General features: G+C 47.6%; 8 protein-coding genes and 1 pseudogene across 8 annotated transcripts in view; 1 reads left to right on the forward strand and 8 right to left on the reverse strand.

Annotated features, from left to right (window-relative positions):
- The first annotated feature begins 31,629 nt into the window (after nucleotides 1-31,629).
- LOC148473770 (uncharacterized) lies at nucleotides 31,630-34,648 on the forward strand (annotated as a pseudogene).
- Nucleotides 34,649-36,802: 2,154 nt separating this feature from the next.
- On the reverse strand, nucleotides 36,803-41,183 carry LOC148473771 (zona pellucida sperm-binding protein 3-like). The gene is made up of 8 exons (XM_088459536.1): nucleotides 40,658-41,183; nucleotides 39,546-39,664; nucleotides 38,804-38,907; nucleotides 38,556-38,733; nucleotides 38,361-38,481; nucleotides 37,814-37,905; nucleotides 37,609-37,739; nucleotides 36,803-37,068 (listed from the first exon to the last, which is right to left on the reverse strand). Exons 1-8 carry the CDS (start codon nucleotides 41,138-41,140, stop codon nucleotides 36,827-36,829), a joined length of 1,470 nt encoding a protein of 489 aa, XP_088315662.1. The 5' UTR covers nucleotides 41,141-41,183; the 3' UTR covers nucleotides 36,803-36,826.
- Nucleotides 41,184-50,082: 8,899 nt separating this feature from the next.
- On the reverse strand, nucleotides 50,083-55,236 carry LOC148473772 (zona pellucida sperm-binding protein 3-like). Its single transcript, XM_088459530.1, has 8 exons — nucleotides 54,714-55,236; nucleotides 53,961-54,079; nucleotides 52,946-53,049; nucleotides 52,700-52,877; nucleotides 52,505-52,625; nucleotides 51,162-51,253; nucleotides 50,952-51,085; nucleotides 50,083-50,350 (listed from the first exon to the last, which is right to left on the reverse strand). Exons 1-8 carry the CDS (start codon nucleotides 55,194-55,196, stop codon nucleotides 50,109-50,111), a joined length of 1,473 nt encoding a protein of 490 aa, XP_088315656.1. The 5' UTR covers nucleotides 55,197-55,236; the 3' UTR covers nucleotides 50,083-50,108.
- An 11,641-nt stretch (nucleotides 55,237-66,877) lies between these two features.
- LOC148473773 (zona pellucida sperm-binding protein 3-like) lies at nucleotides 66,878-71,226 on the reverse strand. Its single transcript, XM_088459505.1, has 8 exons — nucleotides 70,708-71,226; nucleotides 69,596-69,714; nucleotides 68,856-68,959; nucleotides 68,608-68,785; nucleotides 68,413-68,533; nucleotides 67,865-67,956; nucleotides 67,660-67,790; nucleotides 66,878-67,143 (listed from the first exon to the last, which is right to left on the reverse strand). The coding sequence occupies exons 1-8, from the start codon at nucleotides 71,182-71,184 to the stop codon at nucleotides 66,896-66,898; spliced, it is 1,470 nt and encodes a 489-aa protein (XP_088315631.1). The 5' UTR covers nucleotides 71,185-71,226; the 3' UTR covers nucleotides 66,878-66,895.
- Nucleotides 71,227-80,130: 8,904 nt separating this feature from the next.
- LOC148473774 (zona pellucida sperm-binding protein 3-like) lies at nucleotides 80,131-85,287 on the reverse strand. The gene is made up of 8 exons (XM_088459535.1): nucleotides 84,765-85,287; nucleotides 84,012-84,130; nucleotides 82,995-83,098; nucleotides 82,749-82,926; nucleotides 82,554-82,674; nucleotides 81,208-81,299; nucleotides 80,998-81,131; nucleotides 80,131-80,395 (listed from the first exon to the last, which is right to left on the reverse strand). Exons 1-8 carry the CDS (start codon nucleotides 85,245-85,247, stop codon nucleotides 80,154-80,156), a joined length of 1,473 nt encoding a protein of 490 aa, XP_088315661.1. The 5' UTR covers nucleotides 85,248-85,287; the 3' UTR covers nucleotides 80,131-80,153.
- Nucleotides 85,288-96,887: 11,600 nt separating this feature from the next.
- Nucleotides 96,888-101,237, reverse strand: LOC148473775 (zona pellucida sperm-binding protein 3-like). Its single transcript, XM_088459494.1, has 8 exons — nucleotides 100,713-101,237; nucleotides 99,601-99,719; nucleotides 98,864-98,967; nucleotides 98,618-98,795; nucleotides 98,423-98,543; nucleotides 97,875-97,966; nucleotides 97,670-97,800; nucleotides 96,888-97,153 (listed from the first exon to the last, which is right to left on the reverse strand). Exons 1-8 carry the CDS (start codon nucleotides 101,193-101,195, stop codon nucleotides 96,906-96,908), a joined length of 1,476 nt encoding a protein of 491 aa, XP_088315620.1. The 5' UTR covers nucleotides 101,196-101,237; the 3' UTR covers nucleotides 96,888-96,905.
- Nucleotides 101,238-111,419: 10,182 nt separating this feature from the next.
- Nucleotides 111,420-115,773, reverse strand: LOC148473776 (zona pellucida sperm-binding protein 3-like). The gene is made up of 8 exons (XM_088459504.1): nucleotides 115,249-115,773; nucleotides 114,137-114,255; nucleotides 113,398-113,501; nucleotides 113,150-113,327; nucleotides 112,955-113,075; nucleotides 112,407-112,498; nucleotides 112,202-112,332; nucleotides 111,420-111,685 (listed from the first exon to the last, which is right to left on the reverse strand). Exons 1-8 carry the CDS (start codon nucleotides 115,729-115,731, stop codon nucleotides 111,438-111,440), a joined length of 1,476 nt encoding a protein of 491 aa, XP_088315630.1. The 5' UTR covers nucleotides 115,732-115,773; the 3' UTR covers nucleotides 111,420-111,437.
- Nucleotides 115,774-124,677: 8,904 nt separating this feature from the next.
- On the reverse strand, nucleotides 124,678-129,835 carry LOC148473777 (zona pellucida sperm-binding protein 3-like). The gene is made up of 8 exons (XM_088459537.1): nucleotides 129,311-129,835; nucleotides 128,558-128,676; nucleotides 127,540-127,643; nucleotides 127,294-127,471; nucleotides 127,099-127,219; nucleotides 125,755-125,846; nucleotides 125,545-125,678; nucleotides 124,678-124,942 (listed from the first exon to the last, which is right to left on the reverse strand). The coding sequence occupies exons 1-8, from the start codon at nucleotides 129,791-129,793 to the stop codon at nucleotides 124,701-124,703; spliced, it is 1,473 nt and encodes a 490-aa protein (XP_088315663.1). The 5' UTR covers nucleotides 129,794-129,835; the 3' UTR covers nucleotides 124,678-124,700.
- Nucleotides 129,836-140,609: 10,774 nt separating this feature from the next.
- The window catches only part of LOC148473778 (zona pellucida sperm-binding protein 3-like), a 5,392-nt gene continuing 1,822 nt past the window's right edge, over nucleotides 140,610-144,179 (reverse strand). The window contains exons 3-8 of the mRNA XM_088459539.1: nucleotides 143,569-143,672; nucleotides 143,323-143,500; nucleotides 143,128-143,248; nucleotides 141,608-141,699; nucleotides 141,398-141,531; nucleotides 140,610-140,874 (exon numbers count right to left, since the gene is read on the reverse strand). Of these exons, the coding sequence (XP_088315665.1) occupies nucleotides 141,694-141,699; nucleotides 143,128-143,248; nucleotides 143,323-143,500; nucleotides 143,569-143,672 (409 nt within the window). The 3' untranslated portion in view covers nucleotides 140,610-140,874; nucleotides 141,398-141,531; nucleotides 141,608-141,693. The remainder of the gene's footprint in view (nucleotides 140,875-141,397; nucleotides 141,532-141,607; nucleotides 141,700-143,127; nucleotides 143,249-143,322; nucleotides 143,501-143,568; nucleotides 143,673-144,179) is intronic.

A 144,179-nucleotide genomic window follows, 5' to 3' on the forward strand; every position in this document is an offset into this window, starting at 1 on the left:
CTGGGGCCTGAGGGGGAAGATGAAGACATACACACTGGTGACTGGGGCCTGAGCAGAGGACATGAAGACATACACACTGGTGACTGGGGTCTGAGGGGGAAGATGAAGACATACACACTGGTAACTGGGGCTTGAGCAGAGGACATGAAGACATACACACTGGTGACTGGAGCCTGAGGGGGAACATGAAGACATACACACTGGTGACTGGGGCTTGAGGGGGAACATGAAGACATACACACTGGTGACTGGGGCTTGAGGGGGAACATGAAGACATACACACTGGTGACTGGGGCTTGAGGAAGAACATAAAGACATACACACTGGTGACTGGGGCTTGAGGGGGAACAAGAAGACATACACACTGGTGACTGGGGCTTGAGGGGGAACATGAAGACATACACACTGGTGACTGGGGCTTGAGGGGGAACATGAAGACATACACACTGGTGACTGGGGCTTGAGGAAGAACATAAAGACATACACACTGGTGACTGGGGCTTGAGGGGGAACAAGAAGACATACACACTGGTGACTGGGGCTAGAGGGGGGGCGTGAAGACATACACACTGGTGACTGGGGCCTGAGGGGGAAAAAGAAGGCATACACACTGGTGACTGGGGCTTGAGGGGGGAACATGAAGACATACACACTGGTGACTGGGGCCTGAGGGGGAACATGAAGACATACACACTGGTGACTGGGGCTTGAGGGGGGAACATGAAGACATACACACTGGGACCTGAGGGGGAAGATGAAGACATACACACTGGTGACTGGGCCCTGAGCAGAGGACATGAAGACTTACACACTGGTGACTGGGGCCTGAGGGGGAAGATGAAGACATACACACTGGTGACTGGGGCCTGAGCAGAGGACATGAAGACATACACACTGGTGACTTGAGCCTGAGGGGGAAGATGAAGACATACACACTGGTGACTGGGGCCTGAGCAGAGGACATGAAGACATACACACTGGTGACTGGAGCCTGAGGGGGAACATGAAGACATACACACTGGTGACTGGGGCTTGAGGGGGAACATGAAGACATACACACTGGTGACTGGGGCTTGAGGGGGAACATGAAGACATACACACTGGTGACTGGGGCTTGAGGGGGAACATGAAGACATACACACTGGGGCCTGAGGGGGAACATGAAGACTTACACACTGGTGACTGGGGTCTGAGGGGGAAGATGAAGACATACACACTGGTAACTGGGGCTTGAGCAGAGGACATGAAGACATACACACTGGTGACTGGGGCCTGAGGGGGAAAAAGAAGGCATACACACTGGTGACTTGGGCTTGAGGGGGGAACATGAAGACATACACACTGGTGACTGGGGCCTGAGGGGGAACATGAAGACATACACACTGGTGACTGGGGCTTGAGGGGGGAACATGAAGACATACACACTGGGACCTGAGGGGGAAGATGAAGACATACACACTGGTGACTGGGGCCTGAGCAGAGGACATGAAGACTTACACACTGGTGACTGGGGCCTGAGGGGGAAGATGAAGACATACACACTGGTGACTGGGGCCTGAGCAGAGGACATGAAGACATACACACTGGTGACTGGGGTCTGAGGGGGAAGATGAAGACATACACACTGGTAACTGGGGCTTGAGCAGAGGACATGAAGACATACACACTGGTGACTGGAGCCTGAGGGGGAACATGAAGACATACACACTGGTGACTGGGGCTTGAGGGGGAACATGAAGACATACACACTGGTGACTGGGGCTTGAGGGGGAACATGAAGACATACACACTGGTGACTGGGGCTTGAGGAAGAACATAAAGACATACACACTGGTGACTGGGGCTTGAGGGGGAACAAGAAGACATACACACTGGTGACTGGGGCTTGAGGGGGAACATGAAGACATACACACTGGTGACTGGGGCTTGAGGGGGAACATGAAGACATACACACTGGTGACTGGGGCTTGAGGAAGAACATAAAGACATACACACTGGTGACTGGGGCTTGAGGGGGAACAAGAAGACATACACACTGGTGACTGGGGCTAGAGGGGGGGCGTGAAGACATACACACTGGTGACTGGGGCCTGAGGGGGAAAAAGAAGGCATACACACTGGTGACTGGGGCTTGAGGGGGGAACATGAAGACATACACACTGGTGACTGGGGCCTGAGGGGGAACATGAAGACATACACACTGGTGACTGGGGCTTGAGGGGGGAACATGAAGACATACACACTGGGACCTGAGGGGGAAGATGAAGACATACACACTGGTGACTGGGGCCTGAGCAGAGGACATGAAGACTTACACACTGGTGACTGGGGCCTGAGGGGGAAGATGAAGACATACACACTGGTGACTGGGGCCTGAGCAGAGGACATGAAGACATACACACTGGTGACTGGGGTCTGAGGGGGAAGATGAAGACATACACACTGGTAACTGGGGCTTGAGCAGAGGACATGAAGACATACACACTGGTGACTGGAGCCTGAGGGGGAACATGAAGACATACACACTGGTGACTGGGGCTTGAGGGGGAACATGAAGACATACACACTGGTGACTGGGGCTTGAGGGGGAACATGAAGACATACACACTGGTGACTGGGGCTTGAGGAAGAACATAAAGACATACACACTGGTGACTGGGGCTTGAGGGGGAACAAGAAGACATACACACTGGTGACTGGGGCTTGAGGGGGAACATGAAGACATACACACTGGTGACTGGGGCTTGAGGGGGAACATGAAGACATACACACTGGTGACTGGGGCTTGAGGAAGAACATAAAGACATACACACTGGTGACTGGGGCTTGAGGGGGAACAAGAAGACATACACACTGGTGACTGGGGCTAGAGGGGGGGCGTGAAGACATACACACTGGTGACTGGGGCCTGAGGGGGAAAAAGAAGGCATACACACTGGTGACTGGGGCTTGAGGGGGGAACATGAAGACATACACACTGGTGACTGGGGCCTGAGGGGGAACATGAAGACATACACACTGGTGACTGGGGCTTGAGGGGGGAACATGAAGACATACACACTGGGACCTGAGGGGGAAGATGAAGACATACACACTGGTGACTGGGCCCTGAGCAGAGGACATGAAGACTTACACACTGGTGACTGGGGCCTGAGGGGGAAGATGAAGACATACACACTGGTGACTGGGGCCTGAGCAGAGGACATGAAGACATACACACTGGTGACTTGAGCCTGAGGGGGAAGATGAAGACATACACACTGGTGACTGGGGCCTGAGCAGAGGACATGAAGACATACACACTGGTGACTGGAGCCTGAGGGGGAACATGAAGACATACACACTGGTGACTGGGGCTTGAGGGGGAACATGAAGACATACACACTGGTGACTGGGGCTTGAGGGGGAACATGAAGACATACACACTGGTGACTGGGGCTTGAGGGGGAACATGAAGACATACACACTGGGGCCTGAGGGGGAACATGAAGACTTACACACTGGTGACTGGGGTCTGAGGGGGAAGATGAAGACATACACACTGGTAACTGGGGCTTGAGCAGAGGACATGAAGACATACACACTGGTGACTGGGGCCTGAGGGGGAAAAAGAAGGCATACACACTGGTGACTTGGGCTTGAGGGGGGAACATGAAGACATACACACTGGTGACTGGGGCCTGAGGGGGAACATGAAGACATACACACTGGTGACTGGGGCTTGAGGGGGGAACATGAAGACATACACACTGGGACCTGAGGGGGAAGATGAAGACATACACACTGGTGACTGGGGCCTGAGCAGAGGACATGAAGACTTACACACTGGTGACTGGGGCCTGAGGGGGAAGATGAAGACATACACACTGGTGACTGGGGCCTGAGCAGAGGACATGAAGACATACACACTGGTGACTGGGGTCTGAGGGGGAAGATGAAGACATACACACTGGTAACTGGGGCTTGAGCAGAGGACATGAAGACATACACACTGGTGACTGGAGCCTGAGGGGGAACATGAAGACATACACACTGGTGACTGGGGCTTGAGGGGGAACATGAAGACATACACACTGGTGACTGGGGCTTGAGGGGGAACATGAAGACATACACACTGGTGACTGGGGCTTGAGGAAGAACATAAAGACATACACACTGGTGACTGGGGCTTGAGGGGGAACAAGAAGACATACACACTGGTGACTGGGGCTTGAGGGGGAACATGAAGACATACACACTGGTGACTGGGGCTTGAGGGGGAACATGAAGACATACACACTGGTGACTGGGGCTTGAGGAAGAACATAAAGACATACACACTGGTGACTGGGGCTTGAGGGGGAACAAGAAGACATACACACTGGTGACTGGGGCTAGAGGGGGGGCGTGAAGACATACACACTGGTGACTGGGGCCTGAGGGGGAAAAAGAAGGCATACACACTGGTGACTGGGGCTTGAGGGGGGAACATGAAGACATACACACTGGTGACTGGGGCCTGAGGGGGAACATGAAGACATACACACTGGTGACTGGGGCTTGAGGGGGGAACATGAAGACATACACACTGGGACCTGAGGGGGAAGATGAAGACATACACACTGGTGACTGGGGCCTGAGCAGAGGACATGAAGACTTACACACTGGTGACTGGGGCCTGAGGGGGAAGATGAAGACATACACACTGGTGACTGGGGCCTGAGCAGAGGACATGAAGACATACACACTGGTGACTTGAGCCTGAGGGGGAAGATGAAGACATACACACTGGTGACTGGGGCCTGAGCAGAGGACATGAAGACATACACACTGGTGACTGGAGCCTGAGGGGGAACATGAAGACATACACACTGGTGACTGGGGCTTGAGGGGGAACATGAAGACATACACACTGGTGACTGGGGCTTGAGGGGGAACATGAAGACATACACACTGGTGACTGGGGCTTGAGGGGGAACATGAAGACATACACACTGGGGCCTGAGGGGGAACATGAAGACTTACACACTGGTGACTGGGGTCTGAGGGGGAAGATGAAGACATACACACTGGTAACTGGGGCTTGAGCAGAGGACATGAAGACATACACACTGGTGACTTGAGCCTGAGGGGGAAGATGAAGACATACACACTGGTAACTGGGGCTTGAGCAGAGGACATGAAGACATACACACTGGTGACTGGAGCCTGAGGGGGAACATGAAGACATACACACTGGTGACTGGGGCTTGAGGGGGAACATGAAGACATACACACTGGTGACTGGGGCTTGAGGGGGAACATGAAGACATACACACTGGTGACTGGGGCTTGAGGAAGAACATAAAGACATACACACTGGTGACTGGGGCTTGAGGGGGAACAAGAAGACATACACACTGGTGACTGGGGCTTGAGGGGGAACATGAAGACATACACACTGGTGACTGGGGCTTGAGGGGGAACATGAAGACATACACACTGGTGACTGGGGCTTGAGGAAGAACATAAAGACATACACACTGGTGACTGGGGCTTGAGGGGGAACAAGAAGACATACACACTGGTGACTGGGGCTAGAGGGGGGGCGTGAAGACATACACACTGGTGACTGGGGCCTGAGGGGGAAAAAGAAGGCATACACACTGGTGACTGGGGCTTGAGGGGGGAACATGAAGACATACACACTGGTGACTGGGGCCTGAGGGGGAACATGAAGACATACACACTGGTGACTGGGGCTTGAGGGGGGAACATGAAGACATACACACTGGGACCTGAGGGGGAAGATGAAGACATACACACTGGTGACTGGGCCCTGAGCAGAGGACATGAAGACTTACACACTGGTGACTGGGGCCTGAGGGGGAAGATGAAGACATACACACTGGTGACTGGGGCCTGAGCAGAGGACATGAAGACATACACACTGGTGACTTGAGCCTGAGGGGGAAGATGAAGACATACACACTGGTGACTGGGGCCTGAGCAGAGGACATGAAGACATACACACTGGTGACTGGAGCCTGAGGGGGAACATGAAGACATACACACTGGTGACTGGGGCTTGAGGGGGAACATGAAGACATACACACTGGTGACTGGGGCTTGAGGGGGAACATGAAGACATACACACTGGTGACTGGGGCTTGAGGGGGAACATGAAGACATACACACTGGGGCCTGAGGGGGAACATGAAGACTTACACACTGGTGACTGGGGTCTGAGGGGGAAGATGAAGACATACACACTGGTAACTGGGGCTTGAGCAGAGGACATGAAGACATACACACTGGTGACTGGGGCCTGAGGGGGAAAAAGAAGGCATACACACTGGTGACTTGGGCTTGAGGGGGGAACATGAAGACATACACACTGGTGACTGGGGCCTGAGGGGGAACATGAAGACATACACACTGGTGACTGGGGCTTGAGGGGGGAACATGAAGACATACACACTGGGACCTGAGGGGGAAGATGAAGACATACACACTGGTGACTGGGGCCTGAGCAGAGGACATGAAGACTTACACACTGGTGACTGGGGCCTGAGGGGGAAGATGAAGACATACACACTGGTGACTGGGGCCTGAGCAGAGGACATGAAGACATACACACTGGTGACTGGGGTCTGAGGGGGAAGATGAAGACATACACACTGGTAACTGGGGCTTGAGCAGAGGACATGAAGACATACACACTGGTGACTGGAGCCTGAGGGGGAACATGAAGACATACACACTGGTGACTGGGGCTTGAGGGGGAACATGAAGACATACACACTGGTGACTGGGGCTTGAGGGGGAACATGAAGACATACACACTGGTGACTGGGGCTTGAGGAAGAACATAAAGACATACACACTGGTGACTGGGGCTTGAGGGGGAACAAGAAGACATACACACTGGTGACTGGGGCTTGAGGGGGAACATGAAGACATACACACTGGTGACTGGGGCTTGAGGGGGAACATGAAGACATACACACTGGTGACTGGGGCTTGAGGAAGAACATAAAGACATACACACTGGTGACTGGGGCTTGAGGGGGAACAAGAAGACATACACACTGGTGACTGGGGCTAGAGGGGGGGCGTGAAGACATACACACTGGTGACTGGGGCCTGAGGGGGAAAAAGAAGGCATACACACTGGTGACTGGGGCTTGAGGGGGGAACATGAAGACATACACACTGGTGACTGGGGCCTGAGGGGGAACATGAAGACATACACACTGGTGACTGGGGCTTGAGGGGGGAACATGAAGACATACACACTGGGACCTGAGGGGGAAGATGAAGACATACACACTGGTGACTGGGGCCTGAGCAGAGGACATGAAGACTTACACACTGGTGACTGGGGCCTGAGGGGGAAGATGAAGACATACACACTGGTGACTGGGGCCTGAGCAGAGGACATGAAGACATACACACTGGTGACTTGAGCCTGAGGGGGAAGATGAAGACATACACACTGGTGACTGGGGCCTGAGCAGAGGACATGAAGACATACACACTGGTGACTGGAGCCTGAGGGGGAACATGAAGACATACACACTGGTGACTGGGGCTTGAGGGGGAACATGAAGACATACACACTGGTGACTGGGGCTTGAGGGGGAACATGAAGACATACACACTGGTGACTGGGGCTTGAGGGGGAACATGAAGACATACACACTGGGGCCTGAGGGGGAACATGAAGACTTACACACTGGTGACTGGGGTCTGAGGGGGAAGATGAAGACATACACACTGGTAACTGGGGCTTGAGCAGAGGACATGAAGACATACACACTGGTGACTGGAGCCTGAGGGGGAACATGAAGACATACACACTGGTGACTGGGGCTTGAGGGGGAACATGAAGACATACACACTGGTGACTGGGGCTTGAGGGGGAACATGAAGACATACACACTGGTGACTGGGGCTTGAGGAAGAACATAAAGACATACACACTGGTGACTGGGGCTTGAGGGGGAACAAGAAGACATACACACTGGTGACTGGGGCTTGAGGGGGGGCGTGAAGATATACACACTGGTGACTGGGGCCTGAGGGGGAAAAAGAAGACATACACACTGGTGACTGCGGCTGGAGGGGGGAACATGAAGACATACACACTGGTGACTGGGGCCTGAGGGGGAACATGAAGACATACACACTGGTGACTGGGGCTTGAGGGGGGAACATGAAGACATACACACTGGTGACTGGGGCTTGAGGGGGGAACATGAAGACATACACACTGGTGACTGGGGCTTGAGGGGGAACATGAAGACATACACACTGGTGACTGGGGCTTGAGGAAGAACATAAAGACATACACACTGGTGACTGGGGCCTGAGGGGGGGGCATGAAGACATACACACTGGTGACTGGGGCCTGAGGGGGAACATGAAGACATACACACTAGTGACTGGGGCCTGAGGGGAACATGAAGACATACACACTGGTGACTGGGGCCTGAGGGGGGGAACATGAAGACATACACACTGGTGACTGGGGCTTGAGGGGAAACATGAACACATACACACTGGTGACTGGGGCCTGAGGGGGATCATGAAGACATACACACTGGTGACAGGGGCCTCAGGGGGAACATGGAGACATACACACTGGTGCCTGGGGCTTGAGGGGGAACATGAAGACATACACACTGGTGACTGGGGCCTGAGGGGGAACATGAAGACATACACACTGGTGACTGGGGCCTAAGGGGGAACATGAAGACATACACATTGATGACTGGGGCCTGAGGGGGGGCATGAAGACATACACACCGGTGACTGGGGCTTGAGTGGGGAACATGAAGACATACACACTGGTGACTGGGGCTTGAGGGGGAACATGAAGACATACACACTGGTGACTGGGGCTTGAGGAAGAACATAAAGACATACACACTGGTGACTGGGGCCTGAGGGGGGGCATGAAGACATACACACTGGTGACTGGGGCCTGAGGGGGAACATGAAGACATACACACTAGTGACTGGGGCCTGAGGGGAACATGAAGACATACACACTGGTGACTGGGGCCTGAGGGGGAACATGAAGACATACACACTGGGGCCTGAGGGGGAACATGAAGACTTACACACTGGTGACTGGGGTCTGAGGGGGAAGATGAAGACATACACACTGGTAACTGGGGCTTGAGCAGAGGACATGAAGACATACACACTGGTGACTGGAGCCTGAGGGGGAACATGAAGACATACACACTGGTGACTGGGGCTTGAGGGGGAACATGAAGACATACACACTGGTGACTGGGGCTTGAGGGGGAACATGAAGACATACACACTGGTGACTGGGGCTTGAGGAAGAACATAAAGACATACACACTGGTGACTGGGGCTTGAGGGGGAACAAGAAGACATACACACTGGTGACTGGGGCTTGAGGGGGGGCGTGAAGATATACACACTGGTGACTGGGGCCTGAGGGGGAAAAAGAAGACATACACACTGGTGACTGGGGCTGGAGGGGGGAACATGAAGACATACACACTGGTGACTGGGGCTTGAGGGGGAACATGAAGACATACACACTGGTGACTGGGGCTTGAGGGGGAACATGAAGACATACACACTGGGGCCTGAGGGGGAACATGAAGACTTACACACTGGTGACTGGGGTCTGAGGGGGAAGATGAAGACATACACACTGGTAACTGGGGCTTGAGCAGAGGACATGAAGACATACACACTGGTGACTGGGGCCTGAGGGGGAAAAAGAAGGCATACACACTGGTGACTTGGGCTTGAGGGGGGAACATGAAGACATACACACTGGTGACTGGGGCCTGAGGGGGAACATGAAGACATACACACTGGTGACTGGGGCTTGAGGGGGGAACATGAAGACATACACACTGGGACCTGAGGGGGAAGATGAAGACATACACACTGGTGACTGGGGCCTGAGCAGAGGACATGAAGACTTACACACTGGTGACTGGGGCCTGAGGGGGAAGATGAAGACATACACACTGGTGACTGGGGCCTGAGCAGAGGACATGAAGACATACACACTGGTGACTGGGGTCTGAGGGGGAAGATGAAGACATACACACTGGTAACTGGGGCTTGAGCAGAGGACATGAAGACATACACACTGGTGACTGGAGCCTGAGGGGGAACATGAAGACATACACACTGGTGACTGGGGCTTGAGGGGGAACATGAAGACATACACACTGGTGACTGGGGCTTGAGGGGGAACATGAAGACATACACACTGGTGACTGGGGCTTGAGGAAGAACATAAAGACATACACACTGGTGACTGGGGCTTGAGGGGGAACAAGAAGACATACACACTGGTGACTGGGGCTTGAGGGGGAACATGAAGACATACACACTGGTGACTGGGGCTTGAGGGGGAACATGAAGACATACACACTGGTGACTGGGGCTTGAGGAAGAACATAAAGACATACACACTGGTGACTGGGGCTTGAGGGGGAACAAGAAGACATACACACTGGTGACTGGGGCTAGAGGGGGGGCGTGAAGACATACACACTGGTGACTGGGGCCTGAGGGGGAAAAAGAAGGCATACACACTGGTGACTGGGGCTTGAGGGGGGAACATGAAGACATACACACTGGTGACTGGGGCCTGAGGGGGAACATGAAGACATACACACTGGTGACTGGGGCTTGAGGGGGGAACATGAAGACATACACACTGGGACCTGAGGGGGAAGATGAAGACATACACACTGGTGACTGGGGCCTGAGCAGAGGACATGAAGACTTACACACTGGTGACTGGGGCCTGAGGGGGAAGATGAAGACATACACACTGGTGACTGGGGCCTGAGCAGAGGACATGAAGACATACACACTGGTGACTTGAGCCTGAGGGGGAAGATGAAGACATACACACTGGTGACTGGGGCCTGAGCAGAGGACATGAAGACATACACACTGGTGACTGGAGCCTGAGGGGGAACATGAAGACATACACACTGGTGACTGGGGCTTGAGGGGGAACATGAAGACATACACACTGGTGACTGGGGCTTGAGGGGGAACATGAAGACATACACACTGGTGACTGGGGCTTGAGGGGGAACATGAAGACATACACACTGGGGCCTGAGGGGGAACATGAAGACTTACACACTGGTGACTGGGGTCTGAGGGGGAAGATGAAGACATACACACTGGTAACTGGGGCTTGAGCAGAGGACATGAAGACATACACACTGGTGACTGGAGCCTGAGGGGGAACATGAAGACATACACACTGGTGACTGGGGCTTGAGGGGGAACATGAAGACATACACACTGGTGACTGGGGCTTGAGGGGGAACATGAAGACATACACACTGGTGACTGGGGCTTGAGGAAGAACATAAAGACATACACACTGGTGACTGGGGCTTGAGGGGGAACAAGAAGACATACACACTGGTGACTGGGGCTTGAGGGGGGGCGTGAAGATATACACACTGGTGACTGGGGCCTGAGGGGGAAAAAGAAGACATACACACTGGTGACTGCGGCTGGAGGGGGGAACATGAAGACATACACACTGGTGACTGGGGCCTGAGGGGGAACATGAAGACATACACACTGGTGACTGGGGCTTGAGGGGGGAACATGAAGACATACACACTGGTGACTGGGGCTTGAGGGGGGAACATGAAGACATACACACTGGTGACTGGGGCTTGAGGGGGAACATGAAGACATACACACTGGTGACTGGGGCTTGAGGAAGAACATAAAGACATACACACTGGTGACTGGGGCCTGAGGGGGGGGCATGAAGACATACACACTGGTGACTGGGGCCTGAGGGGGAACATGAAGACATACACACTAGTGACTGGGGCCTGAGGGGAACATGAAGACATACACACTGGTGACTGGGGCCTGAGGGGGGGAACATGAAGACATACACACTGGTGACTGGGGCTTGAGGGGAAACATGAACACATACACACTGGTGACTGGGGCCTGAGGGGGATCATGAAGACATACACACTGGTGACAGGGGCCTCAGGGGGAACATGGAGACATACACACTGGTGCCTGGGGCTTGAGGGGGAACATGAAGACATACACACTGGTGACTGGGGCCTGAGGGGGAACATGAAGACATACACACTGGTGACTGGGGCCTAAGGGGGAACATGAAGACATACACATTGATGACTGGGGCCTGAGGGGGGGCATGAAGACATACACACCGGTGACTGGGGCTTGAGTGGGGAACATGAAGACATACACACTGGTGACTGGGGCTTGAGGGGGAACATGAAGACATACACACTGGTGACTGGGGCTTGAGGAAGAACATAAAGACATACACACTGGTGACTGGGGCCTGAGGGGGGGCATGAAGACATACACACTGGTGACTGGGGCCTGAGGGGGAACATGAAGACATACACACTAGTGACTGGGGCCTGAGGGGAACATGAAGACATACACACTGGTGACTGGGGCCTGAGGGGGAACATGAAGACATACACACTGGGGCCTGAGGGGGAACATGAAGACTTACACACTGGTGACTGGGGTCTGAGGGGGAAGATGAAGACATACACACTGGTAACTGGGGCTTGAGCAGAGGACATGAAGACATACACACTGGTGACTGGAGCCTGAGGGGGAACATGAAGACATACACACTGGTGACTGGGGCTTGAGGGGGAACATGAAGACATACACACTGGTGACTGGGGCTTGAGGGGGAACATGAAGACATACACACTGGTGACTGGGGCTTGAGGAAGAACATAAAGACATACACACTGGTGACTGGGGCTTGAGGGGGAACAAGAAGACATACACACTGGTGACTGGGGCTTGAGGGGGGGCGTGAAGATATACACACTGGTGACTGGGGCCTGAGGGGGAAAAAGAAGACATACACACTGGTGACTGGGGCTGGAGGGGGGAACATGAAGACATACACACTGGTGACTGGGGCCTGAGGGGGAACATGAAGACATACACACTGGTGACTGGGGCTTGAGGGGGGAACATGAAGACATACACACTGGTGACTGGGGCTTGAGGGGGGAACATGAAGACATACACACTGGTGACTGGGGCTTGAGGGGGAACATGAAGACATACACACTGGTGACTGGGGCTTGAGGAAGAACATAAAGACATACACACTGGTGACTGGGGCCTGAGGGGGGGGCATGAAGACATACACACTGGTGACTGGGGCCTGAGGGGGAACATGAAGACATACACACTAGTGACTGGGGCCTGAGGGGAACATGAAGACATACACACTGGTGACTGGGGCTTGAGGGGAAACATGAACACATACACACTGGTGACTGGGGCCTGAGGGGGATCATGAAGACATACACACTGGTGACAGGGGCCTCAGGGGGAACATGGAGACATACACACTGGTGCCTGGGGCTTGAGGGGGAACATGAAGACATACACACTGGTGACTGGGGCCTGAGGGGGAACATGAAGACATACACACTGGTGACTGGGGCCTAAGGGGGAACATGAAGACATACACATTGATGACTGGGGCCTGAGGGGGGGCATGAAGACATACACACCGGTGACTGGGGCTTGAGGGGGGAACATGAAGACATACACACTGGTGACTGGGGCTTGAGGGGGAACATGAAGACATACACACTGGTGACTGGGGCTTGAGGAAGAACATAAAGACATACACACTGGTGACTGGGGCCTGAGGGGGGGCATGAAGACATACACACTGGTGACTGGGGCCTGAGGGGGAACATGAAGACATACACACTAGTGACTGGGGCCTGAGGGGAACATGAAGACATACACACTGGTGACTGGGGCCTGAGGGGGAACATGAAGACATACACACTGGTGACTGGGGCCTGAGGGGGAACATGAAGACATACACACTGGTGACTGGGGCATGAGGGGGAACATGAAGAAATGCACACAGTTGACTGGGGCCTCAGGGGGAACATGAAGACATACACACTGGTGACTGGGGCTTGAGGGGGAACATGAAGACATACACACTGATGACTGGGGCTTGAGGGGGAACATGAAGACATACACACTGGTGACTGGGGCTTGAGGAAGAACATAAAGACATACACACTGGTGACTGGGGCTTGAGGGGGAACATGAAGACTTACACACTGGAGACTGGGGCCTGAGGGGGAGCATGAAGACATACAAACTGGTGACTGGGGACTGAGGGGGAACATGAAGACATACACACTGGTGACTGGGGCCTGAGGGGGGGAACATGAAGACATACACACTGGTAACTGGGGCCTGAGGAGGAACATGAAGGCTTACACACTGGTGACTGGGGCCTGAGGGGGAACATGAAGACATACACACTGGTGACTGGGGTTTGAGGAGGAACATGAAGACATACACATTGGTGACTGGGGCCTGAGGGGGAGCATGAAGACATACACACTGGTGACTGGGGTTTGAGGAGGAACATGAAGACTTACACACTGGTGACTGGGGCTTGAGGGGGAACATGAAGACATACACACTGGTGACTGGGGCCTGAGGGGAACATGAAGACATACACACTGGTGACTGGGGCTTAAGGAAGAACATGAAGACATACACACTGGTGACTGGGGCCTGATGTTGAACATGAAGACATACACACTGGTGACTGGGGCTTGAGGGGGAACATGAAGACATACACACTGGTGACTGGGGCCTGAGGGGGAACATGAAGACATACACACTGGTGACTGGGGCCTGAGGGGGAACATGAAGACATACACACTGGTGACTGGGGCATGAGGGGGAACATGAAGATATACACACTGGTGACTGGGGCCTGAGGGGGAAAAAGAAGACATACACACTGGTGACTGGGGCCTGAAGAGGAACATGAAGACATACACAACGTTGACTGGGGCCTGAGGGGGAACATGAAGACTTACACACTGGTGACTGGGGCCTGAGGGGGAAGATGAAGACATACACACTGGTGACTGGGGCCTGAGCAGAGGACATGAAGACATACACACTGGTGACTTGAGCCTGAGGGGGAAGATGAAGACATACACACTGGTGACTGGGGCCTGAGCAGAGGACATGAAGACATACACACTGGTGACTGGAGCCTGAGGGGGAACATGAAGACATACACACTGGTGACTGGGGCTTGAGGGGGAACATGAAGACATACACACTGGTGACTGGGGCTTGAGGGGGAACATGAAGACATACACACTGGTGACTGGGGCTTGAGGGGGAACATGAAGACATACACACTGGGGCCTGAGGGGGAACATGAAGACTTACACACTGGTGACTGGGGCCTGAGGGGGAAGATGAAGACATACACACTGGTGACTGGGGCTTGAGCAGAGGACATGAAGACACACACACTGGTGACTGGAGCCTGAGGGGGAACATGAAGACATACACACTGGTGACTGGGGCTTGAGGGGGAACATGAAGACATACACACTGGTGACTGGGGCTTGAGGGGGAACATGAAGACATACACACTGGTGACTGGGGCTTGAGGAAGAACATAAAGACATACACACTGGTGACTGGGGCTTGAGGGGGAACAAGAAGACATACACACTGGTGACTGGGGCTTGAGGGGGGGCGTGAAGACATACACACTGGTGACTGGGGCCTGAGGGGGAAAAAGAAGGCATACACACTGGTGACTGGGGCTTGAGGGGGGAACATGAAGACATACACACTGGTGACTGGGGCCTGAGGGGGAACATGAAGACATACACACTGGTGACTGGGGCTTGAGGGGGAAGATGAAGACATACACACTGGTGACTGGGGCCTGAGCAGAGGACATGAAGACTTACACACTGGTGACTGGGGCCTGAGGGGGAAGATGAAGACATACACACTGGTGACTGGGGCCTGAGCAGAGGACATGAAGACATACACACTGGTGACTTGAGCCTGAGGGGGAAGATGAAGACATACACACTGGTGACTGGGGCCTGAGCAGAGGACATGAAGACATACACACTGGTGACTGGAGCCTGAGGGGGAACATGAAGACATACACACTGGTGACTGGGGCTTGAGGGGGAACATGAAGACATACACACTGGTGACTGGGGCTTGAGGGGGAACATGAAGACATACACACTGGTGACTGGGGCTTGAGGGGGAACATGAAGACATACACACTGGGGCCTGAGGGGGAACATGAAGACTTACACACTGGTGACTGGGGCCTGAGGGGGAAGATGAAGACATACACACTGGTGACTGGGGCTTGAGCAGAGGACATGAAGACATACACACTGGTGACTGGAGCCTGAGGGGGAACATGAAGACATACACACTGGTGACTGGGGCTTGAGGGGGAACATGAAGACATACACACTGGTGACTGGGGCTTGAGGGGGAACATTAAGACATACACACTGGTGACTGGGGCTTGAGGAAGAACATAAAGACATAGACACACTGGTGACTGGGGCTTGAGGGGGAACAAGAAGACATACACACTGGTGACTGGGGCTTGAGGGGGGGCGTGAAGACATACACACTGGTGACTGGGGCCTGAGGGGGAAAAAGAAGACATACACACTGGTGACTGGGGCTTGAGGGGGGGACATGAAGACATACACACTGGTGACTGGGGCCTGAGGGGGAACATGAAGACATACACACTGGTGACTGGGGCTTGAGGGGGGAACATGAAGACATACACACTGGTGACTGGGGCTTGAGGGGGGAACATGAAGACATACACACTGGTGACTGGGGCTTGAGGGGGAACATGAAGACATACACACTGGTGACTGGGGCTTGAGGAAGAACATAAAGACATACACACTGGTGACTGGGGCCTGAGGGGGGGGCATGAAGACATACACACTGGTGACTGGGGCCTGAGGGGGAACATGAAGACATACACACTAGTGACTGGGGCCTGAGGGGAACGTGAAGACATACACACTGGTGACAGGGGCCTGAGGGGGGGAACATGAAGACATACACACTGGTGACTGGGGCTTGAGGGGAAACAAGAACACATACACACTGGTGACTGGGGCCTGAGGGGGATCATGAAGACATACACACTGGTGACAGGGGCCTCAGGGGGAACATGGAGACATACACACTGGTGCCTGGGGCTTGAGGGGGAACATGAAGACATACACACTGGTGACTGGGGCCTGAGGGGGAACATGAAGACATACACACTGGTGACTGGGGCCTAAGGGGGAACATGAAGACATACACATTGATGACTGGGGCCTGAGGGGGGGCATGAAGACATACACACCGGTGACTGGGGCTTGAGGGGGAACATGAAGACATACACACTGGTGACTGGGGCTTGAGGGGGAACATGAAGACATACACACTGGTGACTGGGGCTTGAGGAAGTACATAAAGACATACACACTGGTGACTGGGGCCTGAGGGGGGGGCATGAAGACATACACACTGGTGACTGGGGCCTGAGGGGGAACATGAAGACATACACACTAGTGACTGGGGCCTGAGGGGAACATGAAGACATACACACTGGTGACTGGGGCCTGAGGGGGAACATGAAGACATACACACTGGTGACTGGGGCCTGAGGGGGAACATGAAGACATACACACTGGTGACTGGGGCATGAGGGGGAACATGAAGAAATGCACACAGTTGACTGGGGCCTCAGGGGGAACATGAAGACATACACACTGGTGACTGGGGCTTGAGGGGGAACATGAAGACATACACACTGATGACTGGGGCTTGAGGGGGAACATGAAGACATACACACTGGTGACTGGGGCTTGAGGAAGAACATAAAGACATACACACTGGTGACTGGGGCTTGAGGGGGAACATGAAGACTTACACACTGGAGACTGGGGCCTGAGGGGGAGCATGAAGACATACAAACTGGTGACTGGGGACTGAGGGGGAACATGAAGACATACACACTGGTGACTGGGGCCTGAGGGGGGGAACATGAAGACATACACACTGGTAACTGGGGCCTGAGGAGGAACATGAAGGCTTACACACTGGTGACTGGGGCCTGAGGGGGAACATGAAGACATACACACTGGTGACTGGGGTTTGAGGAGGAACATGAAGACATACACATTGGTGACTGGGGCTTGAGGGGGAGCATGAAGACATACACACTGGTGACTGGGGTTTGAGGAGGAACATGAAGACTTACACACTGGTGACTGGGGCTTGAGGGGGAACATGAAGACATACACATGGTGACTGGGGCCTGAGGGGAACATGAAGACATACACACTGGTGACTGGGGCTTAAGGAAGAACATGAAGACATACACACTGGTGACAGGGGCCTGATGTTGAACATGAAGACATACACACTGGTGACTGGGGCTTGAGGGGGAACATGAAGACATACACACTGGTGACTGGGGCCTGAGGGGGAACATGAAGACATACACACTGGTGACTGGGGCCTGAGGGGGAACATGAAGACATACACACTGGTGACTGGGGCATGAGGGGGAACATGAAGAAATGCACACAGTTGACTGGGGCCTCAGGGGGAACATGAAGACATACACACTGGTGACTGGGGCTTGAGGGGGAACATGAAGACATACACACTGGTGACTGGGGCTTGAGGAAGAACATGAAGACATACACACTGGTGACTGGGGCTTGAGGGGGAACATGAAGATATACACACTGGTGACTGGAGTCTGAGGGGGAAAAAGAAGACATACACACTGGTGACTGGGGCCTGAAGGGGAACATGAAGACATACACAACGTTGACTGGTGCCTGAGGGGGAACATGAAGACATACACACTGGTGACTGGGTCCCGAGGGGGAACATGAAGACATACAGTACACACTGGTGACTGGGGCCTGAGGGGCGGGGCATGAAGACATACACACTGGGGCTTGAGGGGGAACATGAAGACATACACACTGGTGACTGGGGCTTGAGGGGGAACATGAAGACATACACCCTGGGGCCTGAGGGGGAACATGAAGACATACACACTGGGGCCTGAGGGGGAACATGAAGACTTACACACTGGTGACTGGGGCCTGAGGGGGAACATGAAGACATACACACTGGTGACTGGGGCCTGAGCAGAGGACATGAAGACATACACACTGGTGACTGGAGCCTGAGGGGGAACATAAAGACATACACACTGGTGACTGGGGCTTGAGGGGGAACATGAAGACATACACACTGGTGACTGGGGCTTGAGGGGGAACATGAAGACATACACACTGGTGACTGGGGCTTGAGGAAGAACATAAAGACATACACACTGGTGACTGGGGCTTGAGGGGGAACAAGAAGACATACACACTGGTGACTGGGGCTTGAGGGGGGGCGTGAAGACATACACACTGGTGACTGGGGCCTGAGGGGGAAAAAGAAGACATACACACTGGTGACTGGGGCTTGAGGGGGGAACATGAAGACATACACACTGGTGACTGGGGCCTGAGGGGGAACATGAAGACATACACACTGGTGACTGGGGCTTGAGGGGGGAACATGAAGACATACACACTGGTGACTGGGGCTTGAGGGGGGAACATAAAGACATACACACTGGTGACTGGGGCTTGAGGGGGAACATGAAGACATACACACTGGTGAATGGGGCTTGAGGAAGAACATAAAGACATACACACTGGGGCCTGAGGGGGGGGCATGAAGACATACACACTGGTGACTGGGGCCTGAGGGGGAACATGAAGACATACACACTAGTGACTGGGGCCTGAGGGGAACATGAAGACATACACACTGGTGACTGGGGCGTGAGGGGGGGAACATGAAGACATACACACTGGTGACTGGGGCTTGAGGGGAAACATGAACACATACACACTGGTGACTGGGGCCTGAGGGGGATCATGAAGACATACACACTGGTGACAGGGGCCTCAAGGGGAACATGAAGACATACACACTGGTGCCTGGGGCTTGAGGGGGAACATGTAGACATACACACTGGTGACTGGGGCCTGAGGGGGAACATGAAGACATACACATTGATGACTGGGGCCTGAGGGGGGGCATGAAGACATACACACCGGTGACTGGGGCTTGAGGGGGGAACATGAAGACATACACACTGGAGACTGGGGCTTGAGGGGGAACATGAAGACATACACACTGGTGACTGGGGCTTGAGGAAGAACATAAAGACATACACACTGGTGACTGGGGCCTGAGGGGGGGGCATGAAGACATACACACTGGTGACTGGGGCCTGAGAGGGAACATGAAGACATACACACTAGTGACTGGGGCCTGAGGGGAACATGAAGACATACACTCTGGTGACTGGGGCCTGAGGGGGAACATGAAGACATACACACTGGTGACTGGGGCCTGAGGGGGAAAATGAAGACATACACACTGGTGACTGGGGCATGAGGGGGAACATGAAGAAATGCACACAGTTGACTGGGGACTCAGGGGGAACATGAAGACATACACACTGGTGACTGAGGCTTGAGGGGGAACATGAAGACATACACACTGGTGACTGGGGCTTGAGGGGGAACATGAAGACATACACACTGGTGACTGGGGCTTGAGGAAGAACATAAAGACATACACACTGGTGACTGGGGCTTGAGGGGGAACATGAAGATATACACACTGGTGACTGGGGCCTGAGGGGGAAAAAGAAGACATACACAGTGGTGACTGGGGCCTGAAGGGGAATATGAAGACATACACAACGTTGACTGGGGCCTGAGGGGGAAAAAGAAGACATACACAGTGGTGAGGGGGGGAACATGAAGACATACACACTGGTGACTGGGGCTTGAGGGGAAACATGAACACATACACACTGGTGACTGGGGCCTGAGGGGGATCATGAAGACATACACACTGGTGACTGGGGCCTCAGGGGGAACATGAAGACATACACACTGGTGACTGGGGCCCGAGAGGGAACATGAAGACATACAGTACACACTGGTGACTGGGGCCTGAGGGGCGGGGCATGAGGACATACACACTCGGGCTTGAGGGGGAACATGAAGACATACACACTGGTGACTGGGGCTTGAGGGGGAACATGAAGACATACACACTGGGGCCTGAGGGGGAACATGAAGACATACACACTGGGGCCTGAGGGGGAACATGAAGACTTACACACTGGTGACTGGGGCCTGAGGGGGAACATGAAGACATACACACTGTTGACTGGGGCCTGAGGGGGAACATGAAGACATACACACTGGTGACTGGGGCCTGAGGAGGAACATGAAGACTTACACACTGGTGACTGGGGCCTGAGCGGAGGACATGAAGACATACACACTGGTGACTGGGGCCTGAGGGGGAACATGAAGACATACACACTGGTGACTGGGGCTTGAGGGGGAACATGAAGACATACCCACTGGTGACTGGGGCTTGAGGGGGAACATGAAGACATACACACTGGTGACTGGGGCTTGAGGAAGAACATAAAGACATACACACTGGTGACTGGGGCTTGAGGGGAAACATGAAGACATACACACTGGTGACTGGGGCTTGATGGGGGGCGGGAAGACATACACACTGGTGACTGGGGCCTGAGGGGGAAAAAGAAGACATACACACTGGTGACTGGGGCTTGAGGGGGGAACATGAAGACATACACACTGGTGACTGGGGCCTGAGGGGGAACATGAAGACATACACACTGGTGACTGGGGCTTGAGGGGGGAACATGAAGACATACACACTGGTGACTGGGGCTTGAGGGGGAACATGAATACATACACACTGGTGACTGGGGCTTGAGGAAGAACATAAAGACATACACACTGGTGACTGGGGCCAGAGGGGGGGGCATGAAGACATACACACTGGTGACTGGGGCCTGAGGGGGAACATGAAGACATACACACTAGTGACTGGGGCCTGAGGGGAACATGAAGACATACACACTGGTGACTGGGGCCTGAGGGGGGGAACATGAAGACATACACACTGGTGACTGGGGCTTGAGGGGAAACATGAACACATACACACTGGTGACTGGGGCCTGAGGGGGATCATGAAGACATACACACTGGTGACTGGGGCCTGAGGGGGAAAAAGAAGACATACACAGTGGTGACTGGGGCCTGAAGGGGAACATGAAGACATACACATTGATGACTGGGGCCTGAGGGGGGGCATGAAGACATACAAACTGGTGACTGGGGCCTGAGGGGGAACATGAAGACATACGCACTGGTGACTAGGGACTGAGGGGGAACATGAAGACATACAAACTGGTGACTAGGGCCTCAGGGGGAACATGAAGACATACACACTGGTGACTGGGGTTTGAGGAGGAACATGAAGACATACACACTGGTGACTGGGGCCTGAGGGGGAACATGAAGACATACACACTGGTGACTGAGGTTTGAGGAGGAACATGAAGATTTACACACTGGTGACTGGGGCCTGAGGGGGAGCATGAAGACATACACACTGGTGACTGGGGCCTGAGGGGGAACATGAAGACATACACAGTGGTGACTGGGACCTGAGGGGGAACATGAAGACATACACGCTGGTGCCTGGGGCTTGAGGGGGAACATGAAGACATACACACTGGTGACTGGGGCCTGAGGGGAACATGAAGACATACACACTGGTGACTGGGGCTTCAAGAAGAAAATGAAGACATACACACTGGTGACTGGGGCCTGATGTTGAACATGAAGACATACACACTGGTGACTGGGGCTTGAGGCGGAACATGAAGACATACACACTGGTGACTGGGGCCTGAGGGGGAACATAAAGACATACACACTGGTGACTGGGGCCTGAGGGGGAACATGATGACATACACACTGGTGACTGGGGCATGAGGGGGAACATGACGAAATGCACACAGTTGACTGGGGCCTCAGGGGGAACATGAAGACATACACACTGGTGACTGGGGCTTGAGGGGGAACATGAAGACATACACATTGGTGACTGGGGCTTGAGGGGGAACATGAAGACATAAACACTGGTGACTGGGGCTTGAGGAAAAACATAAAGACATACACACTGGTGACTGGGGCTTGAGGGGGAACATGAAGATATACACACTGGTGACTGGGGCCTGAGGGGAAAAAGAAGACATACACACTGGTGACAGGGGCCTGAAGGGGAACATGAAGACATACACAATGTTGACTGGGGCCTGAAGGGGAACATGAAGACATACACACTGGTGACTGGGGCCCGAGGGGGAACATGAAGACATACAGTACACACTGGTGACTGGGGCCTGAGGGGCGGGGCATGAAGACATACACACTTGGGCTTGAGGGGGAACATGAAGACTTACAAACTGGTGACTGGGGCTTGAGGTGGAACATGAAGACATACCCACTGGGGCTTGAGGGGGAACATGAATACATACACACTGGGGCCTGAGGGGGAACATGAAGACTTACACACTGGTGACTGGGGCCTGAGGGGGAACATGAAGACATACACACTGGTGACTGGGGCCTGAGGGGGAACATGAAGACATACACACTGGTGACTGGGGCCTGAGGAGGAACATGAAGACTTACACACTGGTGACTGGGGCCTGAGCGGAGGACATGAAGACATACACACTGGTGACTGGGGCCTGAGGGGGAACATGAAGACATACACACTGGTGACTGGGGCTTGAGGGGGAACATGAAGACATACACACTGGTGACTGGGGCTTGAGGGGGAACATGAAGACATACACACTGGTGACTGGGGCTTGAGGAAGAACATAAAGACATACACACTGGTGACTGGGGCTTGAGGGGGAACATGAAGACATACACACTGGTGACTGGGGCTTGAGGGGGGAACATGAAGACATACACACTGGTGACTGGGGCTTGAGGGGGAACATGAAGACATACACACTGGTGACTGGGGCTTGAGGAAGAACATAAAGACATACACACTGGTGACTGGGGCTTGAGGGGGAACATGAAGACATACACACTGGTGACTGGGGCTTGAGGGGGGAACATGAAGACATACACACTGGTGACTGGGGCTTGAGGGGAGGACATGAAGACATACACACTGGTGACTGGGGCCTGAGGGGGGGGCATGAAGACATACACACTGGTGACTGGGGCCTGAGGGGGAACATGAAGACATACACACTGGTGACTGGGGCTTGAGGGGGAACATGAAGACATACACACTGGTGACTGGGGCTTGAGGGGGAACATGAAGACATACACACTGGTGACTGGGGCTTGAGGAAGAACATAAAGACATACACACTGGTGACTGGGGCTTGAGGGGGAACATGAAGACATACACACTGGTGACTGGGGCTTGAGGGGGGAACATGAAGACATACACACTGGTGACTGGGGCTTGAGGGGGAACATGAAGACATACACACTGGTGACTGGGGCTTGAGGAAGAACATAAAGACATACACACTGGTGACTGGGGCCTGAGGGGGGGGGCATGAAGACATACACACTGGTGACTGGGGCCTGAGGGGGAACATGAAGACATACACACTGGTGACTGGGGCCTGAGGGGGGGAACATGAAGACATACACACTGGTGACTGGGGCTTGAGGGGAAACATGAACACATACACACTGGTGACTGGGGCCTGAGGGGGATCATGAAGACATACACACTGGTGACTGGGGCCTCAGGGGGAACATGAAGACATACACACTGGTGACTGGGGCTTGAGGGGGAACATGAAGATATACACACTGGTGACTGGGGCCTGAGGGGGAAAAAGAAGACATACACACTGGTGACTGGGGCTTGAGGGGGGAACATGAAGACATACACACTTGTGACTGGGGCTTGAGGGAGAACATGAAGACATACACACTGGTGACTGGGGCTTGAGGAAGAACATAAAGACATACACACTGGTGACTGGGGCATGAAGGGGAACATGAAGATATACACACTAGTGACTGGGGCCTGAGGGGGAAAAAGAAGACATACACACTGGTGACTGGGGCTTGAGGGGGGTACATGAAGACATACATACTGGTGACTGTGGCCTGAGGGGGGGGACATGTAGACATACACACTGGTTACTGGGGCCTGAGGGGGAACATGAAGACATACACACTGGTGTCTGGGGCCTGAGGGGGAACATGAAGACATCCACACCGGTGACTGGAGATTGAGCAGGAACATGAAGACATACACACTGGTGACTGGGACCTGAGGTGGGGGCATGAAGACATACACACTGGTGACTGGGGCCTGAGGGGGAACATGAAGACATACACACTGGTGACTGGGGCCTGAGGGGGGGAACATGAAGACATACACACTGGTGACTGGGGCTTGAGGGGAAACATGAACACATACACACTGGTGACTGGGGCCTGAGGGGGATCATGAAGACATACACACTGGTGACTGGAGCCTGAGGTGGAACATGAAGACATACACACTGGTGACTGGGGCATGAGGGGGAACATGAAGACATGCACACAGTTGACTGGGGCCTCAGGGGGAACATGAAGACATACACACTGGTGACTGGCGCTTGAGGGGGAACATGAAGATATACACACTGGTGACTGGGGCCTGAGGGGGGAAAAGAAGACATACACACTGGTGACTGGGGCTTGAGGGGGGAACATGAAGACATACATACTGGTGACTGGGGCCTGAGGGGGGGAGCATGAAGACATACACACTGGTGACTGGGGCTTGAGGGGAAACATGAACACATACACACTGGTGACTGGGGCCTGAGGGAGAACATGAAGACATACACACTGGTGACTGGGGCTTGGGGGGGGGGCATGAAGACATACACACTGGTGACTGGGGCCTGAGGGGGGGCATGAAAACATACACACTGGTGACTGGGGCCTGAGTGGGGGGCATGAAGACATTCACACTGGTGACTGGGGCCTGAAGGGGGAACATGAAGACATACACACTGGTGACTGGGGCCTGAGGGGGAGCATGAAGACATACACACTGGTGACTGCGGCCTGAGTGGGGGGCATGAAGACATACACACTGGTGACTGGGGCCTGAGGGGGGAACATGAAGACATACACACTGGTGACTGGGGCCTGAGTGGGGGGCTTGAAGACATACACACTGGTGACTGGGGCCTGAGGGGGAGCATGAAGACATACACACTGGTGACTGGGGCCTGAGGGGGAACATGAAGACATACACACTGGTGACTGGGGCCTGAGGGGGAACATGAAGACATACACACTGGTGACTGGGGCCTCCTGAGGGGGAACATGAAGACATACACACTGGTGACTGGGGCCTGAAGGGGAACATGAAGACATACACACTGGTTGCTGGGGCCTGTTGGGGAACATGAAGACATGCACACTGGTGACTGGGGCCTGAGGAAGAACATGAATATATACACACTGGTGACTGGGGCTTTAGGGGGAACATGAAGATATACACACTGGTGACTGGGGCCTGAGGGGGAACATGAAGACTTACACACTGGTGACTGGGGCCTGAGGGGGGGCTTGAAGACATACACACTTGTGACTGGGGCATGAGGGGGAACATGAAGCCATACACACCGGTGACTGGGGCCTGAGGGGGAACATGAAGACATACACACTGGTGACTGGGGCCTGAGGGGGGACATTAAGACATACACACTGGTGACTGCGGCCTGAGGGAGAACATGAAGACATACACACTGGTGACTGGGGCTTGGGGGGGGGCATGAAGACATACACACTGGTGACTGGGGCCTGAGGGGGGGCATGAAAACATACACACTGGTGACTGGGGCCTGAGTGGGGGGCATGAAGACATTCACACTGGTGACTGGGGCCTGAAGGGGGGACTTGAAGACATACACATTGGTGACTGGGGCCTGAGGGGGAGCATGAAGACATACACACTGGTGACTGGGGCCTGAGTGGGGGGCATGAAGACCTACACACTGGTGACTGGGGCCTGAGGGGGGGGTATGAAGACATTCACACTGGTGACTGGGGCCTGAAGGGGGGACTTGAAGACATACACATTGGTGACTGGGGCCTGAGGGGGAGCATGAAGACATACACACTGGTGACTGGGGCCTGAGTGGGGGGCATGAAGACTTACACACTGGTAACTGGGGACATGGAGATATAACTATAATTGCATGGTGACACTGCTGCAAGACCGCAGTGAGTATGGAGTACAGTCACATGACAGGAGAGCAGGATCCACAATCCAGTCTTGTAGCTGCCGGCAGCAGTCATGACAACGATGCAAGGCCGTCAACGTCATCTTTGAAGGCCAATGTACCAGGGCTTAAGTCAGGCCTTGTGAAAAAAAATCAACTTTTACCCTGTTAAAGAAAAAAAAATTCTAAAGCTAAGTCAGCTTTAGAGAAACAAAAATTTGGCCAATATGCCATTCACTACACAAAGTGGCAAGGAAAGGATAAGGCCTTGGCCTTTATTTATGACTGGTGGTTCTAGTGATGATTTAAGCTTCTCTACTTGTAGGAGAGGTACAGAAAAATTTAAAATTGTTAAGACGAGTAAGACACCATAAGCATGCTGTGTGCTCCGAAAAATCACAAATCCCCGAGGAGAGTCCAAGTGTGTCCGTGGTTGCCATGTGTAAGCCTGACCTTTCTAATACTGTACTTGAAGAGGATCCTCCTTCCACCATTTGTGTGCCCTCTGCAAATGTGGAGATGAGCAGCACAAGTCAACATGCTGAATTAGAAATCGAGGATGCTCCTGTGGAATTGCACCAGGAGGATGAGGAGGATATTTCTGCAGTTGGCGATAACAAGGATGATGAAGATGTTGATGATGATGTTGATGATGATGATGAAGATGTTGATGCAGAGGATGTTTGTGTAAAAATTATAAATCAGTTGTTGCCCATGGTGGGAAAAATTCTATTGTTGGCATGCCTGGGCAAAGGACAAAAAATTCACATCTCATGTGTGGAATCATTTCCACCCAAATCCGGACAACTTTCGCCAAGCCATTTGTAACCGTTGCCACGTAACAGTGAGTAGAGGTAAGGACCTTAACCATCTTGGACCCTCCTCTCTGTTACATCATTTGCACCGCATTCATCAAATTGGAAAGGGTGTAGAAACTCTGGGGACAAAAACAACAAACAACAGTCAGTCTGTGTTAAACTACTAGTTATCAGTCCCAGTGTTGTGTAGGATGAGGAGTTTTTACCCAATCAATTTGCTTACCAATCCGTTTGACTGTTCTAGTTTAGTTGCAGTAAGGCTTCGACACTTAGGGTATTGTCTCGCGTTTAATTAACAAAGCGAATTTATTCACAAATCCACAAAAGAGCAACTGAGTGCAATAGAAAACTTGAAAGCATCAACAAGATACAATACAGTACATTATTTTAAAATAATATAATGGACACTTTGCTAAGAGCATAAAGTACACTCTGGTCCGTTTCTTTTTCTTAAAACTGGAACTCTGGTGCGCTCTCCACCGGTGGGTTTAAGATTTAACAGCAAATAATCATATAACATTACCCTTTGGTACGGTAGTTTGACTCAGACCCCAATGTCCAAATATTATCAGGTGCACCTGAACCTATAATACACTAGTCTCTAGTCTTATCTCCACATGCAAGAGATATCTGGCTATTGATTTAGTATTGGTATACCGTTGCCCGGGTTGATTTGTAGCTTATTAGAGGAAGAGTTTAAAGATCCTTGGTTACACAAAGTCTTGCAATTCTATTTGTTGTATACAGTAGGTTTACTGACTGTTCTGCATTTCTCATTTACTGTAACACTATGCCTTTGGAGATTAACAGTTTGTATCCAATCAAGCTCGCTTATGAATAGGTGAGAATGGATCCTCCTGGCTACACTCCTGGATATATGGGGGTAACAGTCTCTTCTGGCTACGCTCCCTGACTTTGGTCTGAGAGATCTGATAACCACTCAGTGTTCTTACTGTGTCTTATGCATGCAGCCCTTCTGAACTATTTACAAGTCCTTCACTATCCCTGAAGAGAAATGATGACTGCTGCAATATGCAGCCACAGGGTTGATTACATCCACTGCAAAGACCTTGCTGTTTTGTCACTGTGTAGCGTTAGGCTGTCAGCAGCTGGGAATGTTACACAAGTCCATACTTTCCACTATTGCACAGTGTGAGCCTAGAATAAAAGTTGGAATAGTTGATACTGCAAGGTTGAAGAGGACGCTTCAGGGACACAGTGATTATTTGCCTGCTGAGTCTAAGTCCCTCCTTAAATGACAGGACACAGTCTGACTGAATAAATGATTCTAGCACTGTGCTATAATGTGTGAACTGCAGCATCTATAATGATACTGAGGTGCCTATGAATTAATAGCTGACAGACCTGCTCCGTTTATTCCTCACAGCACCTTGGACAGTGTCCCTGTCTTCTTCGTCTCCCGGCTGTCACTGGAGGGATGTCCTCGCCTCCGCAGCAGTTCTGCCCGGACCTGCCTCCTAGTCTCTCCCCTCAGCTTCCCAGCTGACTGTCACTGTATCTGGGGGAGGATTCTCAGGGGGCCTGGCGATGACGCCGCTTCCTCCCGGCAGTGTCTGTGTCCTCACAGTGAACAACCGGCTCCACACCTGGCTCTCCCCTCCATATTTGCGACTCCACACAGCGGCTCACAGTAAGTCCCGCTCCTCTCCTCAGAGCTCTCCTCAGGCAACCACACCCAGCGGCAGTCACTTTTATTCTGGCGGTCGCGTGCCGGTCACTTTCCCGCTGACCGCACGCACCGCTCTGCCACTAAGCTCCATTGGGTATGTTAAGGAGCAGTTTCCCCCCTCTGCAGTGGCCACTGTGTTCAATCCCGGGTGCATGCCTCCCATAGTCTCTGAGTCCAGCAAAGGCAGGCTGCACCATGTTCCCCTTTGGGGAGGGGGGTTAGCCCTTATACAAATGAACTGGACATTAAATCTAGAGGCACTGTATGTAAACACATCAACAGCACATTAACAGTATATATATTAACTAGTATTCTATATATTTATCATAGTTTGTCCTGTGCATTTTTAACTTAAAGATCAACATTAAAAATGAGGCAGTGACCATTTCAGGGGTGTCACAAGTCCAGTGTCATCTAGCTGCTCCGTTCTATCTGGATCCAAGCGCCTGCAATATCCACCACCAACACCTGCATCATCATCATCGTCCTCACTCGTGATCAGAAGTAGTCCTGCATCCAATATCATAAGGACTGACATCTCTCCTATCCGCTGTTCCTCAGAAGGATCCTTGAGTATTACGCCTGTTGCTGCTGCTGCTGCTGCTGTTGCTATTAGTGGATCTTCATCCCAGAAGGGGACCAGGAATAAGACTACATTTAGTAATTCAAGTTCAACCTAACAATTGACTGTCACACAATCCTTTGCATTGACGAACAAGTATGACAGCAGACACCCAGTTGCATAGCGGATTACTGACACCATAACAGCTATGCTGGTATTAGATGTGCATCCAGTATCCGCAATTAATGCAGTGGGTTTTGCCCAGTTGTGTCCCCGATACCATGTCCCTTCTAGATTCCACTTTCCTAAAATAGCAATTCCCAATCTGTACAAGGACATTTAAAAAAAACCTTATTAATGTCCTCTGAAATGCCATTGTGCCCACTGTCCACTTAACCAAAGATATGTGGACAAGTGGGACATGGCAAACTAAAGATTACATGACTATGCCAGCCCACTGGGTAGGTGTATTGCCTCCAACAGTGCAAACAGCAGCATATATTCATATATTTGCAAATGTATGTAACTAATACCTCTAAATCTCTATTATCATGTAGGATTTAAGTATTGTTTTTGCTGCAGTGTGCTGGGGGGCAAATCTCTTTTTTTCTGTGTTCAGTGTAAACCCCGCCCTTTACAAGCAACTGTGTTACGCAATTAGCTGATTTGAGCAGCTACCATATTTTTTTGAAGTTTGGAGAGGCATGAAGGGAGTCAGCATTAGGAGGATGTGCTGATCCTTATAGTGCCATGTGGAGGTTTTTGGGGTACCTCCAAGGTAAGTTAGCTCTCAGCTTATATATGTACTGTTATCATGCAGTACACCAATTGTAATTATATGACCCAGAGTGGGTGCTACAGAGACCAGCGGCCACTTCCTGTCTCCCTATATTATGCTTGAAGCACAAGGTTTATGCATTTGATGGCTATAGTGTTGGAGAATTGGTGTCAGCATTAACATGACTGCCAATGGGTAGAACCATGTAAAGACTATGACCACGATTTGCGGCCTAACATGTCTTCAGGGATAAATAACACTGGAGGTCTCAAGTACAGTTGTTTAGGACAGACAATGTCCATGCTGACATGGAGAGAACACATATCCAGGGAGAACCATGTCTGACCAACACCCAGGTTACCCACTGTGGAGACATTTCAGATGGGCTATTATGCTTTTGTTTAAACCATACTTACCAACTCTCCCCGATCAGGGAGACTCCCTGAAATATTAATCTCCCCAACTCCCTGAAGAGTCTCAGGGGGGTATACTTACTAAAGTATGTTTGTAAAATTGTGAGGTGTTGTCCATAGCAACCAGATTCTATGTATATTTATCTAGCACCTTCTTGGAGATAGCAGCTAAACAGATTCTAGCTATTATGGGCAACATCTCCACTTCTATAAACCTGCACTTTAGTAAATATCTCCCTTATTGCACCTTACCCCCATTAGCTCATGTATTGTGGACGCTGAGATGATTCGTAGTCAAGTTGTGGCATATGCTCCGGACGGGGCCTTGGCGACAGCTGCTTCTGGTGAGTCCTCGTTAGACCCTGATTGGGAGAAAAGTGAGTCTTCTGTTTCATCTGGGTCAGTAAGCGGTACGTGGTATGTTACCAATTCCTGGTGCATGATCTTTTTAGTTCCTCACAGGGTTTCGCTTGGAGAACATATGATGAGGTATTTCGAAGAAAACATCATGGGAGGACTGTTATTGATTTGGGTACAAAGGATGTTGAAATCTTTGTCGATGTTACTCAACCAGACAGGGAATCGGCGGAAAACTCTGGTTTCCGCAGGTTCCCTAGGGTTGGAGGGTCGTCCCAAAATACAAATTTTTGTCCCTCAGGATTCAGAACAGGCCACAGAAAGTGTTTCACTTATAACAACGGACAATGTAATATGGGTTCCCGTTGCAAGTTTCGTCACCAACGTATTCGATGCGGAGGGTCACACACAATCAGAGAGTGTAACAAACCCTCAGAGGGAGCCGGTGGTGCTGAAGTCAATGGCTCCTTCCTCAGGGCGAGGGGATGGCCCTTCCTCCTCTAAGTAGGGCTCCTTCCCCGGTCCGGATAGAGGCAATGTCGAAATGGCTAGATGCTTACCCTTCCCAAGAGGATGCAGACTTCCTTCAATCAGGTTTTACAATGGGTTTCCTGCTGCCAATTACCGGCAAAGTTGTTACAGGTTTTGTAAGAAACCTTCGTTCAGCTAGGGAATGGCCAAACGTTTTAAATGACAAGGTTAGTGCGGAAGTATCCCTGGGTCGCATGGCTGGCCCATTCGATCGAACCCCCATTCCGGATCTATTGCTTTCCCCAGTGGGAGTTGTACCTAAAAAAGCCCCGGGAAAGTTCAGACTGATACAGCACCTATCTTACCCCGCTGGGTCCTCGGTTAACGACGCTATATCTGCATCACATAGCAGCGTGGTCTACGAGTCCTTTGACTCTGCCTTGAAATTAGTGCATTCCGTACGGTCCTGGGGCCCTGTTGTGCAAGTTGAACGTGGAATCGGCCTTTCGTTTGTTACCGCTTCACCCATCTTGTTTTAAATTTATGGGCTCTAAAATAAAGGGTCAATACTATATAGACAAATGCTTACCTATGGGGTGCTCGGTATCTTGTGCGTACTTTGAGCGATTTAGCGGTTTTCTCCATTGGTGCTTAGTCAGAGCCACAGACAAGTACAGCGTTGCGCATTACTTGGACGACTTTCTTCTAGTCGGTCCGGCAGATTTGTTACGGAGTGCTAATTTGTTAGACAAGGCTATAGTGCTGTTTGGTAGTTTTGGAGTCCCCATAGCGCACGACAAGACAGAAGGACCGACAACCGTCCTCGTTTATCTGGGGATAGAAATAGACATGGTCAACTGTTTATGTCGGCTTCCCATGGAGAAAGTGGTTCGCTTTGCATGATGGCATCCTGTTAGCTTTGGCGGTGGGTAAGGTCTCCCTCAAGGAGGCTCAGTCGCTACTGGGTCTGTTTCATTTTGCATGTTGGGTTGTTCCCGTCGGACTAGTATTCTGTAGAAAGCTGGAAAGAGCCACCTCAGGGGTCCGGCGAGCTCACCATTTCATTAGGTTATCTAGGAGATACGCAGAGATCTTTTGATTTGGGAAGCCTTTTTGCAGGATTTTAATGGTGTTAGGATTTGGTTGGCCCCGCAAATCGACAGTCCGAGTCTTCAGCTATTTACGGATGCTGTGGGAGCCTCAGGTTTTGGAGCTTATTTTGAAGGGAAGTGGTGCGCGTCCCCATGGCCCGGGCAGTGGTCGTCCGAGGGCCTGACAAAAAATGTTTTGCTTTTGGAGTTGTTCCCGATAATGGTAGCGCTAGAATGGTGTTGTTGGAGTTTGGAAAACCGGGCAGTCATCCTCTGGTGTGATAACCTTGGAGTAGTCCATGTAGTTAATAAACAAAAATCTGCTTCATTGCTGGTGATTCGATTGCTTGCACAGATAGTTTTGCGTTGCCTGCAGCATAACATTTTAATTAGGGCTAAACATGTGCCAGGGATGGACAACGGGGTTGCAGACGCACTCTTGTTTCGATTGGGCTAGGTTTCGTCGGTTAGCTCCGGACGCTGATGCCATCAGTGACTCTTGTCCCTCTGATGTGTGGCAGGTGATCTGGCCGGCATGGAGGGACTAGTGCATAGATCCCTGTCTGCAGCAACATTCCGGGCTTATCGGCATGCTTGGGAACAATGGAATCATTTCTTGGAGAGTGATGAGAACAGAGGTAAGAGTGCGGATGCTCTTATCCTTACTTTTGTTTGGGGCTACTATTCCGCTGGGAGATCAAGATCATACATGATAAAAATATTGGCGGGGATATCCTATTTCTTTAGCTTGCGAGGGCAACGGGATGTAACAAAATCTTTCTTCCTGTCACGCATATTAAAAGGATGTGCTAGAGTTGCACCCGCTTGGCCCGATTCGCGACGCCCGATAGACGGGTCATTACTCTGGAAGATTTTGCGAGCAGTTAAACTGGTTTGTTTTTCGGGGTACGAAGTCGGTCTATTCCGCCTCGCTTTCGCCATGGCGTACCATGGGGCCTTCAGGGTTGGTGAATTGGTTGCTCCTTCCATAGCGGCTGTTTCGCCTATGATGTTGTCTCACTGATGCTATTCACTGCAAGGTACAGTGTTCGAAGACTGACCAGGCAGGTAGGGGGCGATGGGTTGTGATGGGTCATTGCAAGGATCACAGGATTTGTCCGGTGGTCTTGGCGTCGTCCTATTTGAGCTCACGTCCCACGTCATCGGGCGCTTAGCTGATGCACATGGATGTGTCTCCAGTGACTCGTTATCAATTCGCTTGGGTTTTGAGACGCTGTATCTTGGAGTTGGGCCTATCTCCGGTGGACTATGGTACACACATTCCGCATAGGCGCCGCCACTGTGGCGGGTTGGTCCATAGATGGGATCCGAGCCCTTGGCAGGTGGAGGTCTGGTGTATTCAAGAAATATATCAGAGTTTAGCTTGTCAACGGCACCCTAACTTGAGGACTAGCTTCTCACTGCCCTTTGGACAGGGGTCCTGAGGAATTTTTTTTTTTTTTTATCACTGGTTTTTAGTAAGGCTACTGCCAGCCGGGGGAGGTTTTGTGTTTTTTGCCTCAGGTCAAGTTAGTTTTTTTCTGGCCCATGCCCAGTTTTCACCGTAGCCCATTAGTTTAGTGTTTTTCACTGGCGTAAAATTTGGTAATTTCGCCATAATTAATGTTTGTTCATTTCTTTTGACAGACTGCCGTTTGGATCCTCAGTGTATTTGGGCATTCATTTGTTCATTGGGCCTCCCGTTCGCCTTTGGCGAGTGATTATGTTAGATTCCCAGAGGGCTGTTTGATACGTTGGATAGGTCGCAGGGGTATGAAGTGGGTATCGTTTAGCCAGGTTATAGCAGAATCAGTTTCAGTTTTTGGATGTCCCCCTCTTTTTAATTGTACATCTAGGAGGAAGTGACATAACTAGGTCATCCCTGGAGTTGCGATGTGATTTATTGAATTTGATGGGGCTCTGGCCCTTCTGCAAAACCTTTTGGTCAGAGATAATACAAAGGAGAGTGTGGCGTGGTGCTCTGAGACCAGGGGCTGTTGAGCCAAGCCGGAGAAGAGTAAACACAGTGGTTGGTAGAGTTGTTGAGGAACATGGTGGTACGATCATTAGACATCCTGGCATTTTTTTCAGTTGGGGAATTTGTTTTTGAGAGACGGAGTGCACCTTTCTGCAAGGGGCATGGCTATATTTTTAGATTTATTTTTGAGGTCCGTTTAAATAGTTAGTGTATGGTGGCAGCTGCGGTTCTGGTAACCGTGGTTTGGCCGGTGTCAGAACGGCTGTTAGTTGCGGTTGCTTAGGCTTGGTTTTGCCTTGGGGAAGATCTAATCATGGCGGAGCTTAGGCGTGGATGTCAGTTTTCGTTCAAGGTTTACTGTTAGGCCTGGTGGGCCCTTGGTCTTCACTGTGGTCGGACTGCTTTCAGTGGGGAAAGCAGAGGTGGACAGATCGCAAAACTACTCTGGATCTTTCCCGCAGGGGGTTGGGCTGTTGGCCCTTCCCTTGCGAGTCATTGAAGCACACATGGAGGCAGAAGGCCGCATCCCTGCTTCAGTGGGCCCCCGTGTAAGTTCTACATAAAGCAGCATTCGCTAGGCCGTTCTTTACCCCGCCACCATACTTTAGTTAACATTGAGTTCTAAAAATAAAATAGGAAAATCCCTTCAATAAAAACCTGACCCATTTTCACTGAAATTTGTTGTCTGTGTATTTATTTCTTTAGATAAGCGTGTGAATGAATCAGACAATAGACGGAGTTTAATAATAATAAAAAAAAAAAAAAAGCTGTAGGGATCATTGTGCCTTATATGGTTTCTTGTGGACACAAACCCCTTGTTAAACACAATACACGCGCAAACCCTGAAGTATCAGTGTAAACAAGTCAATTTTATGACACCTCAGATTTAGCAGTACACACCACTTTACCACCACGCTCATGTGTTGCTTGCACAATCTCCCAAAAATGCTTCTTTAACCACTTGCCTGGCATGGCCGTATCTGATACGACCAGTCAGGAAAGCTCTGTGAGCGGCTGTTGGAAAATAAGTTTCTAGCAGCCACCGATCACAGAGAGACCTCCTGGTCCCTCTGCACACTGTCCCTCCCCGTGGCACATACATGTGTGGAGCCCCCCAACCAATGTCTAACAATCAATTGTTTCTATCGATGGCTGAACCAATCGGCCATCGATGGTACAGCTGTCAATGACCAGAACTACAGTATACCATAAAAAAAAAAAAATTCTAATTTTTATGGTATAAAAAAAAAAAAAAAAAAAAAATCGAGTGGTTTTTGGAAAAAAATGTTGTCAGTTAAGTGGTTAAAAGTAGGCAAATATGGGTTAACTCCTTCAGCCCAAATTTCTCAGCCTGTGGTGCTAGACCTTTTCCAGCTGTCATTGTAACCTAAATCTGGTACAGCAAAATCTATGGTTTGCAAAATATATTATGTATCCAGTAGGCAGGGGAGCTATAGACTGACCCACTGTAATGCTCTTATCAATAAAACTTATAGCCCTATTACATATTATACCAAGGTTATAGGATACATTAGGGAATGAGGACAGGGAAGCAGAAATTGTTTCCTGAAGATTTTTTATTTCTATACAGCTTCTTGGTGAGAGAATCTCCTTCTGACACATTTTCCAACCACCACAAGACCAACAGCTACAACCACCAGACTGACAGAGACAATGGCCACCAACACCCACAATTCGAGAGGCCTGGATCCTGCTGTCATTCTGGAAGCCTGGCTAAGGGCTGCACCAGGGGCTGGGTTAGACTCTGCTCCAATCACCAGAAGAGGCCCAAGTGTAGCCAATCCATGTTCCTCTGGATGAGAACCTGCAGGGGGAGAGGTTAGGCTTTAATACAAGTAGCCAGAACTTCATGTAGAAGTGGGTATTTTAGTTAGTGTTACATGAGGTAGGAGGCATTGGTAAGGAGGTTACACTTGCCTGGGACTACTTACCATCCACACATTGGTACTAACCCCTTATATGACAAAGGTCTCAATGAGCCATTACAACACTGGGGACTAAGTAATGTCAAGGACTATTACAAAACTAAACACCCAGGTTCCAACTGCTATTGCAGCGAGATTGTGCTTTATCAATCAAAGCTCACAGGCATGGAAGAAACCATTAACCGGTGCAATGAGGAGAAGCCTCCTAGAATGATCTGAAATAAAGACTATTTGAGGAACAGTGTAGGCAGGAATCTAAGATACATGGAGACAAACCACAAGTCCTTTGTGACACCAGTGTCTGCATACAGAAAGGGCATTTGCCAGGCCTAGACCTGGCATTCCTTTCCATTTAGGGCATAGAAGCCTGGCAGTGTGCAGTTGGCAGTCCAGTGCCTGGTAACATCTGAGGAACTCACCGACATCTCTCTTCCCCATTCCTCTTGGTCTTCCTTGCACAACGCCCCATCTGCTCTGACCAGCAGGGGCAGCACAGTTCCCAGTGTCACAGCATTGGCAGACATTATTGGCGCCCTCCACAGCAGCCCAGCTAAGAGAAAAGGAGAAGTCAGCCAGCTTACCCATTACACCAGTAACGTAACTCAGGGCACTACAGTGTCTCACCTTCTAGAGGCCTTGTTGTAGGAACAGGCTTTGTTCAATGGATCCGGGGTCTGAGAGGCTGCAGCAGCTCTCAGGTAACAGGTGATATAGATCTAGGACAAGACAACATTTAGTTTTTAGGGGGAGGGACACAGGAGTGCAGGGCTTCTGCTAGGACTGCATTGCCACAGTAGCTTAAAATAAAAACCATTAAGTGCTGCAGTAGTCTATTTTTTTTTTAAATGGAAGGATCCTTCGTTACCCATTCTATTGCATGAACAGCCCAATGGGTCCATAGTAACCAGAAGCAGTCATAGCAGTAGTTACCATTTTGCCTTTAGCTTTTCACCAGGACAGGGCTTTCTCTGAAGCCAAGTCCCAATGCATGAAGATCGATAGATGCAAGAGAATTGCTTAAAGATTTGATAGTATTGCTTAAAATTGTAAAATGTGGTATGCAATGAATATGCCCCTAGATGTTTATACTCTGTACACCCTTAGTTGCCTCAGAATTGGCATCATGCCCCCACACTAGAAGGTTTAACCAGGAGAATGGACCAGTCCTTACCAGAGAGACATCTGTCCCAGTGAACCGGAAAGCATCAACCATGAACCGGAGCCGGCTTAGCTGGGTCCTTGGGGATGTGAAGGCGGAAGAGGAATCTTCTTGCTTACCGTCCACCAGACACCTGCACAACAGGACAGGTTTAGCAGAAAGTGGAGCCATGACCACAGCAGCTAGACAGTCACTGGTATAACATACCCATTGTAGGCAATGATGTCATAGTGAGGGTCAGACTGGACATCAGGAGACAGCGTGGCCACACATCTATCCACAAACAGCATCATAGGGACGTGGTTCTGAGTGTCCACAGAGGCCTCTATGTAGAACATGTCCCCCAGCTGGAAGACAGAGGAAGGTCTGGGAGTGCTCCAGTCATCTGTAAGGTAATCAGATGGTTAGAGACCAAACCAGACTCAGCACCATCACATAGCCACCACCTCACTTACCAGTCATCAGCTGCAAGGAGAAGGACAGCCTCTCTTCTGAGGACGCAGTGGAATGGAACGGAACCCATGTTGGCTTGATGGCCTCACTGCTCACATTACCATGTCTGCACAAAAATGATTGGGTGGTGGGGGGGGGGGGGGTCACATTTAACTTCAAAGGAATGGTCATAATTTTAAATTAATTTCTCATTAAACATGAAAAGCCAAAAAAGTATGACAATAGCGAATGGACTAGGTATAGTAATGTGACACAGAATTCTGAGTTTCCATCCCATTCTTTACTGAGTCATGAAACATAACTGATATACATGGGCTTTGATTCAGACCTGGGTTACCTACAATAACCCAGATATGACCACCAGTGACATAATACACAGCCTGGTACAGGGTATAGTAAGGAGGCCTTAATCTGAGCGTCTCCTTGTGCACAGAAGTATGGAAGTCATCTGGAGTCAGATCCCAATGTCACTGCCTCAGAGGGGAACACGTCAGTCACCAATACAGCATAATAACTGGTGCAGCGGGGAGATCACTACATTATACAGGATATAGGCTGGTGGTGTCCTAATCTGTAGGAAGCACAGACCTGATACTGGGGTCAGAGGAATCATTGGGTGGGTGGGGGACACAAAAAGGCAGAGCCTGTAATGTTGCACAGGAGAACAGACCAAGGCTGAGAGTCACTAGTGTGGCAGCTCCCACTCATTAGTAAGCTATAACCTTCCCTCTGACCCACACTCACCGGGGGTAGAAGCACTGGATGGGGACCACGGCAGAGTTGGTCCTGGTAATGGGGACACTGCTGGAGGGCTTTGGGTTGTAGGACAGACTAGTTATGTAGACCAGAGAGTCTGCAGTCATCTGAGGACATGAAGAGTAATATTATCCATTTATTACACAGACACCAAGTACTACATGCAGATCAGTTATCCTCCCTGACTGATAATACAAGTTGTGTCACTGTAATGTGTGTATATATCTACATTATGTTCCAGGTCACTCCTGCATAATAAATACTGCAAGTGGGGGCTTTCAGCTTAGATGCAGAAATCATAATTTATTTCTTGGACAGTGCATCACCACTCCAGTCGTCAAGTACAAACAAACAGATCATGTTTTCTGGATTTCTTTACAATGCATAGACAAGTATCCATTTTGCTGAGTCACCAATTATCCCTCCTGTTTCCACAGACAGAAATCCTGAAAACATGACCTGTAGGAGGACTGGAGTTGGGTAACATTACCAGCCTGCACCAGGGAATGTCACTAGTAGCACTGAAGGGAATCAGTTCTGTGAGGGTTTGAGAACCTGGATCACCAAGGTCAGGGTTACCCAGCTATGGAGCAGGAGTCGTCCCTGCATACAGAAAGTGCTATTTCAATATATTTGAACACCTATTCACGCTGCAGTCAGAGCATGTAATGGTGGTTTATAGTGTAGAGCACTATGGACAGCAATACATGTTAGGACGTTCGCTCATACATAATGTTACAGGAGATCTTTACATGCTGGTTAACTGGTACATTAGCAGGTCACATTGCATGGCAGCGTGTTATATACATTACACTAATTATGGACACAGCTGCTGTTTATTAGCTTATTAAGTGATCAGGTATACCAATTAGTGTCAGCTTTGGAACTAGGGATAGTCCCTATTTCTAGGTAGTGCAGTATATACAGCAAATAGACACCAAATATGTACATACATCATCCCATACTTCTGTATTATACACAGCTGCTCATGGTGTGTGAGGCAGCGACAATTTCAGTAATACAGAAGCTGCAGCCAGGAGAGACTACAGCCCTACAACATGCAGTACACTGACATGAGGCATAATCCCATAGCCACTAACCTGTACTATGTTCCCACACTCCTGGAGGCCAATCTCAAAGACCACACTGGTATCAGTGCTCTGGGAACCAGGTTTGCAGGACTGGGGTCCTAGGCTCAGATCTGAGGCCTTCACCAGTTTCCCATTCCCATACAGGTCTCTCATCACAGTCACCACCATTGTGTCCTCACCACACTGTACCCTGATAGGAGAGCTCTGGGGTGGTGCCAGCTGTCTAGACTGAGCAGCTCCCCCATCATACCTAACAGGGGACCCCCATCCTGACACAGGCTGAGCACCCCATCTAGGAGACTGCAGGCCAGACACAGGCTGAGCAGCCCCCACATGAGAGCCTCTAGGAGATCCCCCCACAGAGGGCTGGTAATGCCTCCACCAACTATCTGACTGGCGCCTAACCAAGACATGCTCCCCAGCACTGGCAAATCCTGATCCATAAACCAGCGCAACCACCAGCAGCCAACTCCACCTCACCCACATCCCCATTCTGCCTGCAGGACACACAGCACAAGGACAGGAGCGCAGGGAACAGCTCTTTATACCCCTCCCATCAGCTGCTAATACCCCCACCTGGGGCAGGTAATGATCTCACACTCACCTTGATTGTAAGCTTGTGAGCAGGGCCCTCTTACCTTTATGTCTGTCTCTTACAACCCAGTCTTGTTCTATTAATGTTGTATCAAATCTTAAAGTGCAGCGGAATATGCTGCGCTATATTTATTTTATTATTTATTTATTAACAGTTTCTTATATAGCGAAGCATATTCCGTTACGCTTTACAATTGGAATCATTAATAGAACAAAACTGGGTAATAACAGACAGATATATAGGTAGGAAGGCCCAATCTATAGGGAAATAGGCATTGATACACAAGGATAGGTGCTATATTTTGCAGTTTGGTCAGGCCAGAATGCAGAGTTTCTTGGTGGGCTATATAATCCAGTCACACAGGAATGTCGGCCAAATGTCAGGAGGATGTGAGAGAAAGACAATGTGTGAGGTTATGTGTGGACTGTGAGAGGGGATGTAATTAGACATGGAAGCTATGAAGGTTATGTGGGCAGTTCTGGAACCTGATAAGCTTGTCTAAAGAGGCGAGTTTTCAGGGAACGCTTTAAGAATTGGAGACTAGATATAAGAAACTGTTAATAAATAAATAAAACTAAATTATGATGATACATAGATAGCGGAGGCTGATCTTCATATCATCTGTCTCTCCGCCGGAGTAATGATGAATTGCTCGGTGCTCATGGGGAATGAGAATGCTACATCAAGATACATTACCACATGATATATTATAGACAGTAGGGGAAGTGCCTCTGACAGGTTTTGCAATGGGATGGGGAGGGGGGCGGTGCCAGTTATAAAGTTTATTGAAAGGGTCCTAGTACTCTGCAATAACTGCGCTCCGCACTACACAGTAACAAACACACCACCTCCGGCGCCCGGTACTACTGTACACTCGTACTCAGACTCTCATTGGCTGCTGCATCCACGGAGGGTGCCGGGCTGGTGCTCACTCATGGGCTCCGTCTTCCGGCTCCCACATGACGTCTTTCCCATAGTGCCGAGTGGGAGGACAGAAAAGTGGACGGTTGTGGGCACAGGAGCGGGGATTCAGGTAAGTATATTGTGTGTGTCTTGTGTTATATATGTAAGGGGCACTGTATAGGGTGGATCACTGCTTAGCGAACTGTATAAGCGGCACTACTGGGGGCACTGTATAAGGGGCACTACATAGGGGGGCCACTACTGGGGGCACTGCATAGGGTGGACCGCTACTGGGGGCACCGATAAGGGGCACTGCATGGGGGGACCACTAATGGGGGTACTATGTAATATCCCGCTATGCAAGGTATTATGTTTGACACTATGCATTGTGCTATATCATTAGACAGGCAGCCCACAACTCCCAGCAGCCTCTGCAGCTGCACAAGAGGTTGGGAGGATGTCACATGAGCAGTGCCAGGTGGTCAGACACGAAGCAGTTTGTGGAAATGTCTGCTGGTCAGGGCAGAGCTGAGGTAACTGCCATAGATTGTAAGCTCCTAGGAACAGGGTCCTCCTCCCCCCTGTCTCACAGCCTTCTTCTCTAGCACTTCTATGACAGCCTTCACCTTCCCAGCTGTACTGTGTATGGAGAATTGTGTTGCTAATTGTTACTTGTGTCCTGTTTATAATTTGGTTACTGTATTGTAATGTAATGTTCTGTGTACCCTTTACTGCAGGCCTGGCCAACCTGTGGCTCTCCAGTTGTTGTGAAACTACAAGTCCCAGCATTCCTTGCCACAGTTTTGCTATTAGGGAATGCTAAAACTCTGGCAAGGCATGCTGGGACTTGTAGTTTCACAACAGCTGGAGAGTCACAGGTTGGCCAGGCTTGCTTTACTGTATGTACGGCGCTGCGGACCACTTGTGGCGCCCTATAAATAAAATGTAATAATAATAATGAGCTGGTGCTGTGCTGTAAGGGGGCAGATTGAGGATGGCAGGGGCTGATACACAAATTTTAGGCCAGTCCCCCTCCATGGCTGACAGTGAAGGAGGCAGGACGTGGAGGTGCGGTTCCCCTAAGCTGGTTAGAGCCGGAGGAGGAACCTGATGCATTGGAGACCAGAGCTGGGAGAGTCCCTGTGAACCTGTGGGGAGAGCAGGTATATGGGGCATCAGGTTGTGGCCACCACATCATCCAGCACCTGTCACACTCACAGTTCCTCACTATCCAGGCAAAGTTTATAGAGAAAGCCATAAAAGGCACAGTGCCGAACCGGCAACCTCCACAGGCACCTCTGAGTCAGGAAAGGGTGATCAGAAAGAGACAGAACTAAAGGTGCGTATCCACTAACAGACATAGAAACGACAGCACGATTACCACATTGTATGTCTATGATGTGCCTACAGTGAGCGTTCAGTCGTTCAGTGTAGGCACATCCATCATCCACGTACACGCTGAACCTGACGTGATGATAATGTCAGAAACGACCAGAGGGCACAGGCATCGCTGGTCGTTTTTTACTTTTAAATGCCCGATTTGCTGATGATTTGCGGGCGATTAACAATCGATTGAACGGTAACGATGTCGTTATCATTCAATCGGCCTATTTAGTGCCTAGTGGATACGCACCAATACAGTCTGCAGATCTAAATACCCAACCCGGACATAATGCAGATAGCGGGTACTCAGTGCGTTTAGAAGTACAATGCCCAAGTGCTTCTACTATAACCAGTATGTTATAAAAGCATCTTCCAGTAACTGTATTCCTCTAACCACAGACTTTACAGAATAAATTAATATGACTAAACTCTCATAGACTAATCTACTCAGTGCCTGAAGAAAGCAACAATATAGCAACATCAAACAAGTAGCCTTCATAACTATTACCACATACAGTATGCATTCAGTATGATTTACCGCCGGCCGCATGGCCGACAGAGGAGGAAATCCCGATCATCCTAAAGGTAAGTATAAACTAACCTAATTCTACCCCCAAACCCTAACCCTAACCTCCCCCCTGTGCCAAAACCCTAATCCCCCCTCTAAGTGCCTAAACCTGACCCCCCCTTCCCCACCGCCTAAACCTAAGTGCCTAGCCCTAACCTCTCCCCCCGGGGGTGCCTAACCCTAACCTCCCGGGGGGGTGCAAAACCATAAGTCCCCCCCCCCCTGGGAGCACTAAACCTAACCCTCTCCACCCCGTACGGCTGTCCGCGCCCAGCATCCCTTCCTTCGGGATGTCGGGCGTCGGTCTTTCCGCATCAGTAAAATGATTTAGATTGCGTCCGCCGGCTTCCCTAACGTATACCTACAGTATGTATCAGCCAAATTAACCAGCTGGAGCTGGCAACTACGTTACTAATAGATAAACTCTATGTGCACTGTCAATGTTGCAACATAAGTAAAACTCTGGGGATATTTGAGATTTGGGACTTTATACTGCAGTATAAGATTTAGGGTATAGTTTTAGCCAGGATTCATATTGTTGAAAAGCATATACAGTAGTACTCTTAGTTGTGAGTTTGTTTCTGGAATCATACACACAATTTATGTTTATTGAAATCTTAGTATGTATATATATTCACACCTGAACAATTGTACCTTATGGTCTAAATTGCTACCTTCTCTAACAACGGCTAGTTAAATAAAGAAAGTTCATTTGGTTATTAGGCCTGGAGTCAGGTTATCTTCACCTCTCTGCCATGGAAGGAAGCACAGCTGTTGTGATTGATTGAACCTACCCGAATCATTGGACACCGAATATGGGTGTCACAACTGCGTAAGAGGCACTACTGGGAGCACTGTATAGGGGGGACACTGTATAAGGGTCACTGCATAGGGGGACCACTATTGGGGGCACTGTATAATGGGCACTAATGGGGGGAGAGGGTTCTTTAAATATATATATATATATATCCAAGATTTTGCCATCACTGCTTCCCACCTTTGGAACTCTCTCCCTCTCCCCGTCAGACTCTGCACCTCTCTGCAATCAAACAAGCTTTTAAGACCCACTACTTCATTATAGCCTTCCAGCTCTCATCCTAACTTGCTGCTACATCTTCCTTCCTCCCCGCCTACCACATCTGTGTCACTCCTGTGTGTCTGCCCCCCCCTTAAAGAATGTAAGCTCTTTCCAGCAGGGCCCTCTACCCTCTTGTGCTTCTCCCTACTGTAATTGAATTTATCACTTACTACCCACTAGGGCAACTAACACTCGGCTGCTTATGTGGATGTTAAGGTTGGTAATATAGCAATGTTTATTATACATGTCCGTGTCCTGCTTTGTATTGTACTGTAAGTCACTGGTTACTTATTAGTTCTATGTACTGTGTAAGGCGCTGCGGAACACTTGTGGTGCCATATAAATAAATGATAATAATAATAATATATATTTATTTGTAGCTAGATGTTTTTTCATTGGTTCGGTAACCATGGATTTGGAAACCCCCCTTTTCAAAATCCTGCTTTTGTCACTGAAGTAAAGGCTGAAGGTGTACTCCAGGGTTCAGTCTTCAACCCAGGCATTGCCGGGTATCCCAGCTATGTAATTATATGCAGGGTCGTTTCTAGGGGTAGGCGGCGGTACACGAGGTGCTCCGCATCCAAATGTCAGCTAGCTGCCCCTGTCTTACACACTGCCGCAGCAGTCACCCCTCCCCCATCCCTGTCTGGTCAGCCCGCCCCTCGTATGAGACGGCTGCTTTGTGACATCACAACGTCACGTTGAGCAGCGGATCCGGGTGCCATTCCTGCAGAGTGGGAGACAGTCTGGAACTCTGGTAGAGATGCCACCAGCGGCCGGGCACATGGCTCCTTCACTCCTGAAGCCTGCCCGCCCACCCTCTCATCCGTCCATCCACCCACATGCCCGCCAGCAGGTTGCAACTCTGCTCAGCCCCAGCGTCCAGCCAATGAGGGAGAGCTCAGCAGACTATAAACAGGCAGCAGGGAAGTCTAGTTTTATTTTATTTTTGTCGGGGAGCAATGTGCTTCATTCTTTGAGGGAGCAATGTGTGTGTGGGGGGGTAATGTTCCTTTTTTTTCCTGTGGGGGAGCAATGTGCTTTTTTTCTCTGGGGGAGGGGTAATGTTCTTTTTTATGTGGGGAGCAATGTGCTTTTTTCTTGGTGGGGGGCTGATGGTGTGCCTTAGAACAGGCAACAGCAGTTGGTTTTGCCGTCCCTAATCCTATGGTTATGTTAACATCATTTATTCATAAGGTAGTCTTTTCATTTGAGACCACACCCCTTACAGTGAGGTCACGCCCCCTCTCCAGGGCGCACGCACACATTCTCATAATTTTGTACTTGTTTGAGGAAGGGGGCCGCATTTTGACTGTTCACGTTGGAAGCCCCAGCCCCTAGAAACAGCCCTGATTATATGATTATATCATTTGATGATACTAATCTGTATCTGTTGAATAATCTGCAGGAAAAGGGCTGTAATCATCTAGATGAGAAGATGGTGATGGATGGCATTGCAATACACAAAAGAACATGAACAAAAGTGTAACAATATACAGTACAGTGCCTGTCAAACTCACCCAGTTGTGGCAAAGCCCACAATGAAAAGTGGTGTACAATGGGATTGTACTTGGGCTCTCTCACCCACCCTTATGTAGTGACCTCCAGTCACTGAAACATAAAACAGGTAGGATTCCCCCTGGTTACTAGCTCTTGCTTCAGTCGGTGGAATGGCAAATTGAACTGTTCTTGCAGCTGCTGCAATCTTTTACATGGAGTTGCTGAAAATGTCCAAAAATGTTATAGGCTACAGCCAGCATCACCTGCACGCACCTGTCATTTATATATAAAAATAAATAAATGTAAACCACCAAGTTTATTAGATGTACAACACATGGTACGTGTTCAAATTCACCCAGGTGTAATGCTTGTATGACGTTACTTGTGTTATTGGAAATGACAAACTGAGGAGGGTCTTTAGTGGGGTAAGCCATTTCGCTATGACATTCCTGATGTTTTCCAACCGGTGGACACCTGTATGTCTCTTAGTGATGCCGGTAGCGTAGCCAGCCTGTGAATTAGCCGGCGTTGTACTGTCACAGTCATGTAATCTTTCATTTGACCAGTACCGCTTGTCCACATATCTGTAGATAAGTGGATACTAGGCACAATGGCATTTAATGAATGTCCCGGTATAGGCGAGAAATCGTTCTGGTAAAATGAAATGGAGACGGAATTTGGTAGTGGGGACACAGGACCTCAACTGTATAAAACCAGATGCATTAATGTCGGCTATTGAATACAGATCTAAAACTAGCATATGCATCCTGGCTTCAGTTATCCGCTGTGTAACTGGATGGCAGCTTTCATACTTACTCTTGCAAAGGATTGTTTCACAGTAGTTTCAAATTATTGACCAAGTGTAAATTTACTAAGATTCGAGTTAGCATTTTCTGGAGAGTTTTGTAGATTTGCAAGTGGAGAAAAATGCCCAATATAAAACTCGGGAGAGAGATCTCCTTTGCTACGGGGAAAATACTGGAGTGTTAGCAAACTCTCCAATTCACCATTGGCTAAATTCAAGTACCTTCTCACTAGTGAAGATAGGATTCGGAAATTTACAAGATGAGCGTTTCTAAACTTGTGTAAAAATTTGTGAAATCAATTCACCTGCCTGAGATCTGGGAGTTTGGCAGACCCATGCACAGATCAGTTTGATCCATGTAAGTTTGCCTGTAAATAAATAGGAATTAAAAAAATAAAAAAAGATTAAGGCCATTTTTTAGCAGTATATTTACTTGTTTGAGGGGGATTTTTTCTCTAACATTGTGAAATAATGTTGATTTCAGGTGCCCTTATTTAAACCTTTTCCCTTGACCACCTTTAGTAAATATTGAAGCACCATCATGACTGACAGTAGCCGCTGCACTAGTACAAGGTTGCTCTTTCTGCTCTTCTAGCAACTGGTCAGTTCAATTTGGAGACCACACTTTTATTTATTTTTTTAAAAAGCAACATATATATTTTTTATTTTTTTTTTCCCCCCCGGTCTTTCCATTTGTAACTAGGCATGTCACTACACACTGCAGTGACGATACCTGCAATCACACCTACTCCTGCCTCCAGATCCATTAAACTCCTAAAGCTAACTACTACTCCTAATATAATGCCAATGACACCCCAATTGCATTCTAAAATTTGCTATAAAAAAAAAAAAGAAAAAAAAAAAAGGGGAAGCCTTCAGCCCACAGATCCATAACCCCTCCCCCTACTCCTAGGTGAGAAATCGTGCCCAATCAGGAGGGTGGGGGTTGCTCTTATGTACTACAATCCAAGACTCAAGATCCAATGCCTTGAAGATTACTTTTGCCTTGTTCTGGTTTGGGTCTTCCGCCCGGTTCGGAACTAAAGTTATGTTTTGATTTTCAGCCAAATAAGTAGATCTGCATCTTATCTTGTTTTACTACTCTGTGCCGAATTGTAAACAATTAAATATGCCGACACTAGATTAGCAACTTTTAGTAATTTTCCGTAAGAGGGTTCCCTGCTTATTAACGAAACCTATCCTGGAGCAGAGCAGAGTGATTGTATTTAATACAGAACCAACAGCCACTTTCTGCCTCCCAGTATTAGGTTTGCAGTGTTGCATGGAGTTATGCATTCCATGGATATAATCTGGTGTAGCAGATTGCATCAGTGAAACCATTGGCAGTCATGTTAACCAGTGGCGTTACCAAGTTTTGCTCCCCCTGCCAAAAAAAATAAAAGTTTCTGGCACCCCCCCCAAATGGTATTCACAGCTACCCTATGTGCAATTACAGAGCTGCGATCTCAATAGTGATCCAGGCCCTGTATTTCATAGTAAGCATCAGACTGTGCTAGGAAAATAGAACAATCTGAAGCATAATACTGTATATACAGACCAGCAGCATCTAAAATATACCTATTAAAACAAAAAAGTATAGGTTCTCTTTTCACTACACAATCCAATACTGTAATCCCTTCCTAAAAGGATTTGTAATGCAAATCAGTACTGGCATCGGGCAGTGTGTACGGGCGGTCTCCCGGCTGCCCATACACATGTAGCAGAGACCACGGTGATGGGGACAGAACAAGTCCCCATTGTCCAGAACCAGATAATTGTTGTTCAGTGTATAAATGATCTGCAGATATATCTGTGCACTGAACCCACCTTAGCACACATGTAGTACAAATCACAATGTCACCTGGCATGCCCGAAGGAAGTGATTATAAAACCAGGGAATCGGTTCTCTTCACTAAATAATCAACACAGTACTGTATTGATTATTTAGTGAAGAGAGAAACTATAGGGAAGAGATAAAAAATATACCCTGGTTTTGTTCCTTCCCTTTCTAAGGGGAAGCCAGTGTGTATATTATATATAGGGCGCAGCCGCCGAGACACAGGCCTGGGCGCAGCCCTGATTCAATGCTGGTGATTAACCAGCTAATGGCTCCCACACCCCTTCAGATGGTCCACAGGCAGTGGCTCACCTCGACAGGCAGCAGCACTCTTCTAAGTTCAGACAGTCACACACTGACTAACACAGCCCCTGCTCCACCGGCCAGCTCAAGGCTCCCAGTCACTCACCTGACAGTGACTGCACTCCAGCGCAGCCTGGTATGTAACAGCAGCACTGACAGCAGTCAGTGCAGCTCCCTCTCACTTGGTGCCACCCCAAGCCACCGCAGGGGCTGCAGGAACAGTAGTGATGCTGCTGATGTTAACACTGTTAAAGGACCACAACTTAACAATGAACTCAGTTTGCAAACTAACATTCCTTCAGGGATTATAAACACTGGGCCTCAGGTTCACATATTGACAGTCATTTAGGACAAACAATGGCCAGGCTGACAGATAGCGAGAACATACATCCAGGGTGCACCAACTCCAACACTAATGTTATATCAGGTTTATAGGATACATGGAGGACAAGGAAGCAGAAATGTTTTTTGAAGATTTTTTTTTATTTCTATACAGCTTCCTGGTGAGAGAATCTCCTTATGGCACATTTTCCAACCACCACAAGACCAACAGCTACAACAACCAGACTGACGGAGACAAAGGCCACCAACACCCACAGTTCTAGAGGCCTGGCTCCTGCTGTCATTCTGGAAGCCTGGCTATGGGCTGCACCAGGGGCTGGGTTAGACTCGGCTCCAATCACCAGAAGAGGTCCAAGTGTGGCCAGTCCATGTTCTTCTAGATGAGCACCTGCAAGGGAGGGAGGGGACAGGGAGAAAGAGGTTAGGCTTTAGTACAAGCAACCAGAACTTCCAGTAGAAGTGTGACATTTAGCCAGTCTTCTACTGGTAGATAGAGTAGATTATAAATAGTCCCAGGCAAGTGTATGTGTAAAGCTGCTCATAAGCCATTTTAACGATCCATGGTCACATGGGAGATGTTATAGCACACGTGTCTAGAACTCAATTCGAAATAGAAGAGGGGGTTTGAACCCCCAATTGTTCCTCAGCACACCAAATCATACCAGCAACAATACATGAACACTACATGGTAGTAGAATTTCAGAGATATTGGTTGCATGCATTTGCAAATACATGGAAATCTGCTAGGCCTCATCACGGCTTCTCTGTCACTAGCAGTCCCCAACACTAACGGGTTCCCATCCGGGGCACAGAGCACCCCAAAAATGTGCATGGAGTCCAGTCACAAGCCCTTATTGACACCAGTATCTGCATTATAGAAGGGGCATTTACCAAGCCAATACCTGGCATTGCCAGGCTTTCATATGCCCTAAATAGAAGGTAGGGTGTAAGATGGCAGTCCAGTGCCTGATCACATCGGAGAAACTCACCGACTTCTCTCTTCCCCATTCCTCTTGGTCTCCCATGCACAGCTTCCCATCTCCTGCTCTGACCAGCAGGGGCAGCACAGTTCCCAGTGTCACAGCATTGGCAGATGTTATTGGCACCCTCCACAGCAGCCCAGCTAAGAGAAATGGAGAAGTCAGCCAGCTTACCCATTACACCAGTAACGCAACTCAGGGGTCTACACAGTGTCTCACCTTCTAGAGGCTTTGCTGTAGGAACAGGCTTTGTTCAATGGATCTGGGGTCTGAGAGGCTGCAGCAGCTCTCAGGTAACAGGTGATATAGATCTAGGACAAGACAGTTACAGTTTAGGGGGATGAGCTGGGAGAATGGAGTGCGGGGCTTCTGCTAGGGATGCAAAGTCTTAATATTCCCCTGATCAGATCATGGAGCTAAGCTATCAATTTGCCTGCTGTAACCAATAGCTGAGTAATTTTGCAAGAAACCCCAACAATACATTCTGGTGATTCCTGGATTTTGCCATTAGCCCATGAAGCTATAGTACATATGGGAGGGAGGGGGGGGGGTATGGGTGTCACAAAATCAGCTCCCATAAGTTTCTAAATTGTGAAGTGTACCCAGCTCTGGAACATTAAGCTTTCTGCAGCTTGGCTCTGAAGAGGGATCCTTGCCAGCCTATACTGCTACATACACAGCCCAATAACAGTACATTATGCTGGCTGGGCCCGGAACAGCGATAGCTGTAGATACCACTTTGCTACCAACTCTGTAGTGTTACAGGGTTACAGGGCTCTCTGAAGCTCAGAGCCTGATTCAGAGCAGCTTGTAAGCAGCCGCTCATTCGCACATGCATATGGGTTGTAATGCGCATGCGCCAACCAGTCAGTGCGGTCGGAAATAGTGTGCCCGCAAAATAGCGAATGCCTGCTAATTTAAGTGACAGAATGAGGCGTTTGTGGGTGGTAACAAGGGAAGGTGCTTGAAAACGGGGAGTGGAGATCCGAACGCAGGCGTGCCAAACCAGGCATTTTAAGGGTGTGCATAATAAACAAAGCAGCGTCATCGACCACATCACTTGGTTGTCTTTTAGCCTGAACTGCTCACATGATTGCGGTAGGAAAATGCTACCACAAGAATAGCGAGCAGTTCATACGCCTTTCGATGTACTCGATTAATCTAATAAATAGCGGAGATGACATATGATGCGAGTGGCCGGGGGGGGGGGGGGGGGTTGTCTTTCCAAAATAGCGAGTGCATGTTTCGTTCCCTCGTTCAGACAGAGGCATCAACAGCCCGCAAAGAGCAAGTGCTTTATTTAAATATCCGGCCCCCATTTCTGAACGAGCGAGCGCAAATAGCATCTGGCTCTGAATCAGGCCCCCTGTCCCAACACAAGAATAAATGCAGTAGAAAACAGCTTTAGAATTTGAGGCAATACTGTAACAACTTCATTAACAATATTATGTTATGAATATGCCCCTAGATGTTTATACTCTGTGCACCCTTGGTTGCCTCTCAGAATGGAGATTATGCCCCCACACTAGAAGGTGTAACCAGTAGAACGGATCAGTCCTCACCAGAGAGACATCTGTCCCAGTGAACCGGAAAGCATCAACCATGAACCGGAGCTGGCTTAGCTGGGTCCTTGGGGATGTGAAGGCGGAAGAGGAATCTTCTTGCTTACCGTCCACCAGGCACCTGCAGAACAGGACAGGTTTAGCAGAAAGTGGAGCCATGACCACAGCAGCTGGACAGTCACTGGTATAACATACCCATTGTAGGCAATGATGTCATAGTGAGGGTCAGACTGGACATCAGGAGACAGCGTGGCCACACATCTATCCACAAACAGCATCATAGGGACGTGGTTCTCAGTGTCCACAGAGGCCTCTATGTAGAACATGTCCCCCAGCTGGAAGACAGAGGAAGGTCTGGGTGCGCTCCAGTCATCTGTAAGGTAATCAGAGGGTCAGAGACCAAACCAGACCCAGCACAATCATAGCCACCACCTCACTTACCCGTCATCAGCTGCAAGGAGAAGGACAGCCTCTCTTCTGAGGATGCGGTGGAATGGAACGGAACCCACGTTGGCTTGATGGCCTCACTGCTCACATTACCATGTCTGCAGAAGATAAGGGGGCGGGGGGGTGACATTTAGCTCAATTAGAGTTAAAGGAATGGTCATAATTTTAAATTAAATTGCTCATTACAGATGAAAGGGCCAAAAGATTAGGATGATGGCAAATGGACTAGGTACAGTAACGTATGCATCTTAGACTTCACATAAAGGATGTTCTAAGTCCAAGTAACATATTTGGTCCATATACCTAGTGGGAAGAATGTCTTCTAGCTTAAAAGGGACGTCCATTCTTCCTGAGCCCCTTAGGAGACAGTCACAATACAGCCTGCAGGGAACATGCGCTGCACCAGGCATATTACTGCAGTATGGCACGGCTATCAGAGCAACAGCCCCTGTAACCACACAGTAACGCTGGCAGCCATTCTAAGGAATGTCATCGCAACTTAGAACTCCATGTTATATGTAGTAACTGATGTACATGGGCTGTGTGTCATTGTAGGTAACCCAGGCATAAATCAGATATGACCACCAGTGACATAATACACAGCCTGGTACAGGGTATAGTAAGGAGACCTTAATCTGAGCGTCCCCTTGTGCACAGAAGTGTGGAAGACGTCTGGTGTCAGATCCCAACGTCACTGCCTCAGAGGGGACATGTCAGTCACCAATACAGCATAATAGCTGGTGCAGGGGGGAGATCACTACATTATACAGGATATACGCTGGTGGTGCCCTAATCTGTACAAGGCACAGACCTGATACTGGGATCATGGGTCGGGGGGGGGGGGGGGGGATGGGGGCTGGGATTTGTACTGTTATCAGAAACCTACATGTGAGGCTGACAGTAGCACAGAAGCTGTAATGTTACACAAGAGCACAGACCAAGGCTGAGAGTCACTAGTGTGGCAGCTCCTACTCAATAAGCTATAACCCTCCCTCTGAACCACACTCACCGGGGGTAGAAGCACTGGATGGGGACCACGGCAGAGTTGGTTCTGGTAATGGGGACACTGCTGGAGGGCTTTGGGTTGTAGGACAGACTGGTTATGTAGATCAGAGAGTCTGCAGTCATCTGAGGACATGAGTAATATCCATTTAACAGATACCAAGTACTACACCCAGATCAGTTATCCTCCCTGACTAATACTTTTAGTGTCACTAGTGTATAAAGGACCCTACATTATGTTCCAGGTCACTCCTGTCTGGTAAATAGATGGGGCCCTTCAGCTCACATGCAGAAATCAATTTATTTCTTGGACAGTGCATCATGACTGCAGTCCTCAACACCAACAGGTCATCTTTTCTGGATTTCTTTATAATGCACAGGTGAGTATCTATTTTGCCAAGTCACCAAATATACCACAGAAAAATCCTGAAAACATGACCTGTATAAGTACTGGAGTTGGGCAACATTACCAATCTGCACCAGGGAAGGTCACTAGCAGCATTGAAGGGAACCAGTTTCGTGAGATTTGAGAATCTGGATCACCAAGGCCAGGGTTAGTCCTGAGAAGTGCAGTACAGACACCAAATATGTACATATATAACCACCCCCTACTTCTATTCTGTATTAGCTGCATTATACACAGCTGATCATTGTGCGAGAGACAGAACCATTACAGTAATACAGAAGCTGCAGCCAGGAGAGACTACAGCCCTACAACATGCAGTACACTGACATGAGGCATAATCCCATAGTCACGAACCTGTACTATGTTCCCACATTCCTGGAGGCCAATCTCAAAGACCACACTGGTATCGGTGCTCTGGGAACCAGGTTTGCAGGACTGGGGTCCTAGGCTCAGATCTGAGGCCTTCACCAGCTTCCCATTCCCATACAGGTCTCTCATTACAGTCACCACCATTGTGTCCTCACCACACTGCACTCTGATAGGAGAGCTCTGGGGTGGTGGCAGCTGTCTAGCCTGAGCAGCCCCCCCATCATACCTAACAGGGGACCCCCATCCTGACACAGGCTGAGCACCCCATCTGGGAGACCCCATACCAGACACAGGCTGAGCAGCCACCACATGAGACCCGCTAGGAGAGCCCCTCTCAGAGGGCTGGTAATGCCTCCACCAACTGTCTGACTGGCGCCTAACCAAGACATGCTCCCCAGCACTGGCAAATCCTGATCCATAAACCAGCGCAACCACCAGCAGCCAACTCCACCTCACCCACATCCCCATTCTGCCTGCAAGACACACAGCACAACGACAGGAGAGCAGGGATCAGCCTTTTATACCCCTCCCATCAGCTGCTAATACCCCCACCTGGGGCAGATAATGATCACTCACACCTGAGCACCTTTCTCAGCAAAGATATGGTGGATAGATTTTATAGATAGATTAGATAGATAGATAGATAGATAGATAGATAGATAGATAGATAGATAGATAGATAGATAGATAGATAGATAGAATATGAGATAGATAGATAGACAGACAGACAGACAGACAGACAGACAGACAGACAGACAGACAGACAGACAGACAGATAGATAGATAGATAGATAGATAGATAGATAGATAGATAGATAGATAGATAGATAGATAGGAGATATAGAGATAGATATATAGATAGATATGAGATATAGAGATAGATATGAGATAGATAGATGGATAGATAGATAGATAGATAGATAGATAGATATATTAGATAGATAGATAGATAGATAGATAGATAGATAGATAGATAGATAGATAGATAGATAGATAGATAGATAGATAGATATGAGATAGATAGATAGATAGATAGATAGATAGATAGATAGATAGATAGATAGATAGATAGATACCTATAACTCCTTCCATCTGACATAGATGACTGTAGCAGGAAGTTTCTCATACATTTTTTTTAGGAGCTTGACTGTAGAAACATTCGCCATCGCCATTTGTTCCTGCACACCCTGTGCTTCCCTATGGGCAGGAGACCAGGGTTGTGAAGAGGGATCTTTTTGGATCCATCCGTCCCTTTCCTGCTCCTTCCGCTGGACGCCATGACTCTGGGTGCGTGCATGAACCCCAGGTCACACAGTCACTCCCCCTCTGGATAATATATCGTAGTAAGACTCGGCAGTGCAAACTTTCCCTGCTACTAAAGAGGGAGGAAAGGATTCACACGGCGGCTGATCTTCGGATCATCTGTCTCTCCGCCGGAGTAATGATGAACTGCTCGGTGCTCGCGGTGAATCAGAATGCTAATTATCGATAGTTAACATAATAAAACATCATGATACATTACCACGTGATATATTATAGACAGTAGGGGAAGAGCCTCTGACAGATTTTGCAGTGGGATGGGGGGGGAGGGGGGCGGTGCCAGTCATAAAGTTTATTAAATGAATCCTGGTACTCCAATCTCATGACCAGGGCCATAACTAGCTATGGGCAACCAGTGCCACCACACAGATCTGTTTGGGTGGCACTGCCACTGACTCACGGCCCCTGTATCAGACAAGCAGGGTGCCTGGAATGTCACCCTGCAGCCAGAATCAGAGTGTCCTCTGAACGCACCAAATGGCAGAATGCAGCCATTACAGCCCCCAGGAACATCATGAGGATGATCAGGGCAGACTTTTGTTCTGATTGCTGGCGGCCCGCCCCCCCTGGCATGACATCATGCGCTGTGGGGGCGTGGCCGGGACCGCGCTGCTCATGACCTAGCAGAAGGTGGCTGTGAGGGGGTGTGTACGAGGGAGGTACATGTGTTTCTGTCATTTATCTAGCACAGTCTATGAAATGACAGCTATAAGCGGTTGTTTTGGGCATCTTCTCCACTCTATCTCTCTCCAAGGCTTGGTACATCTCCCCTGTCACCGTCACTAAAGCTTCTGGGACTCTATTCGGCCACCAGCTGTTCCCTTACACTTTCCCAACTACATTTGCGCACAATTGGTGCTCATCCCTGTCAGTGTCGGAACTCCCGGAGACAATGGAGTCATTTGCTGCGCTATATAAGAAACTGTTAATAAATAATAAATAAATAAATTTGCCACCTGGCTCCACTGTCACCTGGGCACTGCTGAGGAGGAGCTGCATGGAGAAGGAGCGTCGCTGATCGGCGCTCCTTCTCTCCACTTTCCCCCCCCGTCATGATGTCACTCCCATAGCTCCGAGGAGCGGAGTTGAAGGTAAGTTTTTTGGGGGTTTTTTGTATATGTGTGTGCGCGCACTCACGCGTGGGGAGGGCACAATACTGGGGGCACTGCAGGGGGCTTAATAGTGGGGGCATTACAGGGGGAACAATACTGGGGGAACAATACTGGGGGCTTAATACTGGGGGCACTACAGGGGGGTTAATACTGGGGGCATTACAGGGGGATTAATACTGGGGGCATTACTGGGGGCACTACAGGGGGCTTAATACTGGGGGCACTACAGGGAGCTTAATACTGGGGGCACTAAATGGGGCTTAATACTGGGGGCACTACAGGGGGCTTAATACTGGGGGCATTACTGGGGGCACTACAGGGGGCTCAATACTGGGGGCACTACAAGGGGCTTAATACTGGGGGCATTACAGGGGGCTTAATACTAGGGCAGTACTACTGGGGGCACTACAGGGGCCTTACTATTGGGGGCACTACAGGGGCCTTACTACTGGAGGTACTGCATAGGGGAAACACTACTGAGGGCACTGCATAGGGGGACAATTACTGGGGGCATTGTATAAAAGGGACTGCATAGGGGGGCAGCAAAAGCTGGGGGGGGGTAAATTTTAATTTGGGAGGGGGGGCACCAAAATTTATCTTGCCTCTGGGCATCTGCGATGAAGTTACGCCAATGTACTGGGGGCACTATTGGAGGCACTACAGGGGCCATTACTGCTGGGGGCACTTCAAGGGGCATTACTACTGGGGGCTCTACAAGGGCATTACAATTGGGGGCACTACAGGGACCCTTACTACTGGGGGCACTACTACAGGGGGCATTACTTTTAGAGGCATTATTACCTGGGGCATTACTACAAGGGGCACTATTACTACTGGGGGCACTGCATAGGGGGACCACTACTGGGGGCACTGTATAAGGGGCACTGCATAGGGGGACCACAACTGGGGGCACTGTATATGGGGAACTGCATAGGGAGGCCACTACTGAGGGCACTGTATATGGGGCAGTACTGCTGGCACTGCATAGGGGGACCACTACTGGGGGGACTGTATTTGGAGCACTACTGGGGGCACTGCATGGGGGACCACTACTGGAGGTACTGCATAGGGGGACCACTACTGGAGGCACTGCATAGGGGGACCATTACTGGGGGGCACTACATAGGTGGGCACTGCATAAGGGGACCATTACTGGGGGCACTGAGGGCACTGCATAGGGGGATCACTACTGGGCACACTGTATGAAAGGAACTGCATAGGGGGGCGGTGGCAGCTGGGGCTGGCATAGGTGCTGGGGGGGGTTGGTAAATTTTAATTTGATGGGTCAGGGGGGCCACCATCTTGCCTTCGGGCACCTGGGATGAAGTTACGCCACTGATCCCTGTCATAGTGATGTTTTGCCTTGCACTTCCCTAATTTGTGCTGACAGTGTGTACGGACCAACATATGTATTCAGACAGAATGTAAGAACAGTGTAAGGCACATCATTTTCTTTAGTTACCCTGGGCACCAGTTATGTCTCTGCGCAGTGGTAAGGTTCCATCTCAATGTAGCTCTGCCATCCAGCCTGTTGAAATTTGAAGGGCTGCAAACAGCAGCAGAACAGCATGTGTGTATGTCAGGGGGCAGTGAGGCAGGTTGAGCGGTGAAGTCCACCACCTCTAAAACTACTTTAAGCTCTGATTATTCTAACTGGGTACCTACCTGGGAGTGATGGGGGACCACCAAACTCATGTGTACTAAGCCCCATGATTTATTGCCGGACCTGCCCCCAGATAGAGCATTAAGAGGGGGAAGTGGATAGTAATCTAGGGATGTGCACAAACCCCTGTCTTTTGGTTTTGGTTTTAGATCTGTATCTCCTTCAAGGTTTTGGATCTGCATTTGGTTTTAGCAAACCACCGTTGAGTGTTTTGGTTTTTCGATCTATATTTTTTCTAAAAATTCATAAAAACAGCTGAATTCACATAATTTGGGCCTGTTTTTGTTCCTATAGTATTATTAACCTCAATAACATTTATTTCCAGTCATTTTCAGTCAATTTTGACCACCTCACATCTCACAATATTGATTTCATCCAGTTTAGGCCAAAAGGTTGCATCGAGCAAGCTGGCTGAATAAGTGACAGCAGTGGGCGGCACTAACATGTGGCAGTTCAGTTTCCAACATGGCACAGAGTGGCACTGCAGTGGCAGACAGGATGGCAGTTTAATAACCAATAAAATTAAAAATGTCAGGCAGCAATGCCCCATACAGCATATAATGCAATGAAAAGAGGTGCAAGATGGAATTGTCCTTGTTCCCTTCCACCCACTATTATATTGTATATAGGACATGCACAGTTTAACAAACCAATCTCCTCAGCAAAAGGGACTGCCAATTGTGGCTGAAGCAATTGGTTTGTTTGGGCCCCCACAAAACAAGCTACCAATGGGCAGCTGGCATTGCTGGCAATGATCTCTCCATGCACAAACTGGCTTTACAGAGGCAAGAGGTTGTCACCATCATCATCCGATTCCTCACCCTCATCAGTGTGTATATCATCTTCACACAATATTAATTTAGCCCCGCTGGAATCCACCATTACAGCCTCAGGTGCCTCTGTCATTTTTGGATATAATTGGCGGTAAATGTCTTCCTCATGAAATTTGTAGTTCATTTTGATGAACATCATTTTTTCCACATTTTGAGGAAGTCACCTCCTATGCCGATCGCTGACAAGGTTCCCGGCTGTGCTGAAAACTCTTTCTGAGTACACACTGGAGGGTGGGCAGCTCAAATAAAGCAAAGCCAGTTTGTGCAAGGGACTCCAAATTGCCTTTTTTTTCCTGCCAGTAGTGAAACAGACTGTCTGACATGCCTATTTGGATGCTATCATTAAAATAATCCTCAACCATTCTTTGATGGAGTTATGGTAGAGGTCTCATTAATTGTAGGCAATTCTTTTAGAGCCAACTATATGTCAAAACTTGGTTGTGTTGACTTGGTTGTGTATGCATCATCAACAGCTCATTGCATCTCTCCAGATCTGTGTTCGCTGGGAAGAAAGACACGACGTATGACTTAAACCTAGGATCCAGCACGGTCGCTGAAATGTATTGATCCGATTGTAAGATCCTGACAACCCTTGGATCCTGGCAAAGTGAATAAAGGACTTGATCTACAAGTCCAACATGTTTAGCGGAATCACTTTGTTTCATCTCCTCCTTCAGTTTCTCAAGCTGCTTTTCCAACAATCTAAGTAGAGGAATTACCTGACTCAGGCTGCAGTGTCAGAACTCACTTCACAGGTGACTACTTCGAAGGGTTTCAGCACTTTGCACATCAAAGAATGTATTTTCCACTGAACTTGAGTAAGGTACATTCCACCTCCTCTTCCTATATCATAGTTCGTTGTGTAGCTTTGGATGGCTTTTTGCTGTTCCTCCATCTGCTGAAGCATATAAAGGGTGGAGTTCCACCTTGTAACTCCCTCTTGCTTCAGCTGGTGACAGGGCAAATTCAAAATTTCTTGCAGGTGCTGCAATCTTCTACATGCGCCTGCTGAATGTTGAAAATGCCCAGAAATTTTGCGGGCCACAGAGAGCATCTCCTGCACAGACCTGTCATTATTAAAAAATGTTTGCACCACCAAGTTGATTGTGTTAGCGAAACAAGACGTGTTGGAATTCACCCAGCTATAATGCTCTCACAATATTGGTGGCGTTGTCAGGAATCACAAATCCCGAGGAGAGTCCAAGTGGGGTAAGCCATTTTGTAATAACTTCCCTCTTAGTGAAACCGGTGATACACAGAGTAGCCTGCCTTTGAATGAGCTGCTGTTTCTTAGATGCTGTTGGTACCGCTGAAGTCAATACACCCACCCATTGGGCTGTTACAGTCATGTAATCTTGCGTTTGCCCTGGTCCACTTGTCCACATATCTGTGGTTACGTGGACAGTGGGTACAATGGCATTTTGGAGGACACTAATGAAGTTTTTTTTTAATGTTCCTCTACAGGCTGGGAATTAGTTTGCTAGTGAAATGGAACCTAGATGGGATTTAGTAGCGGGGACACAGGACCTCAATTAACTGTCTAAACCCACTGCACTAATGGCAGATATCGGATGCACATCTTATTCAAGCATAGATGTTATGGTGTCAGTGATCCGCTGTGCAACTGGGTGATTGCTGTCATACTTGCTCCACCTTGCAAAGGATTGTTTAACAGGCAATTGTTTTTTTTCAACTAATACTAGTAGTCTTCCTGGTCCCCTTCTGTGATGAAGATCCACTCTGAGCAGGAGCAGCAACAGCTCAAGGATTCTTCTAAGGAATCCAGGGTAGGGGAGGACTGAGTTAGCCTTATCAAATTGGATGCAGGACTAGTTCTGATCATGATTGAGGATATTGTTGATGAAGGTGTTGATGGTGAAGATGCCAGGTGCTTGGATCTAGCAGAGAGAAGGGATGCTGGACTGCTTGTTGTTACTTTTTTAGCCAAAGTTTCTGATTTTTGCAAACACTTTGGATAGATGCGCTGTAGATGATGTAACAGGGAGGAGGTTCCTAGATGGTTAAGGTCCCTACCTCTACTTACTCTGGCATGACAATGTGTACAGATGACTTGGCAATTGTTGTCTGGATTTGGGTAGAAATGATTCCACACATAAGAAGTGGATTTTTCTTATTTTATACCCAGGCATGACAATGGGCTATTCCTTATCATGGGCAACAACTGTTTCTACTGGGGCCTAATTTACACAACCAACATCCTCATCATCAGCATCCTTATTAGCATTAGCTACACAAATATCCTCTTTATCCTGGTGCACTTCCACACAAGCATCCTCAATTTCTATGTCAGCATATTGACTTGTGCTGCTCATCCTTACATTTGCAGAGGACGCACAAGTGGTGGAAGGAGGCTCCTCTTTGAGTACAGTTTTGGAATGGTCAGGCTCACACATGGCACCCACCAACACAAGTAGACTCTCCTCAGGGATTTGTGACATTTTTGAGCACACTGTTGGTTCCTGTGCCTTAACGATTTAATTTTTTTTTAAACATCTACAGTCAGAAGGGCTTGCATCATCATAAGAGGCAGATCCACCAGTCATAAATAAATTCCAAGGCCTTAGCCTTTCCTTGCCACTTCATGTGTCGAAAGGCATATTACCAATTTTATGTCTTTCTGCAGCTAACTTTCCCTTTGATGGTTTTTTTTTTACCCTTGTAAAATATTGCTTCTTATAATTTAGATGCCCTAACTTAAGCCCTGTATGCTTTAGTAGTTGACATAGATGGACAAGTAAAGTCATGACTGGTGGCACTGGCAGCAGCTACAGCACTGGTATCTGGTTCCTGTTCTCCATATCCACAATCACGAATGAAGTAGGGTACAGCACACATGTCCGTTTGTACTAATTTTAAATATTACACTGCAGAATCAATGACCTACAGTGTCATAATATTCTTTATGAATAATACACTGCGTTTCCACTTACAGTGTCACAATATTCTTTATGAATACACTGTGCTACCACTTAGTGTCACAATATTTTTATGAATAATACACTGTGCTACCACTTACAGTGTCACAATATATATTATGAATACACTGGGCTACCACTTACAGTGTCACAATACATGTATATTACACTGCGGTTCCATTTACAGCATCACAACTCACAATACGTGTATGAATATTATACTGCGCTATGACTTATATATTACACTGCGGTCTGACCGGCAGCGTCACAGTAAAAATAAAAACAATAATATAGTACACTGGGGTATAGCACAAAAAAAAAAAATTTTTTAAATGATATTATTAGCATTTATTTTTTTTTTTACACTGTGCACCCTTGGACGAACAAAGCACACCTGGATGGACACAGCAGTCCCTGTCCTGGTTTGATACAGCAGACTCTGCCCCTGGATGGACATCACAGACACAGCAACCCCTGGATGGACACAGCACCCCTCTGCTTACTACACTCTCCACCGCTGGAGTGAAATGGCGCCGTTGACCTGGTATCTTTTTGTATCCAAAGCCCCCGAGAATCCAACAGCGGAAGGATGACATTTTGGGATCTAAGTTAGGCGGGAAAACCCGTGCCGGACTCAGATCCCGGCCCGGATCGCGAAGTTCGGGTGGGTCCGGTTCTCTGAGAACTGAATCCACTCATGCTTACTAATTACTACCCAGGCCTCTTGGAGGGTCCCGGGCAGCTGCTGATGTGGACAAATGTCCCCCTTTGCAGTGCGTCTTGCAGCTTCCTGGTGTTGTGCAAAGTATTTAACGTCATTTCTTACAAAGGGGACGTGGCCACAACTTCCGGTTTTGCCCAACACCCTTTCAGTACCTGGTCCTCCAGTCACTAAAACATAAAATAGAATTCCCCCTGGTTACTAGCTCTTGCTTGAGTCGGTGGAATAGCAATTTGAACTGTTCTTGCAGCTGCTGAATGCCAAAAATGTCCTGAAATTTTACAGGCTACAACCAGCATCACCTGTCATTTGTTTAAAAAAAAACTAAGCCACTAAGTTTATTAGGTGTGCAACACATGGTACGTGTTCAAATTCACCCAGGTGTAATGCTTGTATAACGTTACTTGCGTTATTGGAAATGACAAATTCTGAGGGGGGTATTTAGTGGGGTAAGCCATTTGGCTATCACATTCCTGAGTGTTTACAACCGGTTGACACCTGTATGTCTCTTAGTGATGCCGGTGATACAGAGGGGAGCCAGCCTGTGACCTAGCCGGCATTGTGTGTTAGACACTGCTGCTGATGAAGGTGATACACCCACCCGGTGGCCTGTCACACTCATGTAATCTTTCATCTGACCAGTACCGCTCATCCACATATCTGTAGATAAGTGGATACTAGGCACGATGGCATTTAATGAATGTCCCGGTATAGGCGAGGAATCGTTCTGGTAAAATGGAATTTGGTATCGAGGACACAGGACCTCAACTGTATAAAACCAGATGGCGGCTATTGGACGCAGATCTAAAACTAGCATAGGCTTCCTGGCTTCAGTGATCCGCTGTGTAACTGGATGGCAGCTTTCATACTTACTTCCTCTTGCAAAGGATTGTTTCAGTCAATTGTAGTTTGAAACTACTAGTCTTCTGTGTCCCCTTTTGTGATGAGGATCCAGTCCCAGCGCACAAGGACTATTCTGGGGAATCCTGGATAGGGGAGGACTAAATGTCCTGGAAATGTAAGCAGGACGACTACTTCTGATTATTGAGAAGATCGATGATCCTGGGCTGCTAGGTTCCTATATGGTTAGTGTCCCTACCCTCTACTTATTTTGGCCTCAAACTGCTTGACAAATGGAATTTTTTGGGGTCAAAATAACACCACACAAAAGGTGGCTTTTTTGGTCTGAATGCCAGGCATGACAATGCAGGGGCATTTCTAGAGAGGAGGTGGGCCCGTGTGCAGTCTCTATCACAGCACCGCACATAGACATGGGCACTAGAGTGTGCCCAGAGTCTATAGCACATGTGCAGGTCACCGGGAAAAAGGCCATGGCAGCCATTTTCCCTGTACTGCACATACGACGGGAAAATGGCCATGGGGGTCATTTTCCAGCAGTGTGCGTTTTTTTTTTTTAAAGTGCTGACACCGGCACCAATGTGGGACTCCAGAGAGGTAAGTATAATATGGGTGTTAGGTCCAGGGGGGCCCACACTGCATTATAAATATGCCCCTGTAACAATGGCCTTATCAAAAGGCAAGAACTGCTGCCACTGGTGACTGACTAAAGCCAGGCACACACCAGAACACCATGCATCTCAGCCAACAGGATGATACATCTGGATTGGTTAGTGTGTAAGACCGCACAATATACCTTTCCATCCTGCTTGTGGTCATCAGCTCTGTCATCCCATCTCATAGGCAGCACACCAGATTGGACAAGAATGCTCGTAAACTCAATTGACGGTATATACTAAGCAATATGGACACTATATGGTCCAGATATATCAGTTGATGTATACCCAGCCTTCCTTTGATACAAACATCCTCCTCCTGAATTTTATCAGCTTCATGTCCAATACATTAATCATCCTCAGTAGCATCAGATACAAATATCCTCCTTATCCTGTTGTGCTTCCACAGTAGCATCCTCAATTTCTATGACACCATCTGTACTTTCACAGCTACTCAGCCTCACATTTGCAGAAATGCACAATTACAATCTCAGAAATGTCACTTACACATAGCACTTTTGGACACCCTTACTCTCCTCAGGAATGCGTGATGTGTAAACAAGTTGTTCAGCCTTTTTTTGTGCACTGATTTGGCCTGTTAAAAAGGGCAACACCTCTAGACTCAGGAAGATGGTACATGTGAGGTTATAGAAGATGCCCGACTGTTGGCCCCAGTGTCAGAAATAAGCATTCTAGTGCACAAAAGAGCTGTAGCAGGACCCCCACTCAAAGAAAGCAATGGTCTGAGCCTTTGCCATACACCACATGCAGTGGCAAGGATACTGGCAATTTAAAATTAAGCAGTTTTCAGTTGTTAGAGGGGATTTTTCTTCAATTTTGTGAAGTTTAGATTACAGGTGCCCTTCTTTAAAACCTTCTTTCCCCTTGACCACCTTCAGTAAATGTACTATCATGACTGACAGCAGCCACAGCACTAGTACAGGGTTGGCAATTCTGCTCTTGGTGGTTTTATTTTGTACACCAGCCAATAATATTTATATACTCTTAATTGTTTTACACTGGAAGGGTAAACCTATGCAAAATGTTATTACAGTAACAGCTTTGTATAATTTAAGTAAAATATACACTGTCAAGTGTCTGCATGCACTTTGAGGAATAGGCATGCGAGTGCAGGTTCACTGAAGCAAAATATTCAACACAAGACAGTTTCTAACCTGTTTGTAGCACACACTGAAGTGACATGCACTGACAATAATTCCTTCAGTCACACTTCCCAGACACCTACCCCTGTCTCCAGATCTATTAAACTCAGCCTAAACTAATGCTAATTGCACCCCAAAAAAATATAAGTAAAAAAAAAAAAAGTATATAAATCCTCCAGCCCACAGTTCTACACCCTCCCATGTGTGAAATTGTGCCAAATCGCACAAAGCAGGGAACCCTCTTACGGAAAATTAAGAATGAAACCTATCCTGGAGCATGGTACAGGGAATTGTATTTAATACTAAAACCAACGGCCACTTCCTGCCTCCCAGAATTATGTTTGAAGTGTTACACAAGGTTATGCATTTGATAGTTATAGTATGGTGTAGCAGAATTGGTGTCAGTATTATTAACATGACACCCATTGGGTACAACTGCTTAAGGAACACAACTGACCAATTAACCCAATTTGTGGACCAACATTTCTTCAGGGATTATGAAGACTGGAAGTCAGTTCTCAAGTTGACAGTTGTTTAGGACAAACAATGGGCAGGCTGAAAGGTGACAACATATACCCAGGGTACACCATTTGTCTGACTCCAACACCTGCTGAGCCAACAGTTAGACTAAGAACATACTGTACACAAGGACGTTCATGCATTTGTTTAACCCCTTCAGCCTGAGCTTGTGGCCCAGACCTTTTACAGCTGGGATCCCAAGTGTCATTGTGACAAGGGACAGCAAAAGCCATGGTTCTCAGAATGCATTACATAAACAGGCAGGGGAGCTATAGAAAGATCCACTGTAAAGAGGTCCTTGTCAGTCGCAAAGGCCCATAACATGTTATACCAGGTTTATAGGATACATGAGGACAAAGATGCAGAAATAGATCCTGAAGATTTTTTTATTTCTTTACAGCTTCTTGGTGAGAGAATCTCCTTATGACACATTTTCCAACCACCACTAGACCAACAGCTACAACAGCCAGACTGACGGAGACAATGGCCACCAACACCCACAGTTCTAGAGGCCTGGATCCTGCTGTCGTTCTGGATGCCTGGCTAAGGGCTGCATCAGGGGCTGGGTTAGACTCTGCTCCAATCACCAGAAGAGGCCCGAGTGTGGCCAGTCCATGTTCCTCTGGATGAGCACCTGCAGGGGGAGAGGTTAGGCTTTAATACAAGCAGCCAGAACTTCCAGACAAAATGACATTTATCCGGTGTTATAAATGAGGTGTAAGGCACTGGTAAAGTGAATACATTTTCTTGGATCATTCACCATCTACTGTATGTGTGAAGATCCCCATAAGCCATTACCAAGATCCATGGTCATGTGGGGGACTTTGTTATTTCAGAACCAAGGCAGGTGACAACTGCTATTACATGTAGTGAGTGTAACAGGCTTTCAGTCACAGCTCACACAGATTTGGAAGAAACCCCCAACCAGGTGCAATGAGGTGAAGCCTCCCATAAATATCGACTATAAAGACTGAGGAACAAGGTAGGTGTGTGAAGACAAGTCACAAGCCCTTATTGACACCAGTGTCTGCATTATAGAAGGTGGCATTTACCAAGCCAAGACCTGGTATTGCCAGGCTTTCATATGCCCCAAATAGAAGGTAGGGTGTAAGATGGCAGTGCAGTGCCTGGTAACATCTGAGGAACTCACCAACATCTCTCTTCCCCATTCCTCTTGGTCTTCCTTGCACAACGCCCCATCTGCTCTGACCAGCAGGGGCAGCACAGTTCCCAGTGTCACAGCATTGGCAGACATTATTGGCGCCCTCCACAGCAGCCCAGCTAAGAGAAAAGGAGAAGTCAGCCATCTTACCCATTACACCAGTAACGTAACTCAGGGCACTACAGTGTCTCACCTTCTAGAGGCTTTGTTGTAGGAACAGGCTTTGTTCAATGGATCCGGGGTCTGAGAGGCTGCAGCAGCTCTCAGGTAACAGGTGATATAGATCTAGGACAAGACAACATTTAGTTTTTAGGGGGAGGGACACAGGAGTGCAGGGCTTCTGCTAGGACTGCATTGCCACAGTAGCTTAAAATAAAAACCATTAAGTGCTGCAGTAGTCTATTTTTTTTTTTAAATGGAAGGATCCTTCGTTACCCATTCTATTGCATGAACAGCCCAATGGGTCCATAGTAACCAGAAGCAGTCATAGCAGTAGTTACCATTTTGCCTTTAGCTTTTCACCAGGACAGGGCTTTCTCTGAAGCCAAGTCCCAATGCATGAAGATCGATAGATGCAAGAGAATTGCTTAAAGTTTTGATAGTATTGCTTAAAATTGTAAAATGTGGTATGCAATGAATATGCCCCTAGATGTTTATACTCTGTACACCCTTAGTTGCCTCAGAATTGGCATCATGCCCCCACACTAGAAGGTTTAACCAGGAGAATGGACCAGTCCTTACCAGAGAGACATCTGTCCCAGTGAACCGGAAAGCATCAACCATGAACCGGAGCCGGCTTAGCTGGGTCCTTGGGGATGTGAAGGCGGAAGAGGAATCTTCTTGCTTACCGTCCACCAGACACCTGCACAACAGGACAGGTTTAGCAGAAAGTGGAGCCATGACCACAGCAGCTAGACAGTCACTGGTATAACATACCCATTGTAGGCAATGATGTCATAGTGAGGGTCAGACTGGACATCAGGAGACAGCGTGGCCACACATCTATCCACAAACAGCATCATAGGGACGTGGTTCTGAGTGTCCACAGAGGCCTCTATGTAGAACATGTCCCCCAGCTGGAAGACAGAGGAAGGTCTGGGAGCGCTCCAGTCATCTGTAAGGTAATCAGATGGTTAGAGACCAAACCAGACCCAGCACCATCACATAGCCACCACCTCACTTACCAGTCATCAGCTGCAAGGAGAAGGACAGCCTCTCTTCTGAGGACGCAGTGGAATGGAACGGAACCCATGTTGGCTTGATGGCCTCACTGCTCACATTACCATGTCTGCACAAAAATGATTGGGTGGGGGGGGGGGGGGGGTGTCACATTTAACTTCAAAGGAATGGTCACAATTTTAAATTAATTTCTCATTAAACATGAAAATCCAAAAAAGTATGACAATAGCGAATGGACTAGGTATAGTAACGCGACACAGAATTCTGAGTTTCCATCCCATTCTTTACTGAGTCATGAAACATAACTGATATACATGGGCTTTGATTCAGACCTGGGTTACCTACAATAACCCAGATATGACCACCAGTGACATAATACACAGCCTGGTACAGGGTATAGTAAGGAGGCCTTAATCTGAGAGTCTCCTTGTGCACAGAAGTATGGAAGTCATCTGGAGTCAGATCCCAATGTCACTGCCTCAGAGGGGAACACGTCAGTCACCAATACAGCATAATAACTGGTGCAGGGGGGAGATCACTACATTATACAGGATATAGGCTGGTGGTGTCCTAATCTGTAGGAAGCACAGACCCGATACTGGGGTCAGAGGAATCATTGGGTGGGTGGGGGACACAAAAAGGCAGAGCCTGTAATGTTGCACAGGAGCAGAGACCAAGGCTGAGAGTCACTAGTGTGGCAGCTCCCACTCAATAAGCTATAACCCTCCCTCTGACCCACACTCACCGGGGGTAGAAGCACTGGATGGGGACCACGGCAGAGTTAGTCCTGGTAATGGGGACACTGCTGGAGGGCTTTGGGTTGTAGGACAGACTGGTTATGTAGATCAGAAAGTCTGCAGTCATCTGAGGACATGAAGAGTAATATTATCCATTTATTACACAGACACCAAGTACTACATGCAGATCAGTTATCCTCCCTGACTGATAATACAAGTTGTGTCACTGTAATGTGTGTATATATCTACATTATGTTCCAGGTCACTCCTGCATAATAAATACTGCAAGTGGGGGCTTTCAGCTTAGATGCAGAAATCATAATTTATTTCTTGGACAGTGCATCACCACTCCAGTCGTCAAGTACAAACAAACAGATCATGTTTTCTGGATTTCTTTACAATGCATAGACAAGTATCCATTTTGCTGAGTCACCAATTATCCCTCCTGTTTCCACAGACAGAAATCCTGAAAACATGACCTGTAGGAGGACTGGAGTTGGGTAACATTACCAGCCTGCACCAGGGAATGTCACTAGTAGCACTGAAGGGAATCAGTTCTGTGAGGGTTTGAGAACCTGGATCACCAAGGTCAGGGTTACCCAGCTGTGGAGCAGGAGTCGTCCCTGCATACAGAAAGTGCTATTTAAATATATTTGAACACCTATTCACGCTGCAGTCAGAGCATGTAATGGTGGTTTATAGTGTAGAGCACTATGGACAGCAATACAGGTTAGGACGTTCGCTCATACATAATGTTACAGGAGATCTTTACATGCTGGTTAACTGGTACATTAGCAGGTCACATTGCATGGCAGCGTGTTATATACATTACACTAATTATGGACACAGCTGCTGTTTATTAGCTTATTAAGTGATCAGGTATACCAATTAGTGTCAGCTTTGGAACTAGGGATAGTCCCTATTTCTAGGTAGTGCAGTATATACAGCAAATAGACACCAAATATGTACATACATCATCCCATACTTCTGTATTATACACAGCTGCTCATGGTGTGTGAGGCAGCGACAATTTCAGTAATACAGAAGCTGCAGCCAGGAGAGACTACAGCCCTACAACATGCAGTACACTGACATGAGGCATAATCCAATAGCCACTTACCTGTACTATGTTCCCACACTCCTGGAGGCCAATCTCAAAGACCACACTGGTATCAGTGCTCTGGGAACCAGGTTTGCAGGACTGGGGTCCTAGGCTCAGATCTGAGGCCTTCACCAGTTTCCCATTCAGGTCTCTCATCACAGTCACCACCATTGTGTCCTCACCACACTGTACCCTGATAGGAGAGCTCTGGGGTGGTGCCAGCTGTCTAGACTGAGCAGCTAACCCATCATACCTAACAGGGGACCCCCATCCTGACACAGGCTGAGCACCCCATCTAGGAGACTGCAGGCCAGACACAGGCTGAGCAGCCCCCACATGAGAGCCTCTAGGAGATCCCCCCACAGAGGGCTGGTAATGCCTCCACCAACTATCTGACTGGCGCCTAACCAAGACATGCTCCCCAGCACTGGCAAATCCTGATCCATAAACCAGCGCAACCACCAGCAGCCAACTCCACCTCACCCACATCCCCATTCTGCCTGCAGGACACACAGCACAAGGACAGGAGCGCAGGGAACAGCTCTTTATACCCCTCCCATCAGCTGCTAATACCCCCACCTGGGGCAGGTAATGATCTCACACTCACCTTGATTGTAAGCTTGTGAGCAGGGCCCTCTTACCTTTATGTCTGTCTCTTACAACCCAGTCTTGTTCTATTAATGTTGTATCAAATCGTAAAGTGCAGCGGAATATGCTGCGCTATATTTATTTTATTATTTATTTATTAACAGTTTCTTATATAGCGAAGCATATTCCGTTACGCTTTACAATTGGAATCATTAATAGAACAAAACTGGGTAATAACAGACAGATATATAGGTAGGAAGGCCCAATCTATAGGGAAATAGGCATTGATACACAAGGATAGGTGCTATATTTTGCAGTTTGGTCCGGCCAGAATGCAGAGTTTCTTGGTGGGCTATATAATCCAGTCACACAGGAATGTCGGCCAAATGTCAGGAGGATGTGAGAGAAAGACAATGTGTGAGGTTATGTGTGGACTGTGAGAGGGGATGTAATTAGACATGGAAGCTATGAAGGTTATGTGGGCAGTTCTGGAACCTGATAAGCTTGTCTAGAGAGGCGAGTTTTCAGGGAACGCTTTAAGAATTGGAGACTAGATATAAGAAACTGTTAATAAATAAATAAAACTAAATTATGATGATACATAGATAGCGGAGGCTGATCTTCATATCATCTGTCTCTCCGCCGGAGTAATGATGAATTGCTCGGTGCTCATGGGGAATGAGAATGCTACATCAAGATACATTACCACATGATATATTATAGACAGTAGGGGAAGTGCCTCTGACAGGTTTTGCAATGGGATGGGGAGGGGGGCGGTGCCAGTTATAAAGTTTATTGAAAGGGTCCTAGTACTCTGCAATAACTGCGCTCCGCACTACACAGTAACAAACACACCACCTCCGGCGCCCGGTACTACTGTACACTCGTACTCAGACTCTCATTGGCTGCTGCATCCACGGAGGGTGCCGGGCTGGTGCTCACTCATGGGCTCCGTCTTCCGGCTCCCACATGACGTCTTTCCCATAGTGCCGAGTGGGAGGACAGAAAAGTGGACGGTTGTGGGCACAGGAGCGGGGATTCAGGTAAGTATATTGTGTGTGTCTTGTGTTATATATGTAAGGGGCACTGTATAGGGTGGATCACTGCTTAGCGAACTGTATAAGCGGCACTACTGGGGGCACTGTATAAGGGGCACTACATAGGGGGGCCACTACTGGGAGCACTGCATAGGGTGGACCGCTACTGGGGGCACCGATAAGGGGCACTGCATGGGGGGACCACTAATGGGGGTACTATGTAATATCCCGCTATGCAAGGTATTATGTTTGACACTATGCATTGTGCTATATCATTAGACAGGCAGCCCACAACTCCCAGCAGCCTCTGCAGCTGCACAAGAGGTTGGGAGGATGTCACATGAGCAGTGCCAGGTGGTCAGACACGAAGCAGTTTGTGGAAATGTCTGCTGGTCAGGGCAGAGCTGAGGTAACTGCCATAGATTGTAAGCTCCTAGGAACAGGGTCCTCCTCCCCCCTGTCTCACAGCCTTCTTCTCTAGAACTTCTATGACAGCCTTCACCTTCCCAGCTGTACTGTGTATGGAGAATTGTGTTGCTAATTGTTACTTGTGTCCTGTTTATAATTTGGTTACTGTATTGTAATGTAATGTTCTGTGTACCCTTTACTGCAGGCCTGGCCAACCTGTGGCTCTCCAGTTGTTGTGAAACTACAAGTCCCAGCATTCCTTGCCACAGTTTTGCTATTAGGGAATGCTAAAACTCTGGCAAGGCATGCTGGGACTTGTAGTTTCACAACAGCTGGAGAGTCACAGGTTGGCCAGGCTTGCTTTACTGTATGTACGGCGCTGCGGACCACTTGTGGCGCCCTATAAATAAAATGTAATAATAATAATGAGCTGGTGCTGTGCTGTAAGGGGGCAGATTGAGGATGGCAGGGGCTGATACACAAATTTTAGGCCAGTCCCCCTCCATGGCTGACAGTGAAGGAGGCAGGACGTGGAGGTGCGGTTCCCCTAAGCTGGTTAGAGCCGGAGGAGGAACCTGATGCATTGGAGACCAGAGCTGGGAGAGTCCCTGTGAACCTGTGGGGAGAGCAGGTATATGGGGCATCAGGTTGTGGCCACCACATCATCCAGCACCTGTCACACTCACAGTTCCTCACTATCCAGGCAAAGTTTATAGAGAAAGCCATAAAAGGCACAGTGCCGAACCGGCAACCTCCACAGGCACCTCTGAGTCAGGAAAGGGTGATCAGAAAGAGACAGAACTAAAGGTGCGTATCCACTAACAGACATAGAAACGACAGCACGATTACCACATTGTATGTCTATGATGTGCCTACAGTGAGCGTTCAGTCGTTCAGTGTAGGCACATCCATCATCCACGTACACGCTGAACCTGACGTGATGATAATGTCAGAAACGACCAGAGGGCACAGGCATCGCTGGTCGTTTTTTACTTTTAAATGCCCGATTTGCTGATGATTTGCGGGCGATTAACAATCGATTGAACGGTAACGATGTCGTTATCATTCAATCGGCCTATTTAGTGCCTAGTGGATACGCACCAATACAGTCTGCAGATCTAAATACCCAACCCGGACATAATGCAGATAGCGGGTACTCAGTGCGTTTAGAAGTACAATGCCCAAGTGCTTCTACTATAACCAGTATGTTATAAAAGCATCTTCCAGTAACTGTATTCCTCTAACCACAGACTTTACAGAATAAATTAATATGACTAAACTCTCATAGACTAATCTACTCAGTGCCTGAAGAAAGCAACAATATAGCAACATCAAACAAGTAGCCTTCATAACTATTACCACATACAGTATGCATTCAGTATGATTTACCGCCGGCCGCATGGCCGACAGAGGAGGAAATCCCGATCATCCTAAAGGTAAGTATAAACTAACCTAATTCTACCCCCAAACCCTAACCCTAACCTCCCCCCTGTGCCAAAACCCTAATCCCCCCTCTAAGTGCCTAAACCTGACCCCCCCTTCCCCACCGCCTAAACCTAAGTGCCTAGCCCTAACCTCTCCCCCCGGGGGTGCCTAACCCTAACCTCCCGGGGGGGTGCAAAACCATAAGTCCCCCCCCCCCTGGGAGCACTAAACCTAACCCTCTCCACCCCGTACGGCTGTCCGCGCCCAGCATCCCTTCCTTCGGGATGTCGGGCGTCGGTCTTTCCGCATCAGTAAAATGATTTAGATTGCGTCCGCCGGCTTCCCTAACGTATACCTACAGTATGTATCAGCCAAATTAACCAGCTGGAGCTGGCAACTACGTTACTAATAGATAAACTCTATGTGCACTGTCAATGTTGCAACATAAGTAAAACTCTGGGGATATTTGAGATTTGGGACTTTATACTGCAGTATAAGATTTAGGGTATAGTTTTAGCCAGGATTCATATTGTTGAAAAGCATATACAGTAGTACTCTTAGTTGTGAGTTTGTTTCTGGAATCATACACACAATTTATGTTTATTGAAATCTTAGTATGTATATATATTCACACCTGAACAATTGTACCTTATGGTCTAAATTGCTACCTTCTCTAACAACGGCTAGTTAAATAAAGAAAGTTCATTTGGTTATTAGGCCTGGAGTCAGGTTATCTTCACCTCTCTGCCATGGAAGGAAGCACAGCTGTTGTGATTGATTGAACCTACCCGAATCATTGGACACCGAATATGGGTGTCACAACTGCGTAAGAGGCACTACTGGGAGCACTGTATAGGGGGGACACTGTATAAGGGTCACTGCATAGGGGGACCACTATTGGGGGCACTGTATAATGGGCACTAATGGGGGGAGAGGGTTCTTTAAATATATATATATATATATCCAAGATTTTGCCATCACTGCTTCCCACCTTTGGAACTCTCTCCCTCTCCCCGTCAGACTCTGCACCTCTCTGCAATCAAACAAGCTTTTAAGACCCACTACTTCATTATAGCCTTCCAGCTCTCATCCTAACTTGCTGCTACATCTTCCTTCCTCCCCGCCTACCACATCTGTGTCACTCCTGTGTGTCTGCCCCCCCCTTAAAGAATGTAAGCTCTTTCCAGCAGGGCCCTCTACCCTCTTGTGCTTCTCCCTACTGTAATTGAATTTATCACTTACTACCCACTAGGGCAACTAACACTCGGCTGCTTATGTGGATGTTAAGGTTGGTAATATAGCAATGTTTATTATACATGTCCGTGTCCTGCTTTGTATTGTACTGTAAGTCACTGGTTACTTATTAGTTCTATGTACTGTGTAAGGCGCTGCGGAACACTTGTGGTGCCATATAAATAAATGATAATAATAATAATATATATTTATTTGTAGCTAGATGTTTTTTCATTGGTTCGGTAACCATGGATTTGGAAACCCCCCTTTTCAAAATCCTGCTTTTGTCACTGAAGTAAAGGCTGAAGGTGTACTCCAGGGTTCAGTCTTCAACCCAGGCATTGCCGGGTATCCCAGCTATGTAATTATATGCAGGGTCGTTTCTAGGGGTAGGCGGCGGTACACGAGGTGCTCCGCATCCAAATGTCAGCTAGCTGCCCCTGTCTTACACACTGCCGCAGCAGTCACCCCTCCCCCATCCCTGTCTGGTCAGCCCGCCCCTCGTATGAGACGGCTGCTTTGTGACATCACAACGTCACGTTGAGCAGCGGATCCGGGTGCCATTCCTGCAGAGTGGGAGACAGTCTGGAACTCTGGTAGAGATGCCACCAGCGGCCGGGCACATGGCTCCTTCACTCCTGAAGCCTGCCCGCCCACCCTCTCATCCGTCCATCCACCCACATGCCCGCCAGCAGGTTGCAACTCTGCTCAGCCCCAGCGTCCAGCCAATGAGGGAGAGCTCAGCAGACTATAAACAGGCAGCAGGGAAGTCTAGTTTTATTTTATTTTTGTCGGGGAGCAATGTGCTTCATTCTTTGAGGGAGCAATGTGTGTGTGGGGGGGGTAATGTTCCTTTTTTTTCCTGTGGGGGAGCAATGTGCTTTTTTTCTCTGGGGGAGGGGTAATGTTCTTTTTTATGTGGGGAGCAATGTGCTTTTTTCTTGGTGGGGGGCTGATGGTGTGCCTTAGAACAGGCAACAGCAGTTGGTTTTGCCGTCCCTAATCCTATGGTTATGTTAACGTCATTTATTCATAAGGTAGTCTTTTCATTTGAGACCACACCCCTTACAGTGAGGTCACGCCCCCTCTCCAGGGCGCACGCACACATTCTCATAATTTTGTACTTGTTTGAGGAAGGGGGCCGCATTTTGACTGTTCACGTTGGAAGCCCCAGCCCCTAGAAACAGCCCTGATTATATGATTATATCATTTGATGATACTAATCTGTATCTGTTGAATAATCTGCAGGAAAAGGGCTGTAATCATCTAGATGAGAAGATGGTGATGGATGGCATTGCAATACACAAAAGAACATGAACAAAAGTGTAACAATATACAGTACAGTGCCTGTCAAACTCACCCAGTTGTGGCAAAGCCCACAATGAAAAGTGGTGTACAATGGGATTGTACTTGGGCTCTCTCACCCACCCTTATGTAGTGACCTCCAGTCACTGAAACATAAAACAGGTAGGATTCCCCCTGGTTACTAGCTCTTGCTTCAGTCGGTGGAATGGCAAATTGAACTGTTCTTGCAGCTGCTGCAATCTTTTACATGGAGTTGCTGAAAATGTCCAAAAATGTTATAGGCTACAGCCAGCATCACCTGCACGCACCTGTCATTTATATATAAAAATAAATAAATGTAAACCACCAAGTTTATTAGATGTACAACACATGGTACGTGTTCAAATTCACCCAGGTGTAATGCTTGTATGACGTTACTTGTGTTATTGGAAATGACAAACTGAGGAGGGTCTTTAGTGGGGTAAGCCATTTCGCTATGACATTCCTGATGTTTTCCAACCGGTGGACACCTGTATGTCTCTTAGTGATGCCGGTAGCGTAGCCAGCCTGTGAATTAGCCGGCGTTGTACTGTCACAGTCATGTAATCTTTCATTTGACCAGTACCGCTTGTCCACATATCTGTAGATAAGTGGATACTAGGCACAATGGCATTTAATGAATGTCCCGGTATAGGCGAGAAATCGTTCTGGTAAAATGAAATGGAGACGGAATTTGGTAGTGGGGACACAGGACCTCAACTGTATAAAACCAGATGCATTAATGTCGGCTATTGAATACAGATCTAAAACTAGCATATGCATCCTGGCTTCAGTTATCCGCTGTGTAACTGGATGGCAGCTTTCATACTTACTCTTGCAAAGGATTGTTTCACAGTAGTTTCAAATTATTGACCAAGTGTAAATTTACTAAGATTCGAGTTAGCATTTTCTGGAGAGTTTTGTAGATTTGCAAGTGGAGAAAAATGCCCAATATAAAACTCGGGAGAGAGATCTCCTTTGCTACGGGGAAAATACTGGAGTGTTAGCAAACTCTCCAATTCACCATTGGCTAAATTCAAGTACCTTCTCACTAGTGAAGATAGGATTCGGAAATTTACAAGATGAGCGTTTCTAAACTTGTGTAAAAATTTGTGAAATCAATTCACCTGCCTGAGATCTGGGAGTTTGGCAGACCCATGCACAGATCAGTTTGATCCATGTAAGTTTGCCTGTAAATAAATAGGAATTAAAAAAATAAAAAAAGATTAAGGCCATTTTTTAGCAGTATATTTACTTGTTTGAGGGGGATTTTTTCTCTAACATTGTGAAATAATGTTGATTTCAGGTGCCCTTATTTAAACCTTTTCCCTTGACCACCTTTAGTAAATATTGAAGCACCATCATGACTGACAGTAGCCGCTGCACTAGTACAAGGTTGCTCTTTCTGCTCTTCTAGCAACTGGTCAGTTCAATTTGGAGACCACACTTTTATTTATTTTTTTAAAAAGCAACATATATATTTTTTTATTTTTTTTTCCCCCCCGGTCTTTCCATTTGTAACTAGGCATGTCACTACACACTGCAGTGACGATACCTGCAATCACACCTACTCCTGCCTCCAGATCCATTAAACTCCTAAAGCTAACTACTACTCCTAATATAATGCCAATGACACCCCAATTGCATTCTAAAATTTGCTATAAAAAAAAAAAAAGAAAAAAAAAAAAGGGGAAGCCTTCAGCCCACAGATCCATAACCCCTCCCCCTACTCCTAGGTGAGAAATCGTGCCCAATCAGGAGGGTGGGGGTTGCTCTTATGTACTACAATCCAAGACTCAAGATCCAATGCCTTGAAGATTACTTTTGCCTTGTTCTGGTTTGGGTCTTCCGCCCGGTTCGGAACTAAAGTTATGTTTTGATTTTCAGCCAAATAAGTAGATCTGCATCTTATCTTGTTTTACTACTCTGTGCCGAATTGTAAACAATTAAATATGCCGACACTAGATTAGCAACTTTTAGTAATTTTCCGTAAGAGGGTTCCCTGCTTATTAACGAAACCTATCCTGGAGCAGAGCAGAGTGATTGTATTTAATACAGAACCAACAGCCACTTTCTGCCTCCCAGTATTAGGTTTGCAGTGTTGCATGGAGTTATGCATTCCATGGATATAATCTGGTGTAGCAGATTGCATCAGTGAAACCATTGGCAGTCATGTTAACCAGTGGCGTTACCAAGTTTTGCTCCCCCTGCCAAAAAAAATAAAAGTTTCTGGCACCCCCCCCAAATGGTATTCACAGCTACCCTATGTGCAATTACAGAGCTGCGATCTCAATAGTGATCCAGGCCCTGTATTTCATAGTAAGCATCAGACTGTGCTAGGAAAATAGAACAATCTGAAGCATAATACTGTATATACAGACCAGCAGCATCTAAAATATACCTATTAAAACAAAAAAGTATAGGTTCTCTTTTCACTACACAATCCAATACTGTAATCCCTTCCTAAAAGGATTTGTAATGCAAATCAGTACTGGCATCGGGCAGTGTGTACGGGCGGTCTCCCGGTTGCCCATACACATGTAGCAGAGACCACGGTGATGGGGACAGAACAAGTCCCCATTGTCCAGAACCAGATAATTGTTGTTCAGTGTATAAATGATCTGCAGATATATCTGTGCACTGAACCCACCTTAGCACACATGTAGTACAAATCACAATGTCACCTGGCATGCCCGAAGGAAGTTATTATAAAACCAGGGAATCGGTTCTCTTCACTAAATAATCAACACAGTACTGTATTGATTATTTAGTGAAGAGAGAAACTATAGGGAAGATCGATAAAAAATATACCCTGGTTTTGTTCCTTCCCTTTCTAAGGGGAAGCCAGTGTGTATATTATATATAGGGCGCAGCCGCCGAGACACAGGCCTGGGCGCAGCCCTGATTCAATGCTGGTGATTAACCAGCTAATGGCTCCCACACCCCTTCAGATGGTCCACAGGCAGTGGCTCACCTCGACAGGCAGCAGCACTCTTCTAAGTTCAGACAGTCACACACTGACTAACACAGCCCCTGCTCCACCGGCCAGCTCAAGGCTCCCAGTCACTCACCTGACAGTGACTGCACTCCAGCGCAGCCTGGTATGTAACAGCAGCACTGACAGCAGTCAGTGCAACTCCCTCTCACTTGGTGCCACCCCAAGCCACCGCAGGGGCTGCAGGAACAGTAGTGATGCTGCTGATGTTAACACTGTTAAAGGACCACAACTTAACAATTAACTCAGTTTGCAAACTAACATTCCTTCAGGGATTATAAACACTGGGCCTCAGGTTCACATATTGACAGTCATTTAGGACAAACAATGGCCAGGCTGACAGATAGCGAGAACATACATCCAGGGTGCACCAACTCCAACACTAATGTTATATCAGGTTTATAGGATACATGGAGGACAAGGAAGCAGAAATGTTTGAAGATTTTTTTTTATTTCTATACAGCTTCCTGGTGAGAGAATCTCCTTATGGCACATTTTCCAACCACCACAAGACCAACAGCTACAACAACCAGACTGACGGAGACAAAGGCCACCAACACCCACAGTTCTAGAGGCCTGGCTCCTGCTGTCATTCTGGAAGCCTGGCTATGGGCTGCACCAGGGGCTGGGTTAGACTCGGCTCCAATCACCAGAAGAGGTCCAAGTGTGGCCAGTCCATGTTCTTCTAGATGAGCACCTGCAAGGGAGGGAGGGGACAGGGAGAAAGAGGTTAGGCTTTAGTACAAGCAACCAGAACTTCCAGTAGAAGTGTGACATTTAGCCAGTCTTCTACTGGTAGATAGAGTAGATTATAAATAGTCCCAGGCAAGTGTATGTGTAAAGCTGCTCATAAGCCATTTTAACGATCCATGGTCACATGGGAGACTGTTATAGCACACGTGTCTAGAACTCAATTCGAAATAGAAGAGGGGGTTTGAACCCCCAATTGTTCCTCAGCACACCAAATCATACCAGCAACAATACATGAACACTACATGGTAGTAGAATTTCAGAGATATTGGTTGCATGCATTTGCAAATACATGGAAATCTGCTAGGCCTCATCACGGCTTCTCTGTCACTAGCAGTCCCCAACACTAACGGGTTCCCATCCGGGGCACAGAGCACCCCAAAAATGTGCATGGAGTCCAGTCACAAGCCCTTATTGACACCAGTATCTGCATTATAGAAGGGGCATTTACCAAGCCAATACCTGGCATTGCCAGGCTTTCATATGCCCTAAATAGAAGGTAGGGTGTAAGATGGCAGTCCAGTGCCTGATCACATCGGAGAAACTCACCGACTTCTCTCTTCCCCATTCCTCTTGGTCTCCCATGCACAGCTTCCCATCTCCTGCTCTGACCAGCAGGGGCAGCACAGTTCCCAGTGTCACAGCATTGGCAGATGTTATTGGCACCCTCCACAGCAGCCCAGCTAAGAGAAATGGAGAAGTCAGCCAGCTTACCCATTACACCAGTAACGCAACTCAGGGGTCTACACAGTGTCTCACCTTCTAGAGGCTTTGCTGTAGGAACAGGCTTTGTTCAATGGATCTGGGGTCTGAGAGGCTGCAGCAGCTCTCAGGTAACAGGTGATATAGATCTAGGACAAGACAGTTACAGTTTAGGGGGATGAGCTGGGAGAATGGAGTGCGGGGCTTCTGCTAGGGATGCAAAGTCTTAATATTCCCCTGATCAGATCATGGAGCTAAGCTATCAATTTGCCTGCTGTAACCAATAGCTGAGTAATTTTGCAAGAAACCCCAACAATACATTCTGGTGATTCCTGGATTTTGCCATTAGCCCATGAAGCTATAGTACATATGGGAGGGAGGGGGGGGGGGTATGGGTGTCACAAAATCAGCTCCCATAAGTTTCTAAATTGTGAAGTGTACCCAGCTCTGGAACATGAAGCTTTCTGCAGCTTGGCTCTGAAGAGGGATCCTTGCCAGCCTATACTGCTACATACACAGCCCAATAACAGTACATTATGCTGGCTGGGCCCGGAACAGCGATAGCTGTAGATACCACTTTGCTACCAACTCTGTAGTGTTACAGGGTTACAGGGCTCTCTGAAGCTCAGAGCCTGATTCAGAGCAGCTTGTAAGCAGCCGCTCATTCGCACATGCATATGGGTTGTAATGCGCATGCGCCAACCAGTCAGTGCGGTCGGAAATAGTGTGCCCGCAAAATAGCGAATGCCTGCTAATTTAAGTGACAGAATGAGGCGTTTGTGGGTGGTAACAAGGGAAGGTGCTTGAAAACGGGGAGTGGAGATCCGAACGCAGGCGTGCCAAACCAGGCATTTTAAGGGTGTGCATAATAAACAAAGCAGCGTCATCGACCACATCACTTGGTTGTCTTTTAGCCTGAACTGCTCACATGATTGCGGTAGGAAAATGCTACCACAAGAATAGCGAGCAGTTCATACGCCTTTCGATGTACTCGATTAATCTAATAAATAGCGGAGATGACATATGATGCGAGTGGCCGGGGGGGGGGGGGGGGGGGTTGTCTTTCCAAAATAGCGAGTGCATGTTTCGTTCCCTCGTTCAGACAGAGGCATCAACAGCCCGCAAAGAGCAAGTGCTTTATTTAAATATCCGGCCCCCATTTCTGAACGAGCGAGCGCAAATAGCATCTGGCTCTGAATCAGGCCCCCTGTCCCAACACAAGAATAAATGCAGTAGAAAACAGCTTTAGAATTTGAGGCAATACTGTAACAACTTCATTAACAATATTATGTTATGAATATGCCCCTAGATGTTTATACTCTGTGCACCCTTGGTTGCCTCTCAGAATGGAGATTATGCCCCCACACTAGAAGGTGTAACCAGTAGAACGGATCAGTCCTCACCAGAGAGACATCTGTCCCAGTGAACCGGAAAGCATCAACCATGAACCGGAGCTGGCTTAGCTGGGTCCTTGGGGATGTGAAGGCGGAAGAGGAATCTTCTTGCTTACCGTCCACCAGGCACCTGCAGAACAGGACAGGTTTAGCAGAAAGTGAAGCCATGACCACAGCAGCTGGACAGTCACTGGTATAACATACCCATTGTAGGCAATGATGTCATAGTGAGGGTCAGACTGGACATCAGGAGACAGCGTGGCCACACATCTATCCACAAACAGCATCATAGGGACGTGGTTCTCAGTGTCCACAGAGGCCTCTATGTAGAACATGTCCCCCAGCTGGAAGACAGAGGAAGGTCTGGGTGCGCTCCAGTCATCTGTAAGGTAATCAGAGGGTCAGAGACCAAACCAGACCCAGCACAATCATAGCCACCACCTCACTTACCCGTCATCAGCTGCAAGGAGAAGGACAGCCTCTCTTCTGAGGATGCGGTGGAATGGAACGGAACCCACGTTGGCTTGATGGCCTCACTGCTCACATTACCATGTCTGCAGAAGATAAGGGGGCGGGGGGGTGACATTTAGCTCAATTAGAGTTAAAGGAATGGTCATAATTTTAAATTAAATTGCTCATTACAGATGAAAGGGCCAAAAGATTAGGATGATGGCAAATGGACTAGGTACAGTAACGTATGCATCTTAGACTTCACATAAAGGATGTTCTAAGTCCAAGTAACATATTTGGTCCATATACCTAGTGGGAAGAATGTCTTCTAGCTTAAAAGGGACGTCCATTCTTCCTGAGCCCCTTAGGAGACAGTCACAATACAGCCTGCAGGGAACATGCGCTGCACCAGGCATATTACTGCAGTATGGCACGGCTATCAGAGCAACAGCCCCTGTAACCACACAGTAACGCTGGCAGCCATTCTAAGGAATGTCATCGCAACTTAGAACTCCATGTTATATGTAGTAACTGATGTACATGGGCTGTGTGTCATTGTAGGTAACCCAGGCATAAATCAGATATGACCACCAGTGACATAATACACAGCCTGGTACAGGGTATAGTAAGGAGACCTTAATCTGAGCGTCCCCTTGTGCACAGAAGTGTGGAAGACGTCTGGTGTCAGATCCCAACGTCACTGCCTCAGAGGGGACATGTCAGTCACCAATACAGCATAATAGCTGGTGCAGGGGGGAGATCACTACATTATACAGGATATACGCTGGTGGTGCCCTAATCTGTACAAGGCACAGACCTGATACTGGGATCATGGGTCGGGGGGGGGGGGGGGGGGGATGGGGGCTGGGATTTGTACTGTTATCAGAAACCTACATGTGAGGCTGACAGTAGCACAGAAGCTGTAATGTTACACAAGAGCACAGACCAAGGCTGAGAGTCACTAGTGTGGCAGCTCCTACTCAATAAGCTATAACCCTCCCTCTGAACCACACTCACCGGGGGTAGAAGCACTGGATGGGGACCACGGCAGAGTTGGTTCTGGTAATGGGGACACTGCTGGAGGGCTTTGGGTTGTAGGACAGACTGGTTATGTAGATCAGAGAGTCTGCAGTCATCTGAGGACATGAGTAATATCCATTTAACAGATACCAAGTACTACACCCAGATCAGTTATCCTCCCTGACTAATACTTTTAGTGTCACTAGTGTATAAAGGACCCTACATTATGTTCCAGGTCACTCCTGTCTGGTAAATAGATGGGGCCCTTCAGCTCACATGCAGAAATCAATTTATTTCTTGGACAGTGCATCATGACTGCAGTCCTCAACACCAACAGGTCATCTTTTCTGGATTTCTTTATAATGCACAGGTGAGTATCTATTTTGCCAAGTCACCAAATATACCACAGAAAAATCCTGAAAACATGACCTGTATAAGTACTGGAGTTGGGCAACATTACCAATCTGCACCAGGGAAGGTCACTAGCAGCATTGAAGGGAACCAGTTTCGTGAGATTTGAGAATCTGGATCACCAAGGCCAGGGTTAGTCCTGAGAAGTGCAGTACAGACACCAAATATGTACATATATAACCACCCCCTACTTCTATTCTGTATTAGCTGCATTATACACAGCTGATCATTGTGCGAGAGACAGAACCATTACAGTAATACAGAAGCTGCAGCCAGGAGAGACTACAGCCCTACAACATGCAGTACACTGACATGAGGCATAATCCCATAGTCACGAACCTGTACTATGTTCCCACATTCCTGGAGGCCAATCTCAAAGACCACACTGGTATCGGTGCTCTGGGAACCAGGTTTGCAGGACTGGGGTCCTAGGCTCAGATCTGAGGCCTTCACCAGCTTCCCATTCCCATACAGGTCTCTCATTACAGTCACCACCATTGTGTCCTCACCACACTGCACTCTGATAGGAGAGCTCTGGGGTGGTGGCAGCTGTCTAGCCTGAGCAGCCCCCCCATCATACCTAACAGGGGACCCCCATCCTGACACAGGCTGAGCACCCCATCTGGGAGACCCCATACCAGACACAGGCTGAGCAGCCACCACATGAGACCCGCTAGGAGAGCCCCTCTCAGAGGGCTGGTAATGCCTCCACCAACTGTCTGACTGGCGCCTAACCAAGACATGCTCCCCAGCACTGGCAAATCCTGATCCATAAACCAGCGCAACCACCAGCAGCCAACTCCACCTCACCCACATCCCCATTCTGCCTGCAAGACACACAGCACAACGACAGGAGTGCAGGGATCAGCCTTTTATACCCCTCCCATCAGCTGCTAATACCCCCACCTGGGGCAGATAATGATCACTCACACCTGAGCACCTTTCTCAGCAAAGATATGGTGGATAGATTTTATAGATAGATTAGATAGATAGATAGATAGATAGATAGATAGATAGATAGATAGATAGATAGATAGAATATGAGATAGATAGATAGATAGAATATGAGATAGATAGATAGACAGACAGACAGACAGACAGACAGACAGACAGACAGACAGACAGACAGACAGACAGATAGATAGATAGATAGATAGATAGATAGATAGATAGATAGATAGGAGATATAGAGATAGATATATAGATAGATATGAGATATAGAGATAGATATGAGATAGATAGATGGATAGATAGATAGATAGATAGATAGATAGATAGATAGATAGATAGATATATTAGATAGATAGATAGATAGATAGATAGATAGATAGATAGATAGATAGATAGATAGATAGATAGATAGATAGATAGATAGATAGATAGATAGATACCTATAACTCCTTCCATCTGACATAGATGACTGTAGCAGGGAGTTTCTCATACATTTTTTTTAGGAGCTTGACTGTAGAAACATTCGCCATCGCCATTTGTTCCTGCACACCCTGTGCTTCCCTATGGGCAGGAGACCAGGGTTGTGAAGAGGGATCTTTTTGGATCCATCCGTCCCTTTCCTGCTCCTTCCGCTGGACGCCATGACTCTGGGTGCGTGCATGAACCCCAGGTCACACAGTCACTCCCCCTCTGGATAATATATCGTAGTAAGACTCGGCAGTGCAAACTTTCCCTGCTACTAAAGAGGGAGGAAAGGATTCACACGGCGGCTGATCTTCGGATCATCTGTCTCTCCGCCGGAGTAATGATGAACTGCTCGGTGCTCGCGGTGAATCAGAATGCTAATTATCGATAGTTAACATAATAAAACATCATGATACATTACCACGTGATATATTATAGACAGTAGGGGAAGAGCCTCTGACAGATTTTGCAGTGGGATGGGGGGGAGGGGGGCGGTGCCAGTCATAAAGTTTATTAAATGAATCCTGGTACTCCAATCTCATGACCAGGGCCATAACTAGCTATGGGCAACCAGTGCCACCACACAGATCTGTTTGGGTGGCACTGCCACTGACTCACGGCCCCTGTATCAGACAAGCAGGGTGCCTGGAATGTCACCCTGCAGCCAGAATCAGAGTGTCCTCTGAACGCACCAAATGGCAGAATGCAGCCATTACAGCCCCCAGGAACATCATGAGGATGATCAGGGCAGACTTTTGTTCTGATTGCTGGCGGCCCGCCCCCCCTGGCATGACATCATGCGCTGTGGGGGCGTGGCCGGGACCGCGCTGCTCATGACCTAGCAGAAGGTGGCTGTGAGGGGGTGTGTACGAGGGAGGTACATGTGTTTCTGTCATTTATCTAGCACAGTCTATGAAATGACAGCTATAAGCGGTTGTTTTGGGCATCTTCTCCACTCTATCTCTCTCCAAGGCTTGGTACATCTCCCCTGTCACCGTCACTAAAGCTTCTGGGACTCTATTCGGCCACCAGCTGTTCCCTTACACTTTCCCAACTACATTTGCGCACAATTGGTGCTCATCCCTGTCAGTGTCGGAACTCCCGGAGACAATGGAGTCATTTGCTGCGCTATATAAGAAACTGTTAATAAATAATAAATAAATAAATTTGCCACCTGGCTCCACTGTCACCTGGGCACTGCTGAGGAGGAGCTGCATGGAGAAGGAGCGTCGCTGATCGGCGCTCCTTCTCTCCACTTTCCCCCCCCGTCATGATGTCACTCCCATAGCTCCGAGGAGCGGAGTTGAAGGTAAGTTTTTTGGGGGTTTTTTGTATATGTGTGTGCGCGCACTCACGCGTGGGGAGGGCACAATACTGGGGGCACTGCAGGGGGCTTAATAGTGGGGGCATTACAGGGGGAACAATACTGGGGGAACAATACTGGGGGCTTAATACTGGGGGCACTACAGGGGGGTTAATACTGGGGGCATTACAGGGGGATTAATACTGGGGGCATTACTGGGGGCACTACAGGGGGCTTAATACTGGGGGCACTACAGGGAGCTTAATACTGGGGGCACTAAATGGGGCTTAATACTGGGGGCACTACAGGGGGCTTAATACTGGGGGCATTACTGGGGGCACTACAGGGGGCTCAATACTGGGGGCACTACAAGGGGCTTAATACTGGGGGCATTACAGGGGGCTTAATACTAGGGCAGTACTACTGGGGGCACTACAGGGGCCTTACTATTGGGGGCACTACAGGGGCCTTACTACTGGAGGTACTGCATAGGGGAAACACTACTGAGGGCACTGCATAGGGGGACAATTACTGGGGGCATTGTATAAAAGGGACTGCATAGGGGGGCAGCAAAAGCTGGGGGGGGGGTAAATTTTAATTTGGGAGGGGGGGCACCAAAATTTATCTTGCCTCTGGGCATCTGCGATGAAGTTACGCCAGTGTACTGGGGGCACTATTGGAGGCACTACAGGGGCCATTACTGCTGGGGGCACTTCAAGGGGCATTACTACTGGGGGCTCTACAAGGGCATTACAATTGGGGGCACTACAGGGACCCTTACTACTGGGGGCACTACTACAGGGGGCATTACTTTTAGAGGCATTATTACCTGGGGCATTACTACAAGGGGCACTATTACTACTGGGGGCACTGCATAGGGGGACCACTACTGGGGGCACTGTATAAGGGGCACTGCATAGGGGGACCACAACTGGGGGCACTGTATATGGGGAACTGCATAGGGAGGCCACTACTGAGGGCACTGTATATGGGGCAGTACTGCTGGCACTGCATAGGGGGACCACTACTGGGGGGACTGTATTTGGAGCACTACTGGGGGCACTGCATGGGGGACCACTACTGGAGGTACTGCATAGGGGGACCACTACTGGAGGCACTGCATAGGGGGACCATTACTGGGGGGCACTACATAGGTGGGCACTGCATAAGGGGACCATTACTGGGGGCACTGAGGGCACTGCATAGGGGGATCACTACTGGGCACACTGTATGAAAGGAACTGCATAGGGGGGCGGTGGCAGCTGGGGCTGGCATAGGTGCTGGGGGGGTTGGTAAATTTTAATTTGATGGGTCAGGGGGGCCACCATCTTGCCTTCGGGCACCTGGGATGAAGTTACGCCACTGATCCCTGTCATAGTGATGTTTTGCCTTGCACTTCCCTAATTTGTGCTGACAGTGTGTACGGACCAACATATGTATTCAGACAGAATGTAAGAACAGTGTAAGGCACATCATTTTCTTTAGTTACCCTGGGCACCAGTTATGTCTCTGCGCAGTGGTAAGGTTCCATCTCAATGTAGCTCTGCCATCCAGCCTGTTGAAATTTGAAGGGCTGCAAACAGCAGCAGAACAGCATGTGTGTATGTCAGGGGGCAGTGAGGCAGGTTGAGCGGTGAAGTCCACCACCTCTAAAACTACTTTAAGCTCTGATTATTCTAACTGGGTACCTACCTGGGAGTGATGGGGGACCACCAAACTCATGTGTACTAAGCCCCATGATTTATTGCCGGACCTGCCCCCAGATAGAGCATTAAGAGGGGGAAGTGGATAGTAATCTAGGGATGTGCACAAACCCCTGTCTTTTGGTTTTGGTTTTAGATCTGTATCTCCTTCAAGGTTTTGGATCTGCATTTGGTTTTAGCAAACCACCGTTGAGTGTTTTGGTTTTTCGATCTATATTTTTTCTAAAAATTCATAAAAACAGCTGAATTCACATAATTTGGGCCTGTTTTTGTTCCTATAGTATTATTAACCTCAATAACATTTATTTCCAGTCATTTTCAGTCAATTTTGACCACCTCACATCTCACAATATTGATTTCATCCAGTTTAGGCCAAAAGGTTGCATCGAGCAAGCTGGCTGAATAAGTGACAGCAGTGGGCGGCACTAACATGTGGCAGTTCAGTTTCCAACATGGCACAGAGTGGCACTGCAGTGGCAGACAGGATGGCAGTTTAATAACCAATAAAATTAAAAATGTCAGGCAGCAATGCCCCATACAGCATATAATGCAATGAAAAGAGGTGCAAGATGGAATTGTCCTTGTTCCCTTCCACCCACTATTATATTGTATATAGGACATGCACAGTTTAACAAACCAATCTCCTCAGCAAAAGGGACTGCCAATTGTGGCTGAAGCAATTGGTTTGTTTGGGCCCCCACAAAACAAGCTACCAATGGGCAGCTGGCATTGCTGGCAATGATCTCTCCATGCACAAACTGGCTTTACAGAGGCAAGAGGTTGTCACCATCATCATCCGATTCCTCACCCTCATCAGTGTGTATATCATCTTCACACAATATTAATTTAGCCCCGCTGGAATCCACCATTACAGCCTCAGGTGCCTCTGTCATTTTTGGATATAATTGGTGGTAAATGTCTTCCTCATGAAATTTGTAGTTCATTTTGATGAACATCATTTTTTCCACATTTTGAGGAAGTCACCTCCTATGCCGATCGCTGACAAGGTTCCCGGCTGTGCTGAAAACTCTTTCTGAGTACACACTGGAGGGTGGGCAGCTCAAATAAAGCAAAGCCAGTTTGTGCAAGGGACTCCAAATTGCCTTTTTTTTCCTGCCAGTAGTGAAACAGACTGTCTGACATGCCTATTTGGATGCTATCATTAAAATAATCCTCAACCATTCTTTGATGGAGTTATGGTAGAGGTCTCATTAATTGTAGGCAATTCTTTTAGAGCCAACTATATGTCAAAACTTGGTTGTGTTGACTTGGTTGTGTATGCATCATCAACAGCTCATTGCATCTCTCCAGATCTGTGTTCGCTGGGAAGAAAGACACGACGTATGACTTAAACCTAGGATCCAGCACGGTCGCTGAAATGTATTGATCCGATTGTAAGATCCTGACAACCCTTGGATCCTGGCAAAGTGAATAAAGGACTTGATCTACAAGTCCAACATGTTTAGCGGAATCACTTTGTTTCATCTCCTCCTTCAGTTTCTCAAGCTGCTTTTCCAACAATCTAAGTAGAGGAATTACCTGACTCAGGCTGCAGTGTCAGAACTCACTTCACAGGTGACTACTTCGAAGGGTTTCAGCACTTTGCACATCAAAGAATGTATTTTCCACTGAACTTGAGTAAGGTACATTCCACCTCCTCTTCCTATATCATAGTTCGTTGTGTAGCTTTGGATGGCTTTTTGCTGTTCCTCCATCTGCTGAAGCATATAAAGGGTGGAGTTCCACCTTGTAACTCCCTCTTGCTTCAGCTGGTGACAGGGCAAATTCAAAATTTCTTGCAGGTGCTGCAATCTTCTACATGCGCCTGCTGAATGTTGAAAATGCCCAGAAATTTTGCGGGCCACAGAGAGCATCTCCTGCACAGACCTGTCATTATTAAAAAATGTTTGCACCACCAAGTTGATTGTGTTAGCGAAACAAGACGTGTTGGAATTCACCCAGCTATAATGCTCTCACAATATTGGTGGCGTTGTCAGGAATCACAAATCCCGAGGAGAGTCCAAGTGGGGTAAGCCATTTTGTAATAACTTCCCTCTTAGTGAAACCGGTGATACACAGAGTAGCCTGCCTTTGAATGAGCTGCTGTTTCTTAGATGCTGTTGGTACCGCTGAAGTCAATACACCCACCCATTGGGCTGTTACAGTCATGTAATCTTGCGTTTGCCCTGGTCCACTTGTCCACATATCTGTGGTTACGTGGACAGTGGGTACAATGGCATTTTGGAGGACACTAATGAAGTTTTTTTTTAATGTTCCTCTACAGGCTGGGAATTAGTTTGCTAGTGAAATGGAACCTAGATGGGATTTAGTAGCGGGGACACAGGACCTCAATTAACTGTCTAAACCCACTGCACTAATGGCAGATATCGGATGCACATCTTATTCAAGCATAGATGTTATGGTGTCAGTGATCCGCTGTGCAACTGGGTGATTGCTGTCATACTTGCTCCACCTTGCAAAGGATTGTTTAACAGGCAATTGTTTTTTTTCAACTAATACTAGTAGTCTTCCTGGTCCCCTTCTGTGATGAAGATCCACTCTGAGCAGGAGCAGCAACAGCTCAAGGATTCTTCTAAGGAATCCAGGGTAGGGGAGGACTGAGTTAGCCTTATCAAATTGGATGCAGGACTAGTTCTGATCATGATTGAGGATATTGTTGATGAAGGTGTTGATGGTGAAGATGCCAGGTGCTTGGATCTAGCAGAGAGAAGGGATGCTGGACTGCTTGTTGTTACTTTTTTAGCCAAAGTTTCTGATTTTTGCAAACACTTTGGATAGATGCGCTGTAGATGATGTAACAGGGAGGAGGTTCCTAGATGGTTAAGGTCCCTACCTCTACTTACTCTGGCATGACAATGTGTACAGATGACTTGGCAATTGTTGTCTGGATTTGGGTAGAAATGATTCCACACATAAGAAGTGGATTTTTCTTATTTTATACCCAGGCATGACAATGGGCTATTCCTTATCATGGGCAACAACTGTTTCTACTGGGGCCTAATTTACACAACCAACATCCTCATCATCAGCATCCTTATTAGCATTAGCTACACAAATATCCTCTTTATCCTGGTGCACTTCCACACAAGCATCCTCAATTTCTATGTCAGCATATTGACTTGTGCTGCTCATCCTTACATTTGCAGAGGACGCACAAGTGGTGGAAGGAGGCTCCTCTTTGAGTACAGTTTTGGAATGGTCAGGCTCACACATGGCACCCACCAACACAAGTAGACTCTCCTCAGGGATTTGTGACATTTTTGAGCACACTGTTGGTTCCTGTGCCTTAACGATTTAATTTTTTTTTAAACATCTACAGTCAGAAGGGCTTGCATCATCATAAGAGGCAGATCCACCAGTCATAAATAAATTCCAAGGCCTTAGCCTTTCCTTGCCACTTCATGTGTCGAAAGGCATATTACCAATTTTATGTCTTTCTGCAGCTAACTTTCCCTTTGATGGTTTTTTTTTTACCCTTGTAAAATATTGCTTCTTATAATTTAGATGCCCTAACTTAAGCCCTGTATGCTTTAGTAGTTGACATAGATGGACAAGTAAAGTCATGACTGGTGGCACTGGCAGCAGCTACAGCACTGGTATCTGGTTCCTGTTCTCCATATCCACAATCACGAATGAAGTAGGGTACAGCACACATGTCCGTTTGTACTAATTTTAAATATTACACTGCAGAATCAATGACCTACAGTGTCATAATATTCTTTATGAATAATACACTGCGTTTCCACTTACAGTGTCACAATATTCTTTATGAATACACTGTGCTACCACTTAGTGTCACAATATTTTTATGAATAATACACTGTGCTACCACTTACAGTGTCACAATATATATTATGAATACACTGGGCTACCACTTACAGTGTCACAATACATGTATATTACACTGCGGTTCCATTTACAGCATCACAACTCACAATACGTGTATGAATATTATACTGCGCTATGACTTATATATTACACTGCGGTCTGACCGGCAGCGTCACAGTAAAAATAAAAACAATAATATAGTACACTGGGGTATAGCACAAAAAAAAAAAATTTTTTAAATGATATTATTAGCATTTATTTTTTTTTTTACACTGTGCACCCTTGGACGAACAAAGCACACCTGGATGGACACAGCAGTCCCTGTCCTGGTTTGATACAGCAGACTCTGCCCCTGGATGGACATCACAGACACAGCAACCCCTGGATGGACACAGCACCCCTCTGCTTACTACACTCTCCACCGCTGGAGTGAAATGGCGCCGTTGACCTGGTATCTTTTTGTATCCAAAGCCCCCGAGAATCCAACAGCGGAAGGATGACATTTTGGGATCCAAGTTAGGCGGGAAAACCCGTGCCGGACTCAGATCCCGGCCCGGATCGCGAAGTTCGGGTGGGTCCGGTTCTCTGAGAACTGAATCCACTCATGCTTACTAATTACTACCCAGGCCTCTTGGAGGGTCCCGGGCAGCTGCTGATGTGGACAAATGTCCCCCTTTGCAGTGCGTCTTGCAGCTTCCTGGTGTTGTGCAAAGTATTTAACGTCATTTCTTACAAAGGGGACGTGGCCACAACTTCCGGTTTTGCCCAACACCCTTTCAGTACCTGGTCCTCCAGTCACTAAAACATAAAATAGAATTCCCCCTGGTTACTAGCTCTTGCTTGAGTCGGTGGAATAGCAATTTGAACTGTTCTTGCAGCTGCTGAATGCCAAAAATGTCCTGAAATTTTACAGGCTACAACCAGCATCACCTGTCATTTGTTTAAAAAAAAACTAAGCCACTAAGTTTATTAGGTGTGCAACACATGGTACGTGTTCAAATTCACCCAGGTGTAATGCTTGTATAACGTTACTTGCGTTATTGGAAATGACAAATTCTGAGGGGGGTATTTAGTGGGGTAAGCCATTTGGCTATCACATTCCTGAGTGTTTACAACCGGTTGACACCTGTATGTCTCTTAGTGATGCCGGTGATACAGAGGGGAGCCAGCCTGTGACCTAGCCGGCATTGTGTGTTAGACACTGCTGCTGATGAAGGTGATACACCCACCCGGTGGCCTGTCACACTCATGTAATCTTTCATCTGACCAGTACCGCTCATCCACATATCTGTAGATAAGTGGATACTAGGCACGATGGCATTTAATGAATGTCCCGGTATAGGCGAGGAATCGTTCTGGTAAAATGGAATTTGGTATCGAGGACACAGGACCTCAACTGTATAAAACCAGATGGCGGCTATTGGACGCAGATCTAAAACTAGCATAGGCTTCCTGGCTTCAGTGATCCGCTGTGTAACTGGATGGCAGCTTTCATACTTACTTCCTCTTGCAAAGGATTGTTTCAGTCAATTGTAGTTTGAAACTACTAGTCTTCTGTGTCCCCTTTTGTGATGAGGATCCAGTCCCAGCGCACAAGGACTATTCTGGGGAATCCTGGATAGGGGAGGACTAAATGTCCTGGAAATGTAAGCAGGACGACTACTTCTGATTATTGAGAAGATCGATGATCCTGGGCTGCTAGGTTCCTATATGGTTAGTGTCCCTACCCTCTACTTATTTTGGCCTCAAACTGCTTGACAAATGGCATTTTTTGGGGTCAAAATAACACCACACAAAAGGTGGCTTTTTTGGTCTGAATGCCAGGCATGACAATGCAGGGGCATTTCTAGAGAGGAGGTGGGCCCGTGTGCAGTCTCTATCACAGCACCGCACATAGACATGGGCACTAGAGTGTGCCCAGAGTCTATAGCACATGTGCAGGTCACCGGGAAAAAGGCCATGGCAGCCATTTTCCCTGTACTGCACATACGACGGGAAAATGGCCATGGGGGTCATTTTCCAGCAGTGTGCGTTTTTTTTTTTAAAGTGCTGACACCGGCACCAATGTGGGACTCCAGAGAGGTAAGTATAATATGGGTGTTAGGTCCAGGGGGGCCCACACTGCATTATAAATATGCCCCTGTAACAATGGCCTTATCAAAAGGCAAGAACTGCTGCCACTGGTGACTGACTAAAGCCAGGCACACACCAGAACACCATGCATCTCAGCCAACAGGATGATACATCTGGATTGGTTAGTGTGTAAGACCGCACAATATACCTTTCCATCCTGCTTGTGGTCATCAGCTCTGTCATCCCATCTCATAGGCAGCACACCAGATTGGACAAGAATGCTCGTAAACTCAATTGAGGGTATATACTAAGCAATATGGACACTATATGGTCCAGATATATCAGTTGATGTATACCCAGCCTTCCTTTGATACAAACATCCTCCTCCTGAATTTTATCAGCTTCATGTCCAATACATTAATCATCCTCAGTAGCATCAGATACAAATATCCTCCTTATCCTGTTGTGCTTCCACAGTAGCATCCTCAATTTCTATGACACCATCTGTACTTTCACAGCTACTCAGCCTCACATTTGCAGAAATGCACAATTACAATCTCAGAAATGTCACTTACACATAGCACTTTTGGACACCCTTACTCTCCTCAGGAATGCGTGATGTGTAAACAAGTTGTTCAGCCTTTTTTTGTGCACTGATTTGGCCTGTTAAAAAGGGCAACACCTCTAGACTCAGGAAGATGGTACATGTGAGGTTATAGAAGATGCCCGACTGTTGGCCCCAGTGTCAGAAATAAGCATTCTAGTGCACAAAAGAGCTGTAGCAGGACCCCCACTCAAAGAAAGCAATGGTCTGAGCCTTTGCCATACACCACATGCAGTGGCAAGGATACTGGCAATTTAAAATTAAGCAGTTTTCAGTTGTTAGAGGGGATTTTTCTTCAATTTTGTGAAGTTTAGATTACAGGTGCCCTTCTTTAAAACCTTCTTTCCCCTTGACCACCTTCAGTAAATGTACTATCATGACTGACAGCAGCCACAGCACTAGTACAGGGTTGGCAATTCTGCTCTTGGTGGTTTTATTTTGTACACCAGCCAATAATATTTATATACTCTTAATTGTTTTACACTGGAAGGGTAAACCTATGCAAAATGTTATTACAGTAACAGCTTTGTATAATTTAAGTAAAATATACACTGTCAAGTGTCTGCATGCACTTTGAGGAATAGGCATGCGAGTGCAGGTTCACTGAAGCAAAATATTCAACACAAGACAGTTTCTAACCTGTTTGTAGCACACACTGAAGTGACATGCACTGACAATAATTCCTTCAGTCACACTTCCCAGACACCTACCCCTGTCTCCAGATCTATTAAACTCAGCCTAAACTAATGCTAATTGCACCCAAAAAAAATATAAGTAAAAAAAAAAAAAGTATATAAATCCTCCAGCCCACAGTTCTACACCCTCCCATGTGTGAAATTGTGCCAAATCGCACAAAGCAGGGAACCCTCTTACGGAAAATTAAGAATGAAACCTATCCTGGAGCATGGTACAGGGAATTGTATTTAATACTAAAACCAACGGCCACTTCCTGCCTCCCAGAATTATGTTTGAAGTGTTACACAAGGTTATGCATTTGATAGTTATAGTATGGTGTAGCAGAATTGGTGTCAGTATTATTAACATGACACCCATTGGGTACAACTGCTTAAGGAACACAACTGACCAATTAACCCAATTTGTGGACCAACATTTCTTCAGGGATTATGAAGACTGGAAGTCAGTTCTCAAGTTGACAGTTGTTTAGGACAAACAATGGGCAGGCTGAAAGGTGACAACATATACCCAGGGTACACCATTTGTCTGACTCCAACACCTGCTGAGCCAACAGTTAGACTAAGAACATACTGTACACAAGGACGTTCATGCATTTGTTTAACCCCTTCAGCCTGAGCTTGTGGCCCAGACCTTTTACAGCTGGGATCCCAAGTGTCATTGTGACAAGGGACAGCAAAAGCCATGGTTCTCAGAATGCATTACATAAACAGGCAGGGGAGCTATAGAAAGATCCACTGTAAAGAGGTCCTTGTCAGTCGCAAAGGCCCATAACATGTTATACCAGGTTTATAGGATACATGAGGACAAAGATGCAGAAATAGATCCTGAAGATTTTTTTATTTCTTTACAGCTTCTTGGTGAGAGAATCTCCTTATGACACATTTTCCAACCACCACTAGACCAACAGCTACAACAGCCAGACTGACGGAGACAATGGCCACCAACACCCACAGTTCTAGAGGCCTGGATCCTGCTGTCGTTCTGGATGCCTGGCTAAGGGCTGCATCAGGGGCTGGGTTAGACTCTGCTCCAATCACCAGAAGAGGCCCGAGTGTGGCCAGTCCATGTTCCTCTGGATGAGCACCTGCAGGGGGAGAGGTTAGGCTTTAATACAAGCAGCCAGAACTTCCAGACAAAATGACATTTATCCGGTGTTATAAATGAGGTGTAAGGCACTGGTAAAGTGAATACATTTTCTTGGATCATTCACCATCTACTGTATGTGTGAAGATCCCCATAAGCCATTACCAAGATCCATGGTCATGTGGGGGACTTTGTTATTTCAGAACCAAGGCAGGTGACAACTGCTATTACATGTAGTGAGTGTAACAGGCTTTCAGTCACAGCTCACACAGATTTGGAAGAAACCCCCAACCAGGTGCAATGAGGTGAAGCCTCCCATAAATATCGACTATAAAGACTGAGGAACAAGGTAGGTGTGTGAAGACAAGTCACAAGCCCTTATTGACACCAGTGTCTGCATTATAGAAGGTGGCATTTACCAAGCCAAGACCTGGTATTGCCAGGCTTTCATATGCCCCAAATAGAAGGTAGGGTGTAAGATGGCAGTGCAGTGCCTGGTAACATCTGAGGAACTCACCAACATCTCTCTTCCCCATTCCTCTTGGTCTTCCTTGCACAACGCCCCATCTGCTCTGACCAGCAGGGGCAGCACAGTTCCCAGTGTCACAGCATTGGCAGACATTATTGGCGCCCTCCACAGCAGCCCAGCTAAGAGAAAAGGAGAAGTCAGCCATCTTACCCATTACACCAGTAACGTAACTCAGGGCACTACAGTGTCTCACCTTCTAGAGGCTTTGTTGTAGGAACAGGCTTTGTTCAATGGATCCGGGGTCTGAGAGGCTGCAGCAGCTCTCAGGTAACAGGTGATATAGATCTAGGACAAGACAACATTTAGTTTTTAGGGGGAGGGACACAGGAGTGCAGGGCTTCTGCTAGGACTGCATTGCCACAGTAGCTTAAAATAAAAACCATTAAGTGCTGCAGTAGTCTATTTTTTTTTTTAAATGGAAGGATCCTTCGTTACCCATTCTATTGCATGAACAGCCCAATGGGTCCATAGTAACCAGAAGCAGTCATAGCAGTAGTTACCATTTTGCCTTTAGCTTTTCACCAGGACAGGGCTTTCTCTGAAGCCAAGTCCCAATGCATGAAGATCGATAGATGCAAGAGAATTGCTTAAAGTTTTGATAGTATTGCTTAAAATTGTAAAATGTGGTATGCAATGAATATGCCCCTAGATGTTTATACTCTGTACACCCTTAGTTGCCTCAGAATTGGCATCATGCCCCCACACTAGAAGGTTTAACCAGGAGAATGGACCAGTCCTTACCAGAGAGACATCTGTCCCAGTGAACCGGAAAGCATCAACCATGAACCGGAGCCGGCTTAGCTGGGTCCTTGGGGATGTGAAGGCGGAAGAGGAATCTTCTTGCTTACCGTCCACCAGACACCTGCACAACAGGACAGGTTTAGCAGAAAGTGGAGCCATGACCACAGCAGCTAGACAGTCACTGGTATAACATACCCATTGTAGGCAATGATGTCATAGTGAGGGTCAGACTGGACATCAGGAGACAGCGTGGCCACACATCTATCCACAAACAGCATCATAGGGACGTGGTTCTGAGTGTCCACAGAGGCCTCTATGTAGAACATGTCCCCCAGCTGGAAGACAGAGGAAGGTCTGGGAGCGCTCCAGTCATCTGTAAGGTAATCAGATGGTTAGAGACCAAACCAGACCCAGCACCATCACATAGCCACCACCTCACACCAGTCATCAGCTGCAAGGAGAAGGACAGCCTCTCTTCTGAGGACGCAGTGGAATGGAACGGAACCCATGTTGGCTTGATGGCCTCACTGCTCACATTACCATGTCTGCACAAAAATGATTGGGTGGGGGGGGGGGGGTGTCACATTTAACTTCAAAGGAATGGTCACAATTTTAAATTAATTTCTCATTAAACATGAAAATCCAAAAAAGTATGACAATAGCGAATGGACTAGGTATAGTAACGCGACACAGAATTCTGAGTTTCCATCCCATTCTTTACTGAGTCATGAAACATAACTGATATACATGGGCTTTGATTCAGACCTGGGTTACCTACAATAACCCAGATATGACCACCAGTGACATAATACACAGCCTGGTACAGGGTATAGTAAGGAGGCCTTAATCTGAGAGTCTCCTTGTGCACAGAAGTATGGAAGTCATCTGGAGTCAGATCCCAATGTCACTGCCTCAGAGGGGAACACGTCAGTCACCAATACAGCATAATAACTGGTGCAGGGGGGAGATCACTACATTATACAGGATATAGGCTGGTGGTGTCCTAATCTGTAGGAAGCACAGACCCGATACTGGGGTCAGAGGAATCATTGGGTGGGTGGGGGACACAAAAAGGCAGAGCCTGTAATGTTGCACAGGAGCAGAGACCAAGGCTGAGAGTCACTAGTGTGGCAGCTCCCACTCAATAAGCTATAACCCTCCCTCTGACCCACACTCACCGGGGGTAGAAGCACTGGATGGGGACCACGGCAGAGTTAGTCCTGGTAATGGGGACACTGCTGGAGGGCTTTGGGTTGTAGGACAGACTGGTTATGTAGATCAGAAAGTCTGCAGTCATCTGAGGACATGAAGAGTAATATTATCCATTTATTACACAGACACCAAGTACTACATGCAGATCAGTTATCCTCCCTGACTGATAATACAAGTTGTGTCACTGTAATGTGTGTATATATCTACATTATGTTCCAGGTCACTCCTGCATAATAAATACTGCAAGTGGGGGCTTTCAGCTTAGATGCAGAAATCATAATTTATTTCTTGGACAGTGCATCACCACTCCAGTCGTCAAGTACAAACAAACAGATCATGTTTTCTGGATTTCTTTACAATGCATAGACAAGTATCCATTTTGCTGAGTCACCAATTATCCCTCCTGTTTCCACAGACAGAAATCCTGAAAACATGACCTGTAGGAGGACTGGAGTTGGGTAACATTACCAGCCTGCACCAGGGAATGTCACTAGTAGCACTGAAGGGAATCAGTTCTGTGAGGGTTTGAGAACCTGGATCACCAAGGTCAGGGTTACCCAGCTGTGGAGCAGGAGTCGTCCCTGCATACAGAAAGTGCTATTTAAATATATTTGAACACCTATTCACGCTGCAGTCAGAGCATGTAATGGTGGTTTATAGTGTAGAGCACTATGGACAGCAATACAGGTTAGGACGTTCGCTCATACATAATGTTACAGGAGATCTTTACATGCTGGTTAACTGGTACATTAGCAGGTCACATTGCATGGCAGCGTGTTATATACATTACACTAATTATGGACACAGCTGCTGTTTATTAGCTTATTAAGTGATCAGGTATACCAATTAGTGTCAGCTTTGGAACTAGGGATAGTCCCTATTTCTAGGTAGTGCAGTATATACAGCAAATAGACACCAAATATGTACATACATCATCCCATACTTCTGTATTATACACAGCTGCTCATGGTGTGTGAGGCAGCGACAATTTCAGTAATACAGAAGCTGCAGCCAGGAGAGACTACAGCCCTACAACATGCAGTACACTGACATGAGGCATAATCCCATAGCCACTAACCTGTACTATGTTCCCACACTCCTGGAGGCCAATCTCAAAGACCACACTGGTATCAGTGCTCTGGGAACCAGGTTTGCAGGACTGGGGTCCTAGGCTCAGATCTGAGGCCTTCACCAGTTTCCCATTCCCATACAGGTCTCTCATCACAGTCACCACCATTGTGTCCTCACCACACTGTACCCTGATAGGAGAGCTCTGGGGTGGTGCCAGCTGTCTAGACTGAGCAGCTCCCCCATCATACCTAACAGGGGACCCCCATCCTGACACAGGCTGAGCACCCCATCTAGGAGACTGCAGGCCAGACACAGGCTGAGCAGCCCCCACATGAGAGCCTCTAGGAGATCCCCCCACAGAGGGCTGGTAATGCCTCCACCAACTATCTGACTGGCGCCTAACCAAGACATGCTCCCCAGCACTGGCAAATCCTGATCCATAAACCAGCGCAACCACCAGCAGCCAACTCCACCTCACCCACATCCCCATTCTGCCTGCAGGACACACAGCACAAGGACAGGAGCGCAGGGAACAGCTCTTTATACCCCTCCCATCAGCTGCTAATACCCCCACCTGGGGCAGGTAATGATCTCACACTCACCTTGATTGTAAGCTTGTGAGCAGGGCCCTCTTACCTTTATGTCTGTCTCTTACAACCCAGTCTTGTTCTATTAATGTTGTATCAAATCTTAAAGTGCAGCGGAATATGCTGCGCTATATTTATTTTATTATTTATTTATTAACAGTTTCTTATATAGCGAAGCATATTCCGTTACGCTTTACAATTGGAATCATTAATAGAACAAAACTGGGTAATAACAGACAGATATATAGGTAGGAAGACCCAATCTATAGGGAAATAGGCATTGATACACAAGGATAGGTGCTATATTTTGCAGTTTGGTCAGGCCAGAATGCAGAGTTTCTTGGTGGGCTATATAATCCAGTCACACAGGAATGTCGGCCAAATGTCAGGAGGATGTGAGAGAAAGACAATGTGTGAGGTTATGTGTGGACTGTGAGAGGGGATGTAATTAGACATGGAAGCTATGAAGGTTATGTGGGCAGTTCTGGAACCTGATAAGCTTGTCTAAAGAGGCGAGTTTTCAGGGAACGCTTTAAGAATTGGAGACTAGATATAAGAAACTGTTAATAAATAAATAAAACTAAATTATGATGATACATAGATAGCGGAGGCTGATCTTCATATCATCTGTCTCTCCGCCGGAGTAATGATGAATTGCTCGGTGCTCATGGGGAATGAGAATGCTACATCAAGATACATTACCACATGATATATTATAGACAGTAGGGGAAGTGCCTCTGACAGGTTTTGCAATGGGATGGGGAGGGGGGGCGGTGCCAGTTATAAAGTTTATTGAAAGGGTCCTAGTACTCTGCAATAACTGCGCTCCGCACTACACAGTAACAAACACACCACCTCCGGCGCCCGGTACTACTGTACACTCGTACTCAGACTCTCATTGGCTGCTGCATCCACGGAGGGTGCCGGGCTGGTGCTCACTCATGGGCTCCGTCTTCCGGCTCCCACATGACGTCTTTCCCATAGTGCCGAGTGGGAGGACAGAAAAGTGGACGGTTGTGGGCACAGGAGCGGGGATTCAGGTAAGTATATTGTGTGTGTCTTGTGTTATATATGTAAGGGGCACTGTATAGGGTGGATCACTGCTTAGCGAACTGTATAAGCGGCACTACTGGGGGCACTGTATAAGGGGCACTACATAGGGGGGCCACTACTGGGGGCACTGCATAGGGTGGACCGCTACTGGGGGCACCGATAAGGGGCACTGCATGGGGGGACCACTAATGGGGGTACTATGTAATATCCCGCTATGCAAGGTATTATGTTTGACACTATGCATTGTGCTATATCATTAGACAGGCAGCCCACAACTCCCAGCAGCCTCTGCAGCTGCACAAGAGGTTGGGAGGATGTCACATGAGCAGTGCCAGGTGGTCAGACACGAAGCAGTTTGTGGAAATGTCTGCTGGTCAGGGCAGAGCTGAGGTAACTGCCATAGATTGTAAGCTCCTAGGAACAGGGTCCTCCTCCCCCCTGTCTCACAGCCTTCTTCTCTAGCACTTCTATGACAGCCTTCACCTTCCCAGCTGTACTGTGTATGGAGAATTGTGTTGCTAATTGTTACTTGTGTCCTGTTTATAATTTGGTTACTGTATTGTAATGTAATGTTCTGTGTACCCTTTACTGCAGGCCTGGCCAACCTGTGGCTCTCCAGTTGTTGTGAAACTACAAGTCCCAGCATTCCTTGCCACAGTTTTGCTATTAGGGAATGCTAAAACTCTGGCAAGGCATGCTGGGACTTGTAGTTTCACAACAGCTGGAGAGTCACAGGTTGGCCAGGCTTGCTTTACTGTATGTACGGCGCTGCGGACCACTTGTGGCGCCCTATAAATAAAATGTAATAATAATAATGAGCTGGTGCTGTGCTGTAAGGGGGCAGATTGAGGATGGCAGGGGCTGATACACAAATTTTAGGCCAGTCCCCCTCCATGGCTGACAGTGAAGGAGGCAGGACGTGGAGGTGCGGTTCCCCTAAGCTGGTTAGAGCCGGAGGAGGAACCTGATGCATTGGAGACCAGAGCTGGGAGAGTCCCTGTGAACCTGTGGGGAGAGCAGGTATATGGGGCATCAGGTTGTGGCCACCACATCATCCAGCACCTGTCACACTCACAGTTCCTCACTATCCAGGCAAAGTTTATAGAGAAAGCCATAAAAGGCACAGTGCCGAACCGGCAACCTCCACAGGCACCTCTGAGTCAGGAAAGGGTGATCAGAAAGAGACAGAACTAAAGGTGCGTATCCACTAACAGACATAGAAACGACAGCACGATTACCACATTGTATGTCTATGATGTGCCTACAGTGAGCGTTCAGTCGTTCAGTGTAGGCACATCCATCATCCACGTACACGCTGAACCTGACGTGATGATAATGTCAGAAACGACCAGAGGGCACAGGCATCGCTGGTCGTTTTTTACTTTTAAATGCCCGATTTGCTGATGATTTGCGGGCGATTAACAATCGATTGAACGGTAACGATGTCGTTATCATTCAATCGGCCTATTTAGTGCCTAGTGGATACGCACCAATACAGTCTGCAGATCTAAATACCCAACCCGGACATAATGCAGATAGCGGGTACTCAGTGCGTTTAGAAGTACAATGCCCAAGTGCTTCTACTATAACCAGTATGTTATAAAAGCATCTTCCAGTAACTGTATTCCTCTAACCACAGACTTTACAGAATAAATTAATATGACTAAACTCTCATAGACTAATCTACTCAGTGCCTGAAGAAAGCAACAATATAGCAACATCAAACAAGTAGCCTTCATAACTATTACCACATACAGTATGCATTCAGTATGATTTACCGCCGGCCGCATGGCCGACAGAGGAGGAAATCCCGATCATCCTAAAGGTAAGTATAAACTAACCTAATTCTACCCCCAAACCCTAACCCTAACCTCCCCCCTGTGCCAAAACCCTAATCCCCCCTCTAAGTGCCTAAACCTGACCCCCCCTTCCCCACCGCCTAAACCTAAGTGCCTAGCCCTAACCTCTCCCCCCGGGGGTGCCTAACCCTAACCTCCCGGGGGGGTGCAAAACCATAAGTCCCCCCCCCCCTGGGAGCACTAAACCTAACCCTCTCCACCCCGTACGGCTGTCCGCGCCCAGCATCCCTTCCTTCGGGATGTCGGGCGTCGGTCTTTCCGCATCAGTAAAATGATTTAGATTGCGTCCGCCGGCTTCCCTAACGTATACCTACAGTATGTATCAGCCAAATTAACCAGCTGGAGCTGGCAACTACGTTACTAATAGATAAACTCTATGTGCACTGTCAATGTTGCAACATAAGTAAAACTCTGGGGATATTTGAGATTTGGGACTTTATACTGCAGTATAAGATTTAGGGTATAGTTTTAGCCAGGATTCATATTGTTGAAAAGCATATACAGTAGTACTCTTAGTTGTGAGTTTGTTTCTGGAATCATACACACAATTTATGTTTATTGAAATCTTAGTATGTATATATATTCACACCTGAACAATTGTACCTTATGGTCTAAATTGCTACCTTCTCTAACAACGGCTAGTTAAATAAAGAAAGTTCATTTGGTTATTAGGCCTGGAGTCAGGTTATCTTCACCTCTCTGCCATGGAAGGAAGCACAGCTGTTGTGATTGATTGAACCTACCCGAATCATTGGACACCGAATATGGGTGTCACAACTGCGTAAGAGGCACTACTGGGAGCACTGTATAGGGGGGACACTGTATAAGGGTCACTGCATAGGGGGACCACTATTGGGGGCACTGTATAATGGGCACTAATGGGGGGAGAGGGTTCTTTAAATATATATATATATATATCCAAGATTTTGCCATCACTGCTTCCCACCTTTGGAACTCTCTCCCTCTCCCCGTCAGACTCTGCACCTCTCTGCAATCAAACAAGCTTTTAAGACCCACTACTTCATTATAGCCTTCCAGCTCTCATCCTAACTTGCTGCTACATCTTCCTTCCTCCCCGCCTACCACATCTGTGTCACTCCTGTGTGTCTGCCCCCCCCTTAAAGAATGTAAGCTCTTTCCAGCAGGGCCCTCTACCCTCTTGTGCTTCTCCCTACTGTAATTGAATTTATCACTTACTACCCACTAGGGCAACTAACACTCGGCTGCTTATGTGGATGTTAAGGTTGCTAATATAGCAATGTTTATTATACATGTCCGTGTCCTGCTTTGTATTGTACTGTAAGTCACTGGTTACTTATTAGTTCTATGTACTGTGTAAGGCGCTGCGGAACACTTGTGGTGCCATATAAATAAATGATAATAATAATAATATATATTTATTTGTAGCTAGATGTTTTTTCATTGGTTCGGTAACCATGGATTTGGAAACCCCCCTTTTCAAAATCCTGCTTTTGTCACTGAAGTAAAGGCTGAAGGTGTACTCCAGGGTTCAGTCTTCAACCCAGGCATTGCCGGGTATCCCAGCTATGTAATTATATGCAGGGTCGTTTCTAGGGGTAGGCGGCGGTACACGAGGTGCTCCGCATCCAAATGTCAGCTAGCTGCCCCTGTCTTACACACTGCCGCAGCAGTCACCCCTCCCCCATCCCTGTCTGGTCAGCCCGCCCCTCGTATGAGACGGCTGCTTTGTGACATCACAACGTCACGTTGAGCAGCGGATCCGGGTGCCATTCCTGCAGAGTGGGAGACAGTCTGGAACTCTGGTAGAGATGCCACCAGCGGCCGGGCACATGGCTCCTTCACTCCTGAAGCCTGCCCGCCCACCCTCTCATCCGTCCATCCACCCACATGCCCGCCCGCAGGTTGCAACTCTGCTCAGCCCCAGCGTCCAGCCAATGAGGGAGAGCTCAGCAGACTATAAACAGGCAGCAGGGAAGTCTAGTTTTATTTTATTTTTGTCGGGGAGCAATGTGCTTCATTCTTTGAGGGAGCAATGTGTGTGTGGGGGGGTAATGTTCCTTTTTTTTCCTGTGGGGGAGCAATGTGCTTTTTTTCTCTGGGGGAGGGGTAATGTTCTTTTTTATGTGGGGAGCAATGTGCTTTTTTCTTGGTGGGGGGCTGATGGTGTGCCTTAGAACAGGCAACAGCAGTTGGTTTTGCCGTCCCTAATCCTATGGTTATGTTAACGTCATTTATTCATAAGGTAGTCTTTTCATTTGAGACCACACCCCTTACAGTGAGGTCACGCCCCCTCTCCAGGGCGCACGCACACATTCTCATAATTTCTATGTCAGCATATTGACTTGTGCTGCTCATCCTTACATTTGCAGAGGACGCACAAGTGGTGGAAGGAGGCTCCTCTTTGAGTACAGTTTTGGAATGGTCAGGCTCACACATGGCACCCACCAACACAAGTAGACTCTCCTCAGGGATTTGTGACATTTTTGAGCACACTGTTGGTTCCTGTGCCTTAACGATTTAATTTTTTTTTAAACATCTACAGTCAGAAGGGCTTGCATCATCATAAGAGGCAGATCCACCAGTCATAAATAAATTCCAAGGCCTTAGCCTTTCCTTGCCACTTCATGTGTCGAAAGGCATATTACCAATTTTATGTCTTTCTGCAGCTAACTTTCCCTTTGATGGTTTTTTTTTTACCCTTGTAAAATATTGCTTCTTATAATTTAGATGCCCTAACTTAAGCCCTGTATGCTTTAGTAGTTGACATAGATGGACAAGTAAAGTCATGACTGGTGGCACTGGCAGCAGCTACAGCACTGGTATCTGGTTCCTGTTCTCCATATCCACAATCACGAATGAAGTAGGGTACAGCACACATGTCCGTTTGTACTAATTTTAAATATTACACTGCAGAATCAATGACCTACAGTGTCATAATATTCTTTATGAATAATACACTGCGTTTCCACTTACAGTGTCACAATATTCTTTATGAATACACTGTGCTACCACTTAGTGTCACAATATTTTTATGAATAATACACTGTGCTACCACTTACAGTGTCACAATATATATTATGAATACACTGGGCTACCACTTACAGTGTCACAATACATGTATATTACACTGCGGTTCCATTTACAGCATCACAACTCACAATACGTGTATGAATATTATACTGCGCTATGACTTATATATTACACTGCGGTCTGACCGGCAGCGTCACAGTAAAAATAAAAACAATAATATAGTACACTGGGGTATAGCACAAAAAAAAAAAAATTTTTAAATGATATTATTAGCATTTATTTTTTTTTTTACACTGTGCACCCTTGGACGAACAAAGCACACCTGGATGGACACAGCAGTCCCTGTCCTGGTTTGATACAGCAGACTCTGCCCCTGGATGGACATCACAGACACAGCAACCCCTGGATGGACACAGCACCCCTCTGCTTACTACACTCTCCACCGCTGGAGTGAAATGGCGCCGTTGACCTGGTATCTTTTTGTATCCAAAGCCCCCGAGAATCCAACAGCGGAAGGATGACATTTTGGGATCTAAGTTAGGCGGGAAAACCCGTGCCGGACTCAGATCCCGGCCCGGATCGCGAAGTTCGGGTGGGTCCGGTTCTCTGAGAACTGAATCCACTCATGCTTACTAATTACTACCCAGGCCTCTTGGAGGGTCCCGGGCAGCTGCTGATGTGGACAAATGTCCCCCTTTGCAGTGCGTCTTGCAGCTTCCTGGTGTTGTGCAAAGTATTTAACGTCATTTCTTACAAAGGGGACGTGGCCACAACTTCCGGTTTTGCCCAACACCCTTTCAGTACCTGGTCCTCCAGTCACTAAAACATAAAATAGAATTCCCCCTGGTTACTAGCTCTTGCTTGAGTCGGTGGAATAGCAATTTGAACTGTTCTTGCAGCTGCTGAATGCCAAAAATGTCCTGAAATTTTACAGGCTACAACCAGCATCACCTGTCATTTGTTTAAAAAAAAACTAAGCCACTAAGTTTATTAGGTGTGCAACACATGGTACGTGTTCAAATTCACCCAGGTGTAATGCTTGTATAACGTTACTTGCGTTATTGGAAATGACAAATTCTGAGGGGGGTATTTAGTGGGGTAAGCCATTTGGCTATCACATTCCTGAGTGTTTACAACCGGTTGACACCTGTATGTCTCTTAGTGATGCCGGTGATACAGAGGGGAGCCAGCCTGTGACCTAGCCGGCATTGTGTGTTAGACACTGCTGCTGATGAAGGTGATACACCCACCCGGTGGCCTGTCACACTCATGTAATCTTTCATCTGACCAGTACCGCTCATCCACATATCTGTAGATAAGTGGATACTAGGCACGATGGCATTTAATGAATGTCCCGGTATAGGCGAGGAATCGTTCTGGTAAAATGGAATTTGGTATCGAGGACACAGGACCTCAACTGTATAAAACCAGATGGCGGCTATTGGACGCAGATCTAAAACTAGCATAGGCTTCCTGGCTTCAGTGATCCGCTGTGTAACTGGATGGCAGCTTTCATACTTACTTCCTCTTGCAAAGGATTGTTTCAGTCAATTGTAGTTTGAAACTACTAGTCTTCTGTGTCCCCTTTTGTGATGAGGATCCAGTCCCAGCGCACAAGGACTATTCTGGGGAATCCTGGATAGGGGAGGACTAAATGTCCTGGAAATGTAAGCAGGACGACTACTTCTGATTATTGAGAAGATCGATGATCCTGGGCTGCTAGGTTCCTATATGGTTAGTGTCCCTACCCTCTACTTATTTTGGCCTCAAACTGCTTGACAAATGGCATTTTTTGGGGTCAAAATAACACCACACAAAAGGTGGCTTTTTTGGTCTGAATGCCAGGCATGACAATGCAGGGGCATTTCTAGAGAGGAGGTGGGCCCGTGTGCAGTCTCTATCACAGCACCGCACATAGACATGGGCACTAGAGTGTGCCCAGAGTCTATAGCACATGTGCAGGTCACCGGGAAAAAGGCCATGGCAGCCATTTTCCCTGTACTGCACATACGACGGGAAAATGGCCATGGGGGTCATTTTCCAGCAGTGTGCGTTTTTTTTTTTTAAAGTGCTGACACCGGCACCAATGTGGGACTCCAGAGAGGTAAGTATAATATGGGTGTTAGGTCCAGGGGGGCCCACACTGCATTATAAATATGCCCCTGTAACAATGGCCTTATCAAAAGGCAAGAACTGCTGCCACTGGTGACTGACTAAAGCCAGGCACACACCAGAACACCATGCATCTCAGCCAACAGGATGATACATCTGGATTGGTTAGTGTGTAAGACCGCACAATATACCTTTCCATCCTGCTTGTGGTCATCAGCTCTGTCATCCCATCTCATAGGCAGCACACCAGATTGGACAAGAATGCTCGTAAACTCAATTGACGGTATATACTAAGCAATATGGACACTATATGGTCCAGATATATCAGTTGATGTATACCCAGCCTTCCTTTGATACAAACATCCTCCTCCTGAATTTTATCAGCTTCATGTCCAATACATTAATCATCCTCAGTAGCATCAGATACAAATATCCTCCTTATCCTGTTGTGCTTCCACAGTAGCATCCTCAATTTCTATGACACCATCTGTACTTTCACAGCTACTCAGCCTCACATTTGCAGAAATGCACAATTACAATCTCAGAAATGTCACTTACACATAGCACTTTTGGACACCCTTACTCTCCTCAGGAATGCGTGATGTGTAAACAAGTTGTTCAGCCTTTTTTTGTGCACTGATTTGGCCTGTTAAAAAGGGCAACACCTCTAGACTCAGGAAGATGGTACATGTGAGGTTATAGAAGATGCCCGACTGTTGGCCCCAGTGTCAGAAATAAGCATTCTAGTGCACAAAAGAGCTGTAGCAGGACCCCCACTCAAAGAAAGCAATGGTCTGAGCCTTTGCCATACACCACATGCAGTGGCAAGGATACTGGCAATTTAAAATTAAGCAGTTTTCAGTTGTTAGAGGGGATTTTTCTTCAATTTTGTGAAGTTTAGATTACAGGTGCCCTTCTTTAAAACCTTCTTTCCCCTTGACCACCTTCAGTAAATGTACTATCATGACTGACAGCAGCCACAGCACTAGTACAGGGTTGGCAATTCTGCTCTTGGTGGTTTTATTTTGTACACCAGCCAATAATATTTATATACTCTTAATTGTTTTACACTGGAAGGGTAAACCTATGCAAAATGTTATTACAGTAACAGCTTTGTATAATTTAAGTAAAATATACACTGTCAAGTGTCTGCATGCACTTTGAGGAATAGGCATGCGAGTGCAGGTTCACTGAAGCAAAATATTCAACACAAGACAGTTTCTAACCTGTTTGTAGCACACACTGAAGTGACATGCACTGACAATAATTCCTTCAGTCACACTTCCCAGACACCTACCCCTGTCTCCAGATCTATTAAACTAATGCTAATTGCACCCCAAAAAAATATAAGTAAAAAAAAAAAAAAGTATATAAATCCTCCAGCCCACAGTTCTACACCCTCCCATGTGTGAAATTGTGCCAAATCGCACAAAGCAGGGAACCCTCTTACGGAAAATTAAGAATGAAACCTATCCTGGAGCATGGTACAGGGAATTGTATTTAATACTAAAACCAACGGCCACTTCCTGCCTCCCAGAATTATGTTTGAAGTGTTACACAAGGTTATGCATTTGATAGTTATAGTATGGTGTAGCAGAATTGGTGTCAGTATTATTAACATGACACCCATTGGGTACAACTGCTTAAGGAACACAACTGACCAATTAACCCAATTTGTGGACCAACATTTCTTCAGGGATTATGAAGACTGGAAGTCAGTTCTCAAGTTGACAGTTGTTTAGGACAAACAATGGGCAGGCTGAAAGGTGACAACATATACCCAGGGTACACCATTTGTCTGACTCCAACACCTGCTGAGCCAACAGTTAGACTAAGAACATACTGTACACAAGGACGTTCATGCATTTGTTTAACCCCTTCAGCCTGAGCTTGTGGCCCAGACCTTTTACAGCTGGGATCCCAAGTGTCATTGTGACAAGGGACAGCAAAAGCCATGGTTCTCAGAATGCATTACATAAACAGGCAGGGGAGTTTTGGAAAGATCCACTGTAAAGAGGTCCTTGTCAGTCGCAAAGGCCCATAACATGTTATACCAGGTTTATAGGATACATGAGGACAAAGATGCAGAAATAGATCCTGAAGATTTTTTTATTTCTTTACAGCTTCTTGGTGAGAGAATCTCCTTATGACACATTTTCCAACCACCACTAGACCAACAGCTACAACAGCCAGACTGACGGAGACAATGGCCACCAACACCCACAGTTCTAGAGGCCTGGATCCTGCTGTCGTTCTGGATGCCTGGCTAAGGGCTGCATCAGGGGCTGGGTTAGACTCTGCTCCAATCACCAGAAGAGGCCCGAGTGTGGCCAGTCCATGTTCCTCTGGATGAGCACCTGCAGGGGGAGAGGTTAGGCTTTAATACAAGCAGCCAGAACTTCCAGACAAAATGACATTTATCCGGTGTTATAAATGAGGTGTAAGGCACTGGTAAAGTGAATACATTTTCTTGGATCATTCACCATCTACTGTATGTGTGAAGATCCCCATAAGCCATTACCAAGATCCATGGTCATGTGGGGGACTTTGTTATTTCAGAACCAAGGCAGGTGACAACTGCTATTACATGTAGTGAGTGTAACAGGCTTTCAGTCACAGCTCACACAGATTTGGAAGAAACCCCCAACCAGGTGCAATGAGGTGAAGCCTCCCATAAATATCGACTATAAAGACTGAGGAACAAGGTAGGTGTGTGAAGACAAGTCACAAGCCCTTATTGACACCAGTGTCTGCATTATAGAAGGTGGCATTTACCAAGCCAAGACCTGGTATTGCCAGGCTTTCATATGCCCCAAATAGAAGGTAGGGTGTAAGATGGCAGTGCAGTGCCTGGTAACATCTGAGGAACTCACCAACATCTCTCTTCCCCATTCCTCTTGGTCTTCCTTGCACAACGCCCCATCTGCTCTGACCAGCAGGGGCAGCACAGTTCCCAGTGTCACAGCATTGGCAGACATTATTGGCGCCCTCCACAGCAGCCCAGCTAAGAGAAAAGGAGAAGTCAGCCATCTTACCCATTACACCAGTAACGTAACTCAGGGCACTACAGTGTCTCACCTTCTAGAGGCTTTGTTGTAGGAACAGGCTTTGTTCAATGGATCCGGGGTCTGAGAGGCTGCAGCAGCTCTCAGGTAACAGGTGATATAGATCTAGGACAAGACAACATTTAGTTTTTAGGGGGAGGGACACAGGAGTGCAGGGCTTCTGCTAGGACTGCATTGCCACAGTAGCTTAAAATAAAAACCATTAAGTGCTGCAGTAGTCTATTTTTTTTTTTAAATGGAAGGATCCTTCGTTACCCATTCTATTGCATGAACAGCCCAATGGGTCCATAGTAACCAGAAGCAGTCATAGCAGTAGTTACCATTTTGCCTTTAGCTTTTCACCAGGACAGGGCTTTCTCTGAAGCCAAGTCCCAATGCATGAAGATCGATAGATGCAAGAGAATTGCTTAAAGTTTTGATAGTATTGCTTAAAATTGTAAAATGTGGTATGCAATGAATATGCCCCTAGATGTTTATACTCTGTACACCCTTAGTTGCCTCAGAATTGGCATCATGCCCCCACACTAGAAGGTTTAACCAGGAGAATGGACCAGTCCTTACCAGAGAGACATCTGTCCCAGTGAACCGGAAAGCATCAACCATGAACCGGAGCCGGCTTAGCTGGGTCCTTGGGGATGTGAAGGCGGAAGAGGAATCTTCTTGCTTACCGTCCACCAGACACCTGCACAACAGGACAGGTTTAGCAGAAAGTGGAGCCATGACCACAGCAGCTAGACAGTCACTGGTATAACATACCCATTGTAGGCAATGATGTCATAGTGAGGGTCAGACTGGACATCAGGAGACAGCGTGGCCACACATCTATCCACAAACAGCATCATAGGGACGTGGTTCTGAGTGTCCACAGAGGCCTCTATGTAGAACATGTCCCCCAGCTGGAAGACAGAGGAAGGTCTGGGAGCGCTCCAGTCATCTGTAAGGTAATCAGATGGTTAGAGACCAAACCAGACCCAGCACCATCACATAGCCACCACCTCACTTACCAGTCATCAGCTGCAAGGAGAAGGACAGCCTCTCTTCTGAGGACGCAGTGGAATGGAACGGAACCCATGTTGGCTTGATGGCCTCACTGCTCACATTACCATGTCTGCACAAAAATGATTGGGTGGGGGGGGGGGGGGGTGTCACATTTAACTTCAAAGGAATGGTCACAATTTTAAATTAATTTCTCATTAAACATGAAAATCCAAAAAAGTATGACAATAGCGAATGGACTAGGTATAGTAACGCGACACAGAATTCTGAGTTTCCATCCCATTCTTTACTGAGTCATGAAACATAACTGATATACATGGGCTTTGATTCAGACCTGGGTTACCTACAATAACCCAGATATGACCACCAGTGACATAATACACAGCCTGGTACAGGGTATAGTAAGGAGGCCTTAATCTGAGAGTCTCCTTGTGCACAGAAGTATGGAAGTCATCTGGAGTCAGATCCCAATGTCACTGCCTCAGAGGGGAACACGTCAGTCACCAATACAGCATAATAACTGGTGCAGGGGGGAGATCACTACATTATACAGGATATAGGCTGGTGGTGTCCTAATCTGTAGGAAGCACAGACCCGATACTGGGGTCAGAGGAATCATTGGGTGGGTGGGGGACACAAAAAGGCAGAGCCTGTAATGTTGCACAGGAGCAGAGACCAAGGCTGAGAGTCACTAGTGTGGCAGCTCCCACTCAATAAGCTATAACCCTCCCTCTGACCCACACTCACCGGGGGTAGAAGCACTGGATGGGGACCACGGCAGAGTTAGTCCTGGTAATGGGGACACTGCTGGAGGGCTTTGGGTTGTAGGACAGACTGGTTATGTAGATCAGAAAGTCTGCAGTCATCTGAGGACATGAAGAGTAATATTATCCATTTATTACACAGACACCAAGTACTACATGCAGATCAGTTATCCTCCCTGACTGATAATACAAGTTGTGTCACTGTAATGTGTGTATATATCTACATTATGTTCCAGGTCACTCCTGCATAATAAATACTGCAAGTGGGGGCTTTCAGCTTAGATGCAGAAATCATAATTTATTTCTTGGACAGTGCATCACCACTCCAGTCGTCAAGTACAAACAAACAGATCATGTTTTCTGGATTTCTTTACAATGCATAGACAAGTATCCATTTTGCTGAGTCACCAATTATCCCTCCTGTTTCCACAGACAGAAATCCTGAAAACATGACCTGTAGGAGGACTGGAGTTGGGTAACATTACCAGCCTGCACCAGGGAATGTCACTAGTAGCACTGAAGGGAATCAGTTCTGTGAGGGTTTGAGAACCTGGATCACCAAGGTCAGGGTTACCCAGCTGTGGAGCAGGAGTCGTCCCTGCATACAGAAAGTGCTATTTAAATATATTTGAACACCTATTCACGCTGCAGTCAGAGCATGTAATGGTGGTTTATAGTGTAGAGCACTATGGACAGCAATACAGGTTAGGACGTTCGCTCATACATAATGTTACAGGAGATCTTTACATGCTGGTTAACTGGTACATTAGCAGGTCACATTGCATGGCAGCGTGTTATATACATTACACTAATTATGGACACAGCTGCTGTTTATTAGCTTATTAAGTGATCAGGTATACCAATTAGTGTCAGCTTTGGAACTAGGGATAGTCCCTATTTCTAGGTAGTGCAGTATATACAGCAAATAGACACCAAATATGTACATACATCATCCCATACTTCTGTATTATACACAGCTGCTCATGGTGTGTGAGGCAGCGACAATTTCAGTAATACAGAAGCTGCAGCCAGGAGAGACTACAGCCCTACAACATGCAGTACACTGACATGAGGCATAATCCAATAGCCACTTACCTGTACTATGTTCCCACACTCCTGGAGGCCAATCTCAAAGACCACACTGGTATCAGTGCTCTGGGAACCAGGTTTGCAGGACTGGGGTCCTAGGCTCAGATCTGAGGCCTTCACCAGTTTCCCATTCCCATACAGGTCTCTCATCACAGTCACCACCATTGTGTCCTCACCACACTGTACCCTGATAGGAGAGCTCTGGGGTGGTGCCAGCTGTCTAGACTGAGCAGCTAACCCATCATACCTAACAGGGGACCCCCATCCTGACACAGGCTGAGCACCCCATCTAGGAGACTGCAGGCCAGACACAGGCTGAGCAGCCCCCACATGAGAGCCTCTAGGAGATCCCCCCACAGAGGGCTGGTAATGCCTCCACCAACTATCTGACTGGCGCCTAACCAAGACATGCTCCCCAGCACTGGCAAATCCTGATCCATAAACCAGCGCAACCACCAGCAGCCAACTCCACCTCACCCACATCCCCATTCTGCCTGCAGGACACACAGCACAAGGACAGGAGCGCAGGGAACAGCTCTTTATACCCCTCCCATCAGCTGCTAATACCCCCACCTGGGGCAGGTAATGATCTCACACTCACCTTGATTGTAAGCTTGTGAGCAGGGCCCTCTTACCTTTATGTCTGTCTCTTACAACCCAGTCTTGTTCTATTAATGTTGTATCAAATCGTAAAGTGCAGCGGAATATGCTGCGCTATATTTATTTTATTATTTATTTATTAACAGTTTCTTATATAGCGAAGCATATTCCGTTACGCTTTACAATTGGAATCATTAATAGAACAAAACTGGGTAATAACAGACAGATATATAGGTAGGAAGACCCAATCTATAGGGAAATAGGCATTGATACACAAGGATAGGTGCTATATTTTGCAGTTTGGTCAGGCCAGAATGCAGAGTTTCTTGGTGGGCTATATAATCCAGTCACACAGGAATGTCGGCCAAATGTCAGGAGGATGTGAGAGAAAGACAATGTGTGAGGTTATGTGTGGACTGTGAGAGGGGATGTAATTAGACATGGAAGCTATGAAGGTTATGTGGGCAGTTCTGGAACCTGATAAGCTTGTCTAAAGAGGCGAGTTTTCAGGGAACGCTTTAAGAATTGGAGACTAGATATAAGAAACTGTTAATAAATAAATAAAACTAAATTATGATGATACATAGATAGCGGAGGCTGATCTTCATATCATCTGTCTCTCCGCCGGAGTAATGATGAATTGCTCGGTGCTCATGGGGAATGAGAATGCTACATCAAGATACATTACCACATGATATATTATAGACAGTAGGGGAAGTGCCTCTGACAGGTTTTGCAATGGGATGGGGAGGGGGGCGGTGCCAGTTATAAAGTTTATTGAAAGGGTCCTAGTACTCTGCAATAACTGCGCTCCGCACTACACAGTAACAAACACACCACCTCCGGCGCCCGGTACTACTGTACACTCGTACTCAGACTCTCATTGGCTGCTGCATCCACGGAGGGTGCCGGGCTGGTGCTCACTCATGGGCTCCGTCTTCCGGCTCCCACATGACGTCTTTCCCATAGTGCCGAGTGGGAGGACAGAAAAGTGGACGGTTGTGGGCACAGGAGCGGGGATTCAGGTAAGTATATTGTGTGTGTCTTGTGTTATATATGTAAGGGGCACTGTATAGGGTGGATCACTGCTTAGCGAACTGTATAAGCGGCACTACTGGGGGCACTGTATAAGGGGCACTACATAGGGGGGCCACTACTGGGGGCACTGCATAGGGTGGACCGCTACTGGGGGCACCGATAAGGGGCACTGCATGGGGGGACCACTAATGGGGGTACTATGTAATATCCCGCTATGCAAGGTATTATGTTTGACACTATGCATTGTGCTATATCATTAGACAGGCAGCCCACAACTCCCAGCAGCCTCTGCAGCTGCACAAGAGGTTGGGAGGATGTCACATGAGCAGTGCCAGGTGGTCAGACACGAAGCAGTTTGTGGAAATGTCTGCTGGTCAGGGCAGAGCTGAGGTAACTGCCATAGATTGTAAGCTCCTAGGAACAGGGTCCTCCTCCCCCCTGTCTCACAGCCTTCTTCTCTAGCACTTCTATGACAGCCTTCACCTTCCCAGCTGTACTGTGTATGGAGAATTGTGTTGCTAATTGTTACTTGTGTCCTGTTTATAATTTGGTTACTGTATTGTAATGTAATGTTCTGTGTACCCTTTACTGCAGGCCTGGCCAACCTGTGGCTCTCCAGTTGTTGTGAAACTACAAGTCCCAGCATTCCTTGCCACAGTTTTGCTATTAGGGAATGCTAAAACTCTGGCAAGGCATGCTGGGACTTGTAGTTTCACAACAGCTGGAGAGTCACAGGTTGGCCAGGCTTGCTTTACTGTATGTACGGCGCTGCGGACCACTTGTGGCGCCCTATAAATAAAATGTAATAATAATAATGAGCTGGTGCTGTGCTGTAAGGGGGCAGATTGAGGATGGCAGGGGCTGATACACAAATTTTAGGCCAGTCCCCCTCCATGGCTGACAGTGAAGGAGGCAGGACGTGGAGGTGCGGTTCCCCTAAGCTGGTTAGAGCCGGAGGAGGAACCTGATGCATTGGAGACCAGAGCTGGGAGAGTCCCTGTGAACCTGTGGGGAGAGCAGGTATATGGGGCATCAGGTTGTGGCCACCACATCATCCAGCACCTGTCACACTCACAGTTCCTCACTATCCAGGCAAAGTTTATAGAGAAAGCCATAAAAGGCACAGTGCCGAACCGGCAACCTCCACAGGCACCTCTGAGTCAGGAAAGGGTGATCAGAAAGAGACAGAACTAAAGGTGCGTATCCACTAACAGACATAGAAACGACAGCACGATTACCACATTGTATGTCTATGATGTGCCTACAGTGAGCGTTCAGTCGTTCAGTGTAGGCACATCCATCATCCACGTACACGCTGAACCTGACGTGATGATAATGTCAGAAACGACCAGAGGGCACAGGCATCGCTGGTCGTTTTTTACTTTTAAATGCCCGATTTGCTGATGATTTGCGGGCGATTAACAATCGATTGAACGGTAACGATGTCGTTATCATTCAATCGGCCTATTTAGTGCCTAGTGGATACGCACCAATACAGTCTGCAGATCTAAATACCCAACCCGGACATAATGCAGATAGCGGGTACTCAGTGCGTTTAGAAGTACAATGCCCAAGTGCTTCTACTATAACCAGTATGTTATAAAAGCATCTTCCAGTAACTGTATTCCTCTAACCACAGACTTTACAGAATAAATTAATATGACTAAACTCTCATAGACTAATCTACTCAGTGCCTGAAGAAAGCAACAATATAGCAACATCAAACAAGTAGCCTTCATAACTATTACCACATACAGTATGCATTCAGTATGATTTACCGCCGGCCGCATGGCCGACAGAGGAGGAAATCCCGATCATCCTAAAGGTAAGTATAAACTAACCTAATTCTACCCCCAAACCCTAACCCTAACCTCCCCCCTGTGCCAAAACCCTAATCCCCCCTCTAAGTGCCTAAACCTGACCCCCCCTTCCCCACCGCCTAAACCTAAGTGCCTAGCCCTAACCTCTCCCCCCGGGGGTGCCTAACCCTAACCTCCCGGGGGGGTGCAAAACCATAAGTCCCCCCCCCCCTGGGAGCACTAAACCTAACCCTCTCCACCCCGTACGGCTGTCCGCGCCCAGCATCCCTTCCTTCGGGATGTCGGGCGTCGGTCTTTCCGCATCAGTAAAATGATTTAGATTGCGTCCGCCGGCTTCCCTAACGTATACCTACAGTATGTATCAGCCAAATTAACCAGCTGGAGCTGGCAACTACGTTACTAATAGATAAACTCTATGTGCACTGTCAATGTTGCAACATAAGTAAAACTCTGGGGATATTTGAGATTTGGGACTTTATACTGCAGTATAAGATTTAGGGTATAGTTTTAGCCAGGATTCATATTGTTGAAAAGCATATACAGTAGTACTCTTAGTTGTGAGTTTGTTTCTGGAATCATACACACAATTTATGTTTATTGAAATCTTAGTATGTATATATATTCACACCTGAACAATTGTACCTTATGGTCTAAATTGCTACCTTCTCTAACAACGGCTAGTTAAATAAAGAAAGTTCATTTGGTTATTAGGCCTGGAGTCAGGTTATCTTCACCTCTCTGCCATGGAAGGAAGCACAGCTGTTGTGATTGATTGAACCTACCCGAATCATTGGACACCGAATATGGGTGTCACAACTGCGTAAGAGGCACTACTGGGAGCACTGTATAGGGGGGACACTGTATAAGGGTCACTGCATAGGGGGACCACTATTGGGGGCACTGTATAATGGGCACTAATGGGGGGAGAGGGTTCTTTAAATATATATATATATATATCCAAGATTTTGCCATCACTGCTTCCCACCTTTGGAACTCTCTCCCTCTCCCCGTCAGACTCTGCACCTCTCTGCAATCAAACAAGCTTTTAAGACCCACTACTTCATTATAGCCTTCCAGCTCTCATCCTAACTTGCTGCTACATCTTCCTTCCTCCCCGCCTACCACATCTGTGTCACTCCTGTGTGTCTGCCCCCCCCTTAAAGAATGTAAGCTCTTTCCAGCAGGGCCCTCTACCCTCTTGTGCTTCTCCCTACTGTAATTGAATTTATCACTTACTACCCACTAGGGCAACTAACACTCGGCTGCTTATGTGGATGTTAAGGTTGGTAATATAGCAATGTTTATTATACATGTCCGTGTCCTGCTTTGTATTGTACTGTAAGTCACTGGTTACTTATTAGTTCTATGTACTGTGTAAGGCGCTGCGGAACACTTGTGGTGCCATATAAATAAATGATAATAATAATAATATATATTTATTTGTAGCTAGATGTTTTTTCATTGGTTCGGTAACCATGGATTTGGAAACCCCCCTTTTCAAAATCCTGCTTTTGTCACTGAAGTAAAGGCTGAAGGTGTACTCCAGGGTTCAGTCTTCAACCCAGGCATTGCCGGGTATCCCAGCTATGTAATTATATGCAGGGTCGTTTCTAGGGGTAGGCGGCGGTACACGAGGTGCTCCGCATCCAAATGTCAGCTAGCTGCCCCTGTCTTACACACTGCCGCAGCAGTCACCCCTCCCCCATCCCTGTCTGGTCAGCCCGCCCCTCGTATGAGACGGCTGCTTTGTGACATCACAACGTCACGTTGAGCAGCGGATCCGGGTGCCATTCCTGCAGAGTGGGAGACAGTCTGGAACTCTGGTAGAGATGCCACCAGCGGCCGGGCACATGGCTCCTTCACTCCTGAAGCCTGCCCGCCCACCCTCTCATCCGTCCATCCACCCACATGCCCGCCAGCAGGTTGCAACTCTGCTCAGCCCCAGCGTCCAGCCAATGAGGGAGAGCTCAGCAGACTATAAACAGGCAGCAGGGAAGTCTAGTTTTATTTTATTTTTGTCGGGGAGCAATGTGCTTCATTCTTTGAGGGAGCAATGTGTGTGTGGGGGGGGTAATGTTCCTTTTTTTTCCTGTGGGGGAGCAATGTGCTTTTTTTCTCTGGGGGAGGGGTAATGTTCTTTTTTATGTGGGGAGCAATGTGCTTTTTTCTTGGTGGGGGGCTGATGGTGTGCCTTAGAACAGGCAACAGCAGTTGGTTTTGCCGTCCCTAATCCTATGGTTATGTTAACGTCATTTATTCATAAGGTAGTCTTTTCATTTGAGACCACACCCCTTACAGTGAGGTCACGCCCCCTCTCCAGGGCGCACGCACACATTCTCATAATTTTGTACTTGTTTGAGGAAGGGGGCCGCATTTTGACTGTTCACGTTGGAAGCCCCAGCCCCTAGAAACAGCCCTGATTATATGATTATATCATTTGATGATACTAATCTGTATCTGTTGAATAATCTGCAGGAAAAGGGCTGTAATCATCTAGATGAGAAGATGGTGATGGATGGCATGGCAATACACAAAAGAACATGAACAAAAGTGTAACAATATACAGTACAGTGCCTGTCAAACTCACCCAGTTGTGGCAAAGCCCACAATGAAAAGTGGTGTACAATGGGATTGTACTTGGGCTCTCTCACCCACCCTTATGTAGTGACCTCCAGTCACTGAAACATAAAACAGGTAGGATTCCCCCTGGTTACTAGCTCTTGCTTCAGTCGGTGGAATGGCAAATTGAACTGTTCTTGCAGCTGCTGCAATCTTTTACATGGAGTTGCTGAAAATGTCCAAAAATGTTATAGGCTACAGCCAGCATCACCTGCACGCACCTGTCATTTATATATAAAAATAAATAAATGTAAACCACCAAGTTTATTAGATGTACAACACATGGTACGTGTTCAAATTCACCCAGGTGTAATGCTTGTATGACGTTACTTGTGTTATTGGAAATGACAAACTGAGGAGGGTCTTTAGTGGGGTAAGCCATTTCGCTATGACATTCCTGATGTTTTCCAACCGGTGGACACCTGTATGTCTCTTAGTGATGCCGGTAGCGTAGCCAGCCTGTGAATTAGCCGGCGTTGTACTGTCACAGTCATGTAATCTTTCATTTGACCAGTACCGCTTGTCCACATATCTGTAGATAAGTGGATACTAGGCACAATGGCATTTAATGAATGTCCCGGTATAGGCGAGAAATCGTTCTGGTAAAATGAAATGGAGACGGAATTTGGTAGTGGGGACACAGGACCTCAACTGTATAAAACCAGATGCATTAATGTCGGCTATTGAATACAGATCTAAAACTAGCATATGCATCCTGGCTTCAGTTATCCGCTGTGTAACTGGATGGCAGCTTTCATACTTACTCTTGCAAAGGATTGTTTCACAGTAGTTTCAAATTATTGACCAAGTGTAAATTTACTAAGATTCGAGTTAGCATTTTCTGGAGAGTTTTGTAGATTTGCAAGTGGAGAAAAATGCCCAATATAAAACTCGGGAGAGAGATCTCCTTTGCTACGGGGAAAATACTGGAGTGTTAGCAAACTCTCCAATTCACCATTGGCTAAATTCAAGTACCTTCTCACTAGTGAAGATAGGATTCGGAAATTTACAAGATGAGCGTTTCTAAACTTGTGTAAAAATTTGTGAAATCAATTCACCTGCCTGAGATCTGGGAGTTTGGCAGACCCATGCACAGATCAGTTTGATCCATGTAAGTTTGCCTGTAAATAAATAGGAATTAAAAAAATAAAAAAAGATTAAGGCCATTTTTTAGCAGTATATTTACTTGTTTGAGGGGGATTTTTTCTCTAACATTGTGAAATAATGTTGATTTCAGGTGCCCTTATTTAAACCTTTTCCCTTGACCACCTTTAGTAAATATTGAAGCACCATCATGACTGACAGTAGCCGCTGCACTAGTACAAGGTTGCTCTTTCTGCTCTTCTAGCAACTGGTCAGTTCAATTTGGAGACCACACTTTTATTTATTTTTTTAAAAAGCAACATATATATTTTTTTATTTTTTTTTCCCCCCCGGTCTTTCCATTTGTAACTAGGCATGTCACTACACACTGCAGTGACGATACCTGCAATCACACCTACTCCTGCCTCCAGATCCATTAAACTCCTAAAGCTAACTACTACTCCTAATATAATGCCAATGACACCCCAATTGCATTCTAAAATTTGCTATAAAAAAAAAAAAAGAAAAAAAAAAAAGGGGAAGCCTTCAGCCCACAGATCCATAACCCCTCCCCCTACTCCTAGGTGAGAAATCGTGCCCAATCAGGAGGGTGGGGGTTGCTCTTATGTACTACAATCCAAGACTCAAGATCCAATGCCTTGAAGATTACTTTTGCCTTGTTCTGGTTTGGGTCTTCCGCCCGGTTCGGAACTAAAGTTATGTTTTGATTTTCAGCCAAATAAGTAGATCTGCATCTTATCTTGTTTTACTACTCTGTGCCGAATTGTAAACAATTAAATATGCCGACACTAGATTAGCAACTTTTAGTAATTTTCCGTAAGAGGGTTCCCTGCTTATTAACGAAACCTATCCTGGAGCAGAGCAGAGTGATTGTATTTAATACAGAACCAACAGCCACTTTCTGCCTCCCAGTATTAGGTTTGCAGTGTTGCATGGAGTTATGCATTCCATGGATATAATCTGGTGTAGCAGATTGCATCAGTGAAACCATTGGCAGTCATGTTAACCAGTGGCGTTACCAAGTTTTGCTCCCCCTGCCAAAAAAAATAAAAGTTTCTGGCACCCCCCCCAAATGGTATTCACAGCTACCCTATGTGCAATTACAGAGCTGCGATCTCAATAGTGATCCAGGCCCTGTATTTCATAGTAAGCATCAGACTGTGCTAGGAAAATAGAACAATCTGAAGCATAATACTGTATATACAGACCAGCAGCATCTAAAATATACCTATTAAAACAAAAAAGTATAGGTTCTCTTTTCACTACACAATCCAATACTGTAATCCCTTCCTAAAAGGATTTGTAATGCAAATCAGTACTGGCATCGGGCAGTGTGTACGGGCGGTCTCCCGGTTGCCCATACACATGTAGCAGAGACCACGGTGATGGGGACAGAACAAGTCCCCATTGTCCAGAACCAGATAATTGTTGTTCAGTGTATAAATGATCTGCAGATATATCTGTGCACTGAACCCACCTTAGCACACATGTAGTACAAATCACAATGTCACCTGGCATGCCCGAAGGAAGTTATTATAAAACCAGGGAATCGGTTCTCTTCACTAAATAATCAACACAGTACTGTATTGATTATTTAGTGAAGAGAGAAACTATAGGGAAGATCGATAAAAAATATACCCTGGTTTTGTTCCTTCCCTTTCTAAGGGGAAGCCAGTGTGTATATTATATATAGGGCGCAGCCGCCGAGACACAGGCCTGGGCGCAGCCCTGATTCAATGCTGGTGATTAACCAGCTAATGGCTCCCACACCCCTTCAGATGGTCCACAGGCAGTGGCTCACCTCGACAGGCAGCAGCACTCTTCTAAGTTCAGACAGTCACACACTGACTAACACAGCCCCTGCTCCACCGGCCAGCTCAAGGCTCCCAGTCACTCACCTGACAGTGACTGCACTCCAGCGCAGCCTGGTATGTAACAGCAGCACTGACAGCAGTCAGTGCAACTCCCTCTCACTTGGTGCCACCCCAAGCCACCGCAGGGGCTGCAGGAACAGTAGTGATGCTGCTGATGTTAACACTGTTAAAGGACCACAACTTAACAATGAACTCAGTTTGCAAACTAACATTCCTTCAGGGATTATAAACACTGGGCCTCAGGTTCACATATTGACAGTCATTTAGGACAAACAATGGCCAGGCTGACAGATAGCGAGAACATACATCCAGGGTGCACCAACTCCAACACTAATGTTATATCAGGTTTATAGGATACATGGAGGACAAGGAAGCAGAAATGTTTGAAGATTTTTTTTTATTTCTATACAGCTTCCTGGTGAGAGAATCTCCTTATGGCACATTTTCCAACCACCACAAGACCAACAGCTACAACAACCAGACTGACGGAGACAAAGGCCACCAACACCCACAGTTCTAGAGGCCTGGCTCCTGCTGTCATTCTGGAAGCCTGGCTATGGGCTGCACCAGGGGCTGGGTTAGACTCGGCTCCAATCACCAGAAGAGGTCCAAGTGTGGCCAGTCCATGTTCTTCTAGATGAGCACCTGCAAGGGAGGGAGGGGACAGGGAGAAAGAGGTTAGGCTTTAGTACAAGCAACCAGAACTTCCAGTAGAAGTGTGACATTTAGCCAGTCTTCTACTGGTAGATAGAGTAGATTATAAATAGTCCCAGGCAAGTGTATGTGTAAAGCTGCTCATAAGCCATTTTAACGATCCATGGTCACATGGGAGACTGTTATAGCACACGTGTCTAGAACTCAATTCGAAATAGAAGAGGGGGTTTGAACCCCCAATTGTTCCTCAGCACACCAAATCATACCAGCAACAATACATGAACACTACATGGTAGTAGAATTTCAGAGATATTGGTTGCATGCATTTGCAAATACATGGAAATCTGCTAGGCCTCATCACGGCTTCTCTGTCACTAGCAGTCCCCAACACTAACGGGTTCCCATCCGGGGCACAGAGCACCCCAAAAATGTGCATGGAGTCCAGTCACAAGCCCTTATTGACACCAGTATCTGCATTATAGAAGGGGCATTTACCAAGCCAATACCTGGCATTGCCAGGCTTTCATATGCCCTAAATAGAAGGTAGGGTGTAAGATGGCAGTCCAGTGCCTGATCACATCGGAGAAACTCACCGACTTCTCTCTTCCCCATTCCTCTTGGTCTCCCATGCACAGCTTCCCATCTCCTGCTCTGACCAGCAGGGGCAGCACAGTTCCCAGTGTCACAGCATTGGCAGATGTTATTGGCACCCTCCACAGCAGCCCAGCTAAGAGAAATGGAGAAGTCAGCCAGCTTACCCATTACACCAGTAACGCAACTCAGGGGTCTACACAGTGTCTCACCTTCTAGAGGCTTTGCTGTAGGAACAGGCTTTGTTCAATGGATCTGGGGTCTGAGAGGCTGCAGCAGCTCTCAGGTAACAGGTGATATAGATCTAGGACAAGACAGTTACAGTTTAGGGGGATGAGCTGGGAGAATGGAGTGCGGGGCTTCTGCTAGGGATGCAAAGTCTTAATATTCCCCTGATCAGATCATGGAGCTAAGCTATCAATTTGCCTGCTGTAACCAATAGCTGAGTAATTTTGCAAGAAACCCCAACAATACATTCTGGTGATTCCTGGATTTTGCCATTAGCCCATGAAGCTATAGTACATATGGGAGGGAGGGGGGGGGGTATGGGTGTCACAAAATCAGCTCCCATAAGTTTCTAAATTGTGAAGTGTACCCAGCTCTGGAACATGAAGCTTTCTGCAGCTTGGCTCTGAAGAGGGATCCTTGCCAGCCTATACTGCTACATACACAGCCCAATAACAGTACATTATGCTGGCTGGGCCCGGAACAGCGATAGCTGTAGATACCACTTTGCTACCAACTCTGTAGTGTTACAGGGTTACAGGGCTCTCTGAAGCTCAGAGCCTGATTCAGAGCAGCTTGTAAGCAGCCGCTCATTCGCACATGCATATGGGTTGTAATGCGCATGCGCCAACCAGTCAGTGCGGTCGGAAATAGTGTGCCCGCAAAATAGCGAATGCCTGCTAATTTAAGTGACAGAATGAGGCGTTTGTGGGTGGTAACAAGGGAAGGTGCTTGAAAACGGGGAGTGGAGATCCGAACGCAGGCGTGCCAAACCAGGCATTTTAAGGGTGTGCATAATAAACAAAGCAGCGTCATCGACCACATCACTTGGTTGTCTTTTAGCCTGAACTGCTCACATGATTGCGGTAGGAAAATGCTACCACAAGAATAGCGAGCAGTTCATACGCCTTTCGATGTACTCGATTAATCTAATAAATAGCGGAGATGACATATGATGCGAGTGGCCGGGGGGGGGGGGGGGGGGTTGTCTTTCCAAAATAGCGAGTGCATGTTTCGTTCCCTCGTTCAGACAGAGGCATCAACAGCCCGCAAAGAGCAAGTGCTTTATTTAAATATCCGGCCCCCATTTCTGAACGAGCGAGCGCAAATAGCATCTGGCTCTGAATCAGGCCCCCTGTCCCAACACAAGAATAAATGCAGTAGAAAACAGCTTTAGAATTTGAGGCAATACTGTAACAACTTCATTAACAATATTATGTTATGAATATGCCCCTAGATGTTTATACTCTGTGCACCCTTGGTTGCCTCTCAGAATGGAGATTATGCCCCCACACTAGAAGGTGTAACCAGTAGAACGGATCAGTCCTCACCAGAGAGACATCTGTCCCAGTGAACCGGAAAGCATCAACCATGAACCGGAGCTGGCTTAGCTGGGTCCTTGGGGATGTGAAGGCGGAAGAGGAATCTTCTTGCTTACCGTCCACCAGGCACCTGCAGAACAGGACAGGTTTAGCAGAAAGTGGAGCCATGACCACAGCAGCTGGACAGTCACTGGTATAACATACCCATTGTAGGCAATGATGTCATAGTGAGGGTCAGACTGGACATCAGGAGACAGCGTGGCCACACATCTATCCACAAACAGCATCATAGGGACGTGGTTCTCAGTGTCCACAGAGGCCTCTATGTAGAACATGTCCCCCAGCTGGAAGACAGAGGAAGGTCTGGGTGCGCTCCAGTCATCTGTAAGGTAATCAGAGGGTCAGAGACCAAACCAGACCCAGCACAATCATAGCCACCACCTCACTTACCCGTCATCAGCTGCAAGGAGAAGGACAGCCTCTCTTCTGAGGATGCGGTGGAATGGAACGGAACCCACGTTGGCTTGATGGCCTCACTGCTCACATTACCATGTCTGCAGAAGATAAGGGGGCGGGGGGGTGACATTTAGCTCAATTAGAGTTAAAGGAATGGTCATAATTTTAAATTAAATTGCTCATTACAGATGAAAGGGCCAAAAGATTAGGATGATGGCAAATGGACTAGGTACAGTAACGTATGCATCTTAGACTTCACATAAAGGATGTTCTAAGTCCAAGTAACATATTTGGTCCATATACCTAGTGGGAAGAATGTCTTCTAGCTTAAAAGGGACGTCCATTCTTCCTGAGCCCCTTAGGAGACAGTCACAATACAGCCTGCAGGGAACATGCGCTGCACCAGGCATATTACTGCAGTATGGCACGGCTATCAGAGCAACAGCCCCTGTAACCACACAGTAACGCTGGCAGCCATTCTAAGGAATGTCATCGCAACTTAGAACTCCATGTTATATGTAGTAACTGATGTACATGGGCTGTGTGTCATTGTAGGTAACCCAGGCATAAATCAGATATGACCACCAGTGACATAATACACAGCCTGGTACAGGGTATAGTAAGGAGACCTTAATCTGAGCGTCCCCTTGTGCACAGAAGTGTGGAAGACGTCTGGTGTCAGATCCCAACGTCACTGCCTCAGAGGGGACATGTCAGTCACCAATACAGCATAATAGCTGGTGCAGGGGGGAGATCACTACATTATACAGGATATACGCTGGTGGTGCCCTAATCTGTACAAGGCACAGACCTGATACTGGGATCATGGGTCGGGGGGGGGGGGGGGGGGGGATGGGGGCTGGGATTTGTACTGTTATCAGAAACCTACATGTGAGGCTGACAGTAGCACAGAAGCTGTAATGTTACACAAGAGCACAGACCAAGGCTGAGAGTCACTAGTGTGGCAGCTCCTACTCAATAAGCTATAACCCTCCCTCTGAACCACACTCACCGGGGGTAGAAGCACTGGATGGGGACCACGGCAGAGTTGGTTCTGGTAATGGGGACACTGCTGGAGGGCTTTGGGTTGTAGGACAGACTGGTTATGTAGATCAGAGAGTCTGCAGTCATCTGAGGACATGAGTAATATCCATTTAACAGATACCAAGTACTACACCCAGATCAGTTATCCTCCCTGACTAATACTTTTAGTGTCACTAGTGTATAAAGGACCCTACATTATGTTCCAGGTCACTCCTGTCTGGTAAATAGATGGGGCCCTTCAGCTCACATGCAGAAATCAATTTATTTCTTGGACAGTGCATCATGACTGCAGTCCTCAACACCAACAGGTCATCTTTTCTGGATTTCTTTATAATGCACAGGTGAGTATCTATTTTGCCAAGTCACCAAATATACCACAGAAAAATCCTGAAAACATGACCTGTATAAGTACTGGAGTTGGGCAACATTACCAATCTGCACCAGGGAAGGTCACTAGCAGCATTGAAGGGAACCAGTTTCGTGAGATTTGAGAATCTGGATCACCAAGGCCAGGGTTAGTCCTGAGAAGTGCAGTACAGACACCAAATATGTACATATATAACCACCCCCTACTTCTATTCTGTATTAGCTGCATTATACACAGCTGATCATTGTGCGAGAGACAGAACCATTACAGTAATACAGAAGCTGCAGCCAGGAGAGACTACAGCCCTACAACATGCAGTACACTGACATGAGGCATAATCCCATAGTCACGAACCTGTACTATGTTCCCACATTCCTGGAGGCCAATCTCAAAGACCACACTGGTATCGGTGCTCTGGGAACCAGGTTTGCAGGACTGGGGTCCTAGGCTCAGATCTGAGGCCTTCACCAGCTTCCCATTCCCATACAGGTCTCTCATTACAGTCACCACCATTGTGTCCTCACCACACTGCACTCTGATAGGAGAGCTCTGGGGTGGTGGCAGCTGTCTAGCCTGAGCAGCCCCCCCATCATACCTAACAGGGGACCCCCATCCTGACACAGGCTGAGCACCCCATCTGGGAGACCCCATACCAGACACAGGCTGAGCAGCCACCACATGAGACCCGCTAGGAGAGCCCCTCTCAGAGGGCTGGTAATGCCTCCACCAACTGTCTGACTGGCGCCTAACCAAGACATGCTCCCCAGCACTGGCAAATCCTGATCCATAAACCAGCGCAACCACCAGCAGCCAACTCCACCTCACCCACATCCCCATTCTGCCTGCAAGACACACAGCACAACGACAGGAGTGCAGGGATCAGCCTTTTATACCCCTCCCATCAGCTGCTAATACCCCCACCTGGGGCAGATAATGATCACTCACACCTGAGCACCTTTCTCAGCAAAGATATGGTGGATAGATTTTATAGATAGATAGATTAGATAGATAGATAGATAGATAGACAGACAGACAGACAGACAGACAGACAGACAGACAGACAGACAGACAGACAGATAGATAGATAGATAGATAGATAGATAGATAGATAGATAGATAGATAGATAGATAGGAGATATAGAGATAGATATATAGATAGATATGAGATATAGAGATAGATATGAGATAGATAGATGGATAGATAGATAGATAGATAGATAGATAGATAGATAGATAGATAGATAGATAGATAGATATATTAGATAGATAGATAGATAGATAGATAGATAGATAGATAGATAGATATGAGATAGATAGATAGATAGATAGATAGATACCTATAACTCCTTCCATCTGACATAGATGACTGTAGCAGGGAGTTTCTCATACATTTTTTTTAGGAGCTTGACTGTAGAAACATTCGCCATCGCCATTTGTTCCTGCACACCCTGTGCTTCCCTATGGGCAGGAGACCAGGGTTGTGAAGAGGGATCTTTTTGGATCCATCCGTCCCTTTCCTGCTCCTTCCGCTGGACGCCATGACTCTGGGTGCGTGCATGAACCCCAGGTCACACAGTCACTCCCCCTCTGGATAATATATCGTAGTAAGACTTGGCAGTGCAAACTTTCCCTGCTACTAAAGAGGGAGGAAAGGATTCACACGGCGGCTGATCTTCGGATCATCTGTCTCTCCGCCGGAGTAATGATGAACTGCTCGGTGCTCGCGGTGAATCAGAATGCTAATTATCGATAGTTAACATAATAAAACATCATGATACATTACCACGTGATATATTATAGACAGTAGGGGAAGAGCCTCTGACAGATTTTGCAGTGGGATGGGGGGGAGGGGGGCGGTGCCAGTCATAAAGTTTATTAAATGAATCCTGGTACTCCAATCTCATGACCAGGGCCATAACTAGCTATGGGCAACCAGTGCCACCACACAGATCTGTTTGGGTGGCACTGCCACTGACTCACGGCCCCTGTATCAGACAAGCAGGGTGCCTGGAATGTCACCCTGCAGCCAGAATCAGAGTGTCCTCTGAACGCACCAAATGGCAGAATGCAGCCATTACAGCCCCCAGGAACATCATGAGGATGATCAGGGCAGACTTTTGTTCTGATTGCTGGCGGCCCGCCCCCCCTGGCATGACATCATGCGCTGTGGGGGCGTGGCCGGGACCGCGCTGCTCATGACCTAGCAGAAGGTGGCTGTGAGGGGGTGTGTACGAGGGAGGTACATGTGTTTCTGTCATTTATCTAGCACAGTCTATGAAATGACAGCTATAAGCGGTTGTTTTGGGCATCTTCTCCACTCTATCTCTCTCCAAGGCTTGGTACATCTCCCCTGTCACCGTCACTAAAGCTTCTGGGACTCTATTCGGCCACCAGCTGTTCCCTTACACTTTCCCAACTACATTTGCGCACAATTGGTGCTCATCCCTGTCAGTGTCGGAACTCCCGGAGACAATGGAGTCATTTGCTGCGCTATATAAGAAACTGTTAATAAATAATAAATAAATAAATTTGCCACCTGGCTCCACTGTCACCTGGGCACTGCTGAGGAGGAGCTGCATGGAGAAGGAGCGTCGCTGATCGGCGCTCCTTCTCTCCACTTTCCCCCCCCGTCATGATGTCACTCCCATAGCTCCGAGGAGCGGAGTTGAAGGTAAGTTTTTTGGGGGTTTTTTGTATATGTGTGTGCGCGCACTCACGCGTGGGGAGGGCACAATACTGGGGGCACTGCAGGGGGCTTAATAGTGGGGGCATTACAGGGGGAACAATACTGGGGGAACAATACTGGGGGCTTAATACTGGGGGCACTACAGGGGGGTTAATACTGGGGGCATTACAGGGGGATTAATACTGGGGGCATTACTGGGGGCACTACAGGGGGCTTAATACTGGGGGCACTACAGGGAGCTTAATACTGGGGGCACTAAATGGGGCTTAATACTGGGGGCACTACAGGGGGCTTAATACTGGGGGCATTACTGGGGGCACTACAGGGGGCTCAATACTGGGGGCACTACAAGGGGCTTAATACTGGGGGCATTACAGGGGGCTTAATACTAGGGCAGTACTACTGGGGGCACTACAGGGGCCTTACTATTGGGGGCACTACAGGGGCCTTACTACTGGAGGTACTGCATAGGGGAAACACTACTGAGGGCACTGCATAGGGGGACAATTACTGGGGGCATTGTATAAAAGGGACTGCATAGGGGGGCAGCAAAAGCTGGGGGGGGGTAAATTTTAATTTGGGAGGGGGGGCACCAAAATTTATCTTGCCTCTGGGCATCTGCGATGAAGTTACGCCAGTGTACTGGGGGCACTATTGGAGGCACTACAGGGGCCATTACTGCTGGGGGCACTTCAAGGGGCATTACTACTGGGGGCTCTACAAGGGCATTACAATTGGGGGCACTACAGGGACCCTTACTACTGGGGGCACTACTACAGGGGGCATTACTTTTAGAGGCATTATTACCTGGGGCATTACTACAAGGGGCACTATTACTACTGGGGGCACTGCATAGGGGGACCACTACTGGGGGCACTGTATAAGGGGCACTGCATAGGGGGACCACAACTGGGGGCACTGTATATGGGGAACTGCATAGGGAGGCCACTACTGAGGGCACTGTATATGGGGCAGTACTGCTGGCACTGCATAGGGGGACCACTACTGGGGGGACTGTATTTGGAGCACTACTGGGGGCACTGCATGGGGGACCACTACTGGAGGTACTGCATAGGGGGACCACTACTGGAGGCACTGCATAGGGGGACCATTACTGGGGGTCACTACATAGGTGGGCACTGCATAAGGGGACCATTACTGGGGGCACTGAGGGCACTGCATAGGGGGATCACTACTGGGCACACTGTATGAAAGGAACTGCATAGGGGGGCGGTGGCAGCTGGGGCTGGCATAGGTGCTGGGGGGGGTTGGTAAATTTTAATTTGATGGGTCAGGGGGGCCACCATCTTGCCTTCGGGCACCTGGGATGAAGTTACGCCACTGATCCCTGTCATAGTGATGTTTTGCCTTGCACTTCCCTAATTTGTGCTGACAGTGTGTACGGACCAACATATGTATTCAGACAGAATGTAAGAACAGTGTAAGGCACATCATTTTCTTTAGTTACCCTGGGCACCAGTTATGTCTCTGCGCAGTGGTAAGGTTCCATCTCAATGTAGCTCTGCCATCCAGCCTGTTGAAATTTGAAGGGCTGCAAACAGCAGCAGAACAGCATGTGTGTATGTCAGGGGGCAGTGAGGCAGGTTGAGCGGTGAAGTCCACCACCTCTAAAACTACTTTAAGCTCTGATTATTCTAACTGGGTACCTACCTGGGAGTGATGGGGGACCACCAAACTCATGTGTACTAAGCCCCATGATTTATTGCCGGACCTGCCCCCAGATAGAGCATTAAGAGGGGGAAGTGGATAGTAATCTAGGGATGTGCACAAACCCCTGTCTTTTGGTTTTGGTTTTAGATCTGTATCTCCTTCAAGGTTTTGGATCTGCATTTGGTTTTAGCAAACCACCGTTGAGTGTTTTGGTTTTTCGATCTATATTTTTTCTAAAAATTCATAAAAACAGCTGAATTCACATAATTTGGGCCTGTTTTTGTTCCTATAGTATTATTAACCTCAATAACATTTATTTCCAGTCATTTTCAGTCAATTTTGACCACCTCACATCTCACAATATTGATTTCATCCAGTTTAGGCCAAAAGGTTGCATCGAGCAAGCTGGCTGAATAAGTGACAGCAGTGGGCGGCACTAACATGTGGCAGTTCAGTTTCCAACATGGCACAGAGTGGCACTGCAGTGGCAGACAGGATGGCAGTTTAATAACCAATAAAATTAAAAATGTCAGGCAGCAATGCCCCATACAGCATATAATGCAATGAAAAGAGGTGCAAGATGGAATTGTCCTTGTTCCCTTCCACCCACTATTATATTGTATATAGGACATGCACAGTTTAACAAACCAATCTCCTCAGCAAAAGGGACTGCCAATTGTGGCTGAAGCAATTGGTTTGTTTGGGCCCCCACAAAACAAGCTACCAATGGGCAGCTGGCATTGCTGGCAATGATCTCTCCATGCACAAACTGGCTTTACAGAGGCAAGAGGTTGTCACCATCATCATCCGATTCCTCACCCTCATCAGTGTGTATATCATCTTCACACAATATTAATTTAGCCCCGCTGGAATCCACCATTACAGCCTCAGGTGCCTCTGTCATTTTTGGATATAATTGGCGGTAAATGTCTTCCTCATGAAATTTGTAGTTCATTTTGATGAACATCATTTTTTCCACATTTTGAGGAAGTCACCTCCTATGCCGATCGCTGACAAGGTTCCCGGCTGTGCTGAAAACTCTTTCTGAGTACACACTGGAGGGTGGGCAGCTCAAATAAAGCAAAGCCAGTTTGTGCAAGGGACTCCAAATTGCCTTTTTTTTCCTGCCAGTAGTGAAACAGACTGTCTGACATGCCTATTTGGATGCTATCATTAAAATAATCCTCAACCATTCTTTGATGGAGTTATGGTAGAGGTCTCATTAATTGTAGGCAATTCTTTTAGAGCCAACTATATGTCAAAACTTGGTTGTGTTGACTTGGTTGTGTATGCATCATCAACAGCTCATTGCATCTCTCCAGATCTGTGTTCGCTGGGAAGAAAGACACGACGTATGACTTAAACCTAGGATCCAGCACGGTCGCTGAAATGTATTGATCCGATTGTAAGATCCTGACAACCCTTGGATCCTGGCAAAGTGAATAAAGGACTTGATCTACAAGTCCAACATGTTTAGCGGAATCACTTTGTTTCATCTCCTCCTTCAGTTTCTCAAGCTGCTTTTCCAACAATCTAAGTAGAGGAATTACCTGACTCAGGCTGCAGTGTCAGAACTCACTTCACAGGTGACTACTTCGAAGGGTTTCAGCACTTTGCACATCAAAGAATGTATTTTCCACTGAACTTGAGTAAGGTACATTCCACCTCCTCTTCCTATATCATAGTTCGTTGTGTAGCTTTGGATGGCTTTTTGCTGTTCCTCCATCTGCTGAAGCATATAAAGGGTGGAGTTCCACCTTGTAACTCCCTCTTGCTTCAGCTGGTGACAGGGCAAATTCAAAATTTCTTGCAGGTGCTGCAATCTTCTACATGCGCCTGCTGAATGTTGAAAATGCCCAGAAATTTTGCGGGCCACAGAGAGCATCTCCTGCACAGACCTGTCATTATTAAAAAATGTTTGCACCACCAAGTTGATTGTGTTAGCGAAACAAGACGTGTTGGAATTCACCCAGCTATAATGCTCTCACAATATTGGTGGCGTTGTCAGGAATCACAAATCCCGAGGAGAGTCCAAGTGGGGTAAGCCATTTTGTAATAACTTCCCTCTTAGTGAAACCGGTGATACACAGAGTAGCCTGCCTTTGAATGAGCTGCTGTTTCTTAGATGCTGTTGGTACCGCTGAAGTCAATACACCCACCCATTGGGCTGTTACAGTCATGTAATCTTGCGTTTGCCCTGGTCCACTTGTCCACATATCTGTGGTTACGTGGACAGTGGGTACAATGGCATTTTGGAGGACACTAATGAAGTTTTTTTTTAATGTTCCTCTACAGGCTGGGAATTAGTTTGCTAGTGAAATGGAACCTAGATGGGATTTAGTAGCGGGGACACAGGACCTCAATTAACTGTCTAAACCCACTGCACTAATGGCAGATATCGGATGCACATCTTATTCAAGCATAGATGTTATGGTGTCAGTGATCCGCTGTGCAACTGGGTGATTGCTGTCATACTTGCTCCACCTTGCAAAGGATTGTTTAACAGGCAATTGTTTTTTTTCAACTAATACTAGTAGTCTTCCTGGTCCCCTTCTGTGATGAAGATCCACTCTGAGCAGGAGCAGCAACAGCTCAAGGATTCTTCTAAGGAATCCAGGGTAGGGGAGGACTGAGTTAGCCTTATCAAATTGGATGCAGGACTAGTTCTGATCATGATTGAGGATATTGTTGATGAAGGTGTTGATGGTGAAGATGCCAGGTGCTTGGATCTAGCAGAGAGAAGGGATGCTGGACTGCTTGTTGTTACTTTTTTAGCCAAAGTTTCTGATTTTTGCAAACACTTTGGATAGATGCGCTGTAGATGATGTAACAGGGAGGAGGTTCCTAGATGGTTAAGGTCCCTACCTCTACTTACTCTGGCATGACAATGTGTACAGATGACTTGGCAATTGTTGTCTGGATTTGGGTAGAAATGATTCCACACATAAGAAGTGGATTTTTCTTATTTTATACCCAGGCATGACAATGGGCTATTCCTTATCATGGGCAACAACTGTTTCTACTGGGGCCTAATTTACACAACCAACATCCTCATCATCAGCATCCTTATTAGCATTAGCTACACAAATATCCTCTTTATCCTGGTGCACTTCCACACAAGCATCCTCAATTTCTATGTCAGCATATTGACTTGTGCTGCTCATCCTTACATTTGCAGAGGACGCACAAGTGGTGGAAGGAGGCTCCTCTTTGAGTACAGTTTTGGAATGGTCAGGCTCACACATGGCACCCACCAACACAAGTAGACTCTCCTCAGGGATTTGTGACATTTTTGAGCACACTGTTGGTTCCTGTGCCTTAACGATTTAATTTTTTTTTAAACATCTACAGTCAGAAGGGCTTGCATCATCATAAGAGGCAGATCCACCAGTCATAAATAAATTCCAAGGCCTTAGCCTTTCCTTGCCACTTCATGTGTCGAAAGGCATATTACCAATTTTATGTCTTTCTGCAGCTAACTTTCCCTTTGATGGTTTTTTTTTTACCCTTGTAAAATATTGCTTCTTATAATTTAGATGCCCTAACTTAAGCCCTGTATGCTTTAGTAGTTGACATAGATGGACAAGTAAAGTCATGACTGGTGGCACTGGCAGCAGCTACAGCACTGGTATCTGGTTCCTGTTCTCCATATCCACAATCACGAATGAAGTAGGGTACAGCACACATGTCCATTTGTACTAATTTTAAATATTACACTGCAGAATCAATGACCTACAGTGTCATAATATTCTTTATGAATAATACACTGCGTTTCCACTTACAGTGTCACAATATTCTTTATGAATACACTGTGCTACCACTTAGTGTCACAATATTTTTATGAATAATACACTGTGCTACCACTTACAGTGTCACAATATATATTATGAATACACTGGGCTACCACTTACAGTGTCACAATACATGTATATTACACTGCGGTTCCATTTACAGCATCACAACTCACAATACGTGTATGAATATTATACTGCGCTATGACTTATATATTACACTGCGGTCTGACCGGCAGCGTCACAGTAAAAATAAAAACAATAATATAGTACACTGGGGTATAGCACAAAAAAAAAAAATTTTTTAAATGATATTATTAGCATTTATTTATTTTTTTACACTGTGCACCCTTGGACGAACAAAGCACACCTGGATGGACACAGCAGTCCCTGTCCTGGTTTGATACAGCAGACTCTGCCCCTGGATGGACATCACAGACACAGCAACCCCTGGATGGACACAGCACCCCTCTGCTTACTACACTCTCCACCGCTGGAGTGAAATGGCGCCGTTGACCTGGTATCTTTTTGTATCCAAAGCCCCCGAGAATCCAACAGCGGAAGGATGACATTTTGGGATCTAAGTTAGGCGGGAAAACCCGTGCCGGACTCAGATCCCGGCCCGGATCGCGAAGTTCGGGTGGGTCCGGTTCTCTGAGAACTGAATCCACTCATGCTTACTAATTACTACCCAGGCCTCTTGGAGGGTCCCGGGCAGCTGCTGATGTGGACAAATGTCCCCCTTTGCAGTGCGTCTTGCAGCTTCCTGGTGTTGTGCAAAGTATTTAACGTCATTTCTTACAAAGGGGACGTGGCCACAACTTCCGGTTTTGCCCAACACCCTTTCAGTACCTGGTCCTCCAGTCACTAAAACATAAAATAGAATTCCCCCTGGTTACTAGCTCTTGCTTGAGTCGGTGGAATAGCAATTTGAACTGTTCTTGCAGCTGCTGAATGCCAAAAATGTCCTGAAATTTTACAGGCTACAACCAGCATCACCTGTCATTTGTTTAAAAAAAAACTAAGCCACTAAGTTTATTAGGTGTGCAACACATGGTACGTGTTCAAATTCACCCAGGTGTAATGCTTGTATAACGTTACTTGCGTTATTGGAAATGACAAATTCTGAGGGGGGTATTTAGTGGGGTAAGCCATTTGGCTATCACATTCCTGAGTGTTTACAACCGGTTGACACCTGTATGTCTCTTAGTGATGCCGGTGATACAGAGGGGAGCCAGCCTGTGACCTAGCCGGCATTGTGTGTTAGACACTGCTGCTGATGAAGGTGATACACCCACCCGGTGGCCTGTCACACTCATGTAATCTTTCATTTGACCAGTACCGCTCATCCACATATCTGTAGTTAAGTGGATACTAGGCACGATGGCATTTAATGAATGTCCCGGTATAGGCGAGGAATCGTTCTGGTAAAATGGAATTTGGTATCGAGGACACAGGACCTCAACTGTATAAAACCAGATGGCGGCTATTGGACGCAGATCTAAAACTAGCATAGGCTTCCTGGCTTCAGTGATCCGCTGTGTAACTGGATGGCAGCTTTCATACTTACTTCCTCTTGCAAAGGATTGTTTCAGTCAATTGTAGTTTGAAACTACTAGTCTTCTGTGTCCCCTTTTGTGATGAGGATCCAGTCCCAGCGCACAAGGATTATTCTGGGGAATCCTGGATAAGGGAGGACTACTTCCGATTATTGAGGAGATCGATAATGCTGGGCTGCTAGGTTAGTATATGGTTAATGTCCCTACCTCTTCTTATTTTGGCCTCAAACTGCAGGACAGGGGGAAGCCGGGGACGAAACAGCAGCAGCCGAAACACAGGAAGAGTGAGGAGCCGGGGACAAAGGAGCAGCTGCCTGCAGGACAGGGGGGGCGGGAACGAAGCAGCAGCGGCCACTGCAGTGCTGGTTGTTGGGGAGGGTCTGTGGACACGAGCAAGCACCTGGAGAGTGGGTCTAAGAACAAAGCAGTACAGCCGCCACAGTGTCAGGAGGAGCAGGTGCAGAGGACAGCCAGGGACATATAATCAGCCGCCCAGGAGAGGGGTGGCCGGGATGCCGAGCGGAGGGACCAGAGCATGTGCCTTTAGGAGAGGGGGGACCAAGTAGCATGGCTGCCAAGAGGAGGGGGGCCCAGGGACAACGGGCAGCCATGCTGGGAAAAGATGCGGCACCAGCTACACGGGACAGCAGGAGCTGCAGCTACTGCAGTGAGGATGGTCAGGCAGGCTGCCCGATCACTGCTGGCCACAGTGATTGGGACACAGCATATAGAACACACGGCTGCAGCCGCATCACTGTGGCCAGCAGTGATCGGGGCAAGCTGGAGAGGCAGCCACAGTTGCAGAGGGACCGGCAGGTCCCTCTGATGTAGGCGGCTGCTGGAAGATTAGTTTCCCACAGCCGCCCAGTGGGCACTTGTCTGGTCGTATCAGATATGTTAGGGACCTGCACTACAGAGGTTACAGGATATGGAGGGTAGGCCCATAACCTTGGCCAAGATTATGCTAAAAACCTCTATTGATGGCAAAATGTTATTGCATTTATATTTTATTAATTTGGAGTTGGTCATATTTGATACGAAAACAGACAAATCTCAGGTGCACATGTTAGTAATAGCCCAGCCTGGTGTGGTCGTATCTGATACAACTGTGCCAGGCAAGTGGTTAAAGGGCAACACCTCTAGACTCAGGAAGATGGTACATGTGAGGTTATAGAAGATGCCCGACTGTTGGCCCCAGTGTCAGAAATAAGCATTCTAGTGCACGAAACTGCTGTAGCAGGACCCCCACTCAAAGAAAAGCAATGGTCTGAGCCTTTTCCATACACCATATGCAGTGGCAAGGATACTGGCAATTTTAAATTTTGAAGTAGTTTTCCTGTTATTGTTAGAGGGGGAATTTTCTTCTTCAATATTGTGAAAGGTTTAGATTTCAGGTGTCCTTTAAAACCATCTTTCCCCTTGACCACCTTTAGTAAGTGTCAGTCATGATAGTACTTCAACAGCAGCCACAGCACTAGTACGGGGTTGCTGATTCTGCAAATTAACCCAATATGTGGACTAACATTTCTTCAGGGTTTATGAACACTGGACCTCAGGTTCTCAAGTTGACAGTTTAGAACAAACAATGGGCAGGCTGAAAGGAGAGACCATATACCCAGGGTGCACCATTTGTCTGACTCCAACACCTGCTGAGCCAACAGTTAGATCAAGAACATACTGTACACTGGGGACATTCTGGGTGTCTCATGGACAATTATGCATTTGTTTAACCCCTGCAGCCTGATAGCTTCTAAGCTTGTGGCCCTGGACTTTTACAGCTGGGATCCCAAGTGTCACTGACAGCAAAAGCTCTCAGAATGCATTACATAACCAACAGGCAGGGGAGTAATAGAAAAAGATCCACTGTAAAAGGTCCTCGTCAGTTGCAAAGGCCCATAACATGTTATACCAAGGCTATAGGATACATGAGGACAAGGATGCAGAAATGGATCTTGAAGATTTTTTATTTCTATACAGCTTCTTGGTGAGAGAATCTCCTTACGACACATTTTCCAACCACCACAAGACCAACAGCTACAACAGCCAGACTGATGGAGACAATGGCCACCAACACCCACAGTTCTAGAGGCCTGGATCCTGCAGTCATTCTAGAAGCCTGGCTAAGGGCTGCACCAGGGGCTGGGTTAGACTCTGCTCCAATCACCAGAAGAGGCCCAAGTGTGGCCATTCCATGTTCCTCTGGATGAGAGCCTGCAGGGGGGAGAGGTTAGGCTTTAATACAAGCAGCCAGAACTTACAGTCAAAATGACATTTAGCCAGTGTTATATGTGAGGTGTAAGGCACTGGTAAAGAATATTTTCCTGGATTATTTACCATCTACTGTATGTGTGAAGATCCCCATAAGCCATTACCAAGATCCATGGTCATGTGGGGGACTTTGTTATGTCAAAGACTTGGCTAGAACCAAGGCAGGTGCCAACTGCTATTACATGTAGTGAGTGTAACAGGCTTTCAGTCACAGCTCACACAGATTTGGAAGAAACCCCCAACCAGGTGCAATGAGGTGAAGCCTCCCATAAATATCGGCAATAAAGACTGAGGAACAAGGTAGGTGTGTGAAGACAAGTCACAAGCCCATATTGACACCAGTGTCTGCATTATAGAAGGGAGCATTTACCAAGCCAAAACCTGGCATTGCCAGGCTTTCATATGCCCCAAATAGAAGGTAGGGTGTAAGATGGCAGTCCAGTGCCTGGTAACATGAAGTACTCACCAACTTCTCTCTTCCCCATTCCTCTTGGTCTCCCATGCACAGCTTCCCATCTCCTGCTCTGACCAGCAGGGGCAGCACAGTTCCCAGTGTCACAGCATTGGCAGATGTTATTGGCGCCCTCCACAGCAGCCCAGCTAAGAGAAATTGAGAAGTCAGCCAGCTTACCCATTACACCAGTAACGTAACTAAGGGGTCTACACAGTGTCTCACCTTCTAGAGGCTTTGCTGTAGGAACAGGCTTTGTTCAATGGATCCGGGGTCTGAGAGGCTGCAGCAGCTCTCAGGTAACAGGTGATCTAGATCTAGGACAAGACAACAGTTAAAGGTGATGAGCTGGAAGAAGGGAGTGCGGGGCTTCTGCTAGGGATGCTCCCAGTAATTTTCCTGCACAAGCAGTGCTTAAAGTGGTCCTATAGAAGTGGTGGAACTTGCACACCCCCTCTTTTTTTTTTTAAAAGACAGTGCGTGCAAAAAAAAAAAAAAAAAAAGTGGTCTCAATTGTATTCCCAAATCAAATTCCACCACATAGTAGCACAGGCTTGATTCACATTACACCATAGTAGTGTCTTATTCATGCAAGACACAGCAGTGCCATTGCCCCTTATGCAGTGCCCCCGGTAGTTTAGTCAATTAGACTTTTTGGTGCCCTGTGCCAGAGAGCATTGGCACCCTCCCACCCCATTTTTTTTTTTAATTAGATGCACCTGAAAAAGGGGAATGGCCTCATGGGGAAGGGCCAGGAGATGCTGGGGATAAAAGAAGCAGCTACAACTGACTATGATAAACAGGAAAGTTAACAGGCCCCTTCCTTGTGGTGCCCTGTGCCATGGCACTGATTGCACCAACCTAGTTATGGCCATGCCCAGTATGCAGTGCCCCAGGAGTGGTAATGCTGCTTACACAAAAGTGAGCTCCAGCCTCTGGCTGGCACTGCAGGGGGTAGGGGAACTGAGTGCCCATTGGTAACAATCTCAGCGGGCACCCAGCAAGTGGAGCCTACCTGCAGCGCCGGGCTAAGGTGGGTTGGAGGAGGAACTGGTTCCGTCTCCAAATAGAAGTGATGGAAGGCAGGTCTGCCCCACTTTAACCCCTGTGCACAAGTCTTAAATACATATTCCCCCGATTAGATAATGAGCTAAGCTGTCAGACTTCTGTAACCTATAGCCGAGTAATTTTGCAAGAAATCCCAACAATGCATTCTGGCAATTCCTGGATTTCTGCCATTATCCTATGAAGCTACGTATGGGGTCCCCTCCATGTTAGATCACAAAAACAGCTCCCAAAGGTTTCTAAATTGTGATCTTTACCCAGCTCTAGAACAGGAAGCTTCCGGCAGCCTGGAACCACGGTAGCCTATGGGCTATTACAGCATTTTTATTTTTATTTTTTAAAGCGGAGAGGGATCTTTGGCTGGCCTCCTTGCCAGCCTATACTGGTGCATTATGCTGGCTGGATCCATACCCAGAATCAGCGATAGCTGTAGTTACCACTTTGCTACCAACTCTGTGCTGTTACAGGACATTCTCTGAAGCCTTGTCCCAACACATGAAGACTACATACAATAGAAAAGTCGCTTTGCAATTTAAGGTGATACAGAACATTTTAAAAGTTGTTACAGTAATAAATATGCCCCTAGATGTTTATACTCTGTGCACCCTTAGTTGCCTCTCAGAATTGGCATCATGCCCCCACACTAGAAGGTGTAACCAGTAGAACGGATCAGTCCTCACCAGAGAGACATCTGTCCCAGTGAACCGGAAAGCATCAACCATGAACCGGAGCTGGCTTAGCTGGGTCCTTGGGGATGTGAAGGCAGAAGAGGAATCTTCTTGCTTACCGTCCACCAGGCACCTGCACAACAGGACAGGTTAAGCAGAAAGAGGAGCCATGACCACAGCAGCTGGACAGTCACTGGTATAACATACCCATTGTAGGCAATGATGTCATAGTGAGCGTCAGACTGGACATCAGGAGACAGCGTGGCCACACATCTATCCACAAACAGCATCATAGGGACGTGGTTCTGAGTGTCCACAGAGGCCTCTATGTAGAACATGTCCCCCAGCTGGAATACAGAGGAAGGTCTGGGGGCACTCCAGTCATCTGTAAGGTAATCAGGGGGTTAGAGACCAAACCAGACCCAGCACCACCATAGCCACCACCTCACTTACCAGTCATCAGCTGCAAGGAGAAGGACAGCCTCTCTTCTGAGGACGCGGTGGAATGGAATGGAACCCATGTTGGCTTGATGGCCTCACTGCTCACATTACCATGTCTGTACAAGATAAGGTCACATTTAGCTCCAATAGAGCCAGAAGAATTGTCACATGGTGGCAAATTCGATTCTCATTAAAGATGGAGACCAAAAGATTAGGACAGTAGCGTAAGGACTAGGTACAGTAACATGAGCATCTCTTAATCTTTTATGCAGTAAGACCGACATTTCTTGATCCAATTATGTGAAGTCCAAGTAACTAATATTTGGTCCACAGACCTAGTGGGAAAATGGTCTTCTAGCCTAATACTGCTTTTATACCCAAATTCCAGGTCTGACCCAGTTCGGAACCCTGTTCCCACCTCCGGATCAGACCCGGAATTCAGCCGACACCGACCCAGGATATTCCTGAGTTGGCACCAGTCACACTGGAGCCGGGTCTGCAGTGACCTGGCTCTTACAGCGTGGAGATGACATCTCCAAGCAACGCTGTGGCTCCAGGTCATCATGAACCGGATCACGCCATTTACACTACAGGGTTTCACGGGTTATTCCCGTGTTATACCC

The sequence above is a fragment of the Taudactylus pleione genome, unplaced genomic scaffold (assembly GCF_031769625.1).
Source record: "Taudactylus pleione unplaced genomic scaffold, aTauple2 ptg000913l, whole genome shotgun sequence".
In the NCBI taxonomy this organism is placed as follows: Eukaryota; Metazoa; Chordata; class Amphibia; order Anura; family Myobatrachidae; genus Taudactylus; species Taudactylus pleione.

Excerpts from the sequence above, each read along its gene's own strand:
- LOC148473771 (XM_088459536.1), bottom strand. The coding sequence starts at position 41,140 with ATGGGGATGTGGGTGAGGTGGAGTTGGCTGCTGGTGGTTGCGCTGGTT. Across the intron at positions 38,908-39,545 it reads ATCCAGTGCTTCTACCCCCG|ACATGGTAATGTGAGCAGTG; the intron begins GTGAGTGTGGGT and ends ATTTTTGTGCAG. Across the intron at positions 37,069-37,608 it reads AATGGGGAAGAGAGATGTCG|GTTCTCATCCAGAGGAACAT; the intron begins GTGAGTTCCTCA and ends CTCCCCCTGCAG.
- LOC148473772 (XM_088459530.1), bottom strand. The coding sequence starts at position 55,196 with ATGGGGATGTGGGTGAGGTGGAGTTGGCTGCTGGTGGTTGCGCTGGTT. Across the intron at positions 53,050-53,960 it reads ATCCAGTGCTTCTACCCCCG|ACATGGTAATGTGAGCAGTG; the intron begins GTGAGTGTGGTT and ends TATCTTCTGCAG. Across the intron at positions 50,351-50,951 it reads AATGGGGAAGAGAGAAGTCG|GTGCTCATCTAGAAGAACAT; the intron begins GTGAGTTTCTCC and ends CCTCCCTTGCAG.
- LOC148473773 (XM_088459505.1), bottom strand. The coding sequence starts at position 71,184 with ATGGGGATGTGGGTGAGGTGGAGTTGGCTGCTGGTGGTTGCGCTGGTT. Across the intron at positions 68,534-68,607 it reads GACATCATTGCCTACAATGG|GTGTCTGGTGGACGGTAAGC; the intron begins GTATGTTATACC and ends CCTGTTGTGCAG. Across the intron at positions 67,144-67,659 it reads AATGGGGAAGAGAGATGTTG|GTGCTCATCCAGAGGAACAT; the intron begins GTGAGTTCCTCA and ends CTCCCCCTGCAG.
- LOC148473774 (XM_088459535.1), bottom strand. The coding sequence starts at position 85,247 with ATGGGGATGTGGGTGAGGTGGAGTTGGCTGCTGGTGGTTGCGCTGGTT. Across the intron at positions 82,927-82,994 it reads CTCCTTGCAGCTGATGACGG|ATGACTGGAGCGCACCCAGA; the intron begins GTAAGTGAGGTG and ends ATTACCTTACAG. Across the intron at positions 80,396-80,997 it reads AATGGGGAAGAGAGAAGTCG|GTGCTCATCTAGAAGAACAT; the intron begins GTGAGTTTCTCC and ends CCTCCCTTGCAG.
- LOC148473775 (XM_088459494.1), bottom strand. The coding sequence starts at position 101,195 with ATGGGGATGTGGGTGAGGTGGAGTTGGCTGCTGGTGGTTGCGCTGGTT. Across the intron at positions 99,720-100,712 it reads AGTGTGGGAACATAGTACAG|ATGACTGCAGACTTTCTGAT; the intron begins GTTAGTGGCTAT and ends TCATGTCCTCAG. Across the intron at positions 98,796-98,863 it reads CTCCTTGCAGCTGATGACTG|ATGACTGGAGCGCTCCCAGA; the intron begins GTGTGAGGTGGT and ends ATTACCTTACAG.
- LOC148473776 (XM_088459504.1), bottom strand. The coding sequence starts at position 115,731 with ATGGGGATGTGGGTGAGGTGGAGTTGGCTGCTGGTGGTTGCGCTGGTT. Across the intron at positions 113,328-113,397 it reads CTCCTTGCAGCTGATGACTG|ATGACTGGAGCGCTCCCAGA; the intron begins GTAAGTGAGGTG and ends ATTACCTTACAG. Across the intron at positions 112,333-112,406 it reads TACAACAAAGCCTCTAGAAG|CTGGGCTGCTGTGGAGGGCG; the intron begins GTGAGACACTGT and ends CTTTTCTCTTAG.
- LOC148473777 (XM_088459537.1), bottom strand. The coding sequence starts at position 129,793 with ATGGGGATGTGGGTGAGGTGGAGTTGGCTGCTGGTGGTTGCGCTGGTT. Across the intron at positions 127,472-127,539 it reads CTCCTTGCAGCTGATGACGG|ATGACTGGAGCGCACCCAGA; the intron begins GTAAGTGAGGTG and ends ATTACCTTACAG. Across the intron at positions 125,679-125,754 it reads TACAGCAAAGCCTCTAGAAG|CTGGGCTGCTGTGGAGGGTG; the intron begins GTGAGACACTGT and ends CATTTCTCTTAG.